The 124809-nt window shown below is 44.9% G+C and overlaps 3 protein-coding genes across 6 annotated transcripts; 1 reads left to right on the forward strand and 2 right to left on the reverse strand.

The window, feature by feature from the left end:
• Positions 1 to 1630: 1630 nt before the first annotated feature.
• Positions 1631 to 29143, reverse strand: si:ch73-62b13.1 (Carbohydrate sulfotransferase 1-like). Its single transcript, XM_068051158.1, has 2 exons — positions 28999 to 29143; positions 1631 to 2757 (listed from the first exon to the last, which is right to left on the reverse strand). Exons 1-2 carry the CDS (start codon positions 29141 to 29143, stop codon positions 1631 to 1633), a joined length of 1272 nt encoding a protein of 423 aa, XP_067907259.1.
• Positions 29144 to 68257: 39114 nt separating this feature from the next.
• zgc:153031 lies at positions 68258 to 118068 on the reverse strand. 2 transcript variants are annotated; one of them, XM_068050218.1, is made up of 6 exons: positions 117597 to 118068; positions 116662 to 116711; positions 113028 to 113124; positions 111330 to 111456; positions 104723 to 104838; positions 68258 to 68428 (listed from the first exon to the last, which is right to left on the reverse strand). In XM_068050218.1, the coding sequence occupies exons 1-6, from the start codon at positions 117680 to 117682 to the stop codon at positions 68419 to 68421; spliced, it is 486 nt and encodes a 161-aa protein (XP_067906319.1). In that variant the 5' UTR covers positions 117683 to 118068; the 3' UTR covers positions 68258 to 68418. The 2 variants fall into 2 exon arrangements, with proteins under 2 accessions (XP_067906319.1, XP_067906318.1); XM_068050217.1 differs by lacking the exon at positions 68258 to 68428 and adding an exon at positions 94394 to 103000.
• Positions 75324 to 93223, forward strand: mterf2 (mitochondrial transcription termination factor 2). 3 transcript variants are annotated; one of them, XR_010976814.1, is made up of 4 exons: positions 75324 to 75405; positions 76646 to 77897; positions 83834 to 83963; positions 92996 to 93223. XR_010976814.1 is itself a non-coding variant. In XM_068050215.1 (2 exons), exon 2 carries the CDS (start codon positions 76666 to 76668, stop codon positions 77827 to 77829), a length of 1164 nt encoding a protein of 387 aa, XP_067906316.1. In that variant the 5' UTR covers positions 75413 to 75741; positions 76646 to 76665; the 3' UTR covers positions 77830 to 82996. The 3 variants fall into 3 exon arrangements, 2 of the variants coding, with proteins under 2 accessions (XP_067906316.1, XP_067906317.1); XM_068050215.1 differs by lacking the exons at positions 75324 to 75405; positions 83834 to 83963; positions 92996 to 93223 and adding an exon at positions 75413 to 75741 and having other exon boundaries at positions 76646 to 82996; XM_068050216.1 differs by lacking the exons at positions 75324 to 75405; positions 83834 to 83963; positions 92996 to 93223 and adding an exon at positions 75756 to 76377 and having other exon boundaries at positions 76646 to 82996.
• Positions 118069 to 124809: the final 6741 nt, after the last annotated feature.

The raw sequence follows: 124809 nt of genomic DNA on the forward strand, positions 1-124809 counted from the left end.
ATTGGAGTACAAGAAAAAAGAAGTCTTGCTACAGTTGTACAGAGATTTAATGAGACCACACCTGAAGGACTGTGTGCAGTTTTGGCCTCCATATCTAAGAATGGATATACTTGCATTGGAGGTGGTACAGTGAAGGTTCACTAGGTTAGTTCCTGGGATGAGAGGGTTGTCCTATGATGAAAAGCTGAGTAAATTGGGCCTATACTCTCTGGAGTTTAGAAGAATAAGAGGTGATCTCATTAAAGCGTATAAGATTCTGAAGGGGCTTGATAGGATAGACACTAAGAGGTTGTTTCCGCTGTCTGGGGAATCTAAAACACGGGGGCACAGTCTCACGATAAGGGGTCAATCATTTAGGACTGAGATGAGGAGACATTTCTTCACTCAAAGGGTTGTGAATCTTTGAAATTATCTATCCCTGGGGATGTGGATGCTCCATGGTTGAATATATTTAAAGCTGAGATAGACTGATTTTTGGTCTCTCAGGGAATCATGGGATATGGGGAGTGGCGGGAAAGTGGAGCTGAGGCAGAAGATCAGCCATGATCGTATTGAATGGTGGAGCAGGCTCGAGGGGCAGAATGATCTATTCCTGCTCCTATTCTTATGTTCTTATATTCTTTTAAGATAAAATCTTTTGTTTATACAGCACCTTAACATCTCAAAAAACTTCACATAATCAATTACTCTGAAGGGCCTATCCTGTTGTTAGGGAAACTAAAACAGCACAGCAAAATCCCTGAAACTGTTCAGAGATGAATGACTCATTTTTGATGTATTTTTTTGAAGGAGGAATGCTGATCAGGACACCAGAACCAAAACCATCACTGGTCCTCCTTCACCATTGTTCCACACTCTCTCCCTCTTAATCACCCTCTCCCTCATTATCTCTCCATCCTCATCATTCCCCTCTCTTTCGCTCCTAATCACACACACTCTCTCCCTCCCTCCTAATCTCTCCTTACTCTGTCTCCCTCCTAATCATTTTCTTCCTCCCTCTCTCCTAATCACCTACCCTATCTCCTTCCAAATCCTTCTCTCTTTCCTAATCACCTCTCTGTCCCTCTCTCCCTCCTAATCCCTCTCTCCATTAATCACTCTCTCTCTCCCTCTATCCCTCCTAATTTCTCTTTTTTTTCGAATCACCCACTCTCCCTCTGTATTTCCTAATCACCTGCTCTCTCTCCTTCCCAATCTCTCCCTCTCTACCCAATCACCACTCTGTCCCTCTCTCCTTCCTAATCACCCTCTCTTTCCCTCAAAATCCCTTTCTCTCTCCCCTAATCATCCTCTCTCTCCCTCTGTCCCTCCTAAACCCTCTCTCTCCCTGCCCCTCCTGAGCACCCCCTATTGATGCTGCTACCAGGGACTCAATCAGCCCAACTTTGTTCCCATGGATTGAATGAGTTGCCTCTGGAGTCTGTGGAGATCACAGCTCACAGGGAGCTCATGGAAACCCCAGGGACAATTTTGAGCATGACTTGAGCCTCCCCCATGCACCACCCCTATTTCAGGCCCAAAAACAGACACGACCCAATTTCCACCTCACAATTCCTGGCTTCCCTTCCTGCTCCACCACTTCAGGAGACCCCTTAGTTGATAATTCAAAGGGCGGCCGCAAAGGATGTGGCTACAGGAAGGGTACAAATGTCTTGGATTCCACTAAACTGCTAGAGACGTTCCGCAAATCCTTCCGTGACTGGACCAGCCGGTAGCCCAGTTGGCTCAGAGTGTCTTTGCAGAGGTGTTGCACTGTTTGGACAATCTGGAAGGATAGGTTGAGTCTCCAGCTTTCTGCAGTCGCTGTCGAGTTCCTTGTGGTGGTGTATTTATAATTCCTTGTTGTACCAGTCGCCCCCTTCGTGTTCTGAAGTATCCATTTCTTAACCCGAGCATCTACATCCAGACCGATGAAATGGTAAATCTCGGCGGTTTTTTTGATGGGGTTTCTGGCCAGCTCCTCATATCTCACCAACATGTACTTTCCCCTCAGCCAGGGTGGTTTGCTGAGTCCAGTGCCTACGGAGTTGAAGAGATCGTTGCAAGTGGTTGATATTTGGGATAGATCCACACTGCGTGGTTTTCTGCCGGTGGCATTCCAGATTTTCCAGGCCCGGAAATTAGCCGTGAAAGTCCCCATCCTGGAGGCGAGGATGCCCCTGGGATCTCGGACAAGGTGGATGATCTTCAGATTGAGCCGAGGGTCCTCGCTCAGCAAGCGGAGGTCTTTGATCTCAGGAATCCTAACAGTTTTTATTGCCATGTGCGCTCGCGTCTGACAAACCTGAGATGCCAGAGTTAAGTTCAGTACTTTACACTGCTTGGCACAGAGATGTTCAATCATGTCGTTCGAATTCCGAGCTATATGGCAAAGCGGGGGTTCACACAAAGCGTTACTAGCTCCTCTTCGGAAAAACACCTTGGTCTCGTGGTCCCTGGGCACAGGTTTCATATAATTCTCCAGAAAATTCAGATTGCAGTCGTACAGGTTGCTAAGCAGATCCCTGTGTGCCCCCAGCAGAGTTCGTCGGTCCATCACATTCATCATCCTGGTGCTGAAGTTTGCAAATACCTGTTGCACGTGATAGAGAGGCTCAAACAGGTAAAAGATGCCAGGGTGCTGATTGAATAACTGTCCCAGGAAGGAGGATCCACTCCTGGTGGTGGCAAAGATGAGGATGTGCTTCCTGTCATGTTTCTGGTCATTATTTCTCGGCTCCTCGTGTGGTTGAGACATCCCAGAGCAGTCACTGAAACCTGCATTAGAACAGGGGAAAGGACACAGCCTGTCAAACGTTTTGGTGTGTAGCCATGTTTTAACCTGGCAGTGGAACATCTGACTCAATTAATGGCCTCAAATTCCATGCAACTATATTATTAGATACCCGTTACTCATTTAATTTAGGAGAACTGTACCCAGTGCTCCAGGTGTGACTGCGCCAGTGCCCAGGACAATACCCAGTGCTCCAGGTGTGACTGTGCCAGTGCCCAGGACTATACCCAGTGCTCCAGGTGTGACTGTGCTAGTGCCCAGGACTGTACCCAATGCTCCAGGTGTGACTGCGCTAGTGCCCAGGACTGTACCCAGTGCTCCAGGTGTGACTGTGCCAGTGCCCAGGACTATACCCAGTGCTCCAGGTGTGACTGCACCAGTGCCCAGGACTGTACCCAGTGCTCCAGGTGTGACTGTGCCAGTGCCCAGGACTGTACCCAGTCCTCCAAGAGTGACAACTCCAGTGCCCAGGACTGTAATCCAGTGCTCCAGGTGTGATTGCGCCAGTGCCTAGGACTGTACCCAGTGCTCCAGGTGTGACTGTGCCAGTGCCCAGGACTGTACCCAGTCCTCCAAGAGTGACAACTCCAGTGCCCAGGACTGTAATCCAGTGCTCCAGGTGTGATTGCGCCAGTGCCTAGGACTGTACCCAGTGCTCCAGGTGTGACTGTGCCAGTGCCCAGGACTGTACCCAGTCCTCCAAGAGTGACAACTCCAGTGCCCAGGACTGTAATCCAGTGCTCCAGGTGTGATTGCGCCAGTGCCTAGGACTGTACCCAGTGCTCCAGGTGTGACTACACCAGTGCCCATGACTGTACCCAGTGCTCCAGGTGTGACTACACCAGTGCCCATGACTGTACCCAGTGCTCCAGGTGTGACTACACCAGTGCCCAGGACTGTAACCCAGTGCTCCAGGTGTGACTACACCAGTGCCCAGGACTGTACCCAGTGCTCCAGGTGTGACTGTACAGTCTCATTAGCACGCACCCCCATCCCCCCCACCCCTCCGACCCAAACCACCCTTGGGGTTTGGCTCCAGACCTCCCCAACTGAACCAGTTGCTTGTATGACATTGGATCATAAGTCTGGCATCCACAGATCATCTCCTATCAGCTGTGGCTCAGTGGGTGGCACTCTCACCTCTGAGGTAGAAGGTAGTGGATTCAAGCTCCCACTCCAGAGACTTGAGCTCAAAAATCTGGGCTCCCAGCGCTTAACTAACAAGGTGGGTTGAATAGCACAGGTACAGGGGAGAGGAAATTTATAAATCTAAAGAGAAAGGCCAAGGCCATAGACCAGCGTAGCAATTTGGTTAAAGCAGAGTGTGACAGGGAGGTACAGAGTTTAACAGTAATAGTGCATCAATGAATAAGGGAAAATAGTAATAAGTTAAAATTAAAGGCACTGTCAGAACACATGAAGCATTCATAACAAGATAGATGAATTGATGGCACAATAGAGATAAATGGGTTTGATCTAATGGTCATTGCAGAGATGTGTTGCATTGCGACTAAAGCTGGGAAATAAATATTCCAGGATACTTGGTGTTTCAAAAAGATAGACAAAATGGTTGGGGGAGGGTAACCCTAATAATAAAGGATGAGATAAGGACAGTAGTGATGAAGGATCTTAGCTTGGAAGAGCAGGAAGTAGATTCTATATTGTTAAAGAAAATGCTGGTGGGAATTGTTTACAGGCCTCCTAACAGTAGCTATACTGTTATACAGAGTATCAATCAAGAAATAAAAGGATCTTGTAGCAAGGACAATGCAATCATCATGGGGACTCTAATCGTCATGTATACTGGACAAATCAAAATTAGCAAAATTAGTTTGGAGGATAAGTTCATGGAATGCATTCAAGAAAATTTCCTGGAGCAATATATTGTGGAACTAACCAGGGAAGAGAATATTTTAGATCTTGTTTTGTGCAATGAGACAGGGTTAATTAGTAATCTCATAGTAAGTGATCCTCTGGGGAAGAGTGAAAATAATATGGTAAATTTCACACTGAGTTCGAGAGTGATGTACTTAAGTCCAAAACTAGAGTATTGAAATTTAAAATAATGGGGATCCAAGGGGTCAATGAGATTGAGGAACTTAAAGTAATTAATATTAGTAGAGAAAAAGTACTGAAAAAATGAATAGACCTGATGGCCTTCATCCTAGGGTTCTCAAAAGAGGAGTCTGCAGAGATAGTGGATGCATTGGTTTTAATCTTCCAAATTTCCCTACCTTCTAGAATGATCACAGCAGATTGGAAAGTAGCAGATGTAACACCACTATTCAAGAAAGGAAGGAGAGAGAAAGCATGAAACTGTAGGCCATTTAGCCTGACATCAGCAGTCAGCTGTTGGGAAAATGCTGGAATCCCTTATTAAGAAAGCGGAAACAAGGCACTTAGAAAATAATAAAATGATTAGGCAAATGTTAGGATAAGGAAACTGTCTGACAAATCTATTAGAGACTTTTGAGGATGTAACTAGATGGGTAGATAAAGGGGAACCAGCGGATGTAGTACATCTGGATTTTCAAAAGACATTTGATAAGGTGGCACATGAAAATTTGTTTCGCAAGATAAGGACTCATGGGGTATTGGGTAATATATTAGCATGGATAGACGATTGGTTAAAGGACAGGAAACAGAGAGTAGGAATAAACAGATCATTTTTGGCAGGCTGTTACTAATGGGGTGCTGCAAGTATCAGTGCTGGGGCCTCAGCTATTTACCATTTATAAATGAACACTTAGATGAAGGGTCGGAGTATGATGTATCCAAGTTTGCCGACGATACAAAGTGAGGTGGGAAAGTAAGCTGTGAGGAGAACACAAGGAGTATGAAAATTGATTATGGATAGGCTAGATGAGTGGGCAAGAAGGTGGCAGATGGAGTATAATGTGGAGAAATGGAAGGTTATTCACTTCAGTAGGAAGAATAGAAAAACAGAATTTTTTTAAATGGTAAGAAATTATTAAATGTTGATGCTCAGAGGGATTTGTACAAGAAATGCAGAAAGTTAACAAGCAGGTAGAGCAAGAAACTGGGAAGCCAAATGGCATGTTGGTGTTTATTTCAACGGGGTTCAAGTACTTTAGTAAGGAACGCTTGCTGCAATTATACAGGGCTTTGGTGAGACAACACCTGGAGTACTGTGCAGTTGTGATGAAAGGTCACAGATCTGAAAGATTAACTCTGTTTCTCTCTCCACAGATGCTGTCTCGCCTGCTGAGTACTTCCAGCACTTTCTGTTTATATTTCAGATTTCCAGCATCTGCAGTACTTTGCTTTTATCTCACTAAAACAGATTATCTGGTCATTATCACATTGCTGTTTGTGGGAGCTTGCTGTGTGCAAATTGGCTGCCATGTTTCCTACAACAGTACACTTCTAAAAGTACTTTAACGGGCTTTGGGATACCCTGTGGTCGTGAAAGGCGCTATAGAAATGCAAGTTGTCTTCTTTCTTTTCTTTTATCCTCTAAGCCTGTTGTTCCCTTTAAGACTTCCAATAAATCTGTTAAGTAAAACCTCCCTCTCCTAAACCCACAGTGACTCCTTCTTGCCCTAACTCAGTGTTTCATTATCCACCACACCCCTAATATTTTACCCACAACACAACCTTTACATTCAGGCTTTTAAAATGTATTGTTCTCAGCATTGTTTGGAAAAGATTTCATTGACTTCACCAGCTGTCAATAGACATCACCATATCCATGGTTTATGATGCACTGACCCCCGTGGGAAATGTGTACAGAGCAGGCAGACGCTAAGGATGTAATCTAGATTTTGCACCAGTCCTCTCCTCCAGCTCGCTCATCACCACCTGTCACATTGTCTAAATTGAGAAAGTTGGAAGAAGAAAAGTTTAGCAGCAGAGTTACTCTTCCTGCCCATCTCTTTAAAAAAACCGTCTGCTGTGCTGACACAGAGCAGTGAGGAGACGTGGCTTTGAGAATAACTGCTGAATCTCAGTGATCGGTAAGCAGAGCAAAAACCTTCCAGAGGCTGGACTGAAATAAAGATCTGCCTTTCAAAACAAAGTGCAAAATAGTTTGCGTGCCGGAAATCTGAAACAGGAAACAGAAAATGCTGGAAACACTCGGCAGGTTAGGGAGTTTGTGGACAGGGAGAGAGAGAGACACACACACACATAGGGTTAATGGTTCAGCTCAATGACCTTTCGTTTTTGATGCTGCCTGAGCTGCACAGTGTTCCCAGAATTTACTGTTTTTATTAAAGCTTTTGGTCTAACTCGCTGACAATCGAGACAGACTGTCGCACCAATCACTGGTGGCCTTCATGGAATGTTCCGCCATCCAATCACATCTAAGTGTTGGAGAATCTCAGGCGGTCTTGCAATGAAGCAAGAGTAAGGAATGATCTCATTAAACTGCTGCTCGGTAAAACTGTGTCATCTGCCACTGTAAATAAAACAGATACAGACTCTTATTGATTGAATGAATAACAAAATAAACAAAAGATATCCAAGATCATCCACCAAATCTCATTAAATTGTATGTTGCTCTTCTGCGGAGAATTCCTGCAGAAGTGTGGGCTTAAACCTTGTGTGAGCAGGATCTGTCTCCAGCTATCCCAGTCCCTCAGCAATCTCCTCCCCAGTAACACCAGTTAGGAGATATCTCCAGAGATTTGCTCTTTTTGTGGCCCAATAGCTGAACATTGTCCATCCAACAAACCAATCGGCAATTCACCTGCTGGAGGCTTCATGTCAAAGGCTGAATATAAACGTCCAATGAGGAAATGGCACCTTGTTATTTTGTAACACCAAGATTCCAAACCTCAGTAAAACCCTAATGGGTAAATGTTCTTGCAGTTTATCCCAAACTTGGGATTGTAGAAATTGAAATAAACTACAAGAAAACGAGTCCATCCGTACTGTGCATTACAGAATGGAACACAGCAATCTCTTGTTTCACCTCAGCCAGAGCTTGGGTCAGCTAGAAACCTCCGAACACAGGACAAACCAAACACATTCACTAGAACCTATAATGAGGCAAGTTTCAAATCACTTTTCAGAACATAAATTTCGAGAAATGTGAAAGTACATGGAACAGGACAGATGGAGAGCTCTCTCAGAGAGGGGAGACTAGAGCGATGGGCTGAATGGGGAATGGGACTGAGGGAGAGCTCTCTCAGAGAGAGGAGACTGGGGCGATGGGCTGAATGGGACTGAAGGGGTGGTCATGTCATTTGTGAAGGGGAGGTCGTGTCTCACTAACTTGATCGAGTTTTTTCAGGAAGTGACGAAGATGACTGATGAAGGAAGGGCAGTGGATGTTGTCTACATGGACTTCAGTAAAGCCTTTGACAAGGTCCCTCATGGCAGACTGGTACAAAAGGTGAAGTCACACTGGATCAGAGATGAGCTGGCAAGATGGATACAGAACTGGCTCGGTCATAGAAGACAGAGGGTAGTAGTGGAAGGGTGCTTTTCTGAATGGAGGGCTGTGACTAGTAGTGTTCCGCAGGGATCAGTGCTGGGACCTTTGCTGTTTGTAATATATATATAAATGATTTGGAGGAAAATGTAGCTGGTCTGATTAGTAAGTTTGCGGACGACACAAAGGTTGGTGGAGTTGCGGATAGTGATGAGGATTGTCAGAGAATACAGCAGGATAGATCGGTTGGAGACTTGGGCGAAAAAATGGCAGATGAAGTTTAATCCAGACAAATGTGAGGTAATGCATTTTGGAAGGTCTAATACAGATGGGAAGTATACAGTAAATGGCAGAACCCTTCGGAGTACTGACAGGCAGAGAGATCTGGGCGTACAGGTCCACAGATCACTGAAAGTGGCAACGCAGGTGGATAAGGTAGTCAAGAAGGCATACGGCATGCTTGCCTTCATCGGTCGGGGCACAGAGTATAAAAATTGGCAAGTCATGCTGCAACTGTACAGAACCTTAGTTAGGCCACACTTGGAATATTGCGTGCAATTCTGGTCGCCACACTACCAGAAGGACGTGGAGGCTTTGGAGAGGGTACAGAAGAGGTTTACTAGGACGTTGCCTGGTCTGGAAGGTATTAGCTATGAGGAGAAGTTGGATAAACTCGGATTGTTTTCACTGGATTGACGGAGGCGGAGGGGCGACATGATAGAGGTTTACAAAGTTATGAGTGGCATGGACAGAGTGGATAGTCAGAAGCTTTTTCCCAGGGTGGAAGAGTCAGTTACTAGGGGACATAGGTTTAAGGTGCGAGGGGCAAAGTTTAGAGGGGATGTGCGAGGCACGTTTTTTACACAGAGGGTGGTGAGTGCCTGGAACTTGCTGCCAGGGGAGGTGGTGGAAGCAGGTACGATAGCGGCATCAAGAGGCATCTTGACAAATACATGAATAGGATGGGAATAGGGTGTACAGACCCTGGAAGTGCAGAAGGTTTTAGTTTAGGCAGGCATCAAGATCGGCGCAGGCTTGGAGGGTCGAATGGCCTGTTCCTGTGCTGTACTGTTCTTTGTTCTTTGAGGGAGAGCTCTCTCAGAGAGAGGAGACTGGGGCAATGGGCTGAATGGGGAATGGACTGAGGGAGAGTTCTCTCAGAGACAGCACAGGGGTGATGGGCTGAATGGGAAATGGGCAAAGCAGGATTCTGATCACCTTAAACCCTTCACAGTAACTGAACAAAATAATTGCAGCAGGTTTTTGTATTTCACAAAGGGGAGGCGGTGGTGTAGTGGTATTGTCACTGGACTGGTAACCCAGAGACCCAGGTATTGCTCTAGGGATATGGGTTCAAATCCCACCACAGCAGAAGGTGAAATTTGAATTCAATTAATAAATCTGGAATTAAAAAGCTAGTCTAATGATGGCCATGAAACCATTGTCGATTATTGTAAAAACCCATCTGGTTCACTATTGTCCTTTCGGGGAGGAAATCTGCTGTCCTTACCTGGTCTGGCCTAAATGTGACTCCAGACCCACAGCAATGTTGTTGACTCTTACATGCCCTCTGAAATGGCCTAGCAAGCCACTCAGTTGTATCTAATTGCTACAATGTCAATAAAAAGGAATGAAACTGGGCGTACCACCCGGCATCGACCTAGGCACCGGAAACGACAACGGCAAACCCAGCCCTGTCGATCCTGCAAAGTCCACCTTACTAACATCTGGGAGCTTGTGTCAAAGTTGGGAGAGCTGTCCCACAGACTAGTCAAGCAACAGCCTGACATAGTCATACTCACGGAATCATACCTGACAGACAATGTCTCAGACTCTGCCATCACCATCCCCGGGTATGTCCTGTCCCACCGGCAGGACAAACCCAGTAGCGGTGGCGGCACAGTGGTATACAGTAGGGAGGGAGTTGCCCTGGGAGTCCTCAACATCGACTCTGGACCCCATGAAGTCTCATGGCATCAGGTCAAACATGGACAAGGAAACCTCCTGCTGATTACCACCTACCTCCCTCAGCTGATGAGTCAGTACTCCACCATGTTGAACAGCACTTGGAGGGAGCACTGACGGTGGCAAGGGCACAGAATGTACTCTGGGTGGGGGACTTCAATGCCCATCAGCAAGAGTGACTTGGGAGCACCACTACTGACTGAGCAAGCTAAGTCCTCAAGGACATATCTGCGAGACTGGGTATGCGGCAGGTGGTGAGGGAACCAACAAGAGGGGAAAACATACTTGACCTCGTCCTCACCAATCTGCCTGCCACAGATGCATCTGTCCATGACAGTATTGATAGGAGTGACCACCGCACAGTCATTGTGGAGACGAAGTCCCGCCTTTACGTTGAGGATACCCGCCTTCGCGTTTAGTACCACCGTGCTAAATGGGATAGATGTCGAACAGATCTAGCAATGCAAAACTGGGCATCCATGAGGCGCTGTGGGCCATCAGCAGCAACAGAATTGTACTCAACCAGAATCTGTAACCTCATGGCCCGGCATATCCCCCATATCTACCATTACCATCAAGCCAGGAGACCAACCCTGGTTCGATGAAGAATGCAGGAGGGCATGCCAGGAGAAGCACCAGCATACCTCAAAATGAGGTGTCAACTTGGTGAAGCTACAACACAGGACTATCTGCGTGCCAAACTGCGTAAGCAGCATGCGATAGACAGAGCTAAGCGATCCCATAACCAACGAATCAGATCTAAGCTCTGCAGTCTTGCCACATCCAGCCGTGAATGGTGGTGGACAATTAAACAACTAACTGGAGGAGATGGCTCCACAAATATCCCCATCCTCAATGATGGGGGGGCCCAGCACATCAGTGCGAAAGATAAGGCTGAAGCATTTGCAACAATCTTCAGCCAGAGGTGCCGAGTTGATAATCCAACTCGGCCTCCTCCTGAAGTCCCCTGCATCACAGATGCCAGAGTTTAGCCAATTCAATTCACTCCGCGTGATATCAAGAAACGACTGAAGGCACTGGATACTGCAAAGGCTATGGGCCCTGACAATATTCCGGCAATAGTACTGAAGACCTGTGCTCCAGAACTTGCCGCACCCCTAGCCAAGCTGTTCCAGTACAGCTACAACACTGGCAATGTGGAAAATTGCCCAGTTATGTCCTGTACACAAAAAGCAGGACAAGTCCAACCTGGCCAATTACCGCCCCATCAGCCTACTCTCAATCATCAGTAAAGTGATGGAAGGTGTCATCAACAGTGCCATCAAGCGGCACTTGCTTAGCAATAACCTGCTCAGTGATGCTCAGTTTGGGTTCCGCCAGGGCCACTCAGCTCCTGACCTCATTACAGCCTTGGTTCAAACATGGACAAAAGAGCTGAACTCAAGAAGTAAGGTGAGAGTGACTGCCCTTGACATCAAGGCAGCATTTGACCAACTATGGCATCAAGGAGCCCTAGCAAAACTGAGGTCAATGGGAATCAGGGGGAAAATGCTCCGCTTTTTGGAGTCATAACTAGCGCAAAGGAAGATGGTTGTGGTTGTTGGAGGTCAATCATCTGAGCTCCAGGACATCACTGCAGGAGTTCCTCAGGGTAGCGTCCTAGGCCCAACCATCTTCAGTTGCTTCATCAATGACCTTCCTTCAATCATAAGGTCAGAAGTGGGGATGTTCGCTGATGTTTGCACAATGTTTGGCACCATTCATGACTCCTCAGATACTGAGGCAGCCCATGTAGAAATGCAGCAAGACTTGGACAATATCCAGGCTTGGGCTGATAAGTGGCAAGTAACATTCGCACCACACAAGTGCCAGGCAATGACCATCTCCAACAAGAGAGAATCGAACCATCTCCCCTTGACATTCAATGGCATTACCATCGCTGAATCCCCCACAATCAACATCCTAGGGGCTACCATTGACCAGAAACTGAACTGGAGTAGCCATATAAATACCGTGGCTACAAGAGCAGGTCAGAGGCTAGGAATCCTGCGGCGAGTAACTCACCTCTTGACTCCCCAAAGCCTATCCACCATCTACAAGGCACAAGTCAGAAGTGTGATGGAATACTCTCCACTTGCCTGGATGGGTGCAGCTCCAACAACACTCAAGAAGCTCGACACCATCCAGGACAAAGCAGCCCACTTGATTGGCACCCCATCTACAAACATTCACTCCCTCCACACCGACGCACAGTGGCAGCAGTGTGTACCATCTATAAGATGCACTGCAGCAACACACCAAGGATCCTTAGACAGCACCTTCCAAAACTGCGACCTCTACCAACTAGAAGGACAAGGGCAGCAAATGCATGGGAACACCACCACATGCAAGTTCCCCTCCAAGTCACACACCATCCTGACTTGGAACTATATCGCCGTTCCTTCACTGTCGCTGGGTCAAAATCCTGGAACTCCCTTCCTAACAGTACTGTGGGTCTACCTACCCTACATGGTCTGCAGCAGTTCAAGAAGGCTGCTCACCGCCACCTTCTCAGGGCAATTAGGGATGGGCAATAAGTGCTGGCCTAGCCAGCGACGCCCAGATCCCATGAATGAATTTTAAAAAACTGCTTCTCAGATTACTAGAGAATTGCAGGTGTTTTTTTTCTTGCACATTGACTGCAATAAGGGTTTGCGATCAAGAGTTTGAATATAGCAGAAGAAGCGAGTGCAGTCAGGAAGCAGACACATGCCTCTCTCAGCACTGTCTCACTTCATTTTTATGGACAATTTTCTCAGACGTATTTCACAATCTCCTTCAATAGCTCAGGGGTAAACACGTAGCCTGATACTTCACTGTGCTAGCGAGGTCAGGAAGATCCCAGAATCAATCACTACTCTGCTTTGAGTTAGTTTCTGTCAGCTGAGGGTGCCACATTGGCCTCAGCAACTTGGAGACAGGGAAGGGAGACAGGGAGTGTTAGAAAACCAATGAGAGTTCTCATTCCTGATCACTTCCACTGACTGTTCCAGATACACGCCTCCCAACTTGACTATTCCTGGCCAGCCTCCCATCTTCCACCCTCCATAAATTTCAGCTCATCCATATGAACAGGAGTAGGAGTAGGCAACTCGGACTCTCGTGCCTGCTCCGTCATTCAATAAGATCATGGCTGATCTGATTGTAATCTCAACTCCACATTCCCGCCTACCCCGATAACCTTTCACCCCCTTGCTTATCAAGAATATATCTACCTCTGCCTTAAAAATATCCAAAGAGCTCTGCTTCCACCGCCTTTTGAGGAAGAGAATTCCAAAGACTCACAACTCTCTAAGAGAAAATAATTTCTCCTCATCTCTGTCTTAAGTGGGTGACTCCTTATTTTTAAACAGTGACCCCTAGTTCTAGATTCTCCCACAAGAGGAAACATCCTTTCCACATCCACCCTGTCATGACTCCTCAGGATCTTATATGTTTCAATCAAGTCACCTCTTACTCTTCCAAACTCCAGTGGGTACAAGCCTAGCTTGTCCAACCTTTCCTCATAAGACAACCCATTCTCAGTATAAGTCTAGTAAACCTTCTCTGAACTGCTTCCAAAGCATTTACATCCTTTCTTAAATAAGGAAACCAATATTGTACACAGTACTCCAGATGTGGTCTCACCAATGCCCTGTATAACTGAAGCATAACCTCCCTACTTTTGTATTCAATTCCCCTCACAATAAACAATAACATTCTATTAGCTTTCCTAATTACATGCTGTACCTGCATACTAACCTTTTGCGATTCATGCACTAGGACACCCAGATCCCGCTGTATCTCAGAGCTCTACAATCTCTCACCATTTAGATATTATGCTTCTTTTTTATTCTTCCTGCCAAAATGGACAATTTCACATTTTCCCACATTAGACTGCATTTGCCAGGTCTTTGCCCACTCACTTAACCTACCTATATCCCTTTGTAGCTTCCTTATGTCCTCTTCACAACTTACTATCCTACCTATCTTTGCGTCATCAGCAAATTTATTCCCTTCATCCAAGTCATTTACATAAACTGTAAAAAGTTGAGACCCCAGCACTGATCCCTGTGGCACACCACTTGTTACATCTTGCCAACCAGAAAATGACCCATTTATTGCCTACTCTCTGTTTCCTGTTAGGTAACCAATCGTCTCTCCAAAGCTGTGCTGCCTGCATCCTAACTTGCACCAAGTCCTGTTCATCATCACCCACTGTGCTCGCTGACCTACATTGACTCCCAATCCAGCAACACCTTGATTTAAAAAATTATCATCCTTATTTTCAAATTCCCCCATGGCCTTGTCCCCACTGTGCTCCCCAATCCCTGTAACCTCCTTCCGCCCCAGAGCTGCCACCCCACCCCACCTCCCAAGCTCGCCCTGAACTCTCTGTCCCTCTGACTTGGGCATCTTGTGGAACAACACCCCCATCCTTACCCCATCACCACCACCACCCCCCCCCCCAACTTTCCCCACCATTGGGGAATGCCCCTTACTCTGGAATTCCCTCCCTAATCCTCTCCACCACTCTCTCTCTCTCTCTGCTCCTTTAAGATGCCCCTTAAAACTTACCTCTTTGACCAAGCTTCTGGTGATCTGTCCTAATATCTCTTCTTTCCTGACGCCTCTGTCCTTGGGATGCTTACCATGTTAAAGGTGCTCTACAAGGGCATGGTGTTGTTGATGTTACGTGGGACAGGATTGGGCAGATTGTGGTGCCCTCTTTAGTAAAATGCCAACACTCACTCATCAACATTTATAATCAGTTTAATGAAGGGTCAATACTCAAAGTGTTAGTCCATGGATACAGATCGACCTACTGTGCATTTCCAGCAAATGCAACTTTTTATTTAATCTGTTCTGGTGAATTTGTTTTATGACATTCAATATTTACATAAATCTTCATATAAAATCAACTACAAAGAAATAGGCATCATAAATAACCCACGTTGCTTTCTCACTGACATTATCTTTCACATCATAATGATCATAGTTAAACCTGTGCTGTTTGTTTTTGTTTTAACTTTCAAATGTCATTCTTGAGTTGAGAGCAGATTGGGTTCATTGATTCAAATTGCAAAGGTCTTCTTTATATATATCAGCACCGCTTTGATCTAAAGAACTGTCTTGTCCCACAGTAACAATGTGTGTGGTTTAACACTGACAGCAGAATCTTCACATCACACCACTGACCTCCTGGAAATTAAGATCAGGATTTTGTCAAGTCTGTTTCCTCAGTTTAATTGAATTTATTCCGAAAGTATTTTGATTTGCTGCAGCAATCTCCTACACTAATTAAAAAGCTGCACAAGAATCTGTTTGATTTTATCAGAAAATCAGAGAGGGCCAGGAATATTGGCTTTGGAACTTTGACATATAAAAACAGGAGGAGACCATCCTGCCCCTCAAACCTGGTCCGCTATTCAATGAGATCCTGGCAGTTAACTCCATCCACTTCCCTTTGCTCTATATCCTTAATCCCCTCTGCTATTAAAAATCTATTGGGCTCAGACGTAAAATTATTAATTAATTATTAATTAACAATAGCATCTGTTGCTTTTATGGAAGAGAGTTCTACACATCTACCACTCTTTATGTGCAGAGTTGTTTCCTAACTTCTCTCCTGAAAGGCCCGGCTCTGTTTTTAAGGTCATGTCCGCCTGTCCTAAACTCCCCCCACCAGCAGAAAATGATTCTCTTTATCTACCCTATCAATTCATTTCAAAATCCTAAAAACACCCCTTAACCCCATCTATATTCTGAGGAGGGCAAGGGAAGAAATTGCTGGGGCCTTGACAGAAATCTTTGCATCCTCATTGGCTACAGGTGAGGTCCCAGAGGACTGGAGAATAGCCAATGTTGTTCTTTTAAGAAGGGTGGCAAGGATAATCCAGGAAATTATAGGCCGGTGAGTCTTACGCCAGTGGTAGGGAAATTATTAGAGAGGAATCTTAGGGACAGGATTTACTCCCATTTGGAAACAAACAAACTTATTAGCGAGAGACAACATGGTTTTGTGAAGGGGAGGTCGTGTCTTACTAATTTGATTGAGTTTTTTGAGGAAGTGACGAAGATGATTGATGAGGGAAGGGCGGTGGATGTTGTCTATATGGACTTCAGTAAAGCCTTTGACAAGGTCCCGCATGGCAGACTGGTACAAAAGGTGAAGTCACACGGGATCAGAGGTGAGCTGGCAAGATGGATACAGAACTGGCTCGGTCACAGAAGACAGAGGGTAACAGTGGATGGGTGTTTCTCTGAATGGAGGGATGTGACTAGTGGTGTTCCGCAGGGATCAGTGCTGGGACCTTTGCTGTTTGTAGTATATATAAATGATTTGGAGGAAAATGTAGCTGGTCTGATTAGTAAGTTTGCAGATGACACAAAGGTTTGTGGAGTTGCGGATAATGATGAGGATTGTCAGAGGATACAGCAGGATATAGATCGGTTGGAGACTTGGGCGGAGAAATGGCAGATGGAGTTTAATCCGGACAAATGTGAGGTAATGCATTTTGGAAGGTCTAATGCAGGTGGGAGGTATACAGTAAATGGCAGAACCCTTAGGAGTATTGACAGGCAGAGAGATCTGGGCGTACAGGTCCACAGGTCACTGAATGTGGCAACGCAGGTGGATAAGGTAGTCAAGAAGGCATACGGCATGCTTGCCTTCATCGGTCGGGGCACAGAGTATAAAAATTGGCAGGTCATGTTGCAACTGTACAGAACCTTAGTTAGGCCACACTTAGAATATTGCATGCAATTCTGGTCGCCACACTACCAGAAGGACGTGGAGGCTTTGGAGAGGGTACAGAGGAGGTTTACCAGGATGTTGCCTGGTCTGGAGGGGATTAGCTGTGAGGAGAGGTTGGAAAAACTCGGATTGTTTTCACTGGAACGACGGAGGTAGAGTGGCGACATGATAGAGATTTACAAAGTTATGAGCGACATGGACAGAGTGGATAGTCAGAAGCTTTTTCCCAGGGTGGAAGAGTCAGTTACTAGGGGACATAGGTTTAAGGTGCGAGGGGCAAAGTTTAGAGGGGATGTGCGAGCCAAGTTTTTTACACAGAGGGTGGTGAGTGCCTGGAACTTGCTGCCAGGGGAGGTGGTGGAAGCAGATATGATAGCGACGTTTAAGAGACATCTTGACAAATATATGAATAGGAAGGGAATAGAGGGATATGGGCCCCGGAAGTGCAGAAGGTGTTAGTTTAGGCAGGCATCAAGATCGGCGCAGGCTTGGAGGGCCGAATGGCCTGTTCCTGTGCTGTACTGTTCTTTGTTCTTTGTTGTTTTGTTTGTTATATTCCATGCATTATAAACTAAGTTTATGGAATACAGGGGCAGGTTCAGCTGAGTTTTGATCTGCGACAATGATCAAATTTGTGTTGTCGCATCAGGAGAAAGTTTAGTAATCTTGTGTCTCCTTTAACTTGTTCTCAGAGAGTGGCCACTGCTCAGAAGCTGTACCTGCGACCTCTACCAGCTGGAAGGACAAGGGCAGCAAACGCATGGGAACACCACCACCTGAAAGTTCCCCTCCAAGTCACACACCATCCTGACTTGGAACTATATCACCGTTCCTTCACTGTCGCTAGGTCAAAATCCTGGAACTCCCTTCCTAACAGCACTGTGGGTGTACCTACACCCCAAGGACTGCAGCAGTTCAAGAAGGCAGCTCACCACCACCTTCTCAAGGACAATTAGGGATGGGCAATAAATGCTGGCCTGGCCAGTGACGCCCACATCCCTTGAATGAATAAAAACCTCAATTTAGTCCACTCCCTGATAATTGAGTAGGTTAAGAGAGCTACTTGTGATGGTGTTGAAAGTAAAGTACTAGGTCAGACCAGGTAAAGACAGCAGGTTAACCTTCCCTGAAGGACATTAAAGTGAACCCATTGGGTTTTTGTGACAATCCAGCAGTCTTCATCCTCACGTTTTCTAGTGCCATTCCTTACTGAATTACCAAATGAAGGAAAGTAGGCACATTTCAACATCTCCACTATTGTTAAATCTGCAACTCGCTGGATGGGCGAAGGCGATCAAGAGGTATCTTGGTCATTCCTCATAAGTTGCTATTTATATAGCATCACCCAGCCAACGAATTAGTCTGAAGAGCAGCCACCGGCATAAAATGCGTACTGGAACTAAATCAGGAGCTGTGCTAACTAACCCATTAAGGATGCTCTCTTTGCACTTCTGCCACACTTTCTGTATTTGCTCTTTGTTCTATGCCTCATTTTATTGTTTGTTTGTAAATAAAATTATTAATCACTCTAAGATGAACTCGTTGAGCCTATGGTGGTGATATCCACTGTCAGATGAGCTGAGGAGCTCAATGTTGAATTACCTTTGCTTCATTAGTCAAATAGCTGCTGGTGGGAATTCTTACTCCCTCAGGTAAGACTAATACAGGCGGGTTGGTAACCAGAGGACACACATTTAAGATAATTGGCAAAAAAGCAAGAGGGGCAGATGAAGAAAATTCTTTTACGCAGCAAGTTGTTGTGATCTGGAACGCGCTGCCTGAAAGGGCGGTGGAAGCAGATTCAATAATAACTTTCAAAAGGGAATTGGATAAATACTTGAAGGGGAAAAAATATTCATAGAGCTATGGGGAAAGAGAGGGAAGTGGGATTAATTGGATAGTTCTTTCAAGAAGCTGGCACAGGCACGGAGGGCAGAATGGCCTCCTTCTGTGCTGTGCTGTGAGTCACAAGGTTCCAGGTTCCAGTGCCACTCTAGGACTTGAGCATAAAAATCAAGGCTGACACTCCAGTGCAGTACTGAGGGAATGCTGAACTGTCAGAGGTGTCATCTTTCAGATGAGACAATAAACTGAAGCTCTGTCTGCCCTCTCAGGTGGGTGTAAAATATCCCATAGCACTGTTTCAAAGAAGAGCAGGGGAGTTCACCCCAGTGTCCTCGCCAATATTTATCCTGCAATAAAGATCACAAGAACAGATTATATGGCCATTACCACATTGCTGCTTGTGGGAGCTTGCTGTGCGCAAATTGGCTGCCACCTTTCCTACATTACAACAGTGATTACACTTCAAAACCATTTCATTGGCTGTAAAGCACTATGAGACATCTAGTGGTCTTAAAAGGCACTATATAAATGCAAGTCTTTCTTTCTGCACGATTCTATGGGCTGGATTTTGTCCTGCCCTTGAAGATTGGTGGGGGGTGGCGGGCGGAGGCAGGGGTTGGGGTAGGGGGGAGGGGCATACAAAATGGCACTTACCTTGGTCCCGGGGTCTCCTCCATAAGCGCTGCTCCAGCATCCTGAAGTATCGGCAGTGACCACCACACCCGGTGGAGCTGCTGGCACTGCTGAGCTGCCAGCCCTCCGATTGGCCAGCAGCATTTGGATGTGGGATTTTCTCCCTTAAAGGGACAGCGTCTCTGACGCAGGCAGTTAGTTGCCTACCCGCTGTTGAATTCAGCCGGGGGTGCAATAGAGGGCTGAGGCGGGGTCACCCCCCACCCCACCCCCCCCCACTTCGGACCCGTCACCAGGACCCCTGTCGCCGATAGAAAATCCTGCCCTATGATTCTATGGAGCAGGTACAAAGATTGAGCAATACAATTAGATTACTGAATGTGCAATTCAATCAAGTCTTGCCTTCAAACACAGGATAGAATCTTCATCACACTACCACAGCTACATAACTTCCCAAATCACTTCAATCCGTTAAATAAAGTCAAGCATACGGTCACTTAAAAGTTGTGACTCCTTATCAATTTGGAGAGAAGCAGACTTTTTGAGTAAACGGCTGAGGGCTTAGAATGTTCATACGTGCTTTTGGATTAGGATTTCCATGTAAACTTCACTCTCTCACATCTGCCTTCTACAATCCTTTCACTGACTTGAGCCCTTATTTAAGTCCTGAATCAGTCCCTCTGCAGATGGCTGTGTATTGCTATCTTGTGAATGTATGTAGTCATTATTGGGGCATGAATTACCCATAACTGGAACGAGTAAAATTGTAACATAATTACCGGTGATTAGTGGAAAATGCATAAATCGTTCTGCTGTAGTGGGATTTGTGAAAGGGTTAATGAAATTGCTACATTATTTTGTCAATTGCCTTTCATTGGAATCCCAGAACTCAGGATGTTGACATTCAATGGCAGTACCATCACTGAATCCCCCACCATCAAAATCCTGGGGGTTACCATTGATTAGAAAGTTCACTGGACCAGGCCATGTAAATTCTTTGGCTACAACAGCAAGTCAGAAGTTGGAAATTCCTTGGTGAATAACTCATCTCCTGACTCCTCAAAGACTGTCCACAAGGCACACTTCAGGAGTGTGATGGAATACTCTTCACTTGTCTGGATGAGTGCAGCTCCAAAAACACTCAAGAAGCTCAACAGCACCCAGCACAAAGCAGCCCGCTTGATCAGCACCCCATCCACCACCTTCAACAATCACTCCCTCCACCACTGACGCACAGTGGCAGCAGTGTGTACCATTTACAAGATGCACTGCAGCAACTCGCCAAGGCTTCTTGGACAGCACCTTCCAAACCCGCGACCTATACCACCTAGAAGAAAAAGGGCAGCAGACGGGGCGGCACAATTGCGCAGTGGTTTGCACCGCAGCCTCACAGCTCCAGCGACCCGGGTTCTGTTCTGGGTACTGCCTGTGCGGAGTTTGCAAGTTCTCCCTGTGACCGCGTGGGTTTCCGCCAGGTGCTCCGGTTTCCTCCCACAGCCAAAGACTTGCAGGTTGATAGGTAAATTGGCCATAGTAAATTGCCCCTAGTGTAGGTAGGTGGTAGGAGAATGGTGGGGATATGGTAGGGAATATGGGATTAATGTAGGATTAGTATAAATGGGTAGTTGTTGGTCGGCACAGACTCGGTGGGCCAAAGGGCCTGTTTCAGTGCTGTATCTCTCTACGACTCTAAGACGCATGGGAACACCACCACCTGCAAGTTCCTCTCCAAGTCACACACCATCCTGACTTGGAACTATATTGCTGAATATGAAAATACAGTTCTACAGTAAAATTCAATTGAGATCTAATTAAATGTCACTATACTAGACACGAATCAATAGTGCGACATCTAAGGTAAAATAAAACATTACATTAGATTGGAACCACTCTGATTTACAGCGTAGAGGGGAAACAGTCAGTCAGTTATGCTTGCCCTAGTTTTTTCCTGGAGCAATCCCAGATTAATCGCTATTAATCCCATTCTGATGAAAGGTCACGACCTGAAATGTTAACTCTGCTTCTCTCTCCACAGATGCTGCCTGACCTGCTGGGTATTTCCAGCATTTTCTGTTTTTATTTTATCCCAGATTAATCCCACTGCCCATTGTCTACCCACAGCCCTGTATCAATCCCAAGATAATCCCACTGTCCCATTCTCTCCCCTTAGCCCTGAGTCTTCTTATGCTTCACTCCATCTCCCTCCTCAACAGCCCCTTCAGGTTGAAGAGTTCTGTCCAACCCTGAACTTAGCTTCAATTCTCAAGAACATTTACCTCCAGCACCACAACACCACCTGCCCCTGCCTCTAGCTCACTCTTAGCTGTGCATCTCACACGTGAGTTCTCGAAAACCCTTGGGTTTTACACTAGATTTTCTCTTGGATTCAGGAACACTGATTGTTCTGATCATTGGTCCTCAGGTTTCCTATAACCCAGTTTGCACCTCTTCTATCCAATAGCCGGTTAGGTATCATTTTGACCCAGGGACTGTCATAGAGTCACTGGGCGGCACAGTGGTGCAGTGGTTAGTACCGCAACCTCACAGCTCCAGCGACCCGGGTTCAATTCCGGGTACTGCCTGTGTGGAGTTTGCAAGTTCTCCCTGTGTCTGCCTGGGTTTCCACCGGGTGCTCCGGTTTTCTCCCACATGCCAAAGACTTGCAGGTTGATAGGTAAATTGGCCATTATAAATTGCCCCTAGATTAGGTAGGTGGTAGGGAAATATAGGGACAGATGGGGATGTGGTAGGAATATGGAATTAGTGTAGGATTAGTATAGTATAAATGGGTGGCTGATGGTCGGCACAGACTCGGTGGGCCGAAGGGCCTGTTTCAGTGCTATATCTCTAAAACTAAAACTAATAGCACAGAAGGAGGCCAGTCGGGACATCGAGTCGATGCTGGCTCTCCATAGACCAATGCAGGTGAGTCCCATATCCCCACTCTATCCTCGTAGCCCTGCAAGTTTATTTCTCTCAAGTGCATATCCAATTTCCTTTTGAAATCATTAATAATCTCTGCTTTCAAAATCCTCTTAGGCAGCAAGTTGTTACTTGTTTTGGCGACTATAATCTTGCGTATCCCACATTGCTAAATAAAGACCAAGGTCCTACCAGTTTGCCTTTCCTATTGTGGTTTGTCAGAAGAGACAGAGTTATTGGCTAATCATGCCAAACAATCTCTATCATTTGGTCTACAACAGGCCCAGACATGAGGTGAGATAATCCCCCACCAGGGGAGAACTTTTGAAACTATAGGCCCAAAGTCACCTGTTACTCCCGAGCACACTACAATCACCACACATGACGTCTCAAATGATTCACATACTATGAACACTTGTCTTTACAGATGATTGTCTAAAAAGCAGTCCAGTGAGAAAATGATTTCAAACAAACCAACAACTGAAGTATCTGACTAAACAGAAAGGTTTTCACATTGAACACAAGAACACACGGGAACACAAGAAAAAGGAGTAGAAGTACACCCATTGAGCCTGCTCCGCCATTCAATATGATCATGGCTGATCTTGGGCTTCAATTCCACTTTCCTGCCTGCTCCTCATATCCCTTCGAGACCAAACATCTATCCCAGCCTTAAACATATTCAATGATGGAGCATCCACAACCCTCTGGGGTAGAGAATTCCAAAGATTCACAACCCTTTGAGTGAAGTAATTTCTCTTCATCTCAGTCCTGAATGATTGACCACTTATCCTGAGACTGTGTCCCCGTGTTCTAGATTCCCTGACCAGTGGGAACAATCTCTCAGCTTCTACCCTATCGAGCCCTTTCAGAATCTTGTATATCTCAATGAGATCGCCTCTCATTCTTCTAAACTCCAGAGAATATAGGTCCAATTTACTCAGCCTCTCATCATAGGACAACCCCCCTCATCTCAGGGACCAATTTAGTAAATCTTCCCTGCACTGCCTCCAGTGCAAGTCTATCCTTTCTTAAACGTGGAGACCAAAACGGCACACAGTATTCCAGGTGGCGTCTCACCAAAGCCCTGTCCAATTATAGTAAGATTTCTTTATTCCTGCCCTCCAATCCCCTTGCAACAAAGGCCAACATGTCACTTATCTTCCGAATAGCCTGCTGCACCTGCATGTTAACTTTGTGTGTTCCTTTTACAACTACCCCCAAGTCTCTCTGAGCATCAACACCAGTTTCACACCTTTTAAAAAATATTCTGCTTTTCTATTTTGACGACCAAAGTAAACAACTTCACACTTCCCTACATTATACTCCATTTGCCATCTTGTTGCCCACTCACTTAACCTGTCTATATCTCTTTGCAGCCTCTCTACATCCTCCCCGCAGCTTACCTTTCCACCGAGCTTTGTATCATCCACAAACTTAGATACATTACTCTCTGTCTCTTCATCCAAGTCATTAATATAGAGTGTAAATAGCTGAGGCCCCAGCACTGATCCTTGCGGCACCCCACTATTCACTGCCTGCCAACTTGAAAATGCCCCATTTATGTCCAGTCTCTGCTTCCTGTCTCTTAATCAATCCTCTATTCATGCTAATATATCCCCCTAACACCATGAGCTCATATCTTGCCGATTAACCTTTTATGTGGCACCTTATCAAATGCCTTTTGAAAATCCAGGTATACTACATCTACTGGTTCCCCTTTATCTACGCTACTAGTTGCATCCTTAAAAAACTTTAATACATTTGTCAAACAGGATCTCCCTTTAGTAAAACCATGCTGACTTGTTCTAATCATACTGTGCTTTTCCAAGTGCAATGTCAAGACTTCTTTAATAATAGTTTCCAGCATCTTCCCACCAACTGATGTTAGGCTAACTGGGCTGTAGTTCCCTGTTTTCTCTCTACCTCCTTTCTTGAAAAGCGGTGTAACATATGCCAACTTCCAATCTGACGGGACCATTCCTGATGGGACCATTCCTGAATCTAAGGAGTGCTGGAAAATCATAGCCAGCACATCCACTATCTCTGCAGCTATCTCTTTTAGGACCCTAGGATGTAGGCCATCTGGCCCTGGGAACTTGTCAGATTTTAGTCCCTCAAGTTTCTCCAATACTTTTTCTCGATTGATATCAATATCCTTAATTTCCTCACTCTTTTTAGCCCCTAGGTTCCTGCCTATTTCTGGTATGGAACCTATGTCTTCTACTGTGAAGACAAACACAAAACATTTGTTCAATGCCTCTGCCATTTCCTCATTCCCCATGGTGATTTCTCCTGTCTCTGCCTCTAAGGAACCAACATCTACTTTAGCTACTCTCTTCCTTTTTATGTACTTATCACAGCTCTTACAATCTGTTTTTATACTGCTGGCTAGTTTACTTTCATATTCTATTTTTTTCCCTTTTTAACAACATTTGGTGGCCTTTGCTACTATTTTTTGTAACAATGTAAGCCTCTTCTTTTAGTCTAATACTCTCCTTAACTTCCTGAGTGATGGGTCTTTCTTGACGAGTTTTTGTTTTTGAACGGAATGTAATTTTGTTGAACCCTTTGAATTGTTTCTTTAAATGTTTCCCACTGTTCATTTACCGCCATACCTTCCAGTCTATTTACCCAATTAACCTTAGCCAGTTCTCCCCTCATACCTTAGTAATTGGCTTTGTTTAAGATTCTTGTTTGTGATTGGAATGTGTCACTTTCAAACTTAACATGAAATTCAATGGCATTATGATCATTATTTCCCAGTGGATCTTTTACTATGACATTGCTTATTATTCCTGCTTCATTACACAATACGAGATCTAAGAGATCCCTAGTCGGTTCTACAACATATTTCTCCAAGAAACTGTCACAAAAGCATTCTACAAATTCACCTTCTAGACCACTGTTGCCAATTTGATTGTCCCAGTCTATATGCAGATTAAAGTCCCCCACAATTAATACATTACCTTTTTTTACATACTCCAATAATTTCCCATTTAATGTTCTGTCCAATAATATAACTACTGTTAGGGAGCCCGTAAACTACTTCCACCAGTGTTTTCTGCCTCCCGCTATTCCTAATTTCTACCCAAACTGATTCTAATTCATGATCTTCTAAGGCCAGATCCCTTCTCATTAATGTCCTTATGTCATCCTTTACTATCAGGGCTACCCTTCCTCTTTTGCCATTCTGTCTGTCTTTCCGAAATATTGTGACCCTTGGAATAGTCATTTCCCAACGTTGATCTCCTTGTAACCATGTCTCAGTAATGCCAGTGGAATCCATCCATTCCCTACTGCTCCTTCTTTAGAAACTAAACAGTAAACTCTTACCTTAAATTTTAAAATAATAGATTTGACATTTTAAAATAATGAAACTGTAACTCTGTAATGCTTTAGGTTAATGCCTATGGTCAAACTTCTCAAACCAAGCCATATCATAGAATGTCTTTCCACGTGACCCACAATGGATTTTCCATTCCACTCACATTGATGGAAAACAAGGTGGACCATGGTTATAGACAGCTCAAGATGTTTGTCATGAATGTGACCATTTTAACAAACTGACTCCTAGGGTCAACCCCTTGTTTATAAGTGACTGAAATTTGCATAAATAAACAGTGCCTTGTACAATTTGTCTAGTGACCCAGAAACAATTCAATCACTACAGTGTGCAACGCTACAGATAATATTCCATGGCTCCCATTGTTACCTAATTAGCATTACAGTTGCTATAGCAGCAGTTTAGACTCCATTTTTGGTAGTTTTGGGAATTAACCCCTTCTAATCCAAAACTGATTCTACAGCAATAACTTTCCATTGTTTAGAATCAATTCTTATACAGGCCATATAGATGGAGTCCAAAATGATCGAGCCTGCCAAGCTCCTCTGTACACATACTCCAATTCAACAACAACTTGCAATTTATGTAGTGCCATTTACAACATTACATCCCATGGTATTTCATAAGAGTTTTATTGAACAAAATTTGACACCAAACCACATAAAGAAATCTCAGGACAGGTGGTTGAAAAGCTTGGTCAAGGAGATAGGTTTTAAGGAGTGTCTTAAAGGAGGAGAGTTAGAGAGGTGGCGAGGTTAAGGGAGGGAATTCCAGAGGTTAGGGCCTAAGCAGGTTAGGGCACGGCCACCAATGGTGGAGTGATTAAAATCGGAATGCGCACGAGGCCAAAATTGGACGAGTGCAGAGATCTCAGCAGGCTGTGGGTTTGGTGGAGGCTACAAAGATAGGGAGGGGTGAGGCCATGGAGTGCATTAAACATGATGAGAATTTTAAATTTGAGGACTAAGAGGTGGTGGAGGCAGAAATAGCAGCCGTGGTGATGGAAAAGGTAATGGGATCAGAAACTCAGCTCAGGGTGAAATGGGTGGACAAGGTTGTGAACAGTCTGATTCAGCATCAGACAGTGGTCAGGGAGAGGGATGGAGTCGGTGGGGAGGGAATGAAGATTGTGGTGTGGAGTGAAGACAATGGCTTTGATCTTTAACTGCAGGAAATTTTAGCTCATCCAGGACTGGATGTTGGACAAGCAGCATGACAAATGAGAGACCGGAGTGACAAGAGAGGTGGTAGTGAGATAGAACTGGGGTCATCAGCGTGCATGTGGAATGTGATGTCACGTTTTTAGATGATGTCGCTGAGGGGCAGCACGTAGATGAGAAATAGGAAGGGACCAAGGATAGATCCTTGGTGGACACCAGAGGTAACGGTGCAGGAGCAGGAAGAGAAGCCATTTCTCTGGTTACTACTGGACAGATAAGAATGGGACCAGGTGAGGTTAGTGCTAATTAATCCACTAATAATCCTCTATCAGCTACAGACTGGACTGAAACGGAACTCATATCAACATAAAACTTTTATGCGAGGGAGAAACAAATTACCAATCACGTGTCCTGGCTGGGTTGAAAGCCAGATGTGAAAAAATGGTCTGGAAAACTCAGTGATCCTAGGAGGAGTCAACCACCTGAGAGTATGGGCCTGAAAGAGCTATCCTATTAGTCTGATGAGGCTGGAGGTCAATTTAACATTTCAAAACTGAGATTGATCAATTTTTCTTAGGCAAGGGTGTTAAGGGTTACAGAACTGTGGGGTAAATGGGGTCAACCAGAGGGTGAAGGTGAGCAAACATTTTCTGCGCTGTTGTATTCAGCGCTGTTGTATTTTGTCCTGTTACATTTTCCAGTACTTTCCCCTGTCATTGCCGTAGATTTGGGACTCAGTTCCATTTATATGAGCACTCTCACTGCCAGGAGGGGAAACAGGAACAGGAGAAGGCCATTCAGCCCTTCGAGCCTGTTCCACCATTTAATTAATCATGTCTGCTCTGTATGTGAACACCATCTACCCCACAGTTCTGTAACCCTTAACACCCTTGCCTAAGAAAAAATGATCAATCTCAGTGTTGAAATGTTTAATTGACCTCCAGCCTCATCAGACTAATTGGATTGCTCTTTCAGAGAGCTGGCACAGGCACGAAGGGCTGAACGGCCTCCTTCTGTGCTGTATCATTTTATGGTTCTATTTATCCGATTCTCTTTTGAAAGTTGCTTTTGAAACTGCTTCCACCTCCCATTCAAGCCATGCATTCCAGATCACAACAACTCTCCGTTAAAAAATGTACAATTAGAAAGTAGTATTTCAAACAAGTGATCACCCTAACAGTTAAAGTCAATTGTTTGAAGCAAGTTTGTACATGTCAGGAGTTTAATCTGCCCCTACATTTGATCAGAGACTAATTAACCCTAGGATCATATATCCCATGAGTGCGATTAAATGCAAATTTATTGAAAGCCCATATTTGTTTACATTGACCTATGATTAACCTGATTATTTGGTTAGATACGTGACCTCCCTTAACCTGTAACTCACAGTCTGCCCTCCTCAATCAGAAATAGTTGGTACAAGTCAGGCAATCTCATTCTGCCCAGTCCAGTTAGAACGTTATTGCATCCAACACAACGTAAAGGTTCAGCCCTGAGATGGTTGATGCATAGATAGTGGTAAGCACCAACCTCAGTCAATTCCACTTTCACACACTCCCATACATTCCCCTCTCCCCCATTCCCCACTCTCCCATTCCCCCACTCCCCCATTCCCCACTCCCCCATTTCCCACTACCCCATTCCCCACCCCCCACTCCCCCATTCCCCACTCCCCCATTCCCCACACCCATTCCCCTATTCCCCACTCCCCACTCCCCCATTCCCCACTCCCCCATTCCCCACTCCCCCATTCCCCACTCCCCACTCCACCATTCCCCACTCCTCACTCCCCATTCCCCCATTCCTCATTCCCCTTCCTCCATTCCCCACTCTCCCATTCCCCATTCCCCATTCCCAATTCCCCGTTCCTCACTCCCCATTCCCCACTTCCCATTCTCCATTCCCCACTCCCCATTCCCCACTCCCCATTCGTCATTCCCCACTCCCTATTTCCCACTCCCCATTCCCACTCCCCACTCCTCATAGCCTCATTTCCCATTCCCAACTCCCCACTCCCCACACCCACATTGCCCACTCCCTATTCTGCACTCCGCACATGCTCTCACATCCCACTCCCCACAGTTCCAATCTCCATTCCCCAATCCCCTCCTCACTCCCTACAACCCAATTCCCCACTCCCCAATCCCCCCTCCTAACTCCCTACAGCCCCATTCACCCTCCTCGCTCCCCACAGACTCTTTCCCCAGTTCCACACGTTACCTCTCCGGTGTGAGTTACAGTGTTTCCCAGTCTCTGTGCCAGGACAATGGGAAGTGATGGTGGCAGTCAGGGATCGGATGGCTGTGTACTGAATTCCTAGTGAAGTGCAGACCAGGAGGAAGAGAGTTTTCCAAGAGCACTCCATCCTTTAAATGTTACATCACGGCTACAATCCCCTCAGCTCCCACCTGTTGGAGAAAAATAAAATGTCTGACCGTTGTGACGGAAACCACACCTGCCAGATGGAAACATATTAAGTTTGTCATATGGAACAGCACAGTGATGCAGTGGTTAGCACCGCAGCCTCACAGCTCCAGCGACCTGGGTCCAATTCTGGGTACTGCCTGCGTAGAGTTTGCAAGTTCTCCCTGTGACCGCGTGGGTTTTCGGCAGGTGCTCCGGATTCCTCCCACAGCCAAAGACTTGCAGGTTGATAGGGAAATTGGCCATTATAAATTGCCCCGAGTATAGGTAGGTGGTAGGGGAATTGAGGGAAGGTGGGGATGTGGTAGGAATATGGGATTAATGTAGGATTAGTATAAATAGGTGGTTGATGGTCGGCACAGACTCGGTGGGCCGAAGGGCCTGTTTCAGTGCTATATCTCTAAATAAATAAATAAACATTATTTGAACGCTTACTGGAAATTGAACATAACTTGTTTAACAGTGGCTGAAAACATGGCTGCACATTTGCATTCTAAAAGACAGTTGCATGGAGAGACAATGGAAGTACTTCCTGATCCAAGTAGCCAGATGGGTTTTGTCAATAGTGATAATCAAAAGACATTGAGAATCATTGACTGCGTAAGAGCCAGCATTCCACCCCCCACTGAAAGTGTCTGGTAAGCTTGGAGGAATCCATAGACCTCGTAGGAGAAGCTGTTTCAAACAGGGAGCTAGTCACATGACGAACCTGCTGGCCAACCAGAAGTTAATTGAATTGTGCTCACAGAACAGTTTTTGGAAGAAACTGAAATTGAACTTCCAGAAGAGAAGTTTTTTTTCTCTCTCTCTCAAAGTTTCAGGGATCCATGGAAGTAACTTAAGCCTCAAGACCAGCAAAACAAGTTTGAAAGTGTGCACTGGGCCCCAATGAGAACTGCAAGACTTAACTTCAATCAAAGACTTTACATCCAACCCAAAACCAGTAACTGAACTCCATCTACTACTTCAAACCTTTCCCCTTTAATTCTTTCTCCTCCTCTGTTTCTATTTGCGCCCGTGTTTATCGTGTACGCATGCTAGCATGGTCACGTCGTGTATTTTTTAGTAGTTCTAACTGAGTTAGAGTTTTAAGGTTAATAAACTTGCATCTTTCTTGTTTAAATCTGGGAAAACCTGTGTGGCTGATTTCTTAGCAATTACAATTAGAGAGCAGTGAGCAAGGACTCACTGAGGGGAAGCTAAAAACACTGTGTTTTAAAAAGTCAAACCCTGTTACGGCCAAACCAGGAGAAGGCTGAGAGGGGAGCCCTAGACCCCTTCCTCACCTGGTCGTAACACCATGTTAACTCGGGGCTCCCAATCAGAGAGCCAGAGGCATTCAAACTGGTCAAGGCTGGAACTGCCCAGATGTGGAAACCTTCATTTATGGATTTAACCAATTGCTCTACTATTAAAAATTAAAATTACAATTAAAAACATCTAAATGATGAGCCCTTTTTAATGTTGTTCAAAGCACAGGGCCATTATCTCCATGGTTATAATCGCCAGGGTTATTATTTCCATATAAGGAAATGCATATGAAAAGGGATAATTTCTTATATCATCCAAAGGATCCTACTTCTGGTTTTTGGTCCGATATACACATAGAAAATAGATGACTGAGCAATTACAGTTGGTGATAAAAGCTAATGGCAGTCACTATTTTAACCAGTTTGCATATTTGCTCCATTAACTGATAAAGCATGGAAAATCAGAGCATCAACTTTGTCAGTGAATTTCCAAGCACTCGGTTTAGACTCACTGTAAACTGACTCAGCAAGTGCTGCGAATGACAGACTGGGAGTTTATCAAATCATAGGCACAGTTTTAGATCATAAATCACACGATGATAATTATTAACAGGCATTAGCTGCAAAAACCTCAGTCGGTGACTCTGTCTGGGCAGAGGAGAGGCTGAGAAAGGGAGGAGGCAGAAGGGCAGGACTGGGAGAAGAGGCAGGGGATGGGAGATGGTAGAGGGACCATGCCTTACAACAAAAAGCTGCATTTACTTAGCACTTCTAACGTAGTAAAAGGTCCTGATCACTGCTTATTTATTCGTTCATGGGAAGTGGGCATCGCTGGCAAGACTAGCTTTTATTCCCCCTCCCTAGTTGCCCTTGAGAAAGTGATCCTGAAATTAACCAAACACAAACCAAGTAAATCCATCTCCAACTATGGCAGGAGTCGACAAAACTGCAACTAACCCAGAAGCTCGACCCCACCCCCAGCCCCACTCTCTCTCTCAGCACTACAGCTGCCCTCTCTCCAGGCCCCAACCCTAAACCCCCAGGCCTTTTCCAGTCCCTTCCATCTCCAGGACGGTGCCCACTCCCAACCCCCACCACCTCCACACTCCGACAGCCTGGGGTCTGCGTGTACACACTCAGCTGTCACTGAGTATATAGAAGACCTTGGGCCCAACTACTAACCCAGAAGCTGGGCCTTCCATATATGGAAGACCGATTGCTGCCGAATGAACTGAGCCAGTACCAATGAAAGACCCAGCTTCAAACTGATCAAGATTGAAGGAACTGCCCATTAGTGGAAGCTTTCATATATGAATTTAACCATACTAGCTCTGCTAGTTAAAAAAAACCCATCATCTAGATTTTTTTATGTTGCTCAGACTACAGGGTTAAATAAGTTATTACCTCCATATAAGGGCTCATCCTTCAAGGAGGCGGGAATTGGCTTTCGGTCCAAAAGGCCAAAGCCATTATTGCTCAACATTAGGTATAGCTTCCATCCAACTCCATATATGGAAAGCCTAGCTTCTCCCGGGCTGTTGAATCTATATCCAACCACGGCTGCACCTGGCCCAGCACCCACATCCATTAGTTTGGGCCTGTCCATATATGGCAGTACCAAAGGCTCCAATAATATAAAAGCAAAGGGGTGGTAGGTTATTGGGGGTAGGTGGAAATGTGGAGTAATCAGTTCAGCCATGAACTTATTGAATGGCAGAGCAGGCTCGAAGGACCGAGTGGCCTACTCCTGCTCCTAATGTGTATGCTCTTATGTATGTATTGCGCATGCTGGAAATCTGAAATAAAAAACAGAAAGTGCTGGAAATATTCAGCAGGTCTGGCAGTATCTGTGGAGAGAGAAGCAGAGTTAACGTTTCAGGTCTTATCCTCCAAGGAGGTAGCAATAATTGCTGTGTCCAGAAACTGGACAAGCCATCATTGCCCAAAGGATTCCATAGTTTCCAGGCCAAGGAGGGAACTGTCCATATCTGGACCATTTAACCATTTATTTAAAAAATCTAGATGAGCCCTTTTTAATGTTGTTCAGACAGAGCTAAATGTTATTACCTCCTGTCATGCAGGACCACACCTGCCAAGAATGAGGCACACATTATTTCACCACATGAACATTAAAACTTAAAATTGTTGCTGGGAAGAAGAGAGGGCTGATCACAAGGAATTGCCAGGCCCCTCGCCGGAAAGACCTTTTTTGCAGACAGTGTTGGAACAAAGGACCCAGTCCCTGCTTCCCCAATACACAGAAGACCTGGTCAGCCCAATTTAGTCACAGTTTTAGTTGAAGTTTTTTGAATTTGAACGCCACAGAGTGTTTAAAACTCAGAAAGCTCTTTGCTCCTGGACTGAAAAGACCTCTCTCCTGTTTGCTCCCATCTCTGTCTCACGGAGCTAAAGACCCATTGAAGACACATGAACCCCCAAGAGGGAAAAGTCTCCTACAGTGAACAAGGTTTAAGAAGAATACTAGGTTCCCAACGTAAAGTAAGACTACCTACAAAAGGACTACAGTGAGCTCGAAGCACAGTAACAAGAAACTCTTCTGATATTGCCTCAAACCTCGCTATTTTTTCCTGTTCATTTCTGTCTCTATTTGCATGTGTGTATTGCGTGTGCATGTTAGCGTGGGGCGCGGTGTGTATCTGTAGGCGTTGACTGAATTAGAGTTCAAGTTTAAGTTTTAATACATTTCACTTTTCTTCTTGAAACCTAAGAAGGCCTGTGTGTGCTCATTTCTTTGCCTTATAATTGGAAAGCAATGAACAAGGATTCATCAAGGGGAAGCTCAAAACACAATGTGTTTAAAAATTAAACCCTGTTACAATACGACCAGGTGAAGGATGAACGAGACCTACAGACACCTTTCTAACCTGGTCATAGCACCTCCATATAAGGAAATCCTGTTTTTTCATATGGATAATTCCTAATATCATACAAATGATCTAACTCCAAGCCTTTGGTCTGATACGAACCTTATATGGAAGTCTTCCACAGTTTCATCAAATCCATATAAGGAAATACATATGAAAAAAGAAATCAATGCAAAAAGAGGATATTCCTTATATGAAATTAATGGCTTGTGGGAATAGGGCTTCCTGGTCTCAGCCATTATTGCTCAGGCTGACTGAATGTGTACACATAGATCCCGCGCTGCCAGAGTGTGCACACACAGACCGCGGGCTGTGTGTACACACAGATCCCAGGCTGTCAGAGTGTGTGTACACAGGTCCCAGGCTGTCAGAGTGTATACACAAAAAATCTGGGCTGTCAGAGTGTGTACACACAAACCCCGGGGTGTCAGAGTGTGTACACACAGATCCCGGGGTGTCAGAGTGTGTACACATAGATCCCAGGCTGTCAGAGTGTGTGTACACAGGTCCCAGGCTGTCAGAGTGCATATACACAGATCCCAGGCTGTCAGAGTGTGGACACACAGATCCCGGGCTATCAGAGTGTATACACACAAATCGCGGGCTGTCAGAGTGTGTACATACAGATCCCGGGCTGCCAGAGTGTGTGTACACAGGTCCCAGGCTGTCAGAGTGTATACACAAAAAATCTGGGCTGTCAGAGTGTGTACACACAAACCCCGGGGTGTCAGAGTGTGTACACATAGATCCCAGGCTGTCAGAGTGTGTGTACACAGGTCCCAGGCTGTCAGAGTGCATATACACAGATCCCAGGCTGTCAGAGTGTATACACACAAATCGCGGGCTGTCAGAGTGTGTACATACAGATCTCGGGCTGCCAGAGTGTGTACACACAGATCCCAGGCTGTCAGAGTGTGTAGACACAGATCCCGGGCTGTCCGAGTGTATACACATAAAATCTGGGCTGTCAGAGTGTGTACACACAAACCCCGGGGTGTCAGAGTGTGTACACACAGATCCCAGGCTGTCCGAGTGTATACACATAAAATCTGGGCTAACAGAGTGTGTACACACAAACCCCGGGGTGTCAGAGTGTGTACACACAGATCCCAGGCTGTCCAAGTGTATACACATAAAATCTGGGCTGTCAGAGTGTGTACACACAAACCCGGGGTGTCAGAGCGTGTACGCACAGATCCTGGGTATCGATTCCATCCAACCCCACATAGGGAAAGCCCAGCTTTACCGGGCCAATTGAACTGTCCACATATGGAAGCTTTCATATGACCAGGGAGCTGGGCCTTCCACATATTGAAGACCCACTGCTGCTGTATGAACTGAGCCAGTACCAGTGGAAGGCCCAGTTTCAAACTGGCCAAGGATGGAACTGTCCATACGTGGAAGCTTCCATATATGAAGGATTCCACATGTATAGCATATAATCCATATATGAAGGATTTAATGTGTATAGCATATATAATCCATATATAAAGGATTCCACATATGTAGCATATATAGTCCATATATAAAGGATTCCATATATATAGCATATATAGTCCCTATATGGAGGATTCCAAGTGTATTGCATATATAATCCATATATGAAGGATTCCACATATATAGCATATATAGTCCATATATAAAGGATTCCATATGTATAGCATATAATCCATATATGAAGGATTTCATGTGTATAGCATATATAATCCATATGTAAAGGATTCCATATATATAGCATATATAGTCCGTATATGAAGGATTCCACGGCACAGTAGTGCAGTGGTTAGCACCGCAGCCTCACAGCTCCAGCGACCCGGGTTCAATTCTGGGTACTGCCTGTGTGGAGTTTGCAAGTTCTCCCTGTGTCTGCCTGGGTTTCCTCCGGGTGCTCCGGTTTCCTCCCACATGCCAAAAGACTTGCAGGTTGATAGGTAAATTGGCCATTATAAATTGTCACTAGTATAGGTAGGTGGTCGGGAAATATAGGGACAGGTGGGGATGTGGTAGGAATATGGGATTAGTGTAGGATTAGTATAAATGGGTGGTTGATGGTCGGCACAGACTCGGTGGGCCGAAGGGCCTGTTTCAGTGCTGTATCTCTAAACTAAAAAAATGAAGGATTTCATGTGTATAACATATATAATTCATATATAAAGGATTCCATATGAATAGCATATAATCCATATATGGATTCCATATATGAAGGATCATGTATAGCAAGATTTTTTTCAAATGGTTAAGTATTACTCATTTTCCAAGGTGACATTCCTGGACTAAAAGCCAGGAGTTGGCTATTATATAACCCTGTGGTCTGAATAACATTAAAAAGAGATCTAATTGCTATAACAATTACTATCATTATTACCTCAATCTATATGAATATATATGGAATGAATGGATTGTGTTAATTGAGCTTCCTGGACCATAAGCCATTATTGCCCAATATTGGATAATGTTTCCAACTCCATGAATGGAAGGCCCAGCTTCACCTGGACATTAACTGGGGCCAATGGAACTGCCATATATGGACGCAGGAGCCAGGTCCACTAATGCCGAGCCTGTGGAAAAACCCGAGTATCCAGTAGCCCAGGATCTGTGTGTACACACTCTGACAGCCCAGGGTCTGTGTGTACACACTCTGACAGCCCAGGATCTGTGTGTACACACTCTGACAGCCCAGGGTCTGTGTGTACACATTCTGACAGCCCTGGGACTGCGTGTACACATTCTGACAGCCCAAGGTCTGTGTGTACACATTCTGACAGCCTTGGGACTGTGTGTACACGTTCTGACAGCCCAGGGTCTGTGTGTACACATTCTGACAGCCTTGGGACTGCGTGTACACATTCTGACATCCCAGGATCTGTGTGTACTGGATCAACACTCACCTCCCTCTGGATCAACACTCACCTCTCTCTGGATCAACACTCACCTCCCTCTGAATTAACACTCACCTCTCTCTGGAACAACACTCACCTCCCTCTGGAACAACACTCACCTCCCTCTGGATCAACACTCACCTCCCTCTGGATCAACACTCACCTCCCTCTGGATCAACACCTCCCTCTGGAACAACACTCACCTCCCTCTGGATCAACACTCACCTCCCTCTGGATTAACACTCACCTCCCTCTGGATCAACACCTCCCTCTGGATTAACACTCACCTCCCTCTGGATCAACAGTCACCTCCCTCTGGATCAACACTCACCTCCCTCTGGATTAACACTCACCTCCCTCTGGATCAACACCTCCCTCTGGGTTAACACTCACCTCCCTCTGAATTAACACTCACCTCATTCTGAATTAACACTCACCTCCCTCTGGATCAATACTCACCTCCCTCTGGATTAACACTCACCTCCCTCTGGATCAACACTCATCTCCCTCTGGATCAGCACCTCCCTCTGAATTAACACTCACCTCCCTCTGGATTAACACTCACCTCCCTCTGGATCAACACCTCCCTCTGGGTTAACACTCACCTCCCTCTGAATTAACACTCACCTCCCTCTGAATTAACACTCACCTCCCTCTGAATTAACACACACCTCTTTCTGAATTAACACTCACCTCCTTCTGAATTAACACTCACCTCCCTCTGAATTAACACTCACCTCCCTCTGAATTAACACTCGCCTCCTTCTGAATTAACACTCACCTCTTTCTGAATTAACAGTCGCCTCCTTCTGAATTAACACTCACCTCTTTCTGAATTAACACTCACCTCCTTCTGAATTAACACTCACTTCTTTCTGAATTAACACTCACCCTCTGAATTAACACTCGCCTCCTTCTGAATTAACACTCACCTCCCTCTGAATTAACACTCGCCTCCTTCTGAATTAACACTCACCTCCCTCTGAATTAACACTCGCCTCCTTCTGAATTAACACTCACCTCCCTCTGAATTAACACTCACCTCCTTCTGAATTAACACTCACCTCTTTCTGAATTAACACTCACCTCCTTCTGAATTAACACTCACCTCCCTCTGAATTAACACTCACCTCCTTCTGAATTAACACTCACCTCCTTCTGAATTAACACTCACCTCTTTCTGAACTAACACTCGCCTCCTTCTGAATTAACACTCAGCTCTTTCTGAATTAACACTCACCTCCCTCTGAATTAACACTCACCTCTTTCTGAATTAACACTCACCTCCTTCTGAATTAACACTCACTTCTTTCTGAATTAACACTCACCTCCTTCTGAATTAACACTCACCTCCCTCTGAATTAACACTCACCTCCTTCTGAATTAACACTCACCTCCCTCTGAATTAACACTCACCTCCCTCTGAATTAACACTCACCTCCTTCTGAATTAACACTCACCTCCCTCTGAATTAACACTCACCTCCTTCTGAATTAACACTCACCTCTTTCTGAATTAACACTCACCTCCTTCTGAATTAACACTCACCTCCCTCTGAATTAACACTCACCTCCTTCTGAATTAACACTCACCTCCTTCTGAATTAACACTCACCTCTTTCTGAACTAACACTCGCCTCCTTCTGAATTAACACTCACCTCTTTCTGAATTAACACTCACCTCCCTCTGAATTAACACTCACCACTTTCTGAATTAACACTCACCTCCTTCTGAATTAACACTCACCTCTTTCTGAATTAACACTCACCTCCTTCTGAATTAACACTCACCTCCTTCTGAATTAACACTCACCTCTTTCTGAATTAACACTCACCTCCCTCTGAATTAACACTCACCTCCTTCTGAATTAACACTCACCTCCCTCTGAATTAACACTCACCTCCCTCTGAATTAACACTCACCTCCCTCTGAATTAATACTCACCTCTTTCTGAATTAACACTCGCCTCCTTCTGAATTAACACTCACCTCTTTCTGAATTAACACTCGCATCCTTCTGAAATAACACTCACCTCCTTCTGAATTAACACTCACCTCTTTCTGAATTAACACTCGCCTCCTTCTGAATTAACACTCACCTCCTTCTGAATTAACACTCACCTCCTTCTGAATTAACACTCACCTCCCTCTGAATTAACACTCGCCTCCTTCTGAATTAACACTCGCCTCCTTCTGAATTAACACTCACCTCCTTCTGAATTAACACTCACCTCCTTCTGAATTAACACTCACCTCCCTCTGAATTAACACTCGCCTCCTTCTGAATTAACACTCACCTCCCTCTGAATTAACACTCACCTCCCTCTGAATTAACACTCGCCTCCTTCTGAATTAACACTCACCTCCCTCTGAATTAACAATCGCCTCCTTCTGAATTAACACACACCTCTTTCTGAATTAACACTCACCTCCCTCTGAATTAACACTCGCCTCCTTCTGAATTAACACTCACCTCCTTCTGAATTAACACTCGCCTCCTTCTGAATTAACACTCACCTCCTTCTGAATTAACACTCACCTCCTTCTGAATTAACACTCACCTCCCTCTGAATTAACACTCGCCTCCTTCTGAATTAACACTCACCTCCCTCTGAATTAACACTCACCTCCCTCTGAATTAACACTCGCCTCCTTCTGAATTAACACTCGCCTCCTTCTGAATTAACACTCACCTCCCTCTGAATTAACACTCGCCTCCTTCTGAATTAACACTCACCTCCTTCTGAATTAACACTCACCTCCTTCTGAATTAACACTCACCTCCCTCTGAATTAACACTCGCCTCCTTCTGAATTAACACTCACCTCTTTCTGAATTAACACTCACCTCCTTCTGAATTAACACTCACCTCCTTCTGAATTAACAATCACCCTCTGAATTAACACTCGCCTCCTTCTGAATTAACACTCACCTCCCTCTGAATTAACACTCGCCTCCTTCTGAATTAACACTCACCTCCCTCTGAATTAACACTCGCCTCCTTCTGAATTAACACTCACCTCCTTCTGAATTAACACTCACCTCCCTCTGAATTAACACTCGCCTCCTTCTGAATTAACACTCACCTCCTTCTGAATTAACACTCACCTCCTTCTGAATTAACACTCACCTCCCTCTGAATTAACACTCACCTCCTTCTGAATTAACACTCACCTCCTTCTGAATTAACACTCACCCTCTGAATTAACACTCGCCTCCTTCTGAATTAACACTCACCTCCCTCTGAATTAACACTCGCCTCCTTCTGAATTAACACTCACCTCCCTCTGAATTAACACTCGCCTCCTTCTGAATTAACACTCACCTCCTTCTGAATTAACACTCACCTCCTTCTGAATTAACACTCACCCTCTGAATTAACACTCGCCTCCTTCTGAATTAACACTCACCTCCCTCTGAATTAACACTCGCCTCCTTCTGAATTAACACTCACCTCCCTCTGAATTAACACTCGCCTCCTTCTGAATTAACACTCACCTCCTTCTGAATTAACACTCACCTCCTTCTGAATTAACACTCACCTCCCTCTGAATTAACACTCACCTCCCTCTGAATTAACACTCACCTCCCTCTGAATTAACACTCACCTCCTTCTGAATTAACACTCACCTCCTTCTGAATTAACACTCACCTCCCTCTGAATTAACACTCACCTCCCTCTGAATTAACACTCGCCTCCTTCTGAATTAACACTCACCTCCTTCTGAATTAACACTCACCTCCTTCTGAATTAACACTCACCTCCTTCTGAATTAACACTCGCCTCCTTCTGAATTAACACTCACCTCCCTCTGAATTAACACTCACCTCCCTCTGAATTAACACTCACCTCCTTCTGAATTAACACTCACCTCCTTCTGAATTAACACTCACCTCCCTCTGAATTAACACTCACCTCCCTCTGAATTAACACTCACCTCCCTCTGAATTAACACTCACCTCCCTCTGAATTAACACTCACCTCCTTCTGAATTAACACTCACCTCCTTCTGAATTAACACTCACCTCCCTCTGAATTAACACTCACCTCCCTCTGAATTAACACTCACCTCTTTCTGAATTAACACTCGCCTCCTTCTGAATTAACACTCACCTCTTTCTGAATTAACACTCACCTCCCTCTGAATTAACACTCACCTCCTTCTGAATTAACACTCACCTCCTTCTGAATTAACACTCACCTCCTTCTGAATTAACACTCACCTCCTTCTGAATTAACACTCGCCTCCCTCTGAATTAACACTCACCTCCCTCTGAATTAACACTCACCTCCCTCTGAATTAACACTCGCCTCCTTCTGAATTAACACTCACCTCCTTCTGAATTAACACTCGCCTCCTTCTGAATTAACACACCTCTTTCTGAATTAACACTCACCTCCTTCTGAATTAACACTCCCTCTGGTTTAATACTCCAATCCCATGCCCAGTCATTCAGATCGAGTTTGCAGTCTGGGCACCAGCTGATTGCAGCATCCTCTGAGATACAAACAGCCCACAGACACTCTTACACCCCTCACGGTGCAGAGACAGGGGGTCGGCGGGGGGGGGGGGGGGTGGGGGGTAGATGGCCAGTGAACACCGCCCCCCTCCCCCCCCCCCACTCCCCCCCGCAAACTGTTTCAGTGCAGATGTAGACACACGATGTAAATTCACCATTTAACACCTTCATGTACACACAGCGGGGATTATAGACTGAATGGAACTTTCCAACGGACAATGCGTAAAGATACAAAAGATCCCATAGCCACTATTTCCACAGGGGGAGTTCTCCCATATACTTATCTCTCAAACCAACAACAGATCCTTCACTTCCTTACAGGCTGTGGGATCTTGCTGGGGACGAATTGACCAACACATTTGTCTTTGGGACGTGTCCCGCTGTCCCAGCCCTATTCACCCTGAGGGACATGAGTGAAGCAGTGGGGCTTTTACAAGAACCCCGCAGATTCCAGGTTCTTCCCCCCGATTCCGGCTCACTGATCAGTTTGAACAATTTCCCTGTGAGCCACAGTGGGGGTTGAATTGAGGAAACATTGGGGTGTTGGTGAACCCAGTCCCAGGGCCACTCGGCAACACCCCGTATCCATCTGTTCACACATGCAACTCGTTGTCTCTGGAGCACTTTGCAGCAGTGAAAAACACTGGAGAAATGTCGGGCTATATCTTTCTATCCTGAAACCTGCTTCTGTCTTTTTCACGCAGAGACCTGAGAGGTGTGTGTCCCGAATTTCTACACATGTGTATCATCTTTAACTCATCTCCAGAAGCTATGAAGCAAAGCTCAGACACAAGTGCAAACAAATTAAAAGCATCCTACCTGCAGTTGTCGCTCAGTCAAACTGCACATAAACTAGTAAGCATTTCCTAGTCTGCCTCCTCCCAACAGCATAAATACACGTGAAAATGACTCTGTTACATGGTATTAGACATCACTGGCCCCGATCATTGGCTGCTTTCCCTCGCAAACACAAAGCGTCTGATACTAGCTTGGAGGTACAGCTCTTCCTGTCAATCAGAATGACTGACAGCTGCTCCAAACTAGACTTCAGAAACCTCCCTAAGTTTGCATCTATCCCTGAACTAAATAAACTATTCTCTCTAGTCCATCTCTACTCATTGACCTGTTGTGAATCCTATCTGGCAAAGGTTCAGTTCTTTCTCCCTGCTCAATATCAGTAAAAATGAATCAATAGTCTGCTCAGATTTATTGTGTATTAGGTGGCTGAGATTCCACCAATGGACTTCGCAAATACCATATCAATGACAACATTTTCTCACTGTGTGTAATAAGTCAGACCTTATTTGCACAGATTTTTTAACACAAAGAGAATAGATGTGAAGGTGAGCCGACAGGACCAATGGATGATACCTGGGGAGGCAATTACTGAACGGCTGATGGTAGCAGAGGACTGGGGAGAGTTCACTGTGACCAGAACTACCCCAGCACTGTGGCCTCGAACTTTGTGACTACTAGACTAACCCAATCACTGGGGCAGGGAATCAGCACAGAACCAACAATCTACATTCAAGATATATGGTGATGAGATGTAAGTTTCAGGTAGATGTTACCTGAATAGAAGTTGGACAGACAACACCCAAAGAAAGAACAAAGAACAAAGAAAATTACAGCACAGGAACAGGCCCTTCGGCCCTCCAAGCCTGTGCCGATCCAGATCCTCTATCTAAGCATGTCGCCTATTTTCTAAGGGTCTGTATCTCTTTGCTTCCTGCCCATTCATGTATCTGTCTAGATACATCTTAAAAGACGCTATCGTGCCCGCGTCTACCACCTCCGCTGGCAACGCGTTCCAGGCACCCACCACCCTCTGCGTAAAGAACTTTCCACACATATCCCCCCTAAACTTTTCCCCTCTCACTTTGAACTCGTGACCCCTAGTAATTGAATCCCCCACTCTGGGAAAAAGCTTCTTGCTCTCCACCCTGTCTATACCTCTCATGATTTTGTACGCCTCAATCAGGTCCCCCCTCAACCTCCGTCTTTCTAATGAAAATAATCCTAATCTACTCAACCTCTCTTCATAGCTAGCACCCTCCATACCAGGCAACATCCTGGTGAACCTCCTCTGCACCCTCTCCAAAGCATCCACATCCTTTTGGTAATGTGGCGACCAGAACTGCACGCAGTATTCCAAATGTGGCTGAACCAAAGTCCTATACAACTGTATCATGACCTGCCAACTCTTGTACTCAATACCCCGTCCGATGAAGGAAAGCATGCCGTATGCCTTCTTGACCACTCTATTGACCTGCATTGCCACCTTCAGGGAACAATGGACCTGAACACCCAAATCTCTCTGTACATCAATTTTCCCCAGGACTTTTCCATTTATTGTATAATTCACTCTTGAATTGGATCTTCCAAAATGCATCACCTCGCATTTGCCCGGATTGAACTCCATCTGCCATTTCTCTGCCCAACTCTCCAATCTATCTATATTCTGCTGTATTCTCTGACAGTCCCCTTCACTATCTGCTACTCCACCAATCTTAGTGTCGTCTGCAAACTTGCTAATCAGACCACCTATACTTTCCTCCAAATCATTTATGTAATCACAAACAACAGTGGTCCCAGCACGGATCCCTGTGGAACACCACTGGTCACACGTCTCCATTTTGAGAAACTCCCTTCCACTGCTACTCTCTGTCTCCTGTTGCCCAGCCAGTTCTTTATCCATCTAGCTAGTACACCCTGGACCCCATGTGACTTCACTTTCTCCATCAACCTACCATGGGGAACCTTATCAAACACCTTACTGAAGTCCATGTATATGACATCTACAGCCCTTCCCTCATCAATCAACTTTGTCACTTCCTCAAAGAATTCTATTAAGTTGGTAAGACATGACCTTCCCTGCACAAAACCATGTTGCCTATCACTGATAAGCCCATTTTCTTCCAAATGGGAATAGATCCTATTCCTCAGTATCTTCTCCAGCAGCTTCCCTACCACTGACGTCAGGCTCACCGGTATATAATTACCTGGATTATCCCTGCTACCCTTCTTAAACAAGGGGACAACATTAGCAATTCTCCAGTCCTCCGGGACCTCACCCGTGTTTAAGGATGCTGCAAAGATATCTGTTAAGGCCCCAGCTATTTCCTCTCTCGCTTCCCTCAGTAACCTGGGATAGATCCCATCCGGACCTGGGGACTTGTCCACCTTAATGCCTTTTAGAATACCCAACACTTCCTCCCACCTTATGCCGACTTGACCTAGAGTAATCAAACATCTGTCCCTAACCTCAACATCCGTCATGTCCCTCTCCTCGGTGAATACCGATGCAAAGTACTCGTTTAGAATCTCACCCATTTTCTCTGACTCCACGCATAACTTTCCTCCTTTGTCCTTGAGTGGGCCAATCCTTTCTCTAGTTACCCTCTTGCTCCTTATATAGGAATAAAAGGCTTTGGGATTTTCCTTAACCCAGTTTGCTAAAGATATTTCATGACCCCTTTTAGCCCTCTTAATTCCTCGTTTCAGATTGGTCCTACATTCCCGATATTCTTTCAAAGCTTCATCTTTCTTCAGCCTCCTAGACCTTATGTATGCTTCCTTTTTCCTCTTAGCTAGTCTCACAATTTCACCTGTCATCCATGGTTCCCTAATCTTGCCATTTCTATCCCTCATTTTTACAGGAACATGTCTCTCCTGCACGCTAATCAACCTCTCTTTAAAAGCCTCCCACATATCAAATGTGGATTTACCTTCAAACAGCTGCTCCCAATCTACATTCCCCAGCTCCTGCCGAATTTTGGTATAGTTGGCCTTCCCCCAATTTAGCACTCTTCCTTTAGGACCACTCTCGTCTTTGTCCATGAGTATTGTAAAACGTACGGAATTGTGATCACTATTCCCAAAGTAGTCCCCTACTGAAACTTCAACCACCTGGCTGGGCTCATTCCCTAACACCAGGTCCAGTATGGCCCCTTCCCGAGTTGGACTATTTACATACTGCTCTAGAAAACCCTCCTGGATGCTCCTTACAAATTCTGCTCCATCTAGACCTCTAACACTAAGTGAATCCCAGTCAATGTTGGGAAAATTAAAATCTCCTATCATCACCACCCTGTTGCTCCTACATCTTTCCATAATCTGTTTACATATTTGTACCTCTATCTCACGCTCGCTGTTGGGAGGCCTGTAGTACAGCCCCAACATTGTTACCGCACCCTTCCTATTTCTGAGTTCTGCCCATATTGCCTCACTGCTCGAGTCCTCCATAGTGCCCTCCTTCAGCACAGCTGTGATATCCTCTTTGACCAGTAATGCAACTCCTCCACCCCTTTTACCTCCCTCTCTATCCCGCCTGAAGCATCGATATCCTGGGATATTTAGTTGCCAATCATGCCCTTCCCTCAACCAAGTCTCAGTAATAGCAATAACATCATACTCCCAGGTACTAATCCAAGCCCTAAGTTCATCTGCCTTACCTACTACACTTCTTGCATTAAAACAAATGCACTTCAGACCACCAGTCCCTTTGCGTTCATCATCTGCTCCCTGCCTACTCTTTCCCTTAGTCACGTTGACTTCATTATCTAGTTCCTTACAGGCTTTAGTTACTACCTTCTTACTGTCCACTGACCTCCTCATTTGGTTCCCATCCCCCTGCCACATTAGTTTAAACCCTCCCCAACAGCGTTAGCAAAAGCACCCCCAAGGACATTGGTTCCAGTCCGGCCCAGGTGCAGACCGTCCAATTTGTAATAGTCCCACCTCCCCCAGAACCGGTCCCAATGTCCCAAAAATCTGAACCCCTCCCTCCTGCACCATCTCTCAAGCCACGCATTCATCCTGACTATTCTTTCATTTCTACTCTGACTATCACGTGGCACTGGTAGCAATCCTGAGATTACTACCTCTGAGGTCCTACTTTTTAACTTGGCTCCTAACTCCCTAAATTCTGCTTGTAGGACCTCATCCCGTTTTTTACCTATATCATTGGTGCCTATGTGCACAACGACAACTGGCTGTTCACCCTCCCCTTTCAGAATGTTCTGCAGCCGATCTGAGACATCCCTGACCCGTGCACCTGGGTGGCAACATATCATTCGGGAGTCTCGTTTTCGACCACAGAACCGCCTATCTACTCCCCTTACAATCGAATCCCCGATGACTATAGCCCTTCCACTCTTTTTCGCGCCCTTCTGAACAGCAGAGCCAGCCACGGTGCCATGAATCTGGCTACTGCTGCCTTCCCCTGGTGAGCCATCTCCCTCAACAGTATCCAAAATGGTATACCTGTTTTGGAGGGAGATGACCGCAGGGGACTCCTGCGCTGCCTTCCTGCTCTTTCTCTGCCTTTTGGTCACCCATTCCCTTTCTCCCTCAGCAATCCTAATCTGCGGTGTGACCAATTCGCTAAATGTGCTATCCACGACCTCCTCAGCATCGCGGATGCTCCAAAGTGAGTCCATCCGCAGCTCCAGAGCCGTCATGCGGTCTAACAAGAGCTGCAGCTGGACACACTTCCAGCACGTGAAGGAATCAGGTACATCAGCCGTGTCCCTGAGCTCCCACATTGAGCAAGAGGAGCATAACACGGGTCTGAGATCTCCTGCCATTTTTAATCTTAAGCTTAACTTAGTCTTAACTTAGGCAAATGAAAAAGGAACGAAAAGTTTTTACTAATCACACAAAAAAAAAAAAATAGAAAAAGCCTTACCTTATCTGCACACCACCGAGTCCTTTTTTTTTGGTTAGAGGAGGAGGGCGGGTGGGAGACACTACAGGTGTTGTGTCTCGGGTTCAGCCACTGCCCAAATATATCGGACTTACTTACCCAGCTGCCACCTCGCTCTCCCTGTCGCCGCTGCAACCCAACCCATCTCACCTTGCAATTCTTGACCAAGATAGACCTACAAGTTACGGACTAAAGTTCTGTGATCAAGTCAGAGTTTATTAGGTTGAACTAAGCAATACAAGGTTAATACTTAATAACAGCAACAGCAATGCTCAGCACTGACGGTTCCCGCTTCTGAGCTCACGGGGGCACGGTCTTCTCTCCTTCTCTTCTGTTGAACGTGGTCTAAGTTCTTCTAAGCGTGCCGACAACATCAAAAATTCTCCTCTTTTTATCACTCTTAGGGGGTCTCAGTCTTGCCATATTAAGCCACGATCTAATTCAGCCAACATGATTGGGTTAAGACTACATGATTGTTTGCCCCTCGTCTCATGATGGCTTAGACATAGAACCTCACGGACCTAACGTTACCCTTTTTTCTGAGATAGCTCTATTTCTGTAGCTTTGCAGTTTTTATGATTAAACTCTTTGACCTTTTTTATCCTTTTCTCTGTTATTATTCATTCATGGGATATGGGCCTCTCTGGCCAGGCCAGCATATATTGCCCATCCCTAATTGCCCTTGAGAAGGTGGTGGTGAGCTGCCTTCTTGAACCGCTGCAGTCCATATGGGGTAGGTACACCCACAGTGCTGTTAGGAAGGGAGTTCCAGGACTTTGACCCAGTGACAGTGAAGGAACGGCGATATAGTTCCAAATCAGGATGTTGTGTGACTTGGAGGGGAACTTGCAGGTGGTGATGTTCTCATGCGTCTGCTGCCCTTGTCCTTCTAGGTGGTAGAGGTCACGGGTTTGGAAGGTGCTGTCCAAGGAGCCTTGATGAATTGCTGCAGTGCATCTTGTAGATGCCTCCACTGTGCCTCAAGTGGTGGAGGGAGTGAATGTTTGTGGATGGGGTGCCAATCAAGTGGGCTGCTTTGGCCTGGATGGTGTCGAGCTTCTTGAGTGTTGTTGGAGCTGCACCCATCCAGGCAAGTGAAGAGCATTCCATCACACTCCTGACTTGTGCCTTGTAGATGGTGGACAGGCTTTGGGGAGTCAAGAAGTGCTGTTATAAATTTGGTTTTGTTTCCTGTTTAAAGAAACAGTGTTTGTATAATTAAAACACTACACAACTCTGAGAAAATGCTCGCTGCACGATTCCTAGCCTCTGACCTGCTCTTGTAGCCACAGTATTTATATGGGTACTCCAGTTCAGTTTCTGGTCAATGGTAACCCCCAGGATAATGATAGTGGGGGCTTCAACAATCGTAATACACAAGTACAGGAAAATGTGTTTCCCTGACTCGGCAAATGTCAAACAGAAAGTGCTGGAAATACTCAGCAGGTGTGCCAGCATTTGTGGAGACAGAAGCACTGTTCTGATGAAATGTCACCGACCTGAAACGTTAACTCTGCTTCTCTCTTCACAGATGCTGTCAGACCTGCTGACTCTTTCCAGCACTTTCTGTTTTTATTTCAGATTTCCAGCATCGGCAGCATTTTACTTTTGTTCTAGTCTACAAATGTCAATTCAGCTTTACAAAGTTATCCATCAAAATAAGCTATGAAAATACTCTAGACCCTACAGAGAGACTGCAGTTCCACCACATTATTTGGAGAAGCAGTAACATTTCTGCTTTCCCCAAACTCCTGGGTGCAATCAGTTATATCAATCAATGGCCATGTTCACTCTGGTGCCATATATCAAACACAAAGACTTCTGTTCAGTTTATAAGCAAAGGGCATGTGGAGCACATTGAGTGTCTGAAACCTGGGATCAGTGTATAAATCCATTAGCTTTATCCAGTCATCTCTGTCTGCACTATTTGGACCTGATAGTTGACTACTGTGATGGTTGCAGAGAGGATTTAGGGATTCACAGATGCCAGCAAAAAGCAGGTAAAATAAGACAATGAGTTCTGGCACACGGCAGTCTTTTGGTGCCCTGACCTGGCAATTTTGGACCTTGGAATTCTCAGGGACACTGGGTAGCTGCACACCTACCCAGGGTCTTCAGTTCCACATCAATGAAGAACAGTTCCATGGCTGATGAACTCAAATACCTATGCAAGGAGGGATCAAGCAATGATGACAGAGAAAGTTAAACAATGTACGTTGCATTTCATGCGAGAGGTACAAGAGCTCTAGAAAATTACTGTTTTTAGATATTTCTCTTCATTATTATATTCCTTGAAAAAACTAGGTAAAGGCCATTCAGCCCATCATTGCTGCTCCATCCAGAGTCTGTATCTGATTACTGTGTCCTAGACATGCCCCAACAGTCCCATTCCATTTGGATAGATAGAACAAACAAGAACAGCTTGAATTTATATAGTTGTTAATGTAGAAGCACACAAAGCACTTCACAGAGATGTAATCAGACAAAAGATATTTGGAGAGTGACTGAAAGCTCAGTCAAAGAGATGGGTTTTAAGAAGAGTCCCAATGGAGGGCAGAGAGACAAAGTGAATTCAGAGAAGAGCGGGCATGAGAAGGATAAATGGAAATAAATTAGCTATAGAAGTGGAATCATAGAACCATCAGCTCATAGAATGGTTACAGCACATAGGAGGTCGTTTGACCCATCGTGTCCGTGCTGGCTCTCTGCAAGAGCAACTCAGCTAGTCCCACTGCCCCACCCTTTCCCCATAACACAGTAAATCTTTTCTCTTCTTGTGGAAGCCACGATTGAATCTGCCTCCACCACACTCTCAGGCAGTGCAATCCAGATCCTAACCACTCGCTGCATAAAAAAAAGTTTTTCCTCATGTCGCCATTACTTCTTTTACCAATCACCTCAAATCGGTGTCCTTTGGTTCTTGATCCTTCCGCCAATGGGAACAGTTTCTCTCTATCTACTCTGTCCAGACCCCTCATGATTTTGAATGCCTCTGTCAAATCTCCTCTCAACCTTTGCCTCTCTAAGGAGAACAACCCTAACTTCTCCAATCTATTCACGTAACTGAAGTCCCTCAACCCCGGAAACATTCTTGTAAATCTTTCCCGCACCCTCTCCAAAGCCTCCACATCCTTCCTGAAGATATATATCTAAAAGTTTTCAGATGCAATGAGCACACTTGAGGTCACACGTGTAAGTTTTGTGTACCGCAAACAGAAAAGCCATTTGACCTCTACTTGACCTGAGCCTTTGCAAAGAGCAATTGGCCTCTAACTGACCCAGGGAGACACAGCAGTGACCCCTTTTGACCATAAAGGAACATACGAATTAGGAGCAGGAGTAGGCCACTAGCCTGCTCCGCCACTCAACAAGACCATGGCTGATCTGATTGTATTCTCAACTCCACATTTCCACCTACCCCCAATAACCTTCCACCCCCTTGCTTATCGAGAATCTATCTACCTCTGCCTTAAAAATATTCAAAGACTCTGCTTCCACTGCCTTTTCAGGAAGAGAGTTCCAAAGACTCACGACCCTCTGAGAGAAAAAATTTCTCCTCATCTCTGTCATAAATGGCGACCCCTTATTATTAAACAGTGACTCCTAGTTCTAGATTCTCCCACAAGAGGAAACATCCTTTCCACATCCACCCTGTCAAGACCCCTCAGGATCTTATATGTTTCAATCAAGTTGTCTCTTACTCTTCTAAACTCCAGCGGATGCAAGCCAAGCCTGTCCAACCTTTCCTCATAAGACAACCCGCCCATTCCAGGTATTAGTCTAGTAAACCTTCTCTGAACTGCTTCCAATGTATTTACATCCTTCCTTAAATAAGGAGACCAGTACTGTAAACAGTACTCCAGATGTGGTCTCACCAATGCCCTGGAAAACTAAAGCATAACCTCCCTACTTTTGTATTCAATTCCCCTTGCAATAAACAATGACATTGGATTAGCTTTCCTAATTACATGCTGTACCTGTATACTAACCTTTTGCAATTCATGCACTAGGACACCCAGATCCCTTTGCATTTCAGAGCTCTGCAATCTCTCACCATTTAGATAATATGCTTATTTTTTATTTTTCCTACCAAAATAGACAATTTCACATTTTCCCACATTAGACTGCATTTGCCAGATCTTTGACAACTCACTTAACCTATCTATATCCCTTTGTAGCCTCCTTATGTCCTTTCCTACCTATCTTTGTGTCATCAGCAAATTTAGCAACCATACCTTCGGTCTCTTCATCCAAGTCATTTATATAAATTGTGAAAACTTGAGGCCCCAGCACTGATCCCTGTGGCACATCACTCATTATATCTTGCCAACCAGAAAATGACCCATTTATGCCTACTCTCTCTTCCCTGTTAGCTAACCAATCTTCTATCCATGCCAATATGTTACCCCCTACACCATGAACTTTTATTTTGCACAATAACCTTTGATGTGGCATCTTAGCAAATGCCTTCTAGAAATCTAAGTACAGTACATCCACTGGTTCCCCTTTATCCACAGCACACATTACTTCTTCAAAGAACTCCAGTAAATTGGTTAAACATGATTTCCCTTTCACAAAACCATGTTGACTCTGCCTGATTACCTTGAATTTTTCTAAGTGCCCTGCTATAATGTCTTTAATAATACCTACTAACATTTTCCCTATGACAGATGTTAAGCTAACTGGCCTATAGTTTCCTGCTTTCTGTCTCTCTCCCTTTATTGAATAATTTTCACAGCAAAATTACAGGCAGTCACAGTTTAGTCACAGAATATACATTGTGCATAACATGTTATGAAGGTTGTGTCCTAGAAATACTGAAAATACGCAGCAGGTCAGGCAGCATCTGCGGAGATAGAAACAGAGTTAATGTCTCAGGTTGATGGCCTTGCATCAGACACATTGACCTGAAATGTTAACTGTTTCTCTCTGCACAGGTGCTGCCAGAACTGCTGAGAATTTCCAGCCCTTTCTGTTTGTGTTTCAGACTTCCAGCATCTGCGGTGTCTTGCCTTTGTATGAAATTTATGTCCTTGTTCACCACATGCCCTCTGAGCTCCCGAGCAGTGTGGGAAATCTGTTTGCATGTAATAGAATTTAATGTGAAAAGATCAATAGTTTTGAATCAGTTCACCTTATTGTGGAATTGAAAACTGGCAGCCTTCAACATCAACAACATCTTGCATTTATATAGCATCCTAAACACAGTAAAATATCCAAGGTACTTCAAAGAAGCATTATCAGACAGAAATTTCACATCAAGCCACATATTAGGATAGGTGATCAAAAGCTTGTGCAAAGAGGGAGGTTTTAAAGAGTGTTTTAAAGCTGGAGAGGTTTCGGGAGGGAATTCCAGAGCTCAGGGCCCCAGGCAGCTGAAAGCAAGGCCACCAATGGTGGAGCGATGGAAATCAGAGATAGTCAAGAGACAAGAATTGGAGGAGCGCAGGGATTTCGGAGGGTTGTAGGGCCGCAGAGAGAGGAAATTTAAAATTCAGTATGTGAAAAGTTTTGCTTTCCGTAAGCTGATGATGTGCAGCGGTCACCAGGACGATTTTTTTTTTACTGATAAATAAACTCATTAATTTTGAATTAGTAATGCTGGTGAGGACATCATCAGGATTAGTTCAGAGTTGAAAATGACCCAGAGACTTTTTGGCTACATTTCTCAGGCTTCCCTGTGTACCCCACCTCCGGAGGTATACTGCCTTCAACATTATGGGAACAGCACTCACAGTACAAGGCACAGAGGGTGGAAATAAATGAGGAAAATTAGCAAAGATTGATTAGGTAGCACAAGACTTTGCTGTTAAAAGTCTGGAGGCTGCAGAGAGGAGAGATGGCGATACAAGAGGAGTTCCACAGCTTGTAGGTAATGCAAATATTAACGAAAGAAAGACTTGCATTTCTATAGCACCTTTCATGACCTCAGGATGTCCCAAAGTGCTTCACCGCCAATGAACTACTTTTGAAATGTAGTCACGGTTGTAATGTAGGAAACAATTTGCACACAGCAAGCTCCTAAAAATAGCAATGAGATAATGAGCAGATAATCTGTTTTAGTGAGACTCATTGAGGGATAAATATTGGCCAGGACACCAAGAAAACTCCCCTACTCTTCTTTGAATAGGGCCATGGGATTTTTTATGTCCACCTGAGAGGGAAGACGAGACCTCAGTTTAAAGTCTTATTTAAAAGATGGAACCTCCAAACGTGCATCGTTCCCTCAGTGCTGCGCCTCCAACAATGCAGCATTCCCTCAGTATTGACCCTCCGACAGTGCAGCGCTCCTTCAGTACTGCTTCTTCAACAGTGCAGCACTCACTCAGTACCGCCCCTCTGAAATTGCAGCGCTCCCTCAGTACTGAGCCTCTGACAAAGCAGCACTCTCTCAGTGCTGCAGTGGGAGTGTCAACCTGGATTACATGCTTGGCTGTTAGCGTGGAATTTGAACCCACAACCTTCTGACTCAGATGCAAGAATACCACCCACTGAGTCACAGCTGATGTTTACACCAGGAATCCATTTCCACTTCACTGCTATGTTAAAATTGATGAGTAAACAGGGTTCCAATTGCACTCAGATTACCAATCGCACCAGCACCTTGGAGGTGAAACTCACAGGAGCTAAGTCTTTCACTCACTGTCTGTGGACCCCGAGCCGGGCTTCGATCACATATCCACTCCATCAACAAGACCACCTATTTCCACCTCTGTAACATTGCCCATCTTCAGCCCTGTCTCAGCTCATCTGCTGCTGTAACTCTCGACTTTGTTACCTCTCGCCTTTGTTACCTCTCGACTTAACTATCGCAACCCTGCCACCTTGCACCCTCTGTAAACTGCAGATCATCCAAAACTCTGCTGCCCGTGTGCTGACACACATAAAGTCTCGTTCACCCATCACCCCTGTGCTCACTGACTTACATTGGCTCCCGGTCAGGCAGTGTTCTTGATTTTAAAAATCTCACCCTTAATTTCAAATCCCTCCATGGCCTTGCCTCTCTCTTTCTCTGTAATCTCCTCCGGCCGTACAACCCTCCGAGATCTCTGCGCTCCTCTAATTCTGGTATTTTGCACATCCCAATTTTAATTGCTCCACCATTGGCGGCCACACCTTCAACTGCCTGAACCCCTAGCTGTGAAATTCCCTTCCTACACCTCTCCGCCTCTCTACCTCTCGCTTCTCCTTTATGACATTCCTTAAAAACCAACCGCCAACAGCCCTAACATCTCTGTATGTGGCACGGTGTCAAATTTTGTCTGATAAAGCTCCTATGAAGCACCTTGAGATGTTTTACGACATGAAAGACGCTATATAAATGCAAGTCACTTTTGTTGTAAAGGTTGAAGAATGCACAGTATTACCAGGCACTGCTAAAGTGCCATATCAGAATAGCAAAAGGCTTCAAGCTGCTTCCAAATCCAGGACTTTATATCATGTTTGCAACAGTCAATGTATAATCAGCTGTCCAAAGCTGCAGCGTGCTCTTATTCCATTCTCTCTGTTTATTCGGGGAAATGCTAATGTTCCTTTAGAGCAGGAGACAGTTTGATGAGACCTAATTTGAGCTGAGTGACTTACTGCTTTGGTGAAGCTAGTTCCTGCTGTTACTGAACATCCTCTGATGCAGCACGGACACCCATTGTGCTTTCCACAGGGAACGCCGTTCAGCTCTACCCAGCAGAGCACAGTCTCCTCATCACATTCTATAAAAGAAAGAAAGACTTGCATTTATATAGCACTTTTCAAGACGGCCAGACATGTCAAAGTTGCTTTTGAAATTTTTTTAAAAGTTTGTTCATGGGATGCGGGTGTCACTGGCTAGGCCAGTATTTGTTGCCCATTCTGAATTAAAGGAGACAATGTAGTCACTGTTGTATTGTAGGAAACACAGCAGTCAATTTGCACACAGCAAGATCCCACAAACAGCAATGTGATAATGGCCAGCTAATCTGTTCTTGCGATGTTGATTGAGGGATAAATGCTTGGCCAGTATCAGGGAGAACTCCTCTGCTCTACTTCAAAATAGCATCATGGGATTATTTACATCCACCTGGGAGGGCCTCAGTTTAACATCTCACCTGAAAGACAGCACCGCCAACAGTGCAGCACTCCCTCAGTACTGCACTGCAGTGTCAGCCTTGATTTTTGTGCTCAAGTCCTGGAGTGTCACTTGAACCCGGAACCATATAACTCAGAGGCAAGAGTGCTACCAACTAAGCCACAGCTGACATGATGTGCTTCATATGTGAGGTGTCACTCAATGAAGATTCTGGCCTATATTCCAGTGTCTGATTCTACTGGCTGGTTATTGCATTTGACACTGGTCTTGGTGAGAGACAGAGCATGTGAGCATCTTGTGTGATGAAAGCACCTCAGCTCTGGCCATCTCTGTAGCAGTACCTGTACAGCAGGGTGACAGACACAGCAGCTGGAGCCTAATAATGGCGGAGAGCGATTCACACATTTTGGAACTGGCTCATTTGGGGATTGAGAAGTTGGGGTTTGCTGCAAGATTCAGAGCTATTTGAAGGGGCCATGCCAGGAAAGATGATTTAGGAATTGAAGTGTATCAGCTTATCGTAGATAACCAAGATGCATGGTATGATAGTGTAGTAGTTACATTACTGGACTAGTAACAAGATAAAATCTGGAAATAAAAAGCAGGTGTCATTAAAAGTGACCATGAAGCTGTTGGTTTGTTGTAAAAACCAATCTGGCTCATTAATATCCTTTAGGGAAGGAAACCTGCTCTCCTTACCCAGTCTGGGCCTATATGTGACTCCAGATTCACAGTAGCATGATTGACTCTTAAGTGCCCCTTTAAGTGACCTAGCAGGATACCCAAGCCTGGGCAACTAGGAATGGGCAATAAATGTCGGCCTTGCCAGTGATGCCCACATACCAAGAATGGATTCAAATTAAATGCATTTGCTGATCTGGTCAATGGGGTTAGGTAACCAATCATAGAGGACGGAACCCATTCAGGTTTTACCTCAGTGAGGTGCGGGATTTGTCACCTTCCCATTTAACCCTGTCTCAGGAACATGAGATCAGGAGGAGTGCATTCAGCCCTCGAGCTTGTTCTGCCATTCAATGAGATCGTGGCTGATCTGTGACCTAACTCAATAAACCCACCTTTGCCTCGTATCCCTTAATACCTTTGGAGAACAAAAATCTATCACTCTCAGATTTGAAATTAACAATTGATCTGGCATCAATTGCCATTTGCGGAGAAAGTTCCAAATTTCTACCACCCTTTGCGTGAAGAAGTGTTTCCTAATTTCACTCCTGAAAGGTCTGGCTCTAATTTTTAGTCTATGCCCCCCACCCCCCCCCCTCCCCACCGTAGTCCTAGACTCCCCAACCAGCAGAAATAGTTTCTCTCTAGCTACCCTATCAGTCCCCCTTAATATCTTGAAAACTTTGATCAAATCACCCCTTAACCTTCTAAGTACAACCCTAGTTTGTGTAATCTGTCCACACAATTTAACCCTTGGAGTCCAGGTATCATTCTGGTAAATCTACACTGCACTCCCTCCAATATATCCTTCCCAAGATGTGGTGCCCAATCTCGCCATTGTTTAGGTTTCGATGTGACCCAGAACAGACGGAGAGTAAGACTCCCGTTTCTTTAACATGATACATGTTTGCTCTTCTCTGACACATCCTGGGTCTTCCAACTCAACAACCTGATGGCTCTTTCATCTCTCACCCAGCTTAACCAGTCTTAAAGTTCCTGACCTCTTACTCCTCTCGTCCAACAACAGTCTCCTGCCTTCGGACTTTTATTACCCTCTTGTTTACATCTCACAAAGTGTCGTCTTGCTGACTCAAAAACCCTCTTGCTGCTGATTTTCCCCCAACCTCTGCTAATTTAGGGGAATATTTGTACATCTCTATATTTGTTCCCAATTTCATTGTCTTTTTAAGATCATGACATTTTCTCATGTCCTGTAAACACCAGCTTGGAACACTCCAGACTTTTCCATCCTGTCTATTATTTCTAAAGGTTAATTTCTGTTTTTCCTGTGACTTTTTAAAAAATATTTTGTCAACAGCAGTAATTAGTTATATGCAAAATCTCATCCAGTTCCATGAATTTCAACTATTCATTTATTCAGTCATTTGCCAGCATGTCCTGCCCTTAATGCCCCTCCAATACCTGCTCAGGTAGGAGTGAGGCAACAGGATCAGGGTGCCCACCGAGTGGTCCGAGAGGAGCCCTCCCTCTCCCCAGGACTCACCGTCAGCCACACTCCACCTCAGACCCATGAGGCTCATAATGACACACATCATGTTATCCCATCAATACACTCCCACTACTCGGCCAACTCACTGCAGAGCATCAGGTTAGGGGTAACTTCACACTTCACACCCGTCTCTGCAAACCCTAAATCAAAGCAGCAAGATCTGTTAGTATCACTGACTTAAGAAAGAAGGAAAACAATGAATCACTGGGTTGACATCTGGCGAGTTAGGAAAGGCAATAATGACTCCCCAACACATCCCCTGAGTCTGAGGGGCTGTGATTCAGGCGAATGAACTGTTCACAGTTTTAAAAAAAAGTTCTTTGTTACAGAAACAGCCAACAGCACAATCTGTTGGATGTAAAAAAAAACAGTGGAATAAATGGAGTTGACTGAATTTCAGAATAAAGAAAATTCATTAATCCGAAACATTAACTCTGTTTCTCTCTCCACGGATCTTGCCAGTCCCAGCCAATGTTTCCAGCACTTTCTGTTTTTTCCCTTGATTTTTAGCATCAGCAGTATTTTGATTTTGTACTGAATGTCAGGCTCGTTTTAAGGAAACAGGTTTAGAAATGTTGAATCTGCCACAGACATAAAAGGAATGCGATGGCCTCTATAATATATGTGGACCCAGTCTGTCCAGTGCCAAAAGTGTGGTCATTATTCTATCACTTAATAACATCACACCAGTAAGGAACATTCACTGTCCCCCAAGCTAATACACAGACAGGTAATGATATTACATTTTTCTGATCCGATATATAAAACAGGAAATAAAGATAATTTATAAATGAAAAATCTTTCAATTGCAATTGCTCAGAGACTCATTATAGCTTTCTCTGCTCATCGCCTTCCAATAATCAGATTATTAATACCAGGCAGTTACAATTCCCTGGGCATCGATCTGATCTGCTGCCAACCCAATGTTCTATAATTGGCCCCATTAACACTGAGCACTGACCTCTCACTGAACAAACAGGTTCAATGCGATTACCACTGCGAGAGTAATGTGCTGCACTCTGGACGTCAGCAGGGCAGATTAGCAGACTGATAAATCACAGTGCAATAAAGACAATCCTCGTTTCACATAACAGACTAAACAAACCGAGGAAAAATCTTCAGCAATACCACAGTGAGCAGATTTTGCATCAGAAGTGGGATTAGTCCGATTGTGATTTATCACAGAGCACAAGGCAACTAGCATTTCGCATCAGACTCTCAAATCTTTAAATTTATCTTTGCTCTAAATCTCCAAGGTGCCAGTATTTGTAAGTGGGAAATATTCAATTGCTGGGTAAATAAATTCAAATGGGGAAAATAGAAGTGAATTCTCAGCAGGCATGCAAGTCAAAGCGACATTTGTGGTTTTACAAGCTGAGATTTTACGGAGTTATTGCTACAATCTCCTGTGTAAAACCCATCAGTCCATCAGGATGTTGCATTTAAGGTAATGAACAAACAGGAGCCAAACATTAAGAATAAGAGTTGATAATCAGTCCCCACGGATTATTACTTGTTAAAAAGCATTTGAAGAAAGGCGATTTGGAATAAACTACCTGCATATTTTAAACCCTGCAAAGATTTAATGCACCATTTACTCTTGAAATTGTTTCATTGTAAGACATTTTTTGATCTTTAGTTAATTGTTGACATGTTATCACCTTTGTCAAAGGCAAATACCGAACCCAATGAGAGGTCTAACTGGGCTGAGAAGCAGAAACTCCCATTCTGATTGATGATGTGCACAGATTGTGTTCCTCACTGCAGTGAGGCTGGAGAAACCGGCAGGACTCAGTGTCCTGCTTCTGTTTGCATTACCTGTCAGTGTGACTCAGTTGCTGCAACTTCTCCCTGTGACTCAGTAGGTTGCGAGGAGGGGATAGGGGATGATCCAGGCCTATTCCAGTTTTTAACCTGAGCATAATCTCAGTTGATATTTCAGTGCATACTGAGGGAGTGCTGCACTGTCAGAGGGTCAGTACTGAGGGAGTGCTACACTGTCGGAGGGTCAGTACTGAGGGACTGCTGCACTGTCGGAGGGTCAGTACTGAGGGAGTGCTGCACTGTCGGATGGTAAGTACTGAGGGAGTGCGACATTGTCGGAGGGTCAGTACTGAGGGAGCACTGCACTGTCGGAGGGGCAGTACTGAGGGAGTGCTACATTGTCAGAGGGGCAGTACTGAGGGAGTGCTGCACTGTCAGAGGGTCAGTACTGAGGGAGTGCTGCACTGTCGGAGGGTCAGTACTGAGGGAGTGCTGCATTGTCGGAGGGTCAGTACTGAGGGAGTGCTGCACTGTCGGAGGGTCAGTACTGAGGGAGTGCTACATTGTCAGAGGGTCAGTACTGAGGGAGTGCTGTACTGTTGGAGCGTCAGTACTGAGGGAGTGCTGCACTGTCGGAGGGTCAGTACTGAGGGAGTGCTGCACTGTCGGAGGGTCAGTACTGAGGGAGTGCTACATTGTCGGAGGGTCAGTACTGAGGGAGTGCTGCACTGTTGGAGCGTCAGTACTGAGGGAGTGCTGCACTGTCGGAGGGTCAGTACTGAGGGAGTGCTGCACTGTCGGAGGGTCAGTACTGAGGGAGTGCTGCATTGTCGGAGGGTCAGTACTGAGGGAGTGCTGCACTGTCGGAGGGTCAGTACTGAGGGAGTGCTACATTGTCAGAGGTTCAGTACTGAGGGAGTGCTGCACTGTTGGAGCGTCAGTACTGAGGGAGTGCTGCACTGTCGGAGGGTCAGTACTGAGGGAGTGCTGCATTGTCGGAGGGTCAGTACTGAGGGAGCACTGCACTGTCGGAGGGGCAGTATTGAGCGAGTGCTGCACTGTCAGAGGGTCAGTACTGAGGGAGTGCTGCACTGTCAGAGGGTCAGTACTGAGGGAGTGCTGCACTGTCGGTGGGTCAGTACTGAGGGAGTGCTGCATTGTCAGAGGGTCAGTACTGAGGGAGTGCTACATTTTCAGACGTGCAGTACCGAGGGAGCTCTGCACTTTTGGAGGGGCAGTATTGAGGGAGTGCTGCACTGTCAGAGGGGCAGTACCGAGGGAGCTCTGCAATTTTGGAGGGGCAGTATTGAGGGAGTGCCGCAATCTTGGAGGGTCAGTGCTGAGGGAGTACTGCATTTTCAGAGTGGCAGTACTGAGGGAGTGCTGCATTGTCGGTGGATGGTCAGTACTGAGGGAGTGCTGCATTGTTGCGGGGCAGTACTGAGGGAGTGCTGCACTGTCAGAGATGCCATCGTTTGGTTAAGATGCTAAACTGAGACCTCACCTGCTTGATGGGGTGGATGTAAAAGATCCTCAGGTGCTATCTAAGGATGAGCAGGGAGTTTTCTTGCAGTCCCTTGCCAACATTCCTCCCTCAGCCACTCAGCCTCAATGAAACCAGATTGGATCTGGATTCACTGGGTCTAGGCCCAGGTTGCGTTTTTGTTGGAATGTTGTTTGGGTGGAAACTCCCTGTTCCAAACTTGACTGGGGCTTGAGAGCAGTGAGGACAATGGAATTTCCACACAAACCTCTGTAATGGGCAGCATCCTGGATATCGGGTGAACCTGGTGTCCAGGTTGTTCAAGCAACAAAAGTTGGCGTGGAAGTGAAAGGGGAGCCTGCCTAGAAATGCTGGTGTAACTGCTGATATCGCCGCCCTGTCCGCCCGCCTCCGGACCCTCCCACTCTTTGGTCATCTTTAATAAAACTGTCATTGCTGGGACGCTGGGAGATCAGTGAGCAGTTTGGTTGCACTAATTTATTTTGAAAGTAACTGGTGTAGATATCACTGAAAGTTCAATGAGTATTTTTGATGATCATTTCTGATTTGTTCTTCATTTATAAGTTGCTAAGCTTTTGCCAGCAGGCGCGCTCTCTGTTTAGATTACAATACTCAATCAATCTCTTTCTGTGTGAATATGCACTTTATTTTTTGGAAAATTGGAGATTAAAATAGGAATGGAAAGCTCCAGAAAGGAACTTAGGGGAACTGAGACAAAAACAAGAAATGCTGGATTCACTCAGCAGGTCTGGCAGCATCTGTGGAAAGAGAAGCAGAGTTAACGTTTCGGGTCAGCGACCCTTCTTCGGAACTGACAAATATTAGAAAAGTCACAGATTATAAACAAGTGAGGTGGGGGTTGGGCAAGAGATAACAAAGGAGAAGGTGCAGATTGGACCAGGCCATATCGCTGACCAAAAGGTCACGGAGCAAAGGCAAACAATATGTTAATGGTGTGTTGAAAGACAAAGCATTAGTACAGATTAGGTGTGAATATACTGAATATTGAACATCAGCAAGTGCAAACCTGAAGAAAAACAACCTGAAAAAAACAGTGGGTAAGCAGGTAGAGGTCGGTACGCCATACAACAACAGCACCACCCTTGTCTGCAGGTTTGATGACCATGTCGGGGTTAGACCTGAGAGAACGGAGTGCCTCAAGTTCAGAGGGGGACAGGTTAGAGTGAGTGAGGGGGGCAGAGAAATTGAGACGACCAATGTCTCGCCAGTAGGGGAACTGAGATTGGGGCTCAACTCAAGTCGACTTTGTTGGACAAAGTGGAAACTTCCCTCCAGCTCTAAAAACTTCAGGATATCAGGAGGATCCCAAAGGTGTTGAATTACTTTTGAAGTACCATCATTGTGGTCATCTAATAACCAGCATTTACAGCAGAGAAACAGGCCATTCGGCCCAACTGGTCCATTCTGGTGTTTAACCTCCACATGAGCTTCCTCACACCCCTCATCATTTTCACCCTGTCAATATATCCTTTTTCCCTCCTGGTTATCCAGTTTCCCCTTAAATTCCTCTATGCTGTTCACTTCAACCACTCCCTATGGTAGCGAGTTCTATATCCTCACTGCTCACTGGGTAAAGATGTTTCCCCTGATCTCCCTATTGGATTAATTAGTCTTATATTTATGGTCCCTAATTCTGGTCTCATCAGGAAGCTGAAACACCCTGTCTACAGCTACCCTAACAAACCCTTTCATAACTTAAAGATATTTAACGAAAAGAGCCCCGGGCTATTAACTCTTTTCTTTCCTTTCAATTCTTGTATCATTCTAGCAAACCTTTTTTGCATTTTCTCCAGTGCCTCTATATTCTTTTTTATAATATGGAGAGCAGAACCGTTCACAGTGCTCCATGTATGGTCTAACCAAGATTCAATACTAGGATAACATAACTACTCTGGGACTCTGGTCAATGTCTCCACAATCCTTTAGCAAACAGAACTGTGTCCTAACTTCTAAGATTACTCAAAGTTTGTGAATGTTGCAATCTATTTGAACCAAGTCTCACTGTGGAGAGTCAGTTTAGAAATCAATTTTCATGTTTGTGTAAAGTTCCTTTATTTGCTTTCGAACTGAATGCATTCTTGTGAAAATTATACAGCAATAAATATAAATATGGACATGCTAGTTTTCAAGGTACAGAGAACTGTGGCATTGACAAAATTTGAAAAGCTTGTTCATGAAGAGATATGCACTGGAGGTACATTCCGGATTGAGATTCCAAGTTTTTACAGCAATATGTAACTTGTTCTCTATTCAGACTACAGATGAAAGGCAGTGAGACTGTCGGCATGAATGCAGAGACTGAGGCTGAGTAGATCTCAGTCTGAAATTAATTAGTCAAATATTCTGAAGGATAATCTGAGAGTGTGAAAAGAGTCATTTGAGCATTAGCACAATGCAGCCTACAACCACAGCAGGTGTGTTTTAGCAGCAAACTGTGAACTGACAATGTAATTTGTTTCTGTGCATTCTATCATTTCATTTCCAATTCTGCATTCGCCAATGTTACAAAATGTACCATCCCAAATAACTGGCTGTGTGTTGGAATACGGACCAATTATTGTTTTCTTTTATTCTTTCATGGGATGTGGACGTCGCAGGCCAGGCCAGCATTTATTTCCCATCCCTAATTGCCCTTGAGCTCAGTAGCTTGCTGGGCCATTTCGAGGGCATGTAAGAGTCAACCACATTGCTGTGGATCTGGAGTCACATGTAGGCCAGACCAGGTAAGGACAGCAGATTTCCTTCCCTAAAGGACATTAGTGAATCAGATGGGTTTTTACAACAATCGACAAAGGTTTCATGGCCATCATTAAACTAGCTTTAAATTCCAGATTTATTAATTGAATTCAAATTCCACCTTCTGCTATGGTGGGATTCGAACCCATGTCCCCAGAGTAATACCTGGGTCTATGGGTTACTAGTCCAGTGACAATACCAGTACGCCACCGCCTCCGGAAAATATCGGAAAATGACTTTCCAACTTTGTGTTCGGTATTTATGGAATTTTGCCTGTAGCTGTATGAAAACTTATAAACATAACTTCTTGCATTTCCTTGTTTCATATTTCAAACTTTGTTTATATATGCATATGCACCTTTGTAAAGCTCTGGTTATGCCACAACTGGAGTACCATGTTGTATGATTGCTTTTAAGAGTGATGTTCCTTTAAGATCTTAGTATGCTAATGAGCTAAGTACCAGGACGCAGTCATGTGACTGCATGCCAGTCTCACCCTGTAACTGTAACTGCTAGAGGCAGGTCCTGTAAATAGATGGCTCTGTACTGCATTTAATAGCTAACTGTAATAAACCTGTTTGAAATCTTCAACAATCTGAACTCCAAGCATCTCATTTATGATGCATCTGTTATGATCCTGTAGTTTTTTTTGGGGAAGAATGCAGTGTGCCTTTAAGGCTGGGTAAAGGAGCCATACCGCCTTAAGGCAGAGGTTGAGTCAAAGAATGCATTTTTGTTGCCCCAGGATATGGCCATTCAGAGACTGCAATTCAAAGAGTGCATCCTTGTTGCCTTGGATACAGTCACTCGGACTGAGCATTTAAGAGATACATCTGTTACAAGTTAATTTTGAACTGGCTTATAGTGGAAAAACAGACTGTTCTAACCAGAGAAACAGACAGCTGTGTGTTAGCACATGAAAGGAGAGTTCTCAGACCATTTAAATTGAAGAAAGAGAATTTAGTCTGTTTAGTTGTTATTCTCGCTCAAAATTCTAAAAAGGCAATCCAAAACAGAGATCTCTGATAATTTAAACAGAAGGAAGGGAAGTTAGACTGTGACAATCCTTTATCCCTCAAAAATTCGAAAGCCAAATTGATTCATTAAAAAGTGTTTGCAAGTTGTTAATTGTTGAAATTCATCACAGGAGAAGGAGCAACTATTTTGACTTCTAAATTAGACTACGGACTGTGCTACTGTTGAAGAGATTTTTTTCCCCATCAGACGGCTGTGAGGACTTCAAGCAACCTTGGACTATTCCACATCCGGTAGGAGCATAAATCAGCAAGGACTCGAATTTTTTCTATTTTAAATGTTGTTTATATCTTCGTAATGTTTAAGAATTTAGTTTTTCTAACTGAACAGTTAATTTGTTGATTTAAAGACACCTGGTTTGGTTAGCCTCATTCAGGGGTTAATAGATGGTACAATTTGGCTGGGTCTTTCTTTAATTGGGAAAGTTTAAAATTATATGTTAGGCAATCTGTGGAGGGACTGGATTGAATTAACAGCGCATTTCTCCCACCACAATCAGAGTTGTACATTTTGATTGGGGGCTTTGACTGGAGCAGTCGGTCATAACACATCAAACAACATAAAAAGCTTCTCATTACATATTGTGTCCAGTTCTGGTCACCACGCTTTAGGAAGGATGTGAGGGTCCTTTAGAGGGTGCAGAAGAGATTTATGAGAATGGTTCCAGAGATGAGGGATTTTAGCTACCAGGTGAAGTTGGAGAAGCTGGGTTGTTCTCCTTGGAGATGAGATTGAGGGGAGATTTGATAGAGCTGTACAAAATTATGATAGGTTTTGATAAAGAAAAGCTGTCCCCATTAGCTGATGGCACAAGGACTAGGGTGCACAGATTTAAGGCTTTGGGCAAGAAATGCAAGGGGAATGTGAGGAAGAACTTTTTTACACAGCGAGTGGATCTGGCTGCGTGGAGGGTGGTGGAAGCAGAGACGATGAATGATTTTTAAAATAAATTGGTTGGAAACTTGAGGGAAATAAACTTACAGGGCTATGTGAATAGAGCTGGGCGGTGGGGGAGGGGTGGGATGGACTGGATTGATCTGCAGAGAGATGGCATGGCCCCAATCAGCTGAATGGCTTCCTTCTGTGCTGTTATGTCTCTATGACTCTACTTTCAATAAAGGAAAAGCTTCAATTTATTGTAGAAAGACATAATTGTTGAAATTTTTGTGCACTTTAATCCAATAGAGGACAGCAGGGATTATAATGCTTTGCAGCAGTGTCTCGGGGGTGGGGGGGGGGGTTGTAATCTTTGGTACAAAACATTTCTAAGGAAGCTTGGTGTGACTCGAACACATGTTGCAAAATGTTTAGTGCAGAACAATATAAAGTTTTGTACAAGAAAAAACCCTCTGAATTGCACCAATTCCTCAGGATCTGTGTTTTTTATTGTCCCACTGCTCAGTTTTGCTGCTATGTTATCAATAGGAACATTCTAGAATATAAATTTGCAAAAGAAAACTCTTCAATTTCTTTTAGTGCCAGTTTTCTCACCCCATGTCTTTCTCTGATGCTCACATACAGGCAATTCTATGACCATTTAATGAAGTTAGGAATTTTTATTAGTACAAAGTTCAATATATTTTTTCATATTGCTAAACATTCATTTATGAAAAACCCATTATGGTAAAATGGTAAAATTGTGAAGCTCCAGATGAGCCTGTTTGTCTTCCCTTAATTTCAGGAGATGCTCTGAGCACCACCTAGTGAGCAAGTGAGCCCAGTGTTTACGTTCCCTCTTTCCACAGTGAGTCAGTTTGTCTCCTCCATATCTATCACTGACAGGAGTGATCACTCTGTGAACCCTTCAGAAATTATTAATGTGACAGGAAGTGCTAAAGATAAGTAAATCATACAAACTTAAAATAGACATGCATAAAATAAAATCTAGTTAGATTTATTACTGGTGGCTAACACGGCAACCAAACACTGCCAACTTCTGAAGCAGGTCTTATCGAGGGGCTGCAGTGTAAAATACACTGCAGGGTTATCTACAGCTGTGGCCAACGAGCACTGAACCATTGGGTAAGAAGGAAATTTGCAGTCAGTGTGAGAGAGCCATATACTGAATAACAGGAGATGACCATTCAGCCCCTCGAGCCTGTTCTGCCATTCAATGAGATCATGCTTGTCGATCAAAAAATCCATCTAACTCAGCCCTGAATATATTAAATGAACCAGCCTCCACTGCTCTCTGGGGAAGAGAAATATACAGACTAATGACCCTCTGAGAGAATACATTTCTCCTCATCTCAGTCTTAAATGGGAGACTCCTAATTTTTAAACTGTTTCCCACAATGGAAAACATCCTCTCAGTATCCACCCTGTCATGTTTCCTCAGAATCTTATATGTTTCAATCTGATCACCTCTTATTCTTCTTGTTATGACCAGGTGAGGAGGTGGGGGTCTAAGGCTCCCTTTTCTCCTCTTCTCTGGTTTGACCGCAACTGGGTTTATCCTTTTTTTTAACACAGTGATTGAACTTACCACCTCAGTGAGCATTTGCTCCTGTTCCTCTAAGGTAATTGCAAAAGAACCAATCAGACAGGTTTTCTTGAGTTTAAACAAGAAAGATGTGAGTTTATTACTCTTAACGCTGTAAACTGGTTAAAATTACTAAAATACGCAACACATTCACACGAGAGTCACACACACAAATAGTTTACAGAGGGAACACAGATTTGGTGGTTGGAGTAAAGTTCAGAATAAATGGAATTTAAATTCAGTTTTAATTCTCAAGTCCTCAGCTGAAGTTGTAGTTTTGAAGTCCTTGCTGGGCCACGCGCACGGTGGTAGGCTTGCTTTTCTTAAGGCTCCTGAAGGCAGAAGAGGGATTCAAACCCTTGTCCCCTAGTTGCTGGCTATGGCGGTCTGTGGGGGGATTTCCAGTTGCAGCCGGGTCTTCTCTTGATATTTACTGGAGAGAGAGAAATAGAGAGAGAGAGACCTGCTTCGCTGATGACTTTTCAGTTACTCCTGTCTGCTTTCTGTGTGACAAAGTTTAGTCAGTCCAGAGCTGCACAGGCAGTCACATGACATTATCAAGTCCCTTTTGTTGTGTTAATTAGGTCTTTCTGGAATCTTCTCTGAGATTCAGGGTGCTACACCTCAAGCTGTCCAGTCACACTTGGAGGGGGTTGGCTCTTTCAAAGTCAATGGGTGTAAATGGTCCTTGACAATCATGCTGATAAGGCCATTCCAGGTAATTTAATTACTGAGAGTACCCCATTTTTCTGGCTAGGTTGAGTGAGTTGTGTTGTCTCCAGTCTGATCTTTTGGTGTTTCAAATGTAAATTGCAGTGGCCATCTTGGCTGCCAATTTACTTTTTTAAAAGGTTACTTGTAATAACTTCCAGTAAAAGTCTAATGCAGGGTTCCAACTGATGAAATTAATATTTCCCATTTGGCATATAGGGTTTTCACGACATTCTAAATTCAACCTTTCCTCATAAGATAACCCCTTCATCCCAGGAATCAGTCGAGTGAACCTTTTCTGAACTGATTCTAATGCAATTATATCCTTTCTTAAGTAAGGTGGCCAGAACTGTACCCAGTACTCCAGATGTGGTCTAACTAAGGTCCTGTACAGCTGTAGCAACATTTCCCTACTTTTATACTTGACTCCCCTTACAATGAACACCAGCATTCTATTTGCAATTCTTGTGTTCTTGTGATCTGTGACCTAACGCCATTTACCACCTTTGCCCCATATCCCTTAATACCTTAGTTAACAAAAATCTATCGATCTCAGATTTATAATTAAAAATTGATCTAACATCAATTGCCATTTGTAAAAGAATAGAGTAGAAGTGTTTCTCAATTTCACTCCTATTTTTAGCCTGTGCTAAACCTTCATGCGGAAAATTTGGTGTAACAGGAACAAACTTGCATTTATACAGTGCCTTTCACACCCAACCTTAGGACATCCCAAAGATCAACGCCATCCAGGACAAAGCAGCCCATTTGATTGTCACCCTATCCACCACCTTAAACATTCACACACTCCTGTACTGGCACACAGTGGCAGCAGTGTGTACCATATACAAGATGCACTGCATAAACTCACCAAGGTTTCTTCGACAGCACCTTCCAAACCTGTGACCTTTACCACCTAGAAGGACAAGGGCAGTAGCTGCATGGGAACAATAGTTCCCATTCAAGTCACATACCATCCCAGTTCCTATTTCTTATGTTGGGTACTCAGGGAAGTAAGGGATATGGGGACAGTGCGGGAAGTTGAAGTTGAGGTAGAAGATCAGCCATGTTCTTGTTGAATGGCGGAGCAGGTTCAAAGGGCCTATTTCTTATGTTCTTATTCTACTCTCAACGTGGACATTTATCACTTTATCTTCACTTTCATTGGGTTAAAATCCTAATAAGATTTGATAAGATCGGGGTGTTTTATACCCCCTTCTAAGATGGGAACAGACTTGGCAGCACAACAGCTTGTTATGAATCGACTTTATTGAGATTAAGGTCAGGACAAGTTTGTTAAGTTCTCAGATATACCATAGTCACAAACTCAGGCAGTAATTAACAGTCTAACACAGACACTATCCATATTAGAGACCGGACAGCAGAGCGAACAACTCTTTCTCTTGCAGCTTTGGGTCCTCAAGCTTTTGTCTCTCTCTCTCTCTCGTAATTTCTCTTGTTGTTGTTCAAAATTCTCTGTGGCACAGTAAGGAATGGACTTCTTTTATTATGGCAGCTTTCCAGTTAACCCTCCCCTCTCCCAATCAATGATTAGTCTTGTATTAAAGGATGCCTTCCTTAACCAACCAAGTTATGTGATGGTCGCTAACCTTTCAGATTTGTGCAAGTAGTACACAACGGGGTCTTTGTGTTGACTACTTTTATCTCAATGCTTTTACTTTTCAAGGATGCCTTATCTCACTATGAGACAAATCTATGCAGAAGCTGTTTTCACTGTCTGCTCTCACAGTCTCACCCTTTTGCTGCAAGTAAGCATTTTAAAACTTGACATAATCTCCCAGAATCCCTCTACCTTGACATCTTGTCTATACTGTGCCCTATTTCCTAAGTTTTTCCACTTTATCATACTACAAAGAAGGGTTCTAATAAAGCTAAAAGCTAGTTATGATAATAAGTCATTTGTTAGCTTGTAATAGCTAGATTTTAACAATTAACAACTTATATTTATTTTGAGCCATTAACAGAGTAAAATGTCCCAGGTGTCTCACAGGAGCACCATCAAAGAAAATCTAACACCAAGCCACAAAAGGAGAGAATAGTTTAGGGCAGATGACCAAAAGCTTGATCTAAGAGATCGGTTTTAAGGAGGAAAGTGAGGTTGAGAGACGGATAGATTTAGGGAGGAGAGAATTCCAGAGCTCAGTCCTAGGCAACTGACGGCACAGCTGCCAATGGGGGAGCTCAAGAGGTCAGAATTGGAGGAGTGCAGATATCTTGGAATGATGAAGGGCTGGAAGAGATTACAGAGATAGGGTATGGGGGGAACCGTGACTGAATTTTAAAATCGTGGCCTTGCTTAACTGGGAACTAATGTAGGTCAGCGAGCTCAAGGGTGAACGGGACTTGATGTGAGTAAGGACAGGGGCAGTACAGTGTTAGTGTCCTCAAATTTATGGAGGGTAGAATGTGGAAGGCAGACCAGTAGTGCGTTGAAATAGTCAAGTTGAGAGATAACAAAGGCATGTATAAGGATTTCAGTCGCAGATGAGCTGAGGCAGGAACAGAGTCAGATGATATTATGGAGGTGAAAATAGCTGGTCTTAGTGATGGCACAGATATGTGGTCGGAAGCTCATGACAATGACGACAAAACCACATTTCTAACAAATAACTGGACACTATCAGAGCTGCCTGCCTCTTATCCATGCTACCAATCACATTCCTTCAGCAATAAGCAATCAGTCCCTCACTATCAACCTCCCCGCTACCTACAGCTTGTCCAGTCAGCATGTGAAGAACACTTTGTACTGCAGTAAGGGTTGTCAATAAAAACACAAAATCACTCCAATCTGATAAAACTGAACTACAGGTCAAATCAGGAAAATATTAAATCTGTTCCTTTAGGAACCATTAGTATTTTTCCTCGTCTAACTCGAAGCATAAAGAGTCAGGATTTATTTTACTGGACCACAAACTCTCTATTGAGGTTCAAAAATAAACAGAACATAAAGCCCTCTCTGTTAACAAAGTCAAGCAGCTAAAGATTAACAGACCTCAACAAATTCTCCATTTTGATTTCAACAAGCAAACTCTTATTGATATGACAGGTACCAGCTCCAGACTGACACCCATTGGGAGTGATGCAGGGCCAGGAAACTCTAGCTATACTGCTGTCAGTGTGTGCATGCAGTCTGTGGTGTGCAGTCCACACTGAGATGAAGCCACAACTGCTTTAGATTAACACAAACTGCACGATTCGGTGGTCTGGTTGGAAATGCTGCAGCACGTTCAGAATGAACAAGTTATCTGAATAGTCACATTGATTTCTTTCCATTTTACTCACGCACCAACTTTTTTCAGTATTTTAACCAAGATAAATTTCAATCAGGTCAGTACAATAAAGAGTTTTTGAAGCACTTGTGTCAATAGCAGCAGCATTACTCCCTCCAAAGTACAACAGGTTCTGCTGATTGTAGTCTAACTAACAGGATTTTTTCCACTTGTCTTTATTGGTGATGGATTTTGGCCTCGCTGGTAACAATATTTTCAGATCAGTGATATTATACTCATTTATTTTTAACACAGACCCTACCAGCTGCCCAATAGGATGTGATTCTGATTATAAAATGCAATATATTAATGGAAGACTCTGTTCTGACCTGGGCTTCATTCCAATTCTCTTCCTTCTTCACTGAAGAAATTCTATCACTAAGTCCATGCTCCAAATGATCTAAAATGTAACCTTACGGGCTCAGTATATGGGATACAGATGCTGCAAGGTGAATAATGCACAGTGTATGGAGTACTGTGCGTGGAAATAAAGGGTATGGAAGCAGAGTGGTTCTGACAAATGGGAAACTGAATTCAGTTAAATCTGTTAATTTGTGCACTGGCACCAGATGCAATGACCATGAAACTGTCAAGAATATTGTAAAATGTACAATCGGTTCAATAACGTCCTTCAGGGCAGGGAACCTGCCTCTACCTCACCAAGCATATATTGGTCTTGGTGGTGGGGATACAGTGCAGATTCAACAGAAATGATACCAGGGCTACAAGGGTTAAATTATGAGGATAGGTTGCATAAATCTGCTTTGTATTCCATTGAGTATAAAAGATTGAGGTGTAATCTAATTGAGGTGTTTAAAATGTGAAAGGAATTTGATAGGGTAGATAGAGAGAAGCCATGTCCTCTGGTGAGTGGAGTCCAAAATAAGGGAATATTATCTTAAAATTAGAGTGAGATCAGGAAGCAGTTATTCAGACAAAGGAAATCTCTGTTCCAAAGGGCTGTGGTTGCTGGGATCAATTGGAGCTGACAAGACCAAGATGGATAGATTGTTGGGTAAAGGTACCAAGCGATATGGAGGACAGGTGGGTTAATTGAGTTGAGATACAGATCAGCCATGATGTAGTTAAATAGCAGAGCAGGTTTGAGGGGCTGAATGACCTCTTCCTGTTCTTAATGTTTCTATTGTCTCATCCCAGAAGGTATTATGACAGGACCTGGAACTTCTGCCTAGATTGTCTGATGGGTGTTTACTGTAACATGGGGATTGATACTAACTGGTTAGCACCAGTGGTGACGTAATGCTGAGCAGAAAATCTAGGCTCCAAGTAAAGGCATTGGAGCAGATTTCCCTTTGAAGTTGTGTCGACTACCAGGTGTAACTACAAAGAGGAGTGAGGAGGATTGGATGGAGTTTAATCCGGACAAATGTGAAGTAATGCATTTTGGAAGGTCTAATGCAGGTGGGAAGTATACAGTAAATGGCAGAACCCTTAGGAGTATTGACAGGCAGAGAGATCTGGGCGTACAGGTCCACAGGTCACTGAAAGTGGCAACGCGTGTGGATAAGGTAGTCAAGAAGGCATACGGCATGCTTGCCTTCATCGGTCGGGGCATAGAGTATAAAAATTGGCAAGTCATGCTGCAGCTGTACAGAACTTTAGTTAGGCCACACTTAGAATATTGTGTGCAATTCTGGTCGCCACACTACCAGAAGGACGTGGAGGCTTTGGAGAGGGTACAGAAGAGGTTTACCAGGATGTTGCCTGGTCTGGAGGGCATTGGCTATGAGGAGAGATTGGATAAACTTGGATTGTTTTCACTGGAACGCTGGCGGTGGAGGAGCGACATGATAGAGGTTTACAAAGTTATGAGCGGCATGGACAGAGTGGATAGTCAGAAGCTTTTTCCCAGGGTGGAAGAGTCAGTTACTAGGGGACATAGGTTTAAGGTGAGAGGGGCAAAGTTTAGAGGGGATGTGTGAGGCAAGTTCTTTACACAGAGGGTGGTGAGTGCCTCGAACTTGTTGCCGGGGGAGGTGGTGGAAGCAGGTACCATAGAGACGTTTAAGAGACATCTTGACAAATACATGAATAGGAAGGGAATAGAGCGATACGGACCCCAGAAGTGCAGAAGGTTTTAGTTTAGGCAGGCATCAAGATCGGCGCAGGCTTGGAGGGCCGAATGTCCTGTTCCTGTGCTGTACTGTTCTTTGTTCTTTGTTTTTTGTTCTTGATTGCGGGGAAGAGGAGCAGGGGATGAGAAGGATCGAGAGGAGGAGGAGTGAGGAGGATCGAGGAGTAAGAGGAACAAGGGGGAGGAGGAATGAGGGGGAGGAGGGAAGGGGAGAGGGGAAGAGAGAACAGTGACAGGGATGAAGGGGAGTATTGGTCCCCTGACAATCTGAGACTGTAATGATGTGGCTGATACTTCTGTGTCGTTCAACATATTTCCTGTCATGCAGCATTGCTATGGCGAGGGATGGAGAGGGGCAGGAAGCTGGAAATCAATCTTTAAGGACCACGGCATTATCTGTGGCTCAGTGAATGGCTCTCTGTCAAATGGTTCTGGATTCAAGTCCCACTCCCGAGACTTGAGCACATAATCAAGGCTGACACTCCAATGCCAGTACTGAGGGAGTGTTGCACCCTTGGAAGGTCAGTACTGAGGGACTGCAGCGCTATCAGAGGGTCAGTACTGAGGGACTGCTGCATCCTTGGAGGGTCAGTACTGAGGGACTGCTGCACTATCAGAGGGTCAGTACTGAGGGACTGCTGCACTATCAGAGGGTCAGTACTGAGGGAGTGCTGCACTATCAGAGGGTCAGTACTGAGGGAGTGCTGCACTATCAGAGGGTCAGTACTGAGGGAGGGCTGCACTATCAGAGGGTCAGTACTGAGGGAGTGCTGCACTATCAGAGGGTCAGTACTGAGGGAGTGCTGCACTATCAGAGGGTCAGTACTGAGGGAGTGCTGCACTATCAGAGGGTCAGTACTGAGGGAGTGCTGCACTATCAGAGGGTCAGTACTGAGGGAGTGCTGCACTATCAGAGGGTCAGTACTGAGGGACTGCTGCACTATCAGAGGGTCAGTACTGAGGGAGGGCTGCACCATCAGAGGGTCAGTACTGAGGGAGTGCTGCACTATCAGAGGGTCAGTACTGAGGGAGTGCTGCACCATCAGAGGGTTAGTACTGATGGACTGCTGCACTATCAGAGGGTCAGTACTGAGGGACTGCTGCATCCTTGGAGGGTCAATACTGAGGGAGTGCTGCACCATCAGAGGGTCAGTACTGAGGGACTGCTGCACCATCAGAGGGTCAGTACTGAGGGAGTGCTGCACCATCAGAGGGTCAGTACTGAGGGAGTGCTGCACCTTCAGAGGGCCAGTACTGAGGGAGTGCTGCACTATCAGAGGGTCAGTACTGAGGGAGTGCTGCACCATCAGAGGGTCAGCACTGAGGGACTGCTGCACTGTCAGAGGATCAGTACTGAGGTAGTGCTGCGCCGTCATAGGGTCAGTACTGAGGGAGTGCTGCACCATCAGAGGATCAGTACTGAGGGAGTGCTGCACCATCAGAGGGTCAGTACTGAGGGAGTGCTGCACCATCAGAGGGTCAGTAGTGAGGGAGTGCTGCACCATCAGAGGGTCAGTACTGAGGGAGTGCTGCACCATCAGAGGGTCAGTACTGAGGGAGTGCTGCACTGTCAGTGCTATTGCAGGTGCTACCTTTTGGATGAGATATAAAACTGCCCTAAAATAAAAGCAAAATACTGCAGATGCTGGAAATCTGAAATAAAAACAAGAAACGCTGGAAATATTCAGCAGTTCTGGCAGCATCTGCGGAGAGAGAAGCAGAGTTAACGTTTCAGGTCAGTGACCCTGCTTCAGAACTGAATTATATTATATTATATTATATTATATAAAACTGCCCTCTTAGGTGGATGCAAAGATCCCACAGAAAAAGAGCAGAGAGCTATCCTTGGTGTCCCGGCCAATATTTATCCCTCAACAAGCATCACTAAAACAGATTATCTGGTCATAATCACATTGTTGTTCATGGGAGCTTGCTGTGCATAAATTGTCTGCCATGTTTCTTACATTACAACAGTGACTACACTTCAAGATGTACTTCATTGGCTGTGAAGCCCTTTGGGAGGTCCTGAGGTTGTGAAAGGTGCTATATAAATGCATTCTGTCTTGATAAATGCAATCAATGAGAGACTGCTATAGAGGGAGATTTTGAAGCATCATTTGAAAAACAAGACTTGTTTCTGATTCTGTTGGTGCCCATCAGCCATTTCCCCTCTCCCCCACCTGAGAGGGAGGGACCGTCCAGGAGCCAGAAAAATTGGCCACGGATTCCAGAAGGGGGCAGAAGCACTGGGGAGGGGGTCTCACCCCATCCACCCCACCAAGGCTGAGCCATCACAGGGACCAAAAGATGAATCTACCCTCTGACTTTCAATGAAGTTGTAACCTCGGGTGGTGTAAAAACGAAACAAAACTATGGATGAAATTCCACCTTTTGCCACAAATAAACTTTAAGCTTTGTTCCGATGATCTATTTGTGTCCAATGTTGATGGTGTTTGCACGGCAGGATTGGTGAACAGTGTTTGGAAACAAATATTCCCAAGCAGGATAAAGTGTTTTTAAGAGTCAAGAAACTAATTTATTGGTTCCATTTCCTGAAATGTGATGCCACTAACTTCAGGTTTATGTTTCATTAAAAAAAGACTATTGTGCCACTGAGGACACAGGACAGTGTCCTTTACCACAACTTGGGATAAAGTGAAAGCAAAATACTGCGGATGCTGGAAATCTGAAATAAAAAAACTCTGCTTCTCTTTTCACAGATGCTGCCAGACCTGCTGAGTGGTTCCAGCATTTCTTGTTTTTATTTGGGATAAAGTGGCCTGGGGGGGGGCGGGGCTATGAAAAGGGGCGTGTCCAAGGCGGAGCGGAGATGGAGGAGGGGCGGGGCCGTGGAGGGGCGGAGCTGCGAGGAGGGGCGTGGTCGAGAAGGGGCGTGGTCAGGGAGCGGCGCAGCTGCGAGGAGCGGCGTGGCCAGGGTGGACGAGGTTGGCAGTTGACGGGCGGGGCTGGAGGGAGGGGCGTGGTCTCGGGCTGTTTGATTGACAGGCGGCGGCCTGGAAGTGGCGCTTGGAGTCGCTCCTCGGGCTTGGGCTTCAGAGTGGGCTCAGGTGAGCGGCTCTGAGATAGGGACCGGGCCCACTCTCTGCTCCCCGAGCCGGTGGTTGGGGGTCAACCCGCTCTCCCTGGCCGTGGCCCCTGGGCCCGGATCCAGACTGTGCCCTGTCGCTGAGCTGGTGTCACTCCGACACCGCGAGTCAGAGCATTGAATCATGGTCCTCGGAGGCGTCCACTCGGCCCATCGGCCCTTTGCTAGCTCCCTGAAAGAGGGAACCGATTAATCCTTTTCCCCAGAGCCCTGCAGACCTCTTCCCTTTTGAAAGTTATTATTGAATCTGCTTCCACTTCTTTCAGGCTGTGAATTCCAGATCATAACAACTCTCTGTGTAAGATAATTCTCATCTCCGCTCTGGTTCTTTATCAAACAGTCTGAGAACGTGGTTAATGAAGCACACTGGATCCTGGGCTTTATAAATAGAAGCTGAGAGTACAAGAGCAATAAGTTATGATAAATGTTTATAAAAACGCTGCTTCAGCCTGCACTGGAGAATTGTGTCCGGTTCTGGGCACCACACGTTAGGAAGGATGTGAAGGCATTGGAGAGGGTGCAGAAAAGATTCACGAGAACGCTTCCAGAGATGAGGAATTTCAGTTAAATGGATCGATTGGAGAAGCTGGGGCTGTTCTCCTTGGAGAAAATTAAGAGGAGTTTTGCTAGAAGTGTTCAAAATCATAAGGGGTCTGGACAGAGTAGATAGGGAGAAACTGTTCCTGTTGGTGGAAGGATCCAGAACCAGAGGACACCGATTTAAGGTGACTGACAAAAGAAGCAACAACGACATGAGGAAAAACTTGTTTGCACAGCAATTAGGATCTGGACTGCACTGCCTGAAGGATGGTCATAGAGTCATACAGCACAGAAACAGGCCCTTCGGCCCATCATGGCAGCTTCAGTCATGGCTTTTAAAAGGGAATTGGATAAGCACCTAAAGGGAAACAATTTGCAGAGCTACGGGGAAAGGGTAGGTGATTGGGATTATCTGAGTTGCTCTTGCAGAGAGCTAGCATGGGCTTGACAGGCCCAATAACCTCCACTGTGTTGTAATCATTCTATGATCACCTTAAATCTGTCTCCTCTGGTTATCAACCCTTCTGCTATTGGCAACAGTTTTTCCTTATTTACTCTATCAAAACCCTTCTTGATTTTAAACACCTCTAATAAATTTCCTCTTAATCTTCTCTGTTATTGGTGCTGTCAGTACATTCACTGCTTGTTTTATTTCTGTCCAGGATGATAGCCAAAGCTGGAAATGTACGGATCCAGTTCCCTCTGCAAAATGGTTGGACTGGGATTGCTGAGCTGTCGACGGTGCAGAGAACATCTGTGGAGCAGAGGAATTTACAGAGACTGCCTTCAGTTCACAACCTCCAGCACACAACAAAAGGAAAACAGAGAGACTGTGGACAGCTTGCACCGGCTGTCGGTGGATGTAGCAAAAATTCGCCAACTGAAAAGCTGGGTATTGCTTGCGGACGTGGCTTACGTCAATGAAACCGCCAACATTTTAAAGGAAATGGGAGCGGAGGGGAAGAAGGTAGCCCTCATTTTAGAACGATGCCCTGAAGCTGTCCTCTGCACACCAGCAGAAACTACCGCCCAGAGGGAGTTGTGGGAAAGACTGTGTCCCAATGAGAAAGAGCTGGTGAGAATTGTAGAACGGTTCCCAGAATCTTTCTTTACAGTCAGAAACCACAGGAATCGTCAGGACAATGTTAAATATTTCCAAACATTAAACCTGAACAAAAGGATCATCAGCCGCTTACTGGCCAGCTCTCCCCAGACTTTCTGCAGCAGTGTGGATAAGAACAGGGCTGTAATTGAGACTTTGCAGCGAAGCTACCTTCAACTGGGTGGCACCCAGGCCAATATGAGAGTCTGGCTAATGAAACTGCTGAGTCAAAATCCTTTTATCTTGCTGAAACCCCCAGAGATGGTGCATGAAAACCTGGCTTTCCTCCGATCCTTGGGTTTCAGCAGTGCTGAGCTCCTGAAGCTGTTCTCCAAGCTTAAAGGGTTGATATCTGAGCTCTCTGCCAGTACGATGGCGAAGAGTGCTGCATTCTGTGCGCACGCATTGCAGTGCAGTGACGAGGGACTGAGGCTGATACTGCTGAGCTGCCCAGCCTTGCTGTATTTTTCAGTTCCTGTTCTAGAGGAACGCCTCAATGCCATTTTGCAGGAAGGATTTTCAGTGGAGCAGGTCAAAGCGAGTCCTGCAGTGCTTGAGCTGTCTACACAGATTGTGCACCATCGTATCAGAAGGCTGGTCGCTTTAGGGTATGATGTTAAAAGGGGCAGTCTGGAACTGCTCAAAGGAACAAAAAAGGATTTTGAGGCCAGTTGTGGAAAGGTGGATTGGAGAAAAGAGAGACCCCTGTTTAATCCAGTCTCTCCATTAAGCATTGAGGATTAATGATGGAGAGATACCACCTGATTCACATTGGGGTTGGTGTCAACCCAAGAGGTGATCTTCAAGCTCTGGTCGGTACTGTTTGTATTCAAGTTTTGTATTCCCTTAAGCATAGGAGACTTGAAGAGTGTATTGAGGTGTTTAAAATGATAAACTGATTCAATGGGTAGATACGGAGAAAATATTTCCTCTGGTGGGAGGAGTCTAGAACAAGGGGACACAATAAAATTAGAGCTTGGCCATTCAGGAGGGCAGTCAGGAAGTAATTTTTCAGCAAAAATGTAGTGGCAATGTTGAATATTCCCCACCTCCCAAAGGCTGTTGATGCTCAGGGGCAATTGAAATTGTCAAGAATGAGATGGATAAATTTTTGTTGGGAAGGGTATCAAGGGATATGGAGCTTAAGGGGAGGAAACGGAGTTTAGGTGCAGAGCAACCGTGAACTAATTGAATGGTGGAGCAGGCTTGAGGGGCTGAATGGCCTCCTCATGTTCTTACGCTCCAATTTGTAAATAATTAATTTGCATGATAAACCCAGTCCCCAAGTTTTTAGTAACTTTCAATGGGTTAGTTAATAGGAGAAAGGAGCAGATATAGAAATGAAAGGCAGTCTCTATTGTTTGGGTTGAGTGTGTGGATTGGGACAATACATTTCCAGAAATATATGCGACTGGGGAAAGGGAGAGCTCCAGAAACCTGTGATTAATCAGGCTGCATGGCTCATTGCAATCAGCCAATCCACAAGGACACTGCTGAACATGGGGGTTTTCACACTCATGGGCAAGTGAAGATTCATTGTGTGGTTTAAATGTTGTGCAATGCTCCCAGTGACTGATCAGCCTGACTCAGTTGTCAATTATTGTTTTCTTGCATTCAGTAAAGTATTTGTTGAAAAATGTCTTCCGCTGTAACATTCTATTGTTTGTAGTTTAAATAATTTTCTTTAAATGGATTATACACAGGGTATTGCCCTCACTCCTCCTCTTCATGCTATAAGACACTGCATGGTGACGAAACCTGGAATTCACTTTTATATCTGATTCTAACACAGGAAATAGTATTTTTTTTTAATCCTGAACGAAATGATATTTTTACAGGAAAAGCTTCAAAGGAGAATTCTCCCCTCACCCCATCCCCACCAGTCCAAAATAGAGGGACTCGTTTAACTTAAACCAGTTAAAAGAAGCATTTAATTGGTGTATATTCCTGGCATATCTCATTATCTGCTTTTCTGATCTTGCAAATCTACTTGTTTGCAAAAAGCTAGTAAAAAATGTCAATCAGGTAAACTCGGTGAATGCCTGTCAGACATCCCATAAGTTTTTGACCACTTTATTGCATGTGTGTAGATCTGTGATATTTATTGAAAGAAGTTAATGTGAGTGTTTGGAGATCGGAAGTACTCAGTGGTGAAGCCATGTTTAACACTTCTCACACCAGACCACCTGAAAGTTCAAACCGCTCCCCTCCCCCTCCCTCTCTTCAATTGTTGGTTGTTCCTGTTTATACAATCTGACATATCTGAAGAATAAAAATGCAGTAATGTTGGTATATTAAAAGTTATTTTAATCGCAGAGGGTGTTGCAGGAGGTTCTGTCCCATATTGTAAATGTCTCCTGTTGTAAGTGTTTGCCTCCTGCTGTGCTGTTTCATTTTGTGATACTCTGAGATCTCTGAGTGAAGGATTTTACAGCTGGAGATTAATATGACAAAACTTGCTCTGATTGAATGCACTTGATGGAATTTGAAGAGTTCCCTGTGAATTTGTGCATTGTCTTCCTGATGGACCCAGCTTTGTCAGATAGAAAAAGCACAAATGGCTAACTCTCGTAAATCCTGCAAATATTCTCTGGGGAACCAGAATCCATCTTTGGTCTCATAATGTTCCCTAGCCTGTGAATCATGATAGGGTAACATCAAGAGAGCAGTGCTCACTTAGGGTTAGTGGCAGTAGGTCTGGGTCAGGTTCCCGAGAGTGAACCTGAGCTGTTGGTTGATGTCAATCAATGGCGAGCTTATCTTGAAATTATTGAAAACATTACTGCAGTGCGCCATGCCATTGTTTACAGGTTGTCTTGGGGTTGCTGTTTAATTATAACCTGATCTGGATCTTCTTCGGCCTCCTTGTCTCGAGAGACAAGGGGTAAGCACTTAGAGGTGGTCAGTGGTTTGTGAAGCAGCGCCTGGATTGGCTATAAAGGCCAATTCTAGAGTCACAGACTCTTCCACAGGCGCTGCAGATAAAATTGGTTGTCGGGGCTGTTACACAGTTGGCACTCTCCTTGCGCTTCTGTCTTTTTTCCTGCCAGCTGCTAAGTCTCTTCGACTCGCCACTCTTTAGCCCCGCCTTTATGGCTGCCCGCCAGCTCTGGCGATCACTGGCAACTGACTCCCACGACTTGTGGTCAATGTCATAGGACTTCATGTTGCGTTTTCAGACGTCTTTAAAGCGGAGACATGGACGGCCGGTAGGTCTGATACCAGTGACCAGCTCGCTGTACAATGCATCTTTGGGGATCCTGCCATCTTCCATGCGGCTCACATGGCCAAGCTCAGTAAGGTGTATATGCTGGGGATGTTGGCTGACTTGTGTGTTGGAGATATGGTCCCGCCACCTGATGCCAAGGATTCTTCGGAGGCAGCAAAGATGGATTGGGTTGAGACGTCGCTCTTGGCTGACATACATTGTCCAGGCCTCGCTGCCGTAGAGCAAGGTACTGAGGACACAGGCTTGAAACACTCAGACTTTTGTGTTCCGTGTCAGTGCGCCATTTTCCCACACTCTCTTGGCCAGTCTGGACAAAGCAGTGGAAGCCTTTCCCATGCGCTTCTTGATTTCTGCATCGAGAAGCAGGTTACTGGTGATAGTTGAGCCTAGGTAGGTGAACTCTTGAACCATTTCCAGAGCGTGGTCGCCGATATTGGTGGATTGAGCATTTCTGACGTCCTGTCCCATGATGTTCATTTTCTTGAGGCTGATGGTTAGGCCAAGTTCGTTGCAGGCAGCCGCAATCCTGTCAATGAGTCTCTGCAGACAGATCTGGATACATACCAAATATCTGCTTATCATCCAAAGATCAACTTGTCATTAACTTTTGCTGTGAGACTTCAGCAGCTGTCGATCTTCTTAATCCCTCCCTCATGCCCCCCCCACCTTTCACCCCTCCCTAATGACTATCTTTAATACACTGCTTCCCCCCAAAAGCTTTTACTGTTTCTCGTGCTTGGTACAATCCCCATCACGGTTCTCCCAAGTCCAGGCCAACATTTATCCCTTAACAGACACATAAAACAGATTATCTGGTGTCTTAAATCATTACTTTTTGTGGGATCTTGCTCTGTGCAAATCGACTGCCATGTTCCCTACATTATAACAGTGACTACACTTCAAATTTGTATCATTAGCTATAAAGCACTTTAGAACGTCCTGAGATGGTGAAAGGTGCAAAAAAAGTGCAAGACTTTCTTTCATAAGAATAGGAGCAGGAGTAGCCCATCCAGCCCCTCGAGCCTGCTCCGCCATTCAATAAGGTCACGGCCAAACTGCAACATTCACTTTCGTACCCAATCCCCGCATCGCTGAATTCCCTTAGTGCCCAAAAATCTCTCGATCGCAGTCTTGAATATACTCGACGGTGGAGCATCCGCAGCCCTCTGGGGGAGAATTCCAAAGATTCTCAGTCCTAAATGCTGACTCCTTACCCTGAAGCTGTGACCCCCCCCAATTCTAGACTCTTGAGGCAGGGTGAAACAACCTCTCAGCATCTACCCTGTCAAGTCCATTCAGAATTTTATATGTTTCAATGAGATCACCTCATTCTTCTAAACTCCACGAAATGTATGCCTAGTCTACTCAATCTCTCCTCATTGGGCAATCCCCTCATCCCAGGAACCAGTTGAGTGAACCTTCGTTGCACTCCCTCTAGGGCAAGTATGTCCTTCCTTGGGTAAGAAGACCAGAACCGTACACAGTACTCCAGGTGTGGTATCACCAAAGCCCTGTACAAGGACACCCAAATTCCTCTGAGAACTAATCTTTATTAGTCTCAGTTTCTAAAAACTATCTTGCATTTCAATTCTTCCAACCAAAGTGGATAATTTTAAACTTCCCCATATTGTACTGCATCTGCCACCTTCTTGTCCACTCACTTAACTTAATATCCTTTTGCAGCCTCTTTGCATCTTCCTCACAGCTTACTTTCCCACTAAACTTTGTATCATCAATAAGTTTGGATACGTTATACTCATCCCCCTCACCTAAATCATTGATATGGATTGTAACTGGCTAAGGCTCAAGCACTGATCCACCCAGTCATCCTGAAAACACTCCGTTTATCCCCACTGTCTATTTTCTCTTTGTTAACCAATCCTCAATCCATGCTAATCTATTATCCCCACCTCACAAGCCCTCATCTTGAGTAACAACCTTCTGTGTGGCACCTTATCGAATGCCTTCTGGAAATCCAAATATATTACAACTACTGGTTTCCCCCTTTTCTACCCTGCCAGTTACACCCTCAAAAAACTCTATTAGATTTCTCAAACATGATTTCCCTTTCATAAGACAGTGTTGACTCTGCCTAATCATTTATGATTTTCCAAGTCTACATTCTTAATAATAGATGCTCGCATTTTCCCTATTACCGATGTCAGGCTAACTGGCCTATACTTCCCTGTTTTCTCTCTCCCTCCTTTCTTAACAGTGGGGTTACATTTGCTACCTTCCAATCCCTGGGGACCATTCTAGAATCTAAGTAATTATGGAAGATCAAAACCAATGCATCCACTATCTCTGCAGCCACTTCTGTTTAAAACCCTAGGATGTAGGCCATCAGGTTCAGGGGATTTGTCTGATTGTAGTCCCAATCTGAGCATCGGCAAGTTGTATGTAATGTTGCTGTGACAGATACTGGGATAACTGCTGTTCTGTACATGGTTCGAAGCAACAGCTTTTGGCTCCTTTGTTTGAAACAAATCCATTGAATATATACCAGGTTGGAAACTTTCGCACAGATATTTTGCTTGATGGAAGTACAGAATTAAAGATGTTTTTTTAACATGATTATTTTCCCCACAGTGCTAGCCTGTTTTCAGTGGAGTGGACGTTAGCTTTGTAAAAATTAAAGTGGTTATTTTGAGATCACCTGTAGTTGGAGTAAAGGAAAATTTGAAATGAGTGTCTCCGGGCCTGCTGTTTTTTACCTATCTTCATCTTTTACTCTTTTCTATTTCTTTGCCAACACGTTTTGACACAGAAATTAGAGTCTGTCTCAGATGTGGGTATAAAAGTATCGTGGAAATACAGCAACAGTCTTTGGCCTCCTTATCTCGAGAGACAATGGGTAAGCGCCTGGAGGTGGTCAGTGGTTTGTGCAGCAGCGCCTGGAATGGCTATAAAGGCCAATTCTAGAGTCACAGACTCTTCCACAGGTGCTGCAGATAAAATTGGTTGTCGGGGCTATTACACAGTTGGCTCTCTCCTTGCGCTTCTGTCTTTTTTCCTGCCAACTGCTAAGTCTCTTCGACTCGCCACGCTTTAGCCCCGCCTTTATGGTTGCCCGCCAGCTCTGGCGATCAGGCAACTGACTCCCACGACTTGTGATCAATGTCACAGGACTTCATGTCACGTTTGCAGACGTCTTTAAAGCGGAGCCATGGACGGCCGGTGGGTCTGGTACCAGTGACGAGCTCGCTGTACAATGTGTCCTTGGGGATCAACAGTACATTCAATAAAACTGTTTACTTTTCCAAACGTCAGTTGATCAGGATGCAAGACTCCGGCCCACTGAGTAGCTGGACAGACAGCAGTTTGTGAGTTTGGCTAATAACTTGGTCAGTGGCTTTCCGCACTTATTAAGCTCAGCATCAATCACTTTATTTACCCATAAACATTCCTGTCCCTGTCTAGCATTCCACACAAAGCCTGACATCATATGGACAAATAGTGAAGTAAAGTGCACACACATTAAGGAAATTATTTGCTTATTTTCTGTTTTCTGTCACATAGATTTGTGGCTCACAGCCTGATGTGTTTTATTCAATGACCCGTTCAGTGGTGAAATTTTCTGGCACCTTTGAAGTCAAGAAAGACCCTTCGTGGAATGAGAAATGGACAAGACGAGTACTCAGATGTTAAGGTACGCCCTGCCCACATATCACCTGATAAAGGAAGCCTTGTGATTGCAGTGGAGTGTTTGCGTGTGTATGTGGTGTGGGGGGTAGTGGGAGGGTGTATTTTATATTCATTAATGGGATGTGGGCATCGCTGGCAAGGCCAGAATTTATTGCCCATCCCTAATCGCCCTTGAGAAGGTGGTGGTGAGCCGCCTTCTTGAATCACTGCAGTCCATGTGGTGTAGGTACGCCCACAGTGCTGTTAGGTAGGGAGTTCCAGGATATTGGCTCAGAACAATGAAGGAACAGCGAGATATTTCCAAGTCAGGATGGTGTGTGACTTGGTGGGGAACTTGCAGGTGGTGGTGTTCCCCTACGTTTGCTTCCCCGTCTTTCTAGGTAGTGGAAGTCACGTTTGGAACGTGTTGTCGAAGAAGCCTTGGCAAGTTGCTGAAATGCATCTTGTAGATGGTACACACAATGCAACAGTGATCTGATAGTAGAGGAAAGGTTTAAGGTGGCGGATGGGGTGCCGATCAAGCGGGCTGCTTTGTCCTGGATGGTGTTGAGGTTCTTAAATGTTGTTCGAGCTGCACTCATCCAGGCAAGCGGAGAGTATTCCATCACACTCCTGACTTGTGTTTTGTATATGGTGGGAAGGCTTTGGGGAGTCAGGAGGTGAGTCACTCCCTGCAGAATTCCCAGCCTCTGCCCTGCTCTTGTAGCCACAGATATTACATGGCTGGTCCAGTTCAGTTTCTGGTCAGTGGTGACCCAAGATGTTGATGATGGGGGATTCAGTGATGATGCCATTGAATGTCATGGGGAGATGGTTAGACTCTCTCTTGTTGGAGATGGTCATTGCCTGGCACTTGTTACTTGCCACTTATCAGCCCAAGCCTGACTGTTGTCCAGGCCTGGCTGCATGCAGGTACGGACTGCTTCAGTGTCTGAGGAATTGTGAATGGAACTGAATTCTGTGCATTCCTCAGTGAATATCCCCACTTCTGACCTTGTGATGGAGGAAAGGTCATTGATGAAGCAGCTGAAGGTTGTTGGGCCTAGGACACCACCCTGAGGAACTCCTGCAGTGATGCAAGGCCCTTCACAAATGAGCACTGAGCCACTCAATGCTGAATCTCTTTACTCTTGCATCTACTGGCTATGTTCTGGGAACCTCTGCAACTGGAAACAGTCTGCTTCTGTAACCTGTCCCATCCTTTCATAATTGTAAACACTGTCCAGTAATCTGTGTGGCTCTGATGAAAAAGGGCCCAATTTCTCAAGTCTTCATATTTATATTTTCTCATACCAGGCAACATCAAAGTAAATCTGTATTGTAACCCTCTCTTCTTTGCAATTTGTGATCTTATGCTCTGTTGTGACTTGTGAGAGATGGGCAAGAACCTCTTTGTCAAAAATATTAACGGTTGAAAGCCGGAGTATAACCGTACAATAAAGGCTAGATCGTCCTCTGTGAACTCGCTCAGAATTACCGATGGATGGGATTCTGCTCTTTGGGGTAGACAGTGGCCAGTCAGCATTCCTGTCATGCTCCCACCCCCCGACCTCCCCACACTGACCACAAGCCATTAGTCTGGCTGGGTGCTCATTGGGTAGTCACAGTTGCTCATGGATTCCTTCCACCTGCAGTGAACCCCATCAATGCCAAAGAGGAGAATTAGGCGATGCTTCAGCATATGAAAGACGCAAAGGACAGACGACTCCGGAAAGGAAGACATTTTCTGATTCTAAGCCTTAGCTAAGATGAAATCCCACAGAAATACGGTTATGGGGGATCAAAGGAGTGGGGGAGGTCTCAGTGAACGGTGATAAGAGGAGGAGATATAGGAACCTTGGTTCAGCAGCCCCCACTCCCCCCAAAAAAAAATTTCATGCTGTGAGTGGCAGTGGACCTGGTGAGGTCAATGAAGTTGGAGATAGCGAGGTAATGGTACGCTTCTCTGAAGCATTTTTCCCCATTTTCCGCTGCTGTCCCATTGGATTTCAGACTGGATTATGGAGCAAAATCTATCCCTGCGGAGTCTAGTCAGAATGAACAGGAATGCAGGAGTAGGGCATTCAGCCCATCGAACCTGCCCCGCCATTTAATATGATCATGGCTGATCTTCCACTTCAATGCCTTTTTCCCCACACTATCCTCATATCTCCTTATGTCATTTGCATTTAGAAATCTGTCAATCTCTGCTTTAAACATATTCAATGACTGAGCTTCCACAGCCCTCTGGGGTAGAGAATTCCAAAAATTCACAACCCTTTGAGTAAAGAAATTTCTCCTCATCTCTGTCCTAAATGGCTTCCTGCTTATTTTGAAATTGTGTCCCCTGGTTCTAGACTCCCCAACCAGGGGAAACAGCTGCATCTACCCTGTCTATCCCTTTAAGTATTTTGTAGATTTCAATGAGATCACCTCTCATTCTTCAGATCTCTAGAGAATACAGGCCCAGTTTCCCCAATCTCTCTTCATAGGACAGTCCCGCCATCCCATGAACAATTCAGGTGAACCTTTGCACTCCCTCTATGGCAGTAATATCCTTCCTAAGGTAAGGGGACCAAAACTGCACACAGTACTCCAAGTGCAGTCTAACCAAAGTTCTATACAATTGAAGCAAGACTTCACTACTCCTGTACTCAAATCCTCTTGCGATAAAGGCTAACATACCATTAGCCTTCTTAATTGCTTGCTGCACCTGCATGTTAGCTTTCAGTTACCTATTGACGAGGATACCCAGGGCCCTTTGTACATCTACACTTTCTAATCTCTTACCATTTAAGAAATACTCTGCACATCCATTCCTCGTACCAAAGTGGATAACCTCACATTTTTCCACATTATATTCCATCTGCCATGTTCTTGCCCACTCAGTAAGTCTGTCCAAATCCCCTTGAAGCCACTTTTCGTCTTCCTCACAACACACATTCCCACCTAGTTTTGTGTTATCCGCGAACTTGGAAATATTACATTTGGTCCCCACATCCAAATCATTGATATATATTGTGAACAGCTGGGGCCCAAGCACTGATTCCTGCGGTACCCCACTAGTCACAGCCTGTCAACGGAAGAATGACCCGTTTATTCCTAATCCTTAATCCATGCCAGTATATTACTGTTATTCCACCCCATGTGCTTTAATTTTGCAAACCAACCTCCTGTGGGGTCTTTATCAAAAGCCTTCTGAAAATCCTAGTATACCATGTCCACCGACTCCCCTTTATCAACTCTGTTGGTAACATCCTCAAAAAACTCCAACAGGTTCATCAAACATGATTTCCCATTCATAAATTCAAGTTGACTATGCCCAATCAGATCATTATTATCCAAGTGTCCATTTATCACATCCTTTACAATAGATTCTAGCATTTTCCCAATGACTGATGTAAGGCTGACATGTCTGTAGTTCCCTGTTTTCTCTCTCCCTCCCTTCTTAAATAGTGGGGTGACATTTGCGACCTTCCAATCTGCAGGAACTGCTCCAGAATCTGTAGAATTTTGGAAGATGATCACCAGTGCACCCACTATCTCCATAGCTACCTCTTTCAACACTCTGGGATGTTGACTATCAGGTCCTGGGGACTTATCAACCTTCAACCCTATTAATTTCTCCAATACAACCTTCTTACTAATACTAATTTCCTTCAATTCTTCTTTCTCCCTAATCCCTTGGATCGCTCATTCTGAGAGATTTCTTGTATCTTCCTCAGTGAATACAGACACAAAGTAATAATTTAGCCTTGTCCATTTCTCTATTCCCCATTATAAATTCTCCTGACTCTGCCTCTAATGGACCCACATTTGTCTTAGCCAAACATTTCCTTTTTACGTACCCATAGAAGCTTTTACAGTCTGCTTTTATATTTTTTGCTAGCTTACATTCATATTCTATTCTTTTAGTTTAGTTTTTTAGTTTAGAGATACAGCACTGAAACAGGCCCTTCTGCCCACCGAGTCTGTGCCGACCACCAACCACCCATTTATACTAATCCTACACTAATCCCATATTCCTACCACATCCCCACCTGTCCCTATATTTCCCTACCACCTACCTGTACTAGGGACAATTTGTAATGGCCAATTTACCTACCAACCTACAAGTCTTTTGGCTTGTGGGAGGAAACCGGAGCACCTGGAGAAAACCCACGCAGACACAGGGAGAACTTGCAAACTCCACACAGGCAGTACCCAGAATTGAACCCGGGTCGCTGGAGCTGTGAGGCTGCGGTGCTAACCACTGTGCCTTAATCTCCCTTAATCAGTTTCTTCGTCCTACTTTGCTGTATTCTAAAATTCTCCCAATCCTCAGGCTTACTACTATTTCTGGCAACTTTATAGGCCTTTTCTTTTAATCTTATACAATCCTCAACTTCCTTTGTTAACCATGGTTGCCTTTACTTTTGGGGTTTGGTGCCTTGAAGGAATGTTTAGTTGCTGTAAACTATGTAATAGTTCTTTAAAGACTATCCATTGCCTATGTACTGTCATACCTTTTAATGTATTTTCCCAATCCACCTCAGCCAATTTACCCCCCATACCTTCATTTTTCCTTTGTTCAAATTTAACACCCTAGCTTCAGATTGAACTACCTCACTTTCAAACATAATGTAAAATTCTATCATATTATGGTCACTCATCCCTAAAGGTTCTTTTACAACAAGATTATTAATTAGCCCTTTCTCATTACATAATACTAGATCTAAAATAGCCTGTTCTCTACTCGGTTCCTCAACATACTGCTCTGGAAAACCATCCTTAACACACTCCAAAAACACGTCCTCCACAGTATTAGTGCTCATTAGGTTTACCCAGTCTATATGCAGATTGAATTCACCCATGATTACTGTATTAGAAATATACCAAGCCAGTTCGGTATCATTTTTATTTCTGTTTGTTGGTACATTTCTCCCGCCATCGAAGTCTGAAGTTTGGGGCACAAAGCCCCGGGTCAGCAACACATCAGCACCAGTGACTCATACTGCCAGTTGATGCTAAGTGTCACTACTATTCTCATTAGCTGATAACAAGTTCTAGTATAAGTCCATCAGTTGATAAGAATTAATAATAGTCTATTACTTGATATTATAGAAAATGCAGGAAATAGCAGATCAGACAGCATCTGTGGAGCGAAAAACTGTTAATATTTCAGACGATGAACTTTCATCAGAACTGGGAAAAGTTAGAAATGTAATAGGTTTTAAACAAGTGAAAGTGGGTAGGGTGGGGAAAGGAACAAAAGGGAAGGTCTGTGATAGAGTGGAAGACAGGAGAAATTAAATGACTAAAGGGTGCTGCAAAACCAAAGGGAGTGGTAATGGGACAAGTAAAGAAATAAAAGTTGTGTCCAGAGGAGGTGTGAATGACAGAATGATGAACAGCTTCCATCCAAAAGCAGAGAAAGAGAAAAACAAGGGAGTGAAACCAAAATCAGCAAAGTAAAAGGAAACAAAATGGGGGCAGAGGTTATGATCTGAAATTGTTGAACTCAATGTTGAGTCCAGAAGGCTGTAAGTGCCTAATCGAAAGCTGAGGTGCTGTTCTTCGAGCTTACATTGAGCTTCTTTGTAACAGTGCAAGAGGCCAAAAGGTCAGAGTGGGAGCAAGGTGGAGAATTAAAATGACAGGCGACAGGAAGCTCAGGGTCACGCTTGCAGACTGAATGGAGGTGTTCCACAAAGCAGTGACCCAGTCTGCATTTGATCTCTCCAATGTAGAGCAGACCACGTTGTGAGCGGCGAATACGGTATACTAAATTGAAACAAGTACACGTAAATTGCTGTTTCGCCTGGAAGGAGTGTCCTTGGATGATGAGGAGGGAGGACGTAAAATGGCAGGTGTTGCACCTCCTGCGCTTGCATGTAGGAAGGGGATGGGGTATTGAGGGTGATTGAGGAGTGGACCAGAGTTACGGACAGAATTGAAAGAGAACGAAACCCCAGTTCTTTTCCCTTCACTGTAATCGGTGTGTTTTTGAAAAGGAAGATGTTTGTGTTTCTTAACCCCTGAGTGTGTGGCCAATTTGAATAACCAGCAGCACGCTTTTCATGGGTTTAAATAAAGAGGATTATTTTTATTTACACTTTCAACCCGAAAGTCTAACGCCTAGTCACTCACTCACCGCTCACACACACGCATACACAGACTTGAGAAAGAAAGCCGTTAAAATGATAGTGCACTTTTACAAATCATAAGCAAAGGAATAGTTCATAAGTCACATGATACCAGGGGGATGGTTTTCTGTACTGGTGGATTGAAAAGGAACAAGCTCGGAGACCTTAAGATGCTATAGCCTCCAGTTCCTTTATAGTAAGGTGATACTGCCTTATCTGCTTGCTGCTTTTTCTGCAGTCTGTATTTTAAAAGATTTGGGAGACCAACATGGCTGCCCCACCATGTGACTTCTCACAGTTCCTTTTCCAAATATGGTGAGGATGATTAGCCCCATCATGGTTTATTGTTGTAAGACATTCACGCTGAGGAGGGTTTAGACAATCACCTTCTTTGTTTCAGGAGAAACCCATTCAACTCAGGAATGTCTCCTGATTGTTTAAGGATGGATGTTAATGGCACATCTTAGTCTGGAAGGTATCCTTTTGTCCTTTCTGACAGCGATTCAGTTTTTGAATACACAGGTCAGGTCAGCTGACCTTCAGTGGCCATCTTTGCAGCCCATGTCCACTTTTAATGTCCACTGTGGGTCATTTAGAACAAAAGGAAAATTCAGTTCCAGAAGATGCTATACTGAATATAGTCCATGTTTAAAGTTATGAATAGGACATAACTTTACTGGGCATGACAACCAGGGTGTCGCCGAGAGAACGGTCCCTTTGGAATGCTAAAAGGGGAGGGGAGGGGAAGATGTGTCTGGTGGTGGCGTCATGCTGGAGGTGACGGAAACAGCAGAGGATGATCCATTCAATACATAGGCTCATAGGGTGGAAGGTTAGGACAAGGGGAACCATAACATGATTCTGGGAGGGAGGGGAAGGGGTGAGAACAGAAGTGTGGGAAATGGAACAGACATGGTCAAGGGCCCTGTTGACCATGGTGGGGGTGGGACTATTAGGTTGAGGAAGAAGGAAGACATATCAGAAGCACTGTTGTGAAAGATTGCATCATCAGAACAGATACAACAGAGACAGAGAAACAGGGAGAATGGAATGGAGTCCTTACAGGAAGTGGGATGTGAGGAAGTGTAGTCGAGGTATCTGTGGGAGTCAGTCGGCTTACAGTGAATATTTGTTCATAGCCTATCCCCAGAAATGGAGACAGAGAAGTTGAGGAAGGGAAGGGAAGAGTCGGAGATGGACCACGTGAAGATGAAAGAAGGGCGGAAATTAGAAACAAAGTAAATGAAATTTTTCAATTCAGGGCGAGAGCAGGTAGTGGCACCGATACAGTCATCAATATACCGGAAAAAGAGGTGGGGGAGGGGGCCTGAGTAGGAAGCAATGTTCCACATGTCCCACAAAAAGGCAGGCATAACTAGGACACAGGTGGGTACCCATAGCAACATCTTTTATTTAGAGGAAGTGCGTGGAGTTAAAAGCGAAGTTGTTCAATGTGAGCAGCGTGGATCTTGGGCCTTGGTTCAATTATGTTCAGCTGCTCCATCAATGACCTTCTCTCTGTCACAACATCAGGATTGGAGCTGTTCTCTAACAACTTCACAGTGTTCAGATTCATTCACAACTTCTCAGCCCATGCCAGCCTCGAGCAGGATCTCGATAATGTCCAGGTTTGGACTGACAGTTAGCATGCAAACCATCTAAGTGCCTGGTAATGGCCAGCTTCATGCGAAAATACCCAGCTGTCCCCTGAACAACTTCATCACCATCAACATCCTTGGGATTACCATTGACCAGAAGATGAATTGGACCAACCATACCAACACTGTGTCTACAAGCATAGGGCAGAGACTGGGTATGCTGCAAAGAGTGGCTTACCTCACCACACGACCTTCACCCAAATGGGTACAACCACGACACTCAAGACCATCCAGAGCAGTTTATTTGACTGGGCCCCCTGCCATCGGACTTGGTATTCACTCCCACCTGCACTGGCGCATCATGGTTGCAATATCTACCATCTACAGAATGCACTGTGAAGGCCTGCTACCCAACCAGAACCCGACGGGACCCGACGACTTGTGTCGGGCTCGGGTCGGGTCGGGCCGCTCTTCTGGGTTCGGGCTCGGGTCGAGTCCAGGTCAGGACGGATCTGGATCGGGATGGATCCGGGTCGGACACACACAACAAGAATTGCAGGTAAGTGTTAAAAGTTAAAAACTTACCTGAGCTGCGAGCCGAGTACGTCAATCATGGAAACTCTGAGTCTGCACAGTGAGCGAGTGAGCGTCTCTATGACGTCATCACGCTCATGCTGCAGGTCCTGAAGATTAGGAGTCACAAGGTAAGTAAAGGGAACATTCCGGTGGTCGGGTCAGACTCAGGTCGGGTTGGGCGCGGGGGAAAATGGAGGGACTTGGGCTGGGTCGGGCTCGGGTCTGATGTGGTTCCTTCAGATTTGGGTCAAGTTTTTTTTTGTGACTTGAGCAGGCCTTTAATGCACTGCAGCAACTCATCAAGGCTTCTTCAATAACACCTCTCATCCTGCAACCTTTACCACTGAGAATGACAAGAGCAGCAATGCTCTGGGAGCACCATCATTTCCAAGTTTCCCCCCCCAAGTCACACACACCATCATGATTTGGAAACATATCGGTCGATCATTGTCACCACACGGTTCAAGAAGGCGGCTCACCACCACCTTCTCAAAGGCAACTCAGGTTAGGTATTTGAGATATTGTTAAATATTCACAGCACTAAAAAACATAATAAAAAATGAAAACTATTTGCTGATACCCTTGTAAAATGTTCTGTTATTTCAGTGTTGGAGATGATAAATCAATATCAGGCTGTTCCTGCAAATGTGACAGAATTCTTAACATATGAACTGGATTTTGAGGATCAATTCTAACATGCTTGTTGTTTCACCAGCAAATAACAATTTGATTTTATTGTATCTTTCATTTCATTTAAGTTGGAGGTGATTGGAAACCAGGAAACAGACACTCCACCCGAATTGTTTTACTCACAAGTTAATGTCCAAATTTGATTTGATTTTGATGCCAATATCTGATATGGAAGGGTTCACTCATTCTCAACACAATTAATGAAGGAAGCAGGATTTTCTTACAAAGTTGTTCCATGTTCCAATTATTGAACAATTATATTAAATGATATTAATATTATTTATGACACTTGATACTTTATTAAACTTCACTGCACCAGATATCATTGAATAAAATCAGCTTCTCTTTCAAGATAAATGCTCTGGGGCTGATTTATGTCCTGTTCCTCGGCGGGCAGGGCAGTAGCCTGCTGAAAACTGGGCACAGTACTGACTGGCCCTTGTTCCCACATTGTTGGGGGGGGGGGGGTTGAAATGGGCGGTTCAGGCTTGCAGCAGATGGCAGACATCATTAACCCATTCGCTCAGGGTGCCATTACTCATGGAGTGAAACCCAGCTGAGATTTATCCTCCTGTTGTAACGGTTTGCAGTGCATCGGCCCTGTTAAATAAGATGGCTTCTGCGAAGGTTGTGTGTAGCATTATCAGTGATATATTTGAATATAATCTTATTAAATTCAGCTGAAAAACCACACTTTTGAACAATTGAAGGGTTAAATCGGGGAATTTGTTTCCATTCAGCGGGTTGCTTGAGTCCTGGTAAGTCAGACTTATGTTGATCATAATTCAAAAGATTGCTAACAGGTGTACATACACAAATCTGTTAAGGTGGCAGGCCGAGTTGAGAAAACTGCTTAAAAATCAGTATGTGGGATCCTTGGCTTTATTACGAGAGTACAAAAGCCAGGAGGTTTTGCCAACCCAGGGGCCGTCAACCGGAGGCTCCAGACCCACATGCGGCTTTTTAAACATCTTATTTGCGGCTCCCAATCGTTTCCAGTTTGATTGCATGATCATGAAAAAAAGCCTAATAAAGAATTAAATCAGGAAAAATAAGAGCCGTGTTTTTATTGTAGGGATAAAAAGCTAATCGTTATGCTGCACTTTGCGGTTTCAAATGATTATTTTAACAAGAAATTGTGCTGTAAATAAACCTGTTTGAGTGGTATAACTACACCATGGTTACAGATAATGCCTTTGGTTCGAGGAACAGGTTGTATGGTTGCAATCATTATTGTTTTTAATATAGCTGAGACGATAATGTATTCTGAATGTGCTGTTAGAAAATATTTTTTATCATGAGAATCAATAGCCGAAAAAATTGTCTTAGTTCTATGCATCTTAAGTTAAAGTTTGTTTTAAAGATGACTTTACTGACAAAATTATCGTAAAAGAATTTCCAGTTACCACTAGATAAGTTATAAAAACACAAAGACAAAAAGCATTCTCAGTTTTACATGTAAATTTCTTATTACATTTTTATTCAGAGTGGAAACATGCTGCTTTTCCATTAAATTAATATGGTTCACCATTTTTATATTTTTCTCCCGAACATACTTATACATAATTCATGTATAAAACCTGAACATGCAGATCACAAAAAAAACAAAAACATAAAATCAAAAAATATAATTGTTAGTTCTATTTTAATTCCCATTTTTTCTATTGATTCATAAATTGATACATAAATTCAATACATGACCACTGACCACCTCCAGGCGCTTATCCATTGTCTCTCGAGATAAGGAGGCCAAAGAAGATTTTATTTATTATATATACAAATTATGTATTTGTCATGTATTTGGTTCAGAAATGCCAAATTTTCATCTTGCAGTTCCAAATAGTTTTTATTTTAGGCAATTTTTAAAAAAAAACAAGGTCCTTCAGGGAAAAACAGGTTGGTGATCCCCTGTGCTAACCCTTTATAAAAGCACTGGTTAGGTCTCAGCTGGAGTATTGTGTTTAGTTCCAGGCACCACACTTTAGGAAGGATATCAAGACCTTGGAGAGAGTGCAAAGGAGAATTACTAGAATTTTTTCATGGGATGTGGATGCTACTGGCAAGTCCAGCATTTGTTGCCCATCCATAATTGCCTTTGACAACTAAGTGTCTTGCTCGGCCATTTTAGACGGCAGTTAAGAGTCAACCACATTGCTGTAGGTCTGGAGTCACATGTAGGCCAGACCAGGTAAGGACGGCAGATTTCCTTCCCTAAAGGGCATTAGTGAACCAGGTGGGTTTTTAACACCAATTGGTAATTCATGGCACTGTTACTAGCTTTTCATTCCAGAACCCATTGTCTCTTGAGACAAAGAGGCCAAAGGAAGAAGAGGAGGTACTATTAATAGCTTTTCATTCCAAAATTTTAATTAATTGAATTTCCACCAGCTGCCATGGTGGGATTTGAACCCATGTCCCCAGTCTCTGTATTACTAGGTCAATGACAATACCACTACACCACCATCTTCCCCTCAGTCAGCCCTACCAGGGATGAGGTACTTCAGTTATGTGATGAGACTAAAGAAACTGGGGTAGTTCTTAGAGCAGAGAGGTTTAGGAGGAGATTTGGTAGAGGTGTTCAAATTTGTGAATAGTTTTATTAGAGTAAATAAAGAGAAACTGTTTCTAGTGGCAGAAGGGTTAGTGACCAGAGGACACAGATATAAGGTGATTGGCAAAAGAATTAAAAGTAACACAAGGAAACAATGTTTTAAGCAGCGAGTTGCTACGATCTGGAATGCGCTGCCTGAAAGGACGGTGGAAGGAGTTTCAATAGTAACATTCAAAGGAGAACTGGATAAATACTTGAAAGGGAAAGATTTTCAGGGCTTTGGGGAATGAGCAGGGAAGTTGGATAGCTCTACCAAAGAGCCAGTATGGGCACCATGGACCAAAGGGCTTCCTTCTGTATCATTGTAAGATTCTGTAAATGTTGAAATTCCCTCAATGCATTTGAGACCAGTGGGAGATGGTTTAGCTTAGCAGGTAATTTAGCTGGGCATGGAAACCACACCCAGGGCTGGGGTGGGGGTAGTGACATCATTGATTGGCAGCTTATCTAACTAATCCCGACACAGAGCTGTGGTAGGGTTAGGGATCAAGGCCTCGGTTTCCTGTCAGAGGTTTGGGGTGCTGAAGACTGCAGAGGAGAAACTCTATTCGTCAGGTTAGGACTGACTAATTCCAGGGAATTGCTAGTCTGTAAGTGAATTTTGGGTTGGAGTGACCTGCTTTCTAATTTTCTGTCACAGAAGTATTATAAAATAGATTAGAGTTCATTGAAAACTGCATTTTTGCATATATGCAAAAGTAACAGTCTCCTAATGTATGATTTCTCACTGGGGAGCTCATCAGACCCTTGTCAGAAGATTGGAGAAATGTACATGGTTAGATGACAAGGGCTTCGAGTGTCACAATCCCAGGCTAGATATTGGGCAGTAAGAGTATATTCCTAATTGGAGGGACAAAGGACCTGTTTATGGGAGGGTTTGGTGATACTCTAACACAAATACACACCCACTGGCCGCCCCCGAAGTAAATAAAAGTTAATCTTTTGGCTCCTCTTATTATCTTTTAAAACATGAAACATCAAAGAAATGTTAAAGCGTGGACTGATCGGTCAAAGGTATCAAAAGTTACTTCTCTGAAAGAACAAGTGAGCTGGTGGGTGCTCACCCCACCATGGGGGATATTGTGGGCACCAGTTGAAGGCAGGGGGGTGGTGGGAAAGTGGAGCAGTGCAACCAAACTGCTCACTGATCTCCAGAATGCTCACGAACAGTTCTATGTAAGATGTCAGGGGATAATATCAGTAATTAAAACAACATTTCTAGGGAGGGCTCAAGCCAAGAACTCAGATCCGAAAGAATCACTAGAATTGTACCAGAACTGAGAGGTTGTACCTATCAGGAATGATTGAACAGTTTTGTGTTCTTTTCTCTAGAAAAGAGATTGCTGAGGGGGTGACCTGATAGATGTGTCACAAAAACGTGCTTTATGACGAATGATGATTTTTAATCCACTGGCTGGAAACCTGTGTTGCATGATTTCCTTTAAGAGTGATGCCCCTTTAAGATCTTAGTATGCCAATGAGCTATGTACCATGTTGCAGTCATGTGACGCAAAGCTAGAGTAACTCTGCAACTATAACACCCAGAGTAAAGTTCTGTAAATAGTTAGCTCTGTACTGTATATAATATTTAGCTATAATAAACCTGTTTGAGATCTTCTACCAACTTGACTCCATGCATCTCATTTATGTTGTATCAGACAACATAAAAGAACTCATTATATGGTGGCAGCTGTGGCGAGAAGACAAAGTCTGTGGTTGAGGACCATGGTTAAAACAGCTCTGAAAACAACCTTTCCTACAGCCAGTAGAGAGAAAGTTCAAGAAAAATACTGGCTCAACCAGTGAAAAAAAACTTACCTCAAGCTGTAGAAGACAGAGCACAGAAATGACAGGCTGCAAGTAAATCAGGTGAGTCATTGTGCTGATGGCTGAGGGATACTGCTTTAAAATAAAAAGGTCTGAAGTCCTTCAAAAGATCGTTTTTTTCCCCCAAAGGCTCTGTGTAGAAAAAAGGGGAAGACCCGACTCCTTTCCTGAGCTGATCGAGGTCGATGCCATTACAGGAGCCGTCCGTTAGAAAAAATGCAGGAAAACCCAGATCACTGCAGAACCTCCATTCACCAGCCAAAGTTTAAAAACCCATTAAACTACTCAAGCATGAATAAGAGCTTCCCTTTAGGAAGCCACAGTAAAAACCGCATAAAACCACTCAAGCATGAACAACACAAACTCTGGCAAAAAATAACCCACTGAACTGCCTATGCAACAGCCGTGTAAACAGAACAGGCTTAAGTGCTGGAAGCAAGATAAACACACACTACTAGCAAACACCTGCTCCTGTCAATCAAAGCAGCTAGTCTTAATAACAGAGAGTTTCTTAAAAGGGAAACAGTGCAGAGTCATAAGACAAGTTTTAAAGCAAAAGAACAGCTGAAAAATGAATACCAAATTTCCCAGCATGAACTGGAAAGCTATGGATATCCTATCCGAGTTCCAACAGTTCAAACAAAGAATGCAGTTATTCTTCACGGACCAAATAATCACAGAACCAGAAAAACAGGCTATAAAACTACTAATAACAGTTGGAAATGAGGGATTACACAGAATCAACACCTCTGGGCTATCTGACGAGGACCAGAAAGATCCCACAAAGATATGGAAGGTGCTAGAAGATCAGCTCCAATTACGAGTGGATTTTAGAATTCACTGCCTGGAATTGATATTCTAGAGGCAATAGCCACAGGAGTCAGTGGACCAGTTCATCAGTAGATACCGTAGTATGGACAATGAATGTGACTTCTCAGAAACTGAGCTGTCAGACCAAATAATGGAGCTAGTGATTGTATCAACACCCATTGAAGCATTTCAGAAAGACCTCTTGGGGAAAAGGAAATGTCACAGCATTGATGCACTGCTGGAAGATGGCAGGAAATACAAAGCCATTGTAGCTGGGCAATAGCACCTGCAAACACTAGGTGCAGCCAACAGTATTGGCACCAGGTGAAAAGAGCAAGAAAGCTGTGTGGTAAGTGCAGTCTGTCCCACTCATTTCATGATCTGTACAAGATGTGTGGTGCAAAAGGACATTGGGCCTGCCTACGCAAGAAATATGGCTCCAAAGATGCAGCCAGAAGCCACAGCAGGACACAGACAAGCAGAAGACAGGCGCCGCAACGGGGAAACAGCAGCAAAGAGAGCACCAGAGACTGCAAACCGATACACTAAGTCCACAGCGAAACAAACCTGAGACAAGACTCAACAAAGAGTAATTCTCAGCCAGAAGGCGATCAGGGGTTCCACATTGTAAACCTGACACATCATGTTGATGAAGTCAAACAACTGGAAGCTTTCGCCACTATTAACATCATGTGCCCAAAGAAAGCTGGCAAACACACACCCAGGGGCAAGATTAACACCGGCGCTAGTGCAAATATCCTACCAGTCCGAATCTTCAAAGATCTATACCAGACTCATTGGAAATCAATGGTACAAGTGACAGCTGCCAAGTTATCTGCATACAACGGGTCACCCATCCCTTGCAGTGACACACTAACAATGCAATATAGCTATGGCAAATCGGCATGGAAACCACAATCATTCTACCTGGTAGACACGAGCAGACCAGCAGTGGCAGGACTACCAGTGTGTAAAGACCTCAACATCATAACTATCCACGAGAGCTTTGCCAAGGGGAAATCTCCAAGGACCAGAACCTGCTCGCAGACTCTGACCAGCATCAAACGGTGCAGTCTGGAAACTCAGCAACAGCATAACTATGCTGCACCTTCACTTCTGCTCTCTAGAGAACCGCCAGCACCACAATGAGCCAGAATGGACAGGTATCTCCATGAGGCCGTACTCCTCCCCCAACAAGTCTTTCTTTTTGAGCTCCATGCCTTCAGACATGGAAGATGAGGACAGGCGAAGGATACACAATGTCCTGAGGAAACAGAGGAGGAATGGGTTGAAGCATTGTCTGCTGGATCTTAGAGACGAGGTGCCGGAACTTTCCAGGAATTATGAGGCCTCAAAAGATGTCATCTTGAGAAAAGCAACAGGGTATATTCGCAGGCTGAAGGCAGAGCAACAGAAACTGAATACAGCAAGGGAGAAACTTCAGAAAAAACAGCAACAGCTGAGACGCAAATTCTCCAAGCAAGAGTTGTCAATCCACCGAAACGATAAGTGGACTCTTAAACCTCTGTACATGTAAACTTCATATCATCCATCCATGTGTAAATAATTTTGATGTTTTCCAATTTTATTATTGTTACTTTTAGCAAACGAGACTTATCTTTGAAAAGAAAGGAGATGTTGTATGATTTCCTTTAAGAGTGATGTCCCTTTAAGATCTTAATATGCTAATGAGCTAAGTACCAGGATGCAGTCATGTGACTCAAAGCCAGAGTCACTCGACAGCTGTAACACCCAGAGTCAGGTTCTCTACATAGTTAGCTCTGTACTGTATATAATATTATGTTGCATTAGACAACATAAAAGAACTCATTACAACCTGAACTGAAATGTTTAAAAAAAAAACAGATTAAAGGGGACTCGAAGCTTGCAGCTCAAGATGGCTACCATAATGTGCATCACTGTACTTTCTACATTCCAATGCAATGAAATGGAGACAGCATATCTGCACAGACCCATCGAGGACAATGACCTGGGGAATCTGATTGAACCACCTATCCTGCTCCCATTAGCAAGGCGTCAAGGCCGTTACCTGAACATTCAACTGGTGGAGACGAACCATTCAAACCTAATCACTTGAACAATCGGACCCTGGCTGTGAGAAGGTAATTCCTAGACCTGGGCTAATTAAGTTGCAAGAGGGAGTACACACTGGTGGTCACTATGCTTGAATCACTGGGTGACAGTCATGTGACAGGTCCATCCTTTGTGTGCTTAAGCTGGTGTTTTCTTTGCAGTAGAGAAACAAGCAACTAGATGTTGATGAGAGAAGACCCGAGTGTGGTTCCTCCTTCCTTTCTCTCTCCACAATCTACCTTGCAAGTTTCGTACCATGTTTGCTGACTGTGACCACCCAGGGATGCCCCTGCTGCAGACACTGAATCCTTGAAGCAAACCAGATGCACTACTGTCTCCAGGAGAACCACCAAATCAGCTGTCCACATCCATCTTCAAATCGGAAGCCTCAGGACCACCAAAGGAAAGTCGCAGGCCCCCGAATTCAGCCTGAAGCCGGCCAAGTCACCAACCTTCACAGACTGTATACCCCTATCCATTGAAAAGTTAATAAGTATAGCTAGGCATTTAGAGATGAATATCTGTTCAAAAGCTAGGAAACTAGAAATCCTAAAACTTGTGGCCAACCATTTTGAAATTGAACTCGAAGAACTGGAGACAGGCATAGAATCTGAAAAAGACAGGTTAGCATAAGCCAAGATGCAGCTGGAACAGCGGAGACGAGCTAGAATTCCAGGAATGGAAGGAGGAGAGAGAATTCCAGGAAAGGGATAAAGAAAGAGCTTTCCAGAAGGAGAGGCAGGAAAGAGAGTTAAGGCAGCTCGAGTTGAATAGGGGAAGACCAATGTACCCAGTGAAGGCACGGCTTGTGAGGGAGCTACTCCAAGCTCAGGACCGAGTGCAGAGCTCTTAAAGTTCTCCCAATTGATACCAAAGTTCGATGAGGGGGGTGTGGAAGCATTTTTTTTAAATCTCATTTGAAAGCTTGCAAAACAGTTGAAGTGGCCAGCAGAGGGCTGGTCCCTGTTACTGCAAAGAAAATTAACCGGAGAAGCCCATGAGGTGTATTCCCTATTGAGTTCGTCAAACAATGAGATGACCAAAAATGCTATCCTGAACACATATGAGCTGATTCTGGAGGCATACCACCAAAAATTCTGAACTGTCCGAAAGTAGCCTGAACAAACTTACAGGTAGTGGTGCCGCCGAGGTACCGTAGGGAAATATTGAGAATAGCCCACAAAATTCCAATGGCTGGACATGTTGGTATCCGAAAAACCAAAGCCCGCATAAGACAGCATTTTTACTGGCCACACCTCCACAAGGATGTGGTGGAGTTCTGTAAGACTTGCCACACGTGCCAGGTTGTGGGGAAGCCTCAATCTGCAATAATTCCCATACCGGCTTTTGGGGAACCATTCAGCAGAGTGTCGGTGGATTGTTTGGGGCACCTGCTGAAAACAAAAGGGGGAGACCCCTCTCTTCTCGCCATTATGGATGTGGCTACTTGATTTCCAGAGGCTATCCCTCTAAGAACTATCTCTGCCAAGGTAGTGGTGGAGGGGGCGAACCCAATTCTTCACCCGCTATGGGCTGCCTACTGAGATCCAGTCGGATCAGGCCATGAATTTTATGTTCAATGTTTTTCAAAAGATCATGGATAGTCTGGACATAACCCAGCTAAAGTCCTCAGCCTACCACCCACAGTCACAAGGGGCTTTGGAGCAGTACCACCAGACCCTCAAGACAATGATCAGGGCATACTGCTACAAGTAGTCCCATGACTGGGACAAATTGCAGGGATTTCTGCTGTTTGCTACCAGGGACTCAACCAATGAGTCCACTGGCTTTAGTCCCTTTGATTTAGTCTATGGACATGAGCTGAGAGGTCCTTAAAAACTAAGCAAAGAGAGGTTTTTAAGAGCACAGGAACAAATTTTCCATGCTAGACTACATCTCCATGTTCCGAGAACGGCTCACGAGAGCCTGTGCGGGGTCTCAGGAACACCTAAAAACCTCCCAGGCAGCTATGAAATGGCAGGCAGATAAGCATGCTAAGGCCAGAACATTTCAGCCTGGAGACCATGTGTTAGTGCTACTACCAATACAGGGTGAACCACTGAAAGCATTGTTCACTCTTCATCCGCAGGTCTGTGAGAAGGTCTTCACTTCCTCATCAGCACCTCATTCATTAAATAGAAGCACTCTGGAACTCCCTCTGCTTCAGCTTCAGATTAGGTAGTCTGTGCTAATATTTAAAATCCTGGATCCACTTTCTGATTCTCAGGAAAGACCTACTCAACACTTCCTTTGGCTCCTTTAAATTTCTGAAGGTTTCAGATAACCGTATGTTAGTCTCAAATTTCAGCACTATGGCTGTCCCACTTGCCCATCCCTAATTGCCCTTGATTGCTAGGCTATATCAGAGGATAGTTAAGAATCAACCACATTGCTGTGAGTCTGGAGTCATATGTAGGCCAGACCAGGTAAGGACAGCAGATTTCCTTCCCTAAAGGACAATTAGGTAACCAAGATGGGCTTTTATGACAATCGATGATAGTTTCATGGCACCATTACCGAGTCTAGCTTTCAATTCCAGATTTGTATTAATTAGTTGAATTTAAACAGCTGCTATGATGGCTTCGGAACCCAAAGCATTAGTCTGGGTTCTGGATTACTAGTCCAGTGACATTACCACTACACCCCCTTATAATTTGCTAACTTTTGAAAAACTTGAAATTTGTATTTGATGCCCTTTTCCTCTTGGATTTCACTTGGAACTCCAGGAAACCTAGTAGAAACAAAAAGATATCATGTGCCAAGCCACATAATTGTATGAACACACTCACAACACTCAAGCTCACTTATTGTAAAACAACAGAGAACAGTGTCCCAAATGTGAATCATTCTTATACTAACTTGCATCACACCTACATTTCTGCTGTCAAAGAGATAGGTTTTAAGGAGGATTTTGAAGATCGAAGAGATGAAGGATGTTAAGGAGGTGATCCCAGAGCGTGGAGACAAGATGGTTGAAGTATGTGTTACTGAAAGAAGAGTGGAGGAAAAGAGGAATATCTGAAACTAGAGCCTCTTTGAAGAGAGATTTCCATATAATGGAGCATACCTTAGAACTGACTGTGGAATCACAAAGGTAGATACAGATAATGGACGCCATTCAGCCCATCTAGCTGAGTCATCCCCTGAAACCTATGCCTGGAGTTTCCTCGGAGGCTCTCCTGATCAGCTGTAACTTTGGCAGAAAATTGACGGAAACCCTTTTACACAGTCTATCAAAGTTATTGCAGCCAATTGAGATGACCCGCCGGGAAATTCTCAACATTAGCGTCCCCCAACATAGCTTCTAAGTGCTTCCTAACATTAGTCATGGACCTGCCTTTTCCTAAATGTATACCCATGTTCCCTTGGCCTGCTGTCCCCCTAAACCTGCATTAGCATCAGGATTAACCATTTCATATCTCACCATAAGAGTCCTGTCTCATTTAAATCCTTTCAAACATGAATCAATTTTCTACTCTTTTCTCCTCTCTCAATCTTCAACACAGTAATCAGCCTCATTCTCCCCAACCATACCCCACCCCCCGGAATCGGATGTTTCCGGTGTGTTCCCGAGGACCTATTCGAATGGCTGCTGGCCAGAACATTGCACAGGTTCAGCAGGATATCCTTAGGCTAATAGATGATGTGGCTCTATTTCTCTGTGCTTTATACAATGCTGTACTGCAATGGCAACCTGGTCAATGTTGATTCTGGCGTCATTTCTCAATCTCTTTCAACCTATCCAGTATAAACTGTATGAAGTTACTATTGATTATTAAATTGGGCTTAGAGTCAAAGAGTCATTTACGGCATAGAAGGAGGCCATTCGTCCCATTGAGCCCATGCCAGCTCTCCAAGGAGCAATCCAGTCAGTCACACTGCCCCAGCTCGATTCCTGCAGCCCAGCAAGTTTATTTCCTTCAAGTGCCCGTCCAATTTCCTTTTGAAATTATTAATAGTCTCTGCTTCCACCACCCTCGTGGGCAGCGAGTTCCAGGTCATAACCACCTGCTGTATAAAGAAGTTCTTCCTCACATTCCCTCTGCATCTCTTGCCTAAAACTTTCAATCTGTGTCCCCTAGTCCTTGTATCATCAGCTAATGGGAACAGTTTTTCCTTGTCTAACTTATCTAAGCCGGTTATAACGTACACCTCTATCAAATCTCCCCTCAATCTCCTTTGCCCAGGGAGAACAACCTAGCGCTGTAACTAAAATCCCCCATCCCTGGAACCATTCTGACAAATCTCCTCTGCACCCTCTCAAGGACCCTCACATCCTTCCTAAAGGTAATTCAGAATCATACATTAAACATGCTCCAGATTTTGACCTATGTTAAATTCATCTGCATATTTGTGAATGCATTTCCCCCAGCACCGATCCTTGGGACACTCCACTCAGTAATCGCAGTGCACTACAAACTGGTAAAGCAAAAGGAAAGATTTCAAATCTTACTCATCAACCAACTTGAATATCTCCCGGTCAAATTCTGGGAAGAAAGTGTCAGCGTTGAATTGAGCCATGATATTTGTGAGATAAATCCTGTCACAATTTGGATGGTTCATGGCTTCCTGTGAACAGAACGGAAAATGGATTATTGGCACTGAAACTCACAGGACAGTAACTACTTGTTAAAGGCTCTTAACTATGGGGATTTTTAAACAGAACTTCCTACTGCTGGAGAACAGTTACTGGAAATGTGAGCTGGTGAAACGTACCCTCTTCATACAACAGTAACATCGACTGCTGTGATTCTGCTAATTGCTCAACTGATGTCAGTAAAGTTGCCTGCCCAAAATCTAACCCACTAGTTCCTGATTACACAGCAACAAGCAAGTAATCCTCATCATGTGATGTTGTAAAGTTAGTCTGGCACAATCCACAATATAAAAACATCCACCTCAAAGCAGCTCATCTGGTTCCTGGCTGTGAGGGAGGTTTGTACTACAGGGAATTATCAGGGTCAGAGAATTATCAGGGGAATGGTGGCATAGTGGTAATGTCACTGAACTAATAAACCAGAGGCCCGTACTAATGCCCTGGGGACACAGGTTCAGCTGGTGGAATTGAAATTCAATTAATTAGCATCTGGAATTGAGAGCTAGTCTCAGTAATGGTGCTGAGCAGCTAAAATCAATTGTTGTAAAAACCCATCTGGTTCACTAATGTCCTTGAGAGAAGGAAATCTGCTGGCCTTACCTGGTCTGGCCTACATGTGACTCCAGACTCACAGCAATGTGACTGACTCTTAAGTGCCCTCTGAAATGGCCTAGCAAGCCACTCAGTTGTATCTAATCACTACGAAGTCAATAAGGAATAAAACCAGACAGACCACCCGGCATCGTACGAGGCACTGGAAATGACCACGGGTCCGGAGGGACACTATGTTCATACCTCTGGATAAGGGCGGGAATAATGTACCCAACCTCACCCTCATCCTGATGACCACCTTCATGTGCGGCTCTATCAAGCTGTGCGTAGATCCCCAATACGCAAACACCAAGAGTCACTACGTGCTGAGGTTCTATCTATCCCTGGTGTTGTAAAGGATGGGTCTGGTCACATTGCCGTGGAATGCTCCATCCAGTTGGACCGTGCTGTACCACCTATCCTTCATGGGAAAGTTTCTGCGGGAAAACACCTTTGACCACAAATCCATCAGGCAGTGGTCTGCATGGAATGTCCTCCAGGCCCTACGGGAAAAGGAGATGGTGGATCCGGTCAGATGGTTCCCTGAGCAGACTTCCAAAGTCATTTGGCAGAATGCCTCATCACCAGAACTTTCAAACAAGCACCAAGACATGGCCTGGCTGGTGGTGAGAAGGGCCCACCCTGTCAGATCCTTCCTGAACTCCCGGAGTCTCACCCCCTCCACATGCTGCCCTCGAGGTGGCTGTGGTGGGGAAGAGACAGTTTCCCACCTCCTTCTGGAATGTGTCTTTGCAAAGCAGGTGTGGAAAGAGATGCAGTGGTTTTTGTCGAGGTTCATCCCAAGCAGCTCTGTAACACAGGAGTCTGTGCTCTACAGTCTGTTCCCAGGGACACACACCCAGATAAACATCAACTGTTGCTGGAGGACCATCAATTCAGTGAAAGATGCTCTTTGGTCTGCCCAAAACTTGCTGGTCTTCCAGCGCAAAGAGTTGTTCATGACCGAGTGTTGCAGACTGGCACATTCCAAGGTCCAGGACTACATGCTGAGGGACGCACTAAAGTTTGGGGCAGCCACTGCAAAGGCTCAATGGGGAAAGACCACTGTGTAAGGTCCTCCTGCCATAGTGAACGGAGGGGCTGGACCCATGGGAAATATCTCTGGCTGTACACACCAAATATGGGTTTGCTGTAAAATGTACATGGCTTGTAAAATGGAATGGAAGGGTTGTGAGGCAACTCACTCATAGAAACATAGAAAATAGGAGCAGGAGTTGGCCATTCAGCCCTTCGAGCCTGCTCCGCCATTCATTATGATCATGGCTGATCATCCAACTCAGTAACCTGTTCCCGCTTTCGCCACATACCCTTTGATCCCTTTAGACCCAAGATCTATATCTAACTCCTTCTTGAAAACAAATAATGTTTTGGCCTCAACTGCTTTCTGTGGTAGCGAATTCCATGGGCTCACCACTCTCTGGGTGAAGAAATTTCTCCTCATCTCAGTCCTGAAAGGTTTACCCCGTATCCTTGGACTATGACCCCTGGTTCTGAACTCCCCCACCATCAGGAACATCCTTCCTGCATCTACCCTGTCAAGTCCTGTTAGAATTTTATAGGTTTCTATGAGATTCCCCCCCCCCCTCACTCTTCTGAACTCCAGCAAATATAATCCTAACCGACTCAATCTCTCCTCATACGTCAGTCCCGCCATCCCAGGAATCAGTCTGGTAAACCTTCGCTGCACTCCCTCTATAGCAAGAACATCCTTCCTCAGATAAGGAGACCAAAACTGCACACAATATTCCAGGTGTGGCCTCACCAAGGCCCTGTATAATTGCAGCAAGACACCCCTGCTCCTGTACTCGAATCCTCTCACTATGAAGGCCAACATACCATTTGCCTTTTTTACCGCCTGTTGCACCTGCATGCTTACCTTCAGCGACTGGTGTACGAGAACACCCAGGTCTCGCTGCATATTCCCCTCTCTCAGTTTATAGCCGTTCAGATAATAATCTGCCTTCCTGTTTTTGCTACAAAGTGGATAACCTCACATTTATCCACATTATACTGCATCTGCCATGCATTAGCCCACTCACTCAACTTGTCCAAATCACCCTGAAGCCTCTCTGCATCCTCCTCACAACTCACCCTCCCACCCAGTTTTGTGTCATCTGCAAATTTGGAGATATTACATTTAGTTCCCTCATCTAAATCATTAATATATATTGTGAGTAGCTGGGGTCCTAGCACCAATCCCTGTGGTACCCCACTAGTCACTGCCTGCCATTCGGAAAAAGACCCATTTATCCCTACTCTTTCTTTCCTGTCAGCCAACCAATTTTCTATCCGTCGCAATACTCTACCCCCAATCCCATGCGCTTTAATTTTACATGCTAATCTCTTATGTGGGACTTTGTTGAAAGCCTTCTGAAAGTCCAAATAAACCACATCCATTGGCTCCGCCCCATCAACTCTACTAGTTACATCCTCGAAGAATTCTAATAGGTTTGTCCAGCATGATTTCCCTTTCGTAAATCCATGCTGACTCTGCCCGATTCTACCACTGTTCTCTTAGTGTTTTGCTATGAAATCTTTGATAATGGACTCTAGAATTTTCCCCACTACCGACGTCAGGCTGACTGGTCTATAATTCCCTGCTTTCTCTCTACCTCCCTTTTTAAATAGTGGGGTTACATTAGCTACCCTCCAATCTGTAGGAACTGTTCCAGAGTCTATAGGATTTGGAAGATGACCACCAATGCATCCACTATTTCTAGGGCTACTTCCTTAATTAATCTGGGATGCATACCATCAGGCCCTGGGGATTTATCGGCCTTCAATCCCATCAATTTCCCCAACACCATTTCTCTACTAATACTGATTTCTTTCAGTTCCTCTCTCTCACTAAGCCCTGTGTTCCCCAACATTTCTGGTATGATATTTGTGTCCTCCTTTGTGAAGACAGAACCAAAGTATGCATTTAGTTGGTCAGCCATTTCTTTATTCCCCATAATAAATTCCCCTGTTTCTGACTGTAAGGGACCTACAGTTGTCTTCACCAATCTTTTTCTCTTCACATACCTATAGAAACTTTTACAGTCAGTTTTTATGTTCCCTGCAAGCTTACTCTCGTACTCTATTTCCCCCTTCTTAATCAATCCCTTCGTCCTCCTTTGTTGAATTCTAAACTGCTCCCAATCCTCAGGTCTGTTGTTTTTCCTGGCAAATTTATATGCCTCTTCCTTGGATCTAATGCGATCCCTAGTTTCCCTTGTAAGCCATAGTTTGGCTACCTTTCCCATTTTATGTTTGCACCAGACAGGGATAAACAATTGTTGCAGTTCATCCATGCGCTCTTTGAATGTTTGCCATTGCCTATCCACCGTCATCCCTTTAAGTAACGTTTCCGAATCCGTCATGGCCAACCCGGACCTCATATCTTCGTAGTTTCCTTTACTAAGATTCAGGACCCTTGTCTCAGAATCAACTATGTCACTCTCCATCTTGATGAAGAATTCTATCATATTATGGTCGCTCATCCCCAAGGGGTCCCGCACCACTAGATTGTCAATTATTCCTCTCTCATTACACAATACCCAGTCTAGGATGGCCTGTTCTCGAGCTGGTTCCTCAACGTATTGGTCCAGAAAACCATCCCGTATACACTCCAAGAATTCCTCCTCTACAGTCTTGTGACTAATTTGATTTGCCCAATCTATATGCAGGTTAGATTCACCCATAATTACAGATGTTCCTTTATCACATGCATCTCTAATTTCCTGTTTAATGCCATTCCCAACATCACCACTACAGTTTGGGGATCTATATACAACCCCCACTAATGTATTTTGTCCCTGAGTGTTTCTCAGCTCTACCCATACAGATTCCACATCGTCAGAGCTAATATCTTTCCTCACTATTGTGTTAATTTCCTCTTTAACCAGCAATGCAACTCCACCGCCTTTTGCTTTTTGTCTGTCCCTTTCTAAATACCGAATATCCCTGGATGTTCATTTCCCATCCCTGGTCACCTTGCAGCCATGTCTCCGTAATCCCGACTATATCACACTGTTTACATCTATTTGTGCGATTAATTCATCCACTTTATTGTGAATGCTCCGCGCATTAAGGCACAAACCCTTAAGGCTTGTCTTTTTAACATTACTTGTCCTCTTCCCACTATTTTTCACTGTGGCCCTGTTTGATTCTGGCCCTTGATTTCTCTACCTATCACTTTTCTTATTCCCCTTATTGTCTTTTGTTCTTGTCTTTGATTCCCCCCCCCTCCCCCCCCCCCCCCCGACTCCTTGCAAAGGTTCCCATCCCCCTGCCATTTTAGTTTAAACCCTCCCCAACCACTCTAGCAAATACCCCCCTAAGACATCAGTCCTGTATTGAAGAAAACTGATTTCCTTTGCACTTTTTGGAATGTCAACTTGGTGCTGTTTTGAACTGTTTTGTAATGCATTTTTTACAGATTTTTATGAATAAAATATATTCTGGGGGAAAAAAATGTTAATGCATTCAGTGGAACCTGAGTGTCCTTATACACGTGCCATAGAAAATTAAGATACAATTACAACAAGCAATTAGGAAAGCAAATGATATGTTATCCTTTGTTACAAAGGGATTGGAGTATAAGAGTAAAGAAGTTTTGCTACATAGGGCCTTGGAGAGACCATACCTGGACTACTATGTACAGTTTTGTTCTCTGTACCTAACAGGGAGTGCAACAAAGATTCACTGGACTGATTCCTGGGATGCAGTGATTATCCCATGAGGAGAGATTGAGTAGACTTGGCCCATTTCACTAAAATTTAGAGAGGTGATCTCATTGAAACATATAAAATTCTTAAGGGGTTTGACAGGGTAGATGCTGAGAGGATGTTTCTCCTGGTTTGGGAGTCTAGAACTAGGGAGTCACAGTCTCAGAATAAGGAGTCGGTCATTTAAGACTGTGACGAGGAGAAATTTCTTCGCTCAAAGGGTTGTGAATCTTTGGAATTTTCTATCCCAGAGAGCTGTGGATGCTCAGTCATTGAGTATGTTCAAGACTAAGGTCGATAGATTTTTGGACATTAAGGGAATCAGGGCATATGGGGAAAGTGCAGGAAGGTGGAGTTCAGAAAGATCAGCCATGATTTAATTGAATGGGGGAGCAGATTAGGGCTTACTCCAGCTCCTATTTTGTTCTGTTATGTTACAAGGCATCACCATTGAGTGGGACAGTCTGGATAGACCAGAGAATCTTTTCCTATCAGTCACTGTTGGTATGCCCACCAGTCTCCCTGTTGTAACCTCTGGTTCCTGGAGTAATTCTCTATTGAGCCATGTCTATATGCTCACATTCCCCCACCTCACCACTTCCCCACCACTCTGCGTGCCCACCCTGCTGCTCCTGTTAACTAAAGGGTTCTAAAGGGCCCCTTTGACCAAATGGTTCAACAGTTGACTAGAAGCATTACTCCTACCCAGTCCCTGATCAGTTGGTTCTCTACCCAACTCCATTCAGCATTTCATCACCTCAAGCAGCTGGAGCAACAGCGCACGTCAACACACAGGCTGGGAATTTCCTCGAGTCTGTGTCTCGTTCCACCAACGTATCTTTGGCGGCGGTTTGGTGGACATTGCATTCACATGGGTAAACCCGAAGAAATTCAGTGTAGTAGAGCAGGAGGAGGCTTTTTGAACAATAAACAAACCAGCTCATCACCAGACACTCCAGGATTCTCCTGTAGAGGTAGATGGCTGTCTGGAGAAAACATCAAGAACTGCTCTCAATGCCAAGCCCACATGTTGAGACTGTGTCATCTCCCTAATGGACAGGAGAACAGCTAAATGGCAGAACCCTGACACAACCCGATCTGATAAATGTTAACGAACCTTTAATACTTTTTCACATCGTTACCTCAAAGGGTTTGGTGCCACCTAAAACCCATATTGTTTCAATCTCTTCACTCAGGGGAGGGAGTGAGCCGAGTTCAATAGCGCTGGTCAGGTCCCTGCAGAGATAGTTTGCATTCTCGGGCACAGAACTGATTAAAAAAAAAGGTCAAATTGAAGTCATTCACTTTCCGAACTGAAGTTGTAACTTATAAATTTAAATAATTCTTGAAGTATTTACTTGCTTTTAAATCATCCTTCATAAGATGTAACTCAGTAATTTTTTTTCTGATCAATGTACCAGAGTTAGTCTCCGGGGTTCTGTGTATTTGAGAATGACAGGAAAGGCATTTTTTTTTTCAATTAACAAACAGTTAATTTGTGGTTTTATTTGTGACAACGGTATTTGTGATCAAAGAAATAAATTCATTCCAAACACATTTCATCCTTTATGATTCAGATTGGAAGCTGTCTTTTCTAGATTTTGCCCAACTTTGGTGGTTCTATTCTTGGGCTCTCTGCGCTCAGTATCAGAAACAATGGGTGGCATCTTCTGCCCTTTAAAAATAATTGCTGGTTGGGTCCATTTCTGGATCCCAATCCTGCATTTGCCGGCAACACACCTGCCGGTGCAATCTTCCAGGAGGCAGTATCCTAATTGGCCGACTCCGCATTCACTGTCCAGGCCACTTCCATCTTGAGTCACCGTCTGAAGAGGTCTGAATTTTATAAAATAAATGGTGTGCAAAATTTTCCACAGGATGATCCGTGGCCTGCTAATGCCTGCAGCTCCGTTGTGGGGGGAAGCGAGCGCAAGACGCCTCCCGGGACCCCTGCCCAGCTGTTGGCAAACCGCCTCAAGAAACCTGCCAAGCTTTGGCCTCAGTGGGATCCTGTCCACCATTGGGAAGATCCTGGTGTCGTCCTCAATCTGCCCACAAGGCACTTAAATAATTAGAATGGCTAACAGCTGCTGCCGAGCCATTGCCAGTATCACCTGGCCTCTGGCAAGATTGGCCAGAGGCGGGAACGTGTGGCCCACCAACCCACGTCCTCCTTTCCAACTTTCCTCCTGGTCCTGCTTTCAAGCTTGCCTCCATGGGACCAGGAAAATTATCTCAGGAAGAAAGCCCGTCCACTTGCAGAGGGCCCATAATAACTTTACACTGCCTTATGGGTCAGAGTGCTGGTTGAACATGGGAGGTGACCCTGTGTTTAAGGGTGATCCCTCACACAGAGCCTTTCACTCATTGGTTGAGTCCATGTTAAGCCTCAGACTTGCTGGATTTCCCTCTGAATTATGGCCAGTTTGGGACGGTAAAATGGGTTATTAATGTAAGGCTGTTGACCATCTGACCCATTTATCCCCTTGCCCATCCAAAACATATCTCAAAAATGACCGCTACTATTCAACCGGAGTTTTAAAACAGTGGCCAGGGATTGTGAGGTGTCAATATTTGCAAGAAGCTTGGTGAGGAAAGGAAGGTTATGCATGGGCTGTTGTAGAACAGGGTTGATGGGCAGAGCTGACAGAAAGGTAACACTTTAAACCAATTAACAATTCGACCCTTTAAGAATCTACCTGCCTAAGATTTCACGGCTCACACCTGTGAACTTGAAGTTATCAGGTTCCCAGTGAAGACAATGAGGATTGTGCCCGTTATCTGATTTGTAAGTCCAGTTTCTTCATATTGTGAACAATTTTGAGTTTTGTACGACTTACCTTAGGGTTCTGCTTAAAACTACACTGTAGCAGTTCGGCAAATTTGAACCGTCATCGATGGCACTTCTTTTACCCCAGATCACTAGGTTTTTCTTGCCTGAATTTGAAATAGTATAAAGTGACTGCTATGATATCCCTTTCAGTTAATTTGACAGCTTAATTTAGAATCATAGAATGGTTACAGCACAGAAGGAGGCCATTCAGCCCATCATGTCCATGTCAGCTCTCTGCAAGAGCAACTCAGCTAGTCCCACTCCCCCTGCCCTTTCCCCGTAGCCCTGCAAATTTTCTGTCTTCAGCTGCTCATCCAATTCCCTTTTGAAAGCCTCGATTGAATCTGCCTCCGCCACACTCTCAGGCCGTGCATTCCAGATCCGAACCACTTGCTGCGTAAAACAGTTTTTCCTCATGCCACCATTGCTTCTTCTGCCAATCACCTTAAACCGATGTCCTCTGGTTCTCGACCCTTCCACCAATGGGAACAGTTTCTCTCTATCTACTCTGTCTAGGTCCCTCATAATTATGACACCTCTATTAAATCTCCTCTCAACCTGGAACCAAACTCGTGAATCTTTTCTGCACCCTCTCTAAAGCCTTCGCATCCTTCCTAAAGTGTGGTGCCCTGAATTGGATAAAATACTCCAGTTGAGACTAAACCAGCATTTTATAACTTCCCTGCTATGCCTCTATTTTAAAGCACAGCATCCTGTATGCCTTTTAACCCACTTTCTCAACCTGCCCTCCCACCTAAAACGATTTGTCCACATATACCCACAGGTGTTTCTGTTCCTGCACCCCCATTAGAGTTGTCCCCTTTAATTTTGCGCAGATGTTAGTTTGATTAACTTAAAACCTAACAACCTGTTGTATACATTAACAAAAACAGAAAACACTGGAAATACTCAGCAGGCCAGGCAGCATCTGTGCAGAGAGAAACATAGTTAATATTTCAGGTCGATTACTTTGGGAAAACTTTTTTCAGTTCTGATGAAAGGTCATAGACCCAAAAAGTTAACTCAGTTTCTCTCTCCACAGATGCTGCCAGACCTGCTGAGTATTCCCAGCGTTTTCTGTTTTTATTTCAGATTTCAGCAACTGCAGTATTTTGCTTTCATGTTGTATTTGGGATGGAGAATACACTGCACAGGTACTGATTAAATCAACATTATATTGGGACACAATTTAAATGTATTAATATAGGTAATTTCTGACTTGTCTCCTTAGCAAATTCATGTGTGATGCAGCAAGACTTGGACAATACCCAGGCTTCGGCTGATAACTGACAAGTAACATTGATACCACACAGGTGCCAGGCAGTGATCATCTCCAACAAGTGAGAATCTAACCATCTTCCCTCCCATGGCATTACTGTCACTGAATCCCCCACCATCAACATCCTGAGAGCTACCATTGACCAGAAACTTAACCTGACCAGCCATATAAATACTGTGGTTACAAGAGCAGGTCAGAGGCTCAGAATCCTGTGGCGAGTAACTCACCTCCTGACTCCCCAAAACTTGTCCACCATCTACAAGGCACAAGTCAGGAGTGTGATGGAATACTCTCCACTTGCCTGGATGGGTGCAGCTCCAACAACACTCAAGAAGCTCAACACCGTCCAGGACAAAGCAGCCCGCTTGATCGGCACCCCATCCACCACCTTAAACATTCACTCCCACCACCAACTATGCAGAGTGGCAGCAGCGTGTACCATCTACAAGATGCACTGCAGCAATGCACCAAGGCTCCTTAGACAGCACCTTCCAAACCCGCGACCTCTACCAACTAGAAGGACAAAGGCAGCAGACACGTGGGAACATCACCACCTGCAAGTTCCCGTCCAAGTCACACACCATCCTGACTTGGAACTATATTGCTGTTCCTTCACTGTCGCTGGGTCAAAATCCTGGAACTCTCTTCCTAACAGCACAGTGGGCATACCTACCCCACATGGACTGCAGGAGTTCAAGGTGCTAACATATTAACATGAAAAGAAGATTGGCTGGCTGGCAGAAAACAGAGAGTATGCATAAATGGGTCCTTTTCTGATTGGCAGGATGTGACTAGTGGAGTCCCATAGGGGTCTGTTCTGGGGCCTCAACTTTTTATAATTCATATCAATAACTTAGAGGGGAGCGATGGCATGGGAGCTAAATTTGCAGATGACTTAAAAATAGGTAGGAAAGTATGTTGTGAAGAGGACAAAAGGAGGTTGCAGACCGATATAGATAGGTTGAGTGAGTGGACAAAAATCTGGCAGATGGAATATAATGTGGGAAAATGTGAAGTTGTTCACTTTGGCAGGAAGAATAAAAAAGCAGAGTATAACTTAAACAGAGAATGCCTGCAGAATTCCGAGGTGCAGAGGGATCTAGGTGTTCTAGTGCAGGAATCACAAAAAGTTAGTACACAGGTACAGCAAGTAATAAAGGCGGCAAATGGAATGCTATCCTCTATTACGAAAGGAATTGAAAACAAAAGTAATGATGTTATGCTTCAGTTATACAGGGTATTGGTGAGACCACATGTGTGCAGTTTTGGTCTCCTTATTTAAGGAAGGATGTAAATGCGTTGGAGGCAGTTCAGAGGAGGTTTACTAAATTGATACCTGGAATGAGCAGGTTGTCTTATGAGGAAAGGTTGGACAGACTGGGCTTGTTTTCACTGGAGTTTAGAAGAGTGAAGGGAGACTTGATTGAAGTTTATAAGGTCCTGAACAGTCTTGACAAGGTGGATGTGGAAAGGATGTTTCCTCTTGTCGAGGAGTCCAGAACCAGGGGCCACTGTTTTAAAATTAGGGGTCACCCTTTTAGGACAGAGATGAGGAGAAATTTTTTCTCAGAGAGTTGTGCAACTTTGGAATTCTCTGCTCAGAAGGTGGTGGAGGCGGGGTCATTGAATATTTTTAAGGCAGAGGTAGATAGATTCTTGTTAGGCAAGGGAATCAAAGATTATTGGGGGTAAATGGGAGTTTGGAATTCGAAACCCAAACAGATCAGCCATGATCTTATTGAATGGCGGAGCAGGCTCGAGGGGTCGAATGGCCTACTCCTGCCCCTAATTCGTATGTAAGGCGGTAGCTCAACACCACCTTCTCGAGGGCAGCTAGGAATTGGGAATAAATACTGGCCTTGCCAGCGATGCTCACATCCCATGAACAAATAAAAAAAAAAAAATTCTAGAACTTTCCTAATGGCGTGTTCTGTGAGGTGGTTGTTCACAGGCATTAGGTGATTTGTATCTTGATACTAAATGCTACTTGTCGAGGTGCTGGATTTGCTGTGGGTCAGAGAGCAAACAATTCCCATCACCTCCCTTAGGCTCACTTGGACCTCTGGTGCCAGACACCAGTTGGGAAATATTTTTCCCAGAAGCAATGGTAAGAAGCACAGTCCCTTGTGAGGGGACTGACTCCATCCCTTGACTCTGCTTTGCTTCACTAGGGGAAATTAGTTTGTCCAGTTTGGGGTAAAAGTATCACTTGGACAAAGGAATAATCAAGAAGATCAGTGACCAGGATAGAGCTTAACAGGATTGGCAGTGTTTGAGTTCAGCTTAAAGCGAATTGCGAGCTAGAACAGGAGTTTGATAATTTCTCAGCAAGTGACTTTCTACATCAACATGACAAACATACCTGGAGCAGAGACAGCAGTTATCCGTGAAAGAAAGTAATTCAGCTCATTCCTGCAGAAGAGAATACTGAGATTTAATAAATGCATGGGATTTAATGAGTGTTAATGTGAAGGAGAGTCTGGGAAGCTTCATCTGTGAGAAGATTTAGAACCAGGAATCCACAGCGATGTGGAGATGCCCGACATTTTCACAGATTTGACACTGGCTGGTTCGGGCAGGAAAGTAGCATTACAGAAACAAAAACAAGAAATGCTGGAATCACTCAGCAGGTCTGGCAGCATCTGTGGAAAGAGAAGCAGAGTTAACGTTTCGGGTCACTGAGAACTTGCAAACTCCACACAGGCAGTACCCAGAACCAAACCCAGGTCACTGGAGTGTGTGAGGCTGCAGTGCTAACCACTGCGCCACCCTGTGTCTGTGCTGGCTTGCTGAAGGAGCAATTTACCTAGTACCACATGTTACATCACTGAGCAGATCATTCAACTCTGAAGCAGAGCAAGGAATCAGCTCAAGTTTTAACCAGCGAGTCCATTTCCTCGCCCTGACTGCTATTTCACTTTCTGGGGGGGTGCTCATTGAGTGCATTATATTTGGACTGTTGTGGGCCAATGACTGGTGGGACCCAAAATTCCTGTAAAATTTCCAGAGAAAGATGCTCACTGTGGCAAAACATTCTCCACACTGATAATTGGAGTCATAGAGCCATTTACAGCAGAGAAGGAGGCCATTCGGCCTATCGGGTCCACGCTGGCTCACCACAGAGCTATCCAACTTCCTCTTGAAGTCTTTGCTTCCACCACCCTTGTGGGCAGCGAGTTCCACCACCATACCACCATATCTGCCAACTCTAAAGGCACAAGAATAGGTCCATTCAACTTAGCGAAGATAAAAGCTATTGAAAACTTGTCTGCTGCTGTCGCAGTTGGTAATACTCACGGTAGGGCCCAGGGCAGTTTTCCACAAATACCAATCCCCATGTTACTATCAGCTGCTGCGATCAGACGCAGGGGTTTGTGATCCATTTCAATTCCACAGAGTGAGGCCGAGCGAGGGAGCTGGAGGTGAGTCAGAGAGACTGCCTGTACTGTACAGCTACACCAGAGTCTGAACTACAGGGTCAGGAAAGCAAAGCACATCTGCATTACTGGAGCGTGTAGCAGACACGGGTGCTTGACGTGCAGTTAAAAGCAGTACTTTCTAAATTGCTGGCAGGAATTCAATGCTTCTCCAGAGGGCGTGATCTTGAGGTCCAGTCCCAGAAGTAATCAGTGAATTGCCGAGAACCACCCCTTTAGTCTTGCTGTAAAAATCCTTGAAAAAGTTACACCTTGTTGAATGAGGTGTAACTGGGTTTTTAATGATGTACTAATTTCATAATTACAACCCTCACTGGCCCTGAGAAGCTACTTTTATATTTGTGGAATGTCAAATTTCTGCATGATGATAAAAACATTTTAAAAAATAAATAAAATATATCTTATTTTAGCCTCTATTGTAATATAATCATAATTATTTATTCCACTCTGAAAATTTAAATTAAGAGCGATGGATGTTAAGTGCTTTTAACTTCCTGTTTTGCTGTGTGTGAATACTTCAATGTGATTGGCTGCCTATCTGCTGACAATACTGCTGACACTCTTGACTTGGTGTCAGATGTAAAGTGCTGTCAGGAATGGAGAAATCTGCAGTGATCACTAGATCTTTGTAGATATCTTTCTTTGAAATCAGTGAGTGCCATTGCCTCACCTCCGACCTCTAAAATGGGGACCTATTTATAACATTTGTTATTTGGATTGATGACTTTGGGGCTCCTTATTGGTGTAATAGAGGGAGAGAGAGACTGCATTAACTGTTTAATGACAGGATCAGGAGTCGAGTGGGAGAGCATTAACTGTTTAACTGCAGGATCAGAGTCTAGAGAAAGAGAGCACATTAACTGTTAAATGACAGGATCAGGAGTTGAGAGAAAATGACAAGAGCAGTGGCGCAGTGGTTAGCACCACAGCCTCACAGCTCCAGCAACCCGGGTTCAATTCTGGGTACTGCCTGTGTGGAGTTTGCAAGTTCTCCCTGTGTCTGCGTGGGTTTTCCCCGGGTGCTCCGGTTTCCTCCCACAGCCAAAAGACTTGCAGGTTGATAGGTAAATTGGCCATTATAAATTGTCACTAGTATAGGTAGGTGGTAGGGAAATATAGGGACAGGTGAGGATGTGGTAGGAATATGGGATTAGTGTAGGATTAGTATAAATGGGTGGTTAATGGTCGGCACAGACTCGGTGGGCTGAAGGGCCTGTTTCAGTGCTGTATCACTAAAACTAAAAAGATAGAAAGAGAGAGATGGCACAATTGCATGAACTGTTTAACTGCAGGATCGTGAGTCGAGAAAGAGAGAGCATTAACTATTCCCCACCAGACCTTATCTAGAATGCCAGGAGCCACCCCTCTCCCTATCCACATGGCTCAGGGGCTGCCAGTTATTCTGTTGCCTGTAGTCTGCATTCTCCTGTCAGGAGATTAGAGTCATCTTGGCCCCTTATGCAACAATCACAATTAAGCTGATGTGGTCTCAGTCCAGTTGCATTCCCTGTGAAGCTGGTCTGGAACCAGACTACTTGCAGTCTCTGTAAAGCTGATCTGGTAGTGGTGAGCTGCCATCTTGACCTGCTGCAGTCCATGTGGTGTAGTTACACTCAGTGCTGCTCGGTAGGGAGTTCCAGGATTTGGCCCAGTGACGAGGAAGGAGCGGTGATATATTTCCAAGTCAGGATAGTGTGTGACTTGGAAGTGTTCCCATGACCTTTGGTGCACTTGTACTTTGAGCTGGTGGAGGTCACTGAGGAGGAAGATGTGGTAGTAAGCTCGGGGAGATGCTGCAGTCATCCTGTACATTTTACATACGGCCCTAGTGAGCCAGTAATGAAGGGTGTGGATATGGAGTGCAGTGGTAGGAGGTGTCATTCGAGCCAATTGCTCCATCCTAGCTTCTTTTGTATCTGCTGCAGCTTGACTCATCCGGGAACGTGGGAAATATTCCACTGGACTACCAATTCAAACCTTGTAGATCACATCCCTAAAAATCTCTTTGCCACCCCCAACCATGGTGTGGAGCAGTAGGTCTGTTGGAGCAATTTCTAGATTCATTTATGTAGCATTTAAACTAGACAGCAACAAACATGAGGGGAGGGAAAAAAAATCACATTTTTTGTACAATTAACATTACAAATGCAGCTTCATTGTGACCCAATAACTACAAAATCTTTTAAACTAGGAACATAAGAGCAGGAGTAGGCCATTCAGCCCATCGAGCCTATGATAATGGCTGATCATCCACTTCAATGCCTTTTTCCCACACTATCCCCATATCCCTTTGGAGGGAATTCCAGGCACTGAAGGCATAGCCACCAATGGCAGACCAATTAAAATTGGGGTGCTCAAGAGACCAGAATTAGAGAAGTGCAGATATCTTGAGGTATAGTGTGGCAAGAGGAGATTACAGAGATAGGAGCAAGGCCATAGAGGAATTTGAAAGCATGGATGAGAATTTTAAAATCGAGGCATAGCTTAACTGACAGCCAGTTAGGTCAGCGAGCATGTGTGATGGGCAAATGGTATTTGGTGGTAGTAAGGACACGGGCAGCAGATGACCTCAACTTTACATGGGCTAGAATGTGGGAGGCTAGCCCAAAGTGCACTGAAATAGCCAAGCCAGGATGAAACAAAGGCATGAATGAGGGTGTCAGCAGTAGATGAACTGAGGCAGGGTAGAGTCAGGCAATGTTATAAAGGTGGAAATGGATGGTCTTAGTGATGGCGCAGATATTGGTCAGTAGCTCATCTGGGTACAAATATGAAACAAGGGTGCTAACAGTTTGGTTCAGCCTCAGACATTTGCCACGGAGAGGGACGGAGTCAGCATCTGGGGTACAGTGGTTGTGGCAGGGACCAAAGACAATAGCTTCACTCTTCCCAATGTTTATAGAATCCTAGAATACAGGACAGAAGGAGGCCATTAGGCCCATTGAATTCTTGCCAGCTCTTTACAACAGCAGCCCAGCTTGTCTCACTCCCCCGCCCTATCCTTTTCTGTTAATAGAAGGAAATTTATTCTCATCTAGTGCTGGATGTTGGACAAACATAGAAGCATAGAAAATAGGAGCAGGAGTAGGCCATTCAGCCCTTCGAGCCTGCTCCGCCATTCATTATGATCATGGCTGATCATCCAACTCAGTAACCTGTTCCTGCTTTCCCCCCATGTCCTTTGATCCCTTTAAACCCAAGAGCTATATCGAACTCCTTCTTGAAAACATACACTGTTTTGGCCTCAACTGATTTCTGTTGTAGTGAATTCCACAGGCTCACCACTTTCTGGGTGAAGCAATTTCTCCTCATCTCAGTCGTGAAAGGTTTACCCCGTATCCTTGGACTATGACCCCTGGTTCTGGACTCCCCCACCATCGGGAACATCCTTCCTGCATCTACCCTGTCAAGTCCTGTTAGAATTTTATAGGTTTCTATAAGATCCCCCCTCACTCTTCTGAACTCCAGCGAATATAATCCTAACCGACTCAATCTCTCCTCATACGTCAGTCCCGCCATCCCCGGAATCAGTCTGGTAAACCTTCGGCCCTTCTGACAGTTTAGCGACAATGGACAGATTGAGAAGTGTAGCAGTGAGGTAGAGCTGGGTGTCGTCAGCGTACCTGTTTAAGAAACATCTTGACAAATACATGAATAGGATGGGAATAGAGGGATGTGGGCCCCGGAAGTACAGAAGGTGTTAGTTTAGGCAGGCATCAAGATCGGCGCAGGCTTGGAGGACCGAATGGCCTGTTCCTGTGCTGTACTGTTCTTTGTTCTTTGTGTGAAAACTAATAGTGTATTTCAGGCTGCAACAGGTTTTTACAGCTGTAATTAGAGGAAGTGAAGAATCTGGCAGTAGCTCTGGATGGCACACTAGGTGTATCAAGGACACAAACACAAGGCGAATCTCAAGCCAGTGTTGAATGTGTCTATTTTGCAAACTATTCAATATATTTTGTAGGTTAATCAGCATCGTATATAGAAATGATGTTTCAGTTCTCCTTCACCAGAACACAACAGACCTGCGCCATCTTTTAAACATGTACGTTTAATCTGGTGAAATGATCAGAATCAGTAACATGGATTGGAAAAGAATGGTTACTTTTAAATTGAATAAAATATTGTACCAATGTTGTTTGTTGCTGTTCCTCAATTTCTGACTTTTTAATGCTCAGTAGTAGCCAGATTGGGATTGAGACAGTATGACAGGGTAATGGGCAGAGCAGTCTGGGAGAGAGGATGTTTGGGGAGAACAGGCTGAGAGATGGGGAATTAAAAGGAACCAGGGTTCTTCATTTATGAATATCGAAACTAATCCTTCTGTCTGCTTGTGTTTTTGAAGCTTTCAGTTTCTATATATCTGAACATATAAATGTAAAAAGAATACAGGAGGCCTTGTCAGTACTTGGGGCCCCAGCTGTTCACAATATATATCAATGATTTGGATGTGGAACCAAATGTAATATCTCCAAGTTCACGGATAACACAAAACTAGGTGGGAATGTGTGTTGTGAGGAAGATGCAAAGCAGCTGCAAGGGGATTTGGACAGACTTACTGAGTGGGCAGGAACATGGCAGATGGAATATAATGTGGAAAAATGTGAGGTTATCTACTTTGGTAGGAGGAATAGATGTGCAGAGTATTTCTTAAATGGTAAGAGATTAGAAAGTGTAGATGTACAAAGGGACCTGGGTGTCCTCATCAATAAGTCACTGAAAGCTAAGATGCAGGTGCAGCAAGCAATTAGGAAGGCTAATGGTATGTTAGCCTTTGTCACAAGAGGATTTGAGTACAGGAGTAGCGAAGTCTTGCTTCAATTGTTTAGAACCTTGGTGAGACCACACCTGGAGTACTGTGTGCAGTCCTTACCTTAGGGGCGGCACAGTGGCGCAGTGGTTAGCACCGCAGCCTCACAGCTCCAGGGACCTGGGTTCGATTCTGGGTACTGCCTGTGCGGAGTTTGCAAGTTCTCCCTGTGTCTGCGTGGGTTTCCTCCGGGTGCTCCGGTTTCCTCCCACATGCCAAAGACTTGCAGGTTGATAGGTTAATTGGCCATTATAAATTTCCCCTAGTATAGGTAGGTGGTAGGGAAATATATAGGGACAGGTGGGGATGTGGTAGGAATATGGGATTAGTGTGGGATTAGTATAGATGGGTGGTTGATGGTCGGCACAGACTCGGTGGGCCGAAGGGCCTGTTTCAGTGCTGTATCTCTAAACTAAAGAAGGATATTATTGCCATATAGGGAGTGCTACGAAGGATCACCAAACTTGTTCCCGGGATGGCGGGACTGTCCTATGAAGAGAGATTGGGGAAACTGGGCCTGTATTGTCTAGAGTTTCGAAGAATGAGAGGTGATCTCATTGAAACCTACAAAATACTTAAAGGGATAGACAGGGTAGATGCAGCTAAGATGTTTCCCCTGGTTGGGGAGTCTAGAACCAGGGAACACAATTTCAAAATAAGGGGGAAGCCACATAGGACAGATGAGGAAAGATTTCTTTACTCAGAGGGTTGTGAATCTTTGGAATTCTCTACCCCAGAGGGCTGTGGAAGCTCAGTCATTGAGTATGTTTAAAGTAGAGATTGACAGATCTCTAAATACAAATGACATAAAGGGATAGGCTGCATTTGCTGACAATGCGACTGCTAGGTGGCGCTGCAGTGGCACATGCACAAATGCAGCATGTGCCACGAAAACGTCACAGTCTGTGACTTCAGGCAGCTGCCAGGACTAAAGATGGCGCTGCTCAAATAATCACACGGACGCAACCTAAACACATGGTAGCACACAATGGCTGGAGGGAGAGAGAGAGAGAGAGCGAGCGAGCGGGCCGGGGGAGAGCGGAGCGGCCTGAGAGAGCAGCAAGGGGGGGGAGTGGAGCGGCCGGAGAGAGCAGCGAGGGGGCGGGGGGGCGCAGTGGGGAGTGGAGCAGCCGGAGAGAGCAGCAAGAGGGGGGAGTGGAGCGGCCGCAGAGAGCAGCGAGGGGGGGGAGTGGAGTGGCCGGAGAGAGCAGCGAGGGGTGGGGGGGGAGTGGAGCGGCCGGAGAGAGCAGCGAGGGGTGGGGGGAGAGTGGAGCGGCCGGAGAGAGCAGCGAGGGGGGGAGCGGAGCGGCCGGAGAGAGCAGCGAGGAGTGGGAGTGGAGCGGCCGGAGAGAGCAGCGAGGGGTGGGGGAGGGAGTGGAGCGGCCGGAGAGAGCAGCGAGGGGGGGAGCGGAGCGACCGGAGAGAGCAGCAAGGGGGGGAGCGGAGCGGCCGAAGAGAGCAACGGGGGGGGGGGGCAGTGGAGCGGCCAGAGACAGCAGCGAGGGGGGGAGTGGAGCGGCCGGAGAGAGCAGCAAGGGGTGAGGGGGGAGTGGAGCGGCCGGAGAGAACAGCGAGGGGGGGAGCGGAGCGGCCGGAGAGAGCAATGAGGGGGGGAGCGGAGCGGCCGGAGAGAGCAGCGAGGAGGGGGAGTGGAGCGGCCGGAGAGAGCAGCGAGGGGTGGGGGGGGAGTGGAGCGGCCGGAGAGAGCAGCGAGGGGGGGAGCGGAGCGGCCAGAGAGAGCAGCGAGGGGGGGAGCGGAGCGGCCGGAGAGAGCAGCGAGGGGTGGGGGGGGAGCGGAGCGGCCGGAGAGAGCAGCGAGGGGGAGAGTGGAGCGGCCGGAGAGAGCAGCGAGGGGGGGGGAGTGGAGCAGCCGGAGAGAGCAGCGAGGGGGGGAGCGGAGCGGCCGGAGAGAGCAGCGAGGGTGGGGGGGTGGGGGGGGGAGTGGAGCGGCCGGAGAGAGCAGCGAGGGGGGGAGTGGAGCGACCGGAGAGAGCAGCGAGGGGGGGGAGTGGAGTGACCGGAGAGAGCAGCGAGGGGGGGAGTGGAGCGACCGGAGAGAGCAGCGAGGGGGGGAGCGGAGCGGCCTAAGAGAGCAACGGGGGGGGGAGTGGAGCGGCCGGAGAGAGCAGCGTGAGGGGGAGTGGAGCGACCGGAGAGAGCAGTGAGGGGGGTGGGGGGGAGGGGAGGGGAGAGTGGAGCGGCCGGAGAAAGCAGCGAGGGGGGGGGGGGGCGCGGAGTGGAGCGGCCGGAGAGAGCAACGAGG

Source organism: Heterodontus francisci, chromosome 18 (genome assembly GCF_036365525.1).
Source record: "Heterodontus francisci isolate sHetFra1 chromosome 18, sHetFra1.hap1, whole genome shotgun sequence".
NCBI classification, from domain to species: Eukaryota; Metazoa; Chordata; class Chondrichthyes; order Heterodontiformes; family Heterodontidae; genus Heterodontus; species Heterodontus francisci.

What these genes read in the sequence shown, in the direction of transcription:
- si:ch73-62b13.1 (XM_068051158.1), bottom strand. Translation starts at nt 29,143, where the DNA reads ATGGAGTGCTCTTGGAAAACTCTCTTCCTCCTGGTCTGCACTTCACTA. An exon ending in CTGTAACTCACACCGGAGAG is followed by an intron (nt 2,758 to 28,998) that starts GTAACGTGTGGA and finishes GTTCTAATGCAG; the next exon opens with GTTTCAGTGACTGCTCTGGG.
- mterf2 (XM_068050215.1), top strand. Translation starts at nt 76,666, where the DNA reads ATGTACGGATCCAGTTCCCTCTGCAAAATGGTTGGACTGGGATTGCTG.
- zgc:153031 (XM_068050217.1), bottom strand. Translation starts at nt 117,682, where the DNA reads ATGGATCACAAACCCCTGCGTCTGATCGCAGCAGCTGATAGTAACATG. An exon ending in AAACTGCCCTGGGCCCTACC is followed by an intron (nt 116,712 to 117,596) that starts GTGAGTATTACC and finishes TCTCTTCTGCAG; the next exon opens with GAATGAGCTGAATTACTTTC. An exon ending in ATATTCAAGTTGGTTGATGA is followed by an intron (nt 103,001 to 104,722) that starts GTAAGATTTGAA and finishes TGTTTCTACTAG; the next exon opens with GTTTCCTGGAGTTCCAAGTG.